Here is a 142,605-nt window from a genome sequence, read left to right as displayed (position 1 = left end):
GGCATCCGCATGAAGGCTATGGGGAAGAAACTTAGGAATCGTTCTTCTGGGTGATTGAAGAGTGAGTGCCCTCTGGCTTCCTGGACAGCCCCCCAAAGGTTGGCCTTTGGCTGCGATGATATAAAGGTGTTATGTGCTGCAAGCAGCAATTCTCTGATAATGAAGAAGAGCCCAGAGCTAGAGCCCAGACACCCCTGAGCTGCTGACTTGACCTCCCCACCCCCCATTCCCATCCCAGACTTGGTGTTAAGTAAAGCCAAGTTTTTCTAGAGCATAAACCACAGCATGTTGGGAATTCTACTGGAATTCAGCATCTTCCTTCATAGTTTGATGAAACCGTGGTCCAGTTCTGGTTATCGGCAAGGGCACCCCCTGAGGTGAATAGATTTGTCCAGTAACATGGCCAGTGAACCTGGCAGATCAAGGTAGATAGATGGGATTTTTTGTTTGGTTTTAGTTTGGGGGGCACAGGGTTTCTCTGTGTAGCCCTGGCTGGCTCTGTAGACCAGGCTGGCCCTAAACTCAGAGACCCACCTGCTCCTGCCTCTCGAGTGCTGGGATTGAAATGGCAAGTGCCACTGCCACAAGACCAGTGGGTCACTTTGCTTCCTACGCTCAACCATCACAAAGGGTCTGGTTTGATGGTACACATGTGTGGAGAATGGGTGTGGTGAATGAGTGTGGAGAATGGGTGTGGTGAAGGAGTGTGGAGAATGAGTGTGGAGAATGGGTGTGCTGGAGCCTTTGGGGGTTTCCTCCAGATAGTTGAGCCTGTGCAGAAAAGGAAGCTGAAGCTGAAGATGATCACTCCTCCAAAGAGCACAATCACACAGCAAGCTGAGCAGCTGATGGCCTTGGACATGGATTCCTTAGGATGCTACCCGCTCGCTAGATGCAGACCTTCATCTGGAGAACTGGAATGCTCTGGCTGCATCCTGCTTATCTGATCTGCCTGCTCGTGGGGATCTGTGGTGAGTGGGGTCCTCCTTCCATGACTGAGGAGAGGCTCCCCACTGGAAAAAAACAGTGCGTGGACTTTGTTTTGTCTTTCCCATTCCATTTACAAACAGCACTCACTGATGCCGCGAATACTGCACTGCAGGCCAGTATCCTGTCTGAGGGATGAATATATGCCCGATAGCCTTTTAAATCTAGTACAAGCCATGAATAATATAAATGTTTTTTCCCTTTTTCTAAATGATTTTGTGTGTGTGTGTACACACTTGATAGCTTTTTAAATTTAGTGCAAGCCACAAACAGTATAAACATTTTTTTCTAAATTGTGTGTGTCATATCAAGGTTTTTTTCTTTTACTAAATTGTGTGTGTGTGTGTGTGTGTGTGTATGTACATACCTGATAGCTTTTTAAATTTAGTGCAAGCCATGAACAATATAAACACTCTCTTTTCTAAATTGTGTGTGTGTGTGTGTGTGTGTGTGTGTGTGTGTGTGTGTGTACGTGTGCATGCATGTGTGTGACTTGTATATAGGGGCCTGAGGAGGTAGCCAGAATAACAGGCAGTTATGAACTCTCTCCTATGGGTCCTGGGAATTGGATTTGGATCTTCTGTAAGAGCAGCAAACATTCTTTATTGCCCACCCAGCTTTCCAGCCCCACCTTATTTTCTTTAACCCATATAGAATCCTAGGGTGCTCTGTGTTTGTGCATATTACCAGCATAAATATACACAAAGCCCCGAGAATGGTTGTTATTCTAAAATTCCATCGCAGCAAAACTGCTCTTTGGGCTCATTGTCTTGTCGGAGGAGTATGAATTAGCTCTTCTTGCAGCAGGAATAACTTCCACCCTGCCAAGACCACTGCTGTGCTGTCTGTATAATTAAAGTACACTGTCCCACCTCCCATACATTTAAAAGAAAATCATGATTACAGTCATTCTTTCAAACATTGTGACTCTCAGTTTTCTAAAGGCAGAGTTCCGTTGGCGTGTTCAGGGGCACACCCCTAAGTGGCTTGGCTGTGTACACAGGCCACCTCCTCAGGGATGCCGAAACAGGGTTCTGATTTTGAACAGCAATTAGTACCATGGGCACTGTTTAAGCTATTAACGATGAAAGCTAATAGTGTGTTGTGCAATTGCCACGTCACTCAGTCATTAATCTCTGCAGTTGGATCGATCTGAGGGCCCACCCATCCTTTGTGGACAGAGCTCTGCCCTGTACTCGTGGCCCCTCAGCCTTTTTGGCTTCTATTCCCTACTTTTCGAGAAACTCAAGGATTACGTATCAGAACTAGGGAGTGAGCTTACCATCTATCAGCGAGTGAAGAAGTCTCAGAATCTGGGACTTTAAAAACCAAGATCTGTTCAAAATAAACGCCATCAACAGGTGCTGGTCAAAGGAGCCCCGTGGTGGAATGAGCTCAGACATGGACACTAGATCTTAAACAAAGGCCAAAAACTTATTTAGTTTTCTTAACATCTTTGTTAGCACAGTCACATATGGGAAACTGCTTATGGCGTGGGGAATAGTTTTGTGATTAAATCAAGTTGGAAACAACACAATGAACGAGGAGTCACTGTCCCCAATGCAGGCAGCTTGAAGGCACTGGGCTTGGGCTTCAGTTTGTGGCTCTGGGGCAGGGAGGACAAACTCAGGCCACACCAACCCAACCTGGTGGTTCAAACCAGCAATCACAGCTATTCAGGAGGCCGAAGCAGGAGGATCATGAGTTCAAGGCTATCCTAGGAAACTTACTGACTTGCAGCCTTTTGGCCCTAATCATCAAAAATTGGCTGTTCTTTGAGACTGGTTAACTGTCCTATAAACAGAAAGTCCATAGAACTGAAGATGCACCCGGTGTAGAGAGTAGACATACCCAGAGGCAAGAGACTCTAAGACATGTTGCTTGTGGATGGCAAGGGAGTTGGTAATCTCTAAGCTGTGCCATATGACAAGGAGAGGGAAGGACACCAAGACAGAAATGATGGAGAGGGATGGGCCTAGTGGTCCAGGTCAGTAGTTACTGCTGCTCTGGAAGCTGAGGCAGGAGGATCATGAACCCAAGTCTCGCATGAACTATGGAGTATCAATGCCAGACCAAGCAATTTGTTGAGAACTTGTCTCAAAATAAAGCATAAAATGTAGGCTAAGCGTAGGATCAGTGGTAGGCTGCTTGCTTAGTACATGGATGGCCCTAGATTCAACCCCCAGCACCAAGGAGTTGGGGAAAGAAGTAAAGAGGGAAGAGGGAAGAAGGGAAGGAGGGAAGGGAGAAGGGAGGAAGGGAGGGAAGGCAAGAAGGAGAGAGAGAGAGAGAAATGGAAAGAGCCACAGTTCTGCCTTGCCTGTGGCAACCTCACACCTGGGGTTCACTGGGGTGGAGTAAGGGCTACACATATTCCACCTAAGATGCAGAGTAGAAACCCCATGCTCTGTGGCTCCTGGTGATGACCAGGTGTCCTTACTCTCAAGGCAGAGGTGAGTTGAGAGCCAGGCTCCTGCTACAACTTGAGCCACTAACTTAAGTCTCCACTCTGGCACTTGAGACCATAACCCTGGGGCAGGGAAGGACCCTGAGCATTTCATAGCTAATGGTCTGGTGTTCCTTTTCAGGCACTTTGGCTCCAGAAGAGAGATAGATGCTAACCTCTTCTTCCCCTGGTGCTACATCACACTGTGTGGATTGTGCCTCCCCTTGTCCTATGAATCCTTCTGGTGCAGACCAATGGATCCAGATAATACCCCATACAATCCTGGGCTTCTTCTATTCAGTGTCCAATCAAGGGCCAGAGCAGGAACTAGTGCTCAAGTCAAGTTGTGGCTTTGGACCATATTTGCAGGGTCATTTATAACACTGGAGACTGATAATGCTAACTTAAGAAAACATCCTTGACTTGGTGGAGGTGGAGAGGGGCCATGTGTTGAACTACTTACTTCTTAGGAGCCTGGCAGGAAGCATAAGCGAAGGAGGAAGACAGCAACCCAGCAGGCAAGCGCCAGCCGTTGAGTATCCTGGAAGGTTTGACAGCCATCAGGCAGATTGTGGCCAGGAAGGAAGGGGACACGTGGTTTGTTTTAACGTCTTTTCTCGGTGCTTGATGCCAAGCTGGACTTTTCTGCGCAGCAAACAGATTCAGTTAGGTAAAGCTGTTACATTCTATGCATGTGTTGGGAGGGGTACGGACCTCATCTGAGTTAGCAGAGAGCTTGCAAGGGCACACCTGAACCCTCTCATGTGGTAAATCCATTCACTCTGAGAAGGGTCAATATGTTAAGCTACTTGCAAGCCTACAAGTCAGGGAGTTGGTGTCTATGTTACCTGAGTCTCTTGAGCACTGGCAGAAGCCTGGCCGTACCTGAGATAGAGAAAAGGGTTTGATACTCACTGTGAAACAAGCAGCAAAAATAGCATGACTCTTGGTTTCAGGACCCTTACTTGGTCCTGAAACCACCTCCCTATAATGACAAGACAGGCTCAGAGTACTCCCCACTCCCCCCAGCCCCCCACCCCCATGTATAACGCATTGTGTTAATGTAAGGAGCCCTGCCCATAGGGGTCCTTTGCTCTGGGAGAGACATCTTATCTCCCTCCCAAGGTTATCTACTCCACAAACATCCTTGAAGATAGTCCAAAGATAGGACTGTACAGCTCTCCGGAGAGGGAGGGACCCCTTCCTAGAGTTACAGGGATTGTCAAACACCTTTCATCTAAAGGTACGACTGAGAACAGCAAGTTTGTGACTCACACAAGGATGATAGTGGCTTATGCTCGCGTATGTAAACACACACACACACACACACACACACACACACCCCACACACGAGGAGGCGCTCAGCCTAGTGTGAATGAGATCCAGGCTTTGCAGTAAGGTGTGACGGCCAGTGTTTCTATAGAGGAACTGGATCAATGTCTTGAAGCAGTTCTGTGGGTGGACAGTGGGCTGGAGACACACAGCTGGCTACACCTGGGTCAGCAGGGACAGGTGACTGATCCTCCGAGGAGATGTGCCTTACCTGTGAGCAGGAGGAAGAGGAACATGTGTCTGGGTCACTCAAAGCTTCCAAATCCAACCGGGATTCATGGAATCCTTCAGCACGGAGCACTGGTTTTAGGACTTAAGCCCTGGGGAAGGGGAGGACGCTTCATATACAAGGCCTGGGTCTGTGAGCCAAAGAAACCCTGCCTGCTTTAAACTGATTTTACCGGGTGCATTGTTGCTGCAACCGTGCAAATCATTAACATACTGGCCTGAAGCCATAGGAATAAAGGTCCTGAACAGCAAGGGGTCAAATGAGAGGACCAGAAAAAAGACACAGGTGACAGCTGGGGCCAGGAGGCCTTGCCTAACCTGATGATGAGGCATGCCAAGCAAGTTAATTAGTAAGAACAGCATCACATATAAACTATTGGTAAGGGGAGGGGGGTGGCCAAGGTTAGCCGAGAGCTAATGTAGGCAAAGACAACACAGGATACCCCCAGACACAGCTGCCTTGGGACTGACAACCACAACCCAAGGGGAAGAGTTGGGTCCCCCTGAAGCTGCAACCTTGACTCTTCTGAGAAGTTGGCTGCAGCTATCGACTGGCCTAGTCCACTCCTACTCATGGACACAGGACACAGACACAGAACTAAAATTCCCTTTGTCCTTTCACTAGGGTCTCTGAGGAAGCCTTGGGTCAGTCTGGCTCCCCACCATATACAAGCCAAATGAGAAACTGTAGGATTCGATTAAGCTGTATGTTGAAAGCTATCAGGAGTCTAGCAGGTAGCTGAGCCAATCCAGCTGGAGGGATAGAAGGGCTCAGAGGGGCAATAGGGAGAAACTCCAGCCTGGATTCCCCTGTGACGTTCCTTGGAGGACAGATTTTCAAACAGCAACTTCTGAACATCTAAAGACAATTCTAAGGGATGTTTTCCCGGGGTGAAGTGCTCTGACTTGGCCCAGCCCTTTAAATATGTGGTTCTATTGTTTCAGGTTTCCAGCACTTGAGAAAAATGTCAGCCATTTACTTGATAGTTTCTCAGCCAGTTTAGGAATTTCTTTTTTCTTTTTTTCCTTCTCTCTCCAGCCCTGCTCGCTCCAGCCCAAAGATTTATTTATTTATTATATGTAAGTACACTGTAGCTGTCCTCAGACACCCCAGAAGAGGGCGTCAGATCTCATTACAGATGGTTGTGAGCCACCATGTGGTTGCTGAGATTTGAACTCAGGACCCCTGGAAGAACAGTCATTACTCTTAACCACTGAGCCATCTCTCCAGCCCTTTAGAAATTTTCTTCTTCTTTTTTTTTTTCAAATTATATATAATACAGTTTCTTTTTTTTTAATTAGGTATTTTCCTCATTTACATTTCCAATGCTATCCCAAAAGTCCCCCATACCCTCTCCTCCACTCCCCTACCCACCCACTCCCACTTCTTGGCCCTGGCATTCCCCTGTGCTGAGGCATATAAAGTTTGCATGACCAATGGGCCTCTCTTTCCACTGATGGCTGACTAGGCCATCTTCTGATACATATGCAGCTAGAGACACAAGCTCTGGGGGGTACTGGTTAGTTCATATTGTTGTTCCACCTATAGAGTTGCAGATCCCTTTAGCTCCTTGGGTATTTTCTCTAGCTCCTCCATTGGGAGCCCTGTGATCCATCCATTAGCTGACTGTGAGCATCCACTTCTGTGTTTGCTAGGCCCCGGCATAGTCTCACAAGAGACAGCTATATCAGGGTCCTTTCAGCAAACTCTTGCTAATGTATGCAATGGTGTCAGAGTTTGGAGGCTGATTATGGGATGGATCCCCGGATATGGCAGTCTCTAGATGGTCCATCCTTTTGTCTCAGCTCCAAACTTTGTCTCTGTTACTCCTTCCATGGGTGTTTTGTTCCCAGTTCTAAGAAGGGGCAAAGTGTCCACACTTTGGTCTTCATTCTTCTTGAGTTTCATGTGTTTCACAAATTGTATCTTATATCTTGGGTATTCTAAGTTTCTGGGCTAATATCCACTTCTCAGTGAGTACATATCATGTGAGCTCTTTTGTGATTGGGTTACCTCACCCAGGATGATGCCGTCCAGGTCCATCCATTTGCCTAGAAATTTCATAAATTTATTCTTTTTAATAGCTGAGTAGTACTCCATTGTGTAAATGTACCACATTTTCTGTATCCATTCCTCTGTTGAGGGGCATCTGGAATTTTCTTAATCAATGTTTTCTGGCATGGTGATAGTCTGTCTTCCTTCCTTCTTCCTTCCTTCCTTTCTTCCTTCCTTCCTTCCTTCCTTCCTTCCTTCCTTCCTTCCTCTCTCTCTCTCTCTCTCTCTCTCTCTCTCTCTCTCTCTTTCTTTCTCTCTCTCTTTCTCTCTCTCTCTCTTTCTTTCTTTTTCTTTCTTTCTTTTTAAAGTTTATCTTCCTTACAGTTACTTGAGTTTCTGGGATTTATGTCTTTATACCTCCTGTCAAGTTTATTAAAAAGCTGACCAATATTTCTCCAAATAGTCATAAACAAGATTTTTCTCTTCCCTCCCACCAGTGCTCTGGTTATGTGACACTGATATTATCTCAGAAGCCACAGAAATCCTGAGGTTTCTCCAGCCCTTTACTCTTGGTGGCTTAAATGGTTAGCACCACACTGGCTTCGAGTAAACCAGCCGCTTCTACTATATCCATTGTCTAAAACTATACAACAAATTAGTCCATTTCAGATGCACTTTTTTCATTTCTAGAATTTCCATTTTCACGTTTCTCATCCCTTTCCTTGCTGGGGATCTATTTATGATTGGCATTTCCTGGTCTGGTTTTCCCTTTCTGAATTTGTTTCTATCCACCAGCCTTTCTAAAGGTTGTTAGATGTTTTTCTTGCTTTGTTATAGGTACAGTAGATTTTGGTTTTTGTGTTACACATTGTCATGGTTTGAGTCTGAAATGCTCACACACCCCAATCCCCCAACCCCTGCACAGGCTCAAATGTTTGGACACTTAATCAACAACTGGTTTTGGAAGTTGTAGAACATATAAGGAATAATGCCTACATGGCAGTGGTAGGCTCCTGGGAGAGGCTATGAGGCAATACCACCTTTTACTCTGGTCCGACCCCCCTGGTTCCTGATCTGGATGCCACACTGCTGTGCCTGCCTTCTTTGTTATCGTGGACTGTGAAATCTTTCTCAAACTGTGAGCCAAAATGAAAATTTACTCCCCGGAATTGCTTCTGTCAATATTTTATCACTGCAGGAGGAAAATTAACTAATACAAAAGACTTAGTATAGAGAGATGTGTTGTGATTAAACCTGCCCGTGGGTCCTAGCCTTGGTCACTTGTCTGGGAACCATGTAGAGGAATTTGTAGATGAGGTTAGACAAATCCTAGAATACCACATGCAGAAATTAATGGGAAGTCCTGTCTGAAGTTCAGAACCCCAGTGTATAGACAGAAATGATGGCAGCGAAGACATGAGGAGAAACCTGACTTGGAACCAAACTAGAGGCCATTTGTGTTCAATTCTGCCAAGGAATTTGGGCACCTTCTGCCCATGCTCAAAACAACCAAATGAATCAGAATACGAAAGCATGGACTAATTTTCTTTGGTGCAGGAAATTTCAAGACAAGATAACATTCAGGCTGTGGCATGGCTGCTACTTGCTGCATTTACCCAAACATACAGTGAGCATCCAGAGCAAAAAGCAAAGCAAAAAGATCCGAACAATGTGAAGTTTGGGAAGGGAAGGAACGGAATCATTATTTAAAGTTGTATGCGAAGCAAGGCTGTGGGGAGCATCTCATTGAGGAGGAGTTTAGTGCTGCCCCCCAAAAGAGCCCTCCCAGCTCTGCAATGGAACAATAGAAACGCTGACCAAAGTGGCAGGCAGAATCCCACCCTTCAGATGCTATAGAATATAAAATTGAAAACTCATTTGAAAGATTTCCATTAGAAAGAAGAGTCGCCATAAAGAGAGGAGTTGACAGAAGAGACATAAGAGCCTGGGGACATTTGGAGTTAGACTGAATGCTCAAACAGAGCCACACAGGAAACAGTCTGGAAGGTTCCCCTATACAGGCACTGGGGGGCCAGGGTAGCAGGGGTCCAAGGGACTTGATCTGGCAGCAGATAAACCACTTGGTGACTGCTTTTATTAAAGTACCGCATGTAAGAGTCAGGGGACTGTGGTCACTCGCTCTGTGTTTCTAGAGAAAAGCCAGTGAGACTGGGCAAGAGTCCTTGAAGTGAGCCCCCAGGGGGCTCGTGAGTGAACTAGTAAAGAGAATCGTAAGTTGCAGTGGAGATGTTAGTGATGTGGGATGTCTGCGGAGGAACACTGCAGGCAGTGAGCGGAGCTGGCCGAAAGAGAGCCTGTGAGTGCTTTAAGTGGCAGGGCTATTAAAGGGGCTGCCCAAGCCTGTTAGAACCCCATTGATGACACCATGTGCCTTTGGTGCCAGGCATTATTGTTAGGGTTTTTTTTTTTTTTTGACCAAATTTTCTTTACTATCACTCCCCCGCCCCCACTTTAGAACGGAAGTGTTGCATCTGTAGCATCGCAGATGACAAGTATATAATGTTTTAATTTTTCAGAGGTTCACACTACAGATTGCCCTGGAGTCTCAGTAGATGCTTTGGATGTTTAGACAGTGTTGAGACCCCTAAGAGCCTGGGGACATTTGGAGTTAGACTGAATGCATTTGACATTATGTGATGGCCATGGGCCTATGGGAGGCCAGACATGGAATGTTGTGGCTTACGTCTGGAATGTCCTTCACGAGCTCAGATCATTGTTTTGGGAAGCACAGAGCCTTTGAGACATGTGACCTAGCTGGCAGAGGTGGGCTGTTAGGGGCAGGCCTTGCAAATTGAGCACCTTTCTAATTCTGTCCTGAGCTCTCAGATCACCATGTGAGGAGTTCTGCCCACATTCCCACCATGATGGAGCCATGCTGCCAGTTCTGCCTTGCTATGATGGAGTGACATATTTCTAAAGCTCTGAGCCAAAAGAAACGTCCCACTTAAAAAATATTAATTTGAAAAAATATGCATCTAGGACCCACACAAAAGAATAACTCTTCCTTCTTTTTTTTTGAAAAGATTTAAAAAATAAATTTATTTATTTAATGTATATGAGTACACTGTCCAACCTTCAGACATACCAGATGATCCCATTATAGATGGTTGTGAGTCACCATGTGGTTGGTAGGAATTGAACTCAGGACCTCTGGAAATGCAGTCAGTACTCTTAACCGCTGAGCCATCTCTCCAGCCCTTTAGGAATTTTCTTTCTTAAGTTGCTTTTATGGGCATTTTGTCACAACCATGAGAAAAATAACCAACACACACAGCACACCGTTGCCGTGTTATGTGCCTGCGGTTTTTGTTACTTTCCTTAGAAAAGCATTGAGTTTTGCTTCATCAGGCTGAACCTCGGTTGACCTTGGTCCCCTCACTTCTAAGATCCCAGGGTGTGATTCTATGTAGAGATGGAATAGTATGCGGCTGACTAAGGTAAAGCTGGGTCGGTTGTCTGTCTGATGGCGCCCTTATAAGAGATGCCAGGAATCCACAGCCAGCCCCATCAGGTCACAGGAAGAGGATGCCTTCTTCCTGCTGAGGAGGGGCCTTAGGAGAAACCTGCCCCTGCTGATACCTTGATCTAAAGCTGTCAGCCTCCTGAAGCTGGAGAAGACACACACCTGCTATCAAAGCCAGGTCTGCAGTCCTTTGTCCTGGCAACCATAGCATGGTAATTTGGGGCAGCTAATTTACTTGCAAAATGGCTTGATTCTCTCAAGACCTGCTTTGAAATTCAGCTAGATTGGGCCTGGGGCACCTCCACTCTTGGGCCAGTTAGCCTGTTCCTGTGGTGTGCCTCTGCGTCTGTCTGTAACCCATCCTTGGGTTCCTCGTAGTCTCCTTCCTCAGGCAGGGTAGAGTCCACCCTCTTAGAACCACTACAAAACCGGGAGTGTCCGGCTGCCTCCTACCTCGGGTTCAGAGCATGGGGGAGCTCGGTCCTCTAAGCCTTATGCTGCTGCTTCCACGCATGCTCAGCCCGCTGAGCATCCCTTCCTTCCTCAATATCCGATTTGTCTGGCCTTCAGGTCAAGGCAGTGAAGGATTTGACTAAGAACTCAAGGAACTCACATTTATGGTCTGCGGCTTCGTTTTCTTCCTTCTCCCACCCAGCTACCCTGGTTCTGGGCCTGGTTCTTGTTTCTCTACTCTGCCTTCTTTCCCTCTTCTGGATTCCTGTCATTTGACAGGGCTTTAGAGTCCCCTACAGGAGAGGGTGGTCTGGACCGTTTTTTTCTGTGTGCTCCGAGAAAGACTGGCTAGTACCTGAGGAATTCCAGTTTGCCTGAATAGATAAACACCATCTCCCCCAAGGTGTGCAGGGAGACTGGGGTGGGGCTGGAGGTGGGAGTGGAGAGAAGACATGAGAAAAATCACACCACGAAGTCACGGCTGGTCTGAGAGCATGCGCAGAAGCAGCAGCGCGAGGCTTGCACATGCAAGCCCTGGAGGAGGCAGCGGGGTGCTCCTGGTGTTGTAGTGGGGGGGGTGGTGATGTGAGCCCCCTGGAAGTCGGGCTGGAGGAGAAGAGGCACAGACAAGGAGAGCTGAGCTGCTGTGGAGTCGAGGGTTAGGATTTAAGGAAGCAGCTGCTGTGGTAGCCACAGAGAAAGTGCTAGAAGCGAGAGTGTACTGAACGGGAAAGAAGCCCGTGTTTTGTCCGTGGAGAGTTCAGGTTCTGAGAGAGAGAGAGAGAGAGAGAGAGAGAGAGAGAGAGAGAGAGAGAGAGAAGGGGAAGTTCCTAGAGTCCAGGAGAAGATACAGAAGATACAGAGCCCGGCAGCCATCAGTCTGCATGTGACCTGCCTGGGGTTCAGAAGCCGTTTATGCCTGTACCAAGATTTGGGCCAATGACCTTGGGACTGAGTCCTTGTCATCAGAGACGGGTCAGTGGACCCCAGTGAGGCAGGTGCAATAGACGTGGCACAGTGCAGAGTCTGTATCCACAGCACCCATAAGTTTTCCTATAAAGTGGAAACTGTAGCTGTGGGGTTCTCCTGAGCCTCTGTGATTGGCCCACAGCCTGGTCCCACAGATATGGCTGTCTATTGTTGTGCAGTACCCTTGACTTTATATGGAATGGGGCGGGGGTGCAGTGCTCATAATATGGATAGCCTGTTCATCAGGACACAGGCTTGTACAGGGGGAAGGGATAATGCTCAAAGGAAAGATAAATGTCTCTTCAGGGGACAGGTGGCTTTGGCGGAACCCCTGATGGGGCAGGGGAACTTGGGTTGGGATGTGGGCCAGAGAGGAGGGAGGAATGAGGATGTTCAAGAAAATGGGTTCTTGGCAAGTCTTATCATCTTGATGGCTGTCCTAGTTGACTGCCCCTTGCTATGATAACCAAAAGGAACCTGGATAGAAAAGCAATTATTTATCCAATACATCCCTATCAGTCAGTCATTGAGGGAAGTCAGACAGGACCACCAAGCAGGAACCTGGAGGCAGGAACCAGGAGGCAGGAACTGAAGCAGAGACCATGGAGAAATGCTGCTTACTGGCTTCCCCCCACCCACCCCCCATGGCTTACTCAGTCTGCTTTCCATCTCTTGCCAGATGACCCTGGCTTGTGTCAAGTTGACACCAAAACAGCACAGCAACAACAACAACAAAGATACGTAATAAACACAGAGATAAAGAACCGCTGGGATGTGCCACAGAGAAATAGAGCCCTGCTGGGTTTGCAAGGATCCAGGTGAGGTTTTGAGGATTTAGGTCTGCTCTTTAGAGCCTGGGATGGGGCCAAGGCTTTTAAATTCTGTATCCGAGTCATGGACTCTGTAGCCTATCTCCCACAGCTGGGCAGACTCCTTCAGCCCCAAAGGACACACACACACACACACACACACAGTCCCTCTCCTTCTCTCCTCTGACATTTCTGTTCTGAGTTGTCCTGATCCCCTGGGTTCTGTCCTCGGTGTCCATTTTACAAATCCCCTCTCCGGGGCATTTCATGGGTGGGCATCTCAGTCCTAGGCACTGTGTGAGGGAAGTGAAGTATCCCCACGGGGCAAAGAGTGTCCAGCTTCAGGGATGAAGAAAGCTGCCTGCCCCATGACGGCTCCCTTAGGCCCTGGCGGCTGGTCTCTGTGTACAACAGTCCTTGGGGCTGGCAGGGAGCCAGGTGAAGTAGGGTGTGCCTTGCATCAGGAATGCAGACTGGGTCCCCTGGAGATGCTCCCCCTCCCCTGGGAGGCTCCTGGATATAATGACCTTCTCTCTCTGTGCTCTTTGTTTCTCCATAGCGTCATTCACTTCAAATATTTAAAAAACAAAACAAAACAAACAAACAAGAAACAAAAAAAGAAAACAAACAAAAAACAAAACCTAAGAAGTCTCTACAGTAGGCACAAACCTTACCCAGAGTAACACCACGAGGCTAATCCCTTCCTGGGTGTGACCCTGTGGGTGCCCTATTCCAGTTGCATACGTGGCCCATTCCCCTTTCAGTAACCTGGCACGACCCAGCCTGACCCAGCCCATGTCCGGAGGGGTTTTTCCCACCTCCTCTGGGCCTCCACTTGGAGCCATGTCAGCTTTTCTGCACAAAGAACCTAGGAGGCTTGGGGCCACGAGTAAGGGACAGTTATCAGGGCCATTGAGCAAACAAACAGGAGCCAATAAAATGCCAGCTGGTGGGAACTGGGCATTCTGCAGGCTGCCCAGGTCCAGTGGAGCAGACATGCGACCTCGAGGTGCCCCCCTGCTGGCAGTGGTCCTGGTTTTGGGACTGCATGCTCTGGTAGAGGGCGAGAAACCTTGTAAGTAAAAGTCCGTGGAGACCCAGCAGGTGAAAGGTAGGATCTGAGCCCCCTTGAGTGATGGGCTGTAGTTCATCTAGGACCTGGACTAGGTGGGTTTTTTCTCTATGTTCCCTCAAAGGACAAAGGCAGGGTGACAGATTGCAAGGAGCTAGACAGCACCCTGCTGTCTGGGTGCTGCTGTGGGAAGCTCACCCAGAATCTCTTATTCAGAAGGGCTATGTCTACAGGTGTCAGCCTGGTTAGGAGGACAGGAGGGCCTGCTGTCTTGGGCCTATCTTGTGACCTTGACTTCTGCATAGGTTCATAGAGTCACCCTCTTTACAGAAGGTTTGTGTCGCCTTCTTCCTTCCCTTCCCTTCTCTCTCTTTACCTCTTCCTTCCTTCCTTCCTTCCTTCCTTTCTTTCTTTCTTTCTTTCTTTCTTTCTTTCTTTCTTTCTTTCTTTCTTTCTTTTCTTCCTTCCTTCCTTTCTTTCTTCCTCTCTTCTTTCTTTCTTTCTTTCTTTCTTTCTTTCTTCCTCTCTTTCTTTCTTTCTTTCTTTCTTTCTTTCTTTCTTTCTTTCTTCCTCTCTTTCTTTCTTTCTTTCTTTCTTTCTTTCTTTCTTTCTTTCCTTCTTTCCTTCCTTCCTTCTTTCTTTGTTTCTTTCTTCCTTCCTTCCTTCCTTCCTTCCTTCCCTCTTTCTTTGTTTCTTTCTTTCTTTCTTTCACAAATGAAATGGTTTCAATAAAAGCCTCCCCTGGTTTCCCCAGGAGGAAGCCAGATAGCTTTAACATGGGCAAAATAAGACCTCATGTCACCCCTTGGGCAATGAGATTCTGCAAGTGTCCTAAGCTCCCAGGGCAGGTTGGAAGAAGCATCTAGCATGCTGGGCAGGGATGACCATGATGGCTCGCTCTATCCACAGCCCCCTGTCGGTGCTCCAGGCTGACACCCCACAACAGAAAGAACTGTGGCTTCCCGGGCATCACCAGTGAGCAGTGCTTTGATCTTGGATGCTGCTTTGACTCTAGCGTCGCTGGGGTCCCTTGGTGTTTCCACCCACTTCCAAACCAAGGTAAACTTTGGAGAGCCAGGTCCTTCTGCCAGCTGTCGGCTTAGGACCTGGCCCTGGGCAAGGTCTACAGCAGGTGCTTGGAAGCCTAGCTGAGCTAGAGCTAGCCCAGGTTAACACGAAGGAAGCCTTAAATGCCTCTTCTATACCCTTACCCCCTCCCCGATCCCCATCCCATACCCTAAATCTACCATTGGCCTGTACATAAAAATGTAACTTCCAAAGCAGCTTGGGAAGGGGGCGTGGAGGCATCAGATATGATGGGTTTCAAGCCAGGGCAAACTGTGAATACAGTACGCACAAGAATGCCAGCTGTGTGTGAGTTCACCGCAGGCATGGGCTTTGCCACTGGGGCACTCGTGGTAGGGAATATCCTCCCAAATGACCAGCATGCTCTGAAGAAAAACCAGGTAGGTTAGTGGCTGCGTCCAGGGTCCCTTTCGATATCAATGTCTTCAAGCTTCTGGGCGTGGTACAGTGGGCTGCTCTTATTTCACAGAGCTCAATGCTGAGTCCAGAGAAGGTAACGTGGTTTTCCCGAGGCCCCAGTTCTGCAAAAGTTCTGTGATCACCTCCCAACATTAGTGCCCTCCTGTGGGGAGGACAACCAGTCCTTGGGCATTACTCTCCTGAGAGACGCCACCCCCAAGGAGCTCCTTGGGACACTCAGAGCCTGCAAATTCAGTGTCCCTAAGAAGGCAGACCTTGTAGCCCTCAGTGAGTGTCCAGCCTGACAAAGCCTTGGATGTTGCTCTTCCTCACAACCAGAATCGGAGCAGTGTGTCATGGAAGTGTCAGCTCGCAAGAATTGTGGGTACCCGGGCATCAGTCCCGAGGACTGTGCCAGTCGAAACTGCTGCTTTTCCAACCTGATCTTTGAAGTGCCCTGGTGTTTCTTCCCACAGTCTGTGGAAGGTAATGGTTGTCGGTGGGGCCTGCCTGGAACCTGGCAAGAGCCATTCCCACCCACACTCACCTGCTGAGGGTCCCTCCTGTGTGTGTGTGTGTCTGTGTCTGAGTGTGTACCTGTGTGTCTATATCCGTATGTGTACCTGTATGTGTACATGACTACTGTTCCTGTGTACCTGTGTGTATGTATCTGTATGTATACCTCTGTGTGTGCGTACTCTGTGTATCGTATCTCTGTGTGTGTGCGCCTCCGTGTGTGTACACCTCTGAGTGTGTATGTATTTGTATGTGTACTTGTACATGTGCGTGTGTACTGTGTGTACTTGTGTGTATGTACCAGTGTGTGCCTCTGTGTGTGTATGTGCGTGCCTGCATGTGGAGGTACTCTGCAGAGTTTGGGTGCTTCCCTTAGTCCTTCTCCCCCATAGTTTTTGAGACAGGGTCTCTCACTGAATGCAGAGTTTACCGATTGGCTAGGCTGGCTGGCTAGTGAGCTCTGCTCCAACCTGTTCCCCAAACTAGTGGGGTTTTTGTTTTGTTTGTTTTGTTTTTGTTTTGTTTGCTTGTTTTCTGGAGCTGAGGACTGAACCCAGGGCCTTGTGCTTGCTAGGCAAGCACTCTACCACGGAGCTAAATCCTGAACCCCAGCACTAGTGTTAAAGATATGCCCACAACACCTGTCTTTTTATGTAGGATCTGGGGATCTGAACTCGGACCCTCGGGCTTGTACAACAGGTGCTTTACTCATTGAGCCACACCCTCCCCTGCCTTGGCCTGCTCTCAGGGGTTTGTTCTATGGCCACCCACACTGGTCAGCAGGCTCCCTTGGGGAATCTCTAACGGTTTGGGGAGAACAGGCCCCATCGTTCCTGTCCCACTCTGTCCTTGTTCAGAACCTGTCTATGATGGGGCAGCCACACTTCTGAGCGCAGGCACTCATGCCTCCTTGGCGTCCTGACCAACCACCTTGCTTTTGCATCTCCAGATTGTCACTACTGAGAGTTGCTACTGCCGAGCCACCCGTTCCCTGGGAGCTGCAAGCCAGAAGAAAGTTTCAACCAGACTTCATCAATCTCTGGGGTTTCTAAAACCATCTTGACCCTTAGCAGTGGCTAGACACAGCATTTTCCAAGTAAAGAAAAGTTGAAAAACCTGGCAATTTTTATTTTGGTTTCCTTGAGGCAGATGTACAATGGCGGTGTGTACACACCGATCGTACGCGAATGTGTGCGTGTTTTCGGGAGTGTGTTTGTGTGTGTGTGTGTGTGCACCTAGGTGTGAATACATGGAGTGTACACAGGTATATACACAGGTATGCGAATGCATGCATGTGCATGTGTGTGTGTAAGTATGTGAATATGTGCGCGTGTATGAACACATCAGAGTGCACATGTGCATATATAAGCAACAGTGCATATAGCACTCTTCCATCCCTCTGAGAGCCTCAAGCCACTAGTTACTTCTGGGCCACTCCAGCAACAACAGTGTTCTGCCTATGTGAACTTCAGAATCTACCATCTCTATGAGACCACACACTCAGTTCTCTTTAGAGAGCACAATGGACTCCGACCTCAGACCCTATAGGATAACGCATGACTGCTGATCACAGTTCCTCAGGTCTTTCTGGTTTATCAACTGCCCTGCAGGCTACCCACTTGTGATGTGGGTCCCTGGCCACTGGTTGCCTTCTCTTCTTGATGTGAACAGGAACAGTGGGGATCTGGGCCTTGGGAAGTCACCCTGAACTGTGGTTTTTGACCTGAGAGCATCTTTAGTAACATTCGAATGGAAGTTACTGAAAGGAAGCTTCATTTTAATGAGGTAGTTCTGGGTAAGGAGGCCCCAGCAGGGGCCATTCTTCATTGCATTGTCTAAGACAGTGGTTCTCGGCCTGTGGGTGGTGGCCCTGTTGACAAACCTATAAGTCCAAACATAGTTACATTAGGATTCATAACAGTAGCAATGAACTAATTTTATGGTTGGGGTCACCACAACATGAGGGACTATACTAAAGGATCCCAACATTAAGAATGTTGAGAATCACCAGTCCGAGGACCATTAATGTCTCCAGTTAGAGGCCAGGAGGGTGTGGTGATGGTGTAAGGCTGGCTTCTGATAAATTTCTCATCTCTTTTCCTTTCCCCAGCCTAAGCTGACTGGTTAGCCTTGCCCAGTGATCCACTCCTGCTGCCGGGGTGGGGGTGGGGATGGGGAATGGGGGTGGGTAGGGGGTGGAGGGAGGTGGGAGGGTAAGGGGTTGGGGGAACCCCGAGTTCCAGGACTAGGGCTTGGCCCGCGGGTTTGCTCCACTCCTACCTCGCTTCCTTCTTAAACTCTTTGGTGAAGTTTGCTCCATTTTCTGAGCCAGTTATACTCAGCTGCATGGTCATCCAACAACAGTGCTACGGCTTGTTTTCCTATGAGAAAACACCGACCAAAAACAGCCCAGAAGGGAACGATTTCCTTGGCTTACACTTCCCTATCATAGGCCGCCGTGACGGGAAGTCGGGACAGGAACTCAGAACAGAAACCCGAGACAGGAGCCAATGCTGAGGCCACGAAGGGTGCTGCTTATGCGATTGTTCCTCCTGGGTTGCTCAGCCTGCTTTCTTATATGCCCCATGACCATCTCCTAGGGATGCGGCAGCACCGATACTGAGCCTCCACATCAAGAAAATGCTCCACAGGCCAACCCGATAGAGACATCTGGTCAGGTGTGGATTCATTTCCAGAATGGCCCTGGCCTGTGTGGAGCAGACCAAATACAACACAGCTGTCTTCATCGCTCTGGGCTCTGCTTGTTAGTCCCAGGCTTGGAGCCTGCTTAGGCTCCGGGATACTCTAACTCTTGCTTGCCCCACACTGACCTAGCCAACCGTGTGGCATCCCCTGCCTTCCCCGGAGGGCCACTAACAGTCTCTTGATTCAATCAGAAACACACCTTTCTTTTCCCTTTAGCCTCACTTCCTCATCTCGTCTCCTTCCCATCTCTTCCCTCGGTGGCTTCCACCTTCTCTACCTGTTCTTCTATGCCATTTGCCATCATAGGCACCCATCGTGAGTGCCACCGTCCGAGGACACGAGAGGTGGAAAAGGCAGGGCCTGGTGGGAGGGTCTTGCAGCCCACAATCTGATAAGAAGCAGATGAACAAGGGGTTTGGGACACCCCTCCACCCACACATTCACCCGCCCTGGCTCTTTGAGTCTCAGACTTGCCCCATGTCTCCCTGGTCACACCCCCTCCTGCCCTTCAGTATTGTGAACTGTCACCAATTTTCTAGCCTCTCCCACTTCCCCAGACCCTCATGCTTGTGGAAACAGCTGGGGAAGGAGCCCAGGCTGTCCACGGGATATCCTTGGCTTCCGGTTAATCATATGGATTGGAAAAAAAACTTGCCTTGCTCCACAGCCCTGCTGGAAGGCACCCACACCAACCTTTCTGGGTCTCCTGGAGGGTTGGAGGACAGGACACGGTCCTCAGCCACAACTGCCAGGTTTTACCAAAAGGTCCATGACCTGTAGCCCTCATATTTATTTTGTCATCTCTGGCACTTTAATTAGATGTGCATGTGAATCCTGTGTGGTTGTTCCCACCTGGCAGTCCTTGTTCTCTAGTGCCCTCTACTGGCTGACTCCAGGAGAAGCTTCTCTGTCGCCACTGCCAAGGGCCAACCACTGTCAGATGCCAACCCAGCGTCTTCTCATTAGTAGAACTCACAAAGACAACAGTTATACCATGGACTTTTGTTTAACATTAGGTGTATTGATGTATGAGTCACGCTCCATAAAATTTAAACAAGTAGCAGGGCGGAGGTGGCACACAACTTTAAATCAAGTACTTGGGAGACAGAGGCTAAAGAATCTCTGAGTTTGAGGCCACCCTGGTCTGTAGAGCAAGTTCTAGGACAGCCAGGGATACAGAGAGAAACCCTGTCTCAAACAAAACATAACAAAAATAATAAAACGTAAGTAAATGCAGTAAGTTTGTCAAATGCACACAATTGTGTAAATATTATTTTAGTCAAGCACAGAGTATCGTTTGACCCTACTCCACCAAACCTCTTGATGCCCTTCACGGTTAGAGCCCTGCCCTATCACCTGCCCCTCCAAGGACCCAATGATCAACTTTCCTCCTGGCTCCATCTCTCTTAGAGCTTCCTGTGTGTGTCCTGTACAGTACGGCGTGACAGCTCGTTCTCGCAGAGCCCGTATGCTTGCCAGGCTGTCACCTGTAAGGAAGCTCTGTTCTTTACCATTGCTGAGCCATGTTCGTTCCATGGTTTTGGATGGACCTCTGAGTTGTTCCTAGAGTTTACTTATAAATGACGTCACCAGAAGCCCCTGGGCATAAGTTTTTAGACATACTTTGGTAAGTGGTTGATCTCTAACTTCGTAAGAGTCAGGGGAATTGTAATCACCCCATTTCTCCTCGCCACCAGCAATGGGTGAGGTGACCGGATGCTCTCTGCGTCCAGATCCTTTTCATCTTAACTTACTTTCATCAATTAGCAAATGCTATTGAGCATCTCATGGGCTTATGGTTTTTTTTTTAATAGTATTCTCTGACAAAGCCTGTCTGGATGGTTCATTTATCCTTTTTTAATATTAAAATATTATTTTCATTCGGTCATACACATGCCATGGCAGGTATGTGGAGTTCAGATGACAGATTATGGGTATTGGTTCTCACCTCCCAACACGTGAGTCCGGGGATTGAACTCAGGTCCTCAGGTTTGACAGCAAGCACCTTTTCCCACTGAGCCATCTTGCCAGCCCCAGCTTATACCCTTTTAATCAAATGGTGTTTCCTTTGTTGTTTCCTTTGCTTGTTTCTGACTGTGTTCTTACATCCAAATACAACTCCTCTATCAGAGCTGAGTGTGGTGGTTTGTTGTGAAGATTTCAGCAGAGAAGACTGCTCTGATGTGGGCTTAAGCCAATAAAAAGTATTAGCCAACCAATAACTAGACTGGGTGCTCAGGATCCCAGTGTTGCCCTGAGCCTTTCTCAGCATGAGCTTTTAAGCACACACACACACAAAAACAAACAAACAAACAAACAAACAAACAAACAAAAAACAAAAAACAAAAAACAAAAAACAAAAAAAAACAAAACAAAAAAAAAACCCACATCCTGGGTTGACATACTTCGGTTAACAGAACAGTTAGTCAGAAGTGGAACCACACAAGCCAAAAAGGTAAGTTTGGTACATTTACAGACTTTCCCAAAGCAATGAACTTTGATGGATCAGGTCTTTGTTTTTGTTTGTTTGTTTGTTTCTGTCAGGTGGTGCTGTCTATGGGCTGAATTTTTCAGCCTGAATGGAGTCAGTTGTGCTGAGGTCTGGGGGCCTATTACAGGTTCACCCTGTAACTCCTGGGTTTGAGAGCCTGAGGTAGGGAGGCGTCTGTGAGGTTGAAGCCAGCCCTGGCTGCAGGGGGAGTTCCAGGCCAGGCCAGGTTTACACACAACAAACCATTAAGTCCTCTATGGAGGTGTGCTGGGTAGCTATTTCCTTCTGGCCTCTGACTGCACCTTTAGCTCACTTTGGCAGCGTCTGGCAAAGAGCAAATCCTTCTAATTTTGATTGATTTCGTGTGTGTGTGTGTGTGTGTGTGTGTGTGTGTGTGTGTGTGTGTGTGCAGCCTGTCTGAAACCATCTGCTTTAACCCAAGGCACAAACACTTCCTGTTAACACTTTCTTCTAGGAGAGCCGTGACATTAATGCCCACATCTCCTGTGTGACACCTCTTAGGGAGACCTGTGGGGTTTTCTGTCATTTCCTCCAGAGCAGCCATTGCAGTGTGAAGACTCCTTGGTGCATAAAGCTCTTTCAGGGTTCTGAGAGACTCTGGGTGGACCTGCTCTTCAGAACTTCTGGTTGCTCACTGTCCTTCAGCCTCAGTCTCTGCCAGAACAATTCTGGTGTGCTGGTGCCGTCCGAGAACTCATCTGTCTCGCCCAGTTTTTGTATCTATTTTTCATATTTATTGACTACTATTATATATGTATGTGCTCACATGTGCCGTGGCACGCATGTGGTAGTCTGAAGGCAAATCTGTGGAGCCTGGTCTCTCCTTCCACCTTTACATAGATCCCAGGGATCGAACTCAGATTGCCTCGCTTGAGTGGCAAGCTCCTTTACCCCCTGAGCCATCCTGCTGGCCCATTGCTCTTTTGAAATGTCAACATTTCTTGGTGTGCGTGTGTGTGTGTGTGTGTGTGTGTGTGTGTGTGTGTGAGAGAGAGAGAGAGAGAGAGAGAGAGAGAGAGAGAGAGAGAGAAGCCTGATAATGACTGTAACATTTCCACTTTATAGAATTTACTGTTTTCTCCCTGAACAAACACACCATTAAATGCTGGGAACATAAGCAATTGTATTACTTCAGGATCCATGTCTGATATACATCAGCACATATGTGGCTTCCTGACTACCTCTGCAAATCTGTCACCTTACTATCCTTGTCCACTTAGCTTCTCTTATCACAGTGGTGTTTCCTCTGCCAGTAGAGACTTTGGACCATATATATGTATACATATACATCATATACATATACATGCACACATACATATACAAACATACACATACATGCATACACACACATATATGTGTGTGTATATATATATATGTTATATATTATATATATATTGTTTTTTGAGACAGGGTTTCTCAGTGTAACAGCCCTGGATGTTCTGGAACTCACTTTGTAGACCAGGCTGGTCTCAAACTCAGAAATCCCCCTGCCTCTGCCTCCCCAGTGCTGGGATTAAGGCGTGCACCACCAGTGCCCGGCTATAAATTAGATTTTGGATGAGACACCCAATACCCTTCTGGTTCCACTTCATGCTATGCTGTGAGTCCCTGTCAGTGACTTTGGGTGATTTCTACAATGGCTTGAAGATCTTTCGTGTTGATTACTGTAAAGGCGTGCCAGGTCACAAAGGGTGGGCACCCCCGGCTCCTCACACTCCCCAGTCCTTATCACTCAGAAGCCTCCTAATGACCCATGGGTTACTTATCATCCCTTCTGCTTTATGGCTGTGTTGTTTGCCCTGTACCTGGGCATACAAGAGTATTGATTACAATCTAAATAGCCCTCATAGCAGCAGAGGGAGCTGCCCCAGGATACTGCCTGCTGCTGCTTTACCCAGCTCTGTCCAGCCAGATTAGCCAGCAATTGCGCAGCCTTGGAGACAGTTTTCTAATCCCTTAGGAGTCCCATGGCTGCTCAGAGTCAGGCGATCACTGATAACTAACGTCTGCCCTTACAGCACAGAGCTGGGGCACATACTTCTGATGGCTGTGCTTCAGACCAGGGCATCAGTGTTTATTACCGAAGCTTATTTATTCTGCTCGCTGTGCCCCTGCAATGGCTACTCTCTGTCTTGTGAGGCACTAGGGAGGTGAGCAGGAAGAAGCCCCACCTTCCCCCAGTAGAAGAGGCACAGGGCAGAGAGAAACTCAAGGACAACCGGGCCAAAAGTTCTGCCTAGGGAAGGAAGCCACGGTGGCGTGAAGTGTGGGCTTTGACCAGCAACAGTGGGGCGAATCCAACTGGCCCCAGTGTTAAAAGCCTGTGAAGTTTGCTATACAAGATAGTCATAACCGTAATAACTAGCAGCAGCACACTGGTCTCCAGTTCACCACGGGGCTCTACCACACACCCTGCCACCGATATGTCTTGCCTGAGTCTATGGAGTCTAGTTACCTTCTGAAACTTCCAGCCCAGGGAATTTTCCAGGTTATAAAACTCCTATATATTTTTTTTATGCATTGTGGCAAATGCATTCAGTGAGTAGTCACGTCTAATTGCTGTTCACACTAGTGGTCAATAGAATTGAAAAGAAAGCCCAACTTGGCCATTTCCATTCATCAACCCCAGTGGTAGCACAAGGTGGTGTGCAGGAATGGTCCCTTCCCCTCTAAACAAAGGTGAGCGAACTACGCCCCAACTGCTGTCTGCAGATGCTCCTTGAACAGGATGCTTCTGGTTTGGGTCTCTTCCAGCATCTAGCTCTGTGTCTTGGCACCCTGGATCGTCCCATGCCCCATGCCTTAGAGGCGTTTCTTGTCGCTTTCCTTTTCTTAGCCATCACGCTGCTTCCACTTCTGCTCAAAGCCTCCTCTGCCTCTGCCCGATGAAGTGATCTGCTAGTCCCAGGGTTGCAGAGCACCCTTTAACCCACTGCGCATGCGTGAAATAGACACCTCGCTCGCTCAGTCCTTCCCAATAGGTCGAGCTGACATAGGGCAGTGACTTTGCAGGGTAATTCCCGCCTGGGGTTGGAATTTAGCATGCCCTTCCACAGCCAGCATTTTTATCAACAGTGGCCACTGGTTCTGTTCGTTCTGTTCGTATCTTCCGAGGCACCTGGTTGGAGGCTGTGATGACTAATAAATATTGACTGTTCTTCGTTCAATAGTATTTCTGGCTGTAGGAGGGAACTTAGCAAATATTAACTCTCTGGTAACCACCACCACCCCCAGCCCCCCGAAAGATGTTTAAAAACAAGTTGGCCACAAGGGCTCTGGGCATGTGGCTAATCTGTGACGGACCTTGATGTTGTGGTGTGGGAATTGGTGTTTGCTGCTAAGCCCAAAGACCTAAAGTCCAGGACCCCACATGGCAGAAGGAAAGAACCAACTCTCCTGAGTTGTTAGTGGCCCACCACGTGCACCCTGTGTACACACACACCCACACAAACACACAAACACAAATACACATAAGAACACACACACACAAAGTAACTAAATGTAGTAACATTTTTTACAAAGAAGAAATGTCATTTATGGTATATACCCATAGTGCTATGTTCTCCAATGGCTGGCAGCCAAGTTAGCATTTTGTGGGGAGGGGTGTTGTATATATGTTATTACTGACCCAACCAATTCACTCTTTTTTTTTAACATCCCCCCCCCCGCCCCAATTCACTCTTGTAGAGCAGATAGAAAGCAAATCTAATCCCCAATTTAAATAAGACCTGGTAAGTTTGCCCAAGCTTTAAAAAAAAACAAAAACAAAAACAAAAAACCAACTCCCTCTGGTAGAATGGATAGCTATGTCAGCGTAAGTACTCACCAGAGTACAGCCAGTGATCCTTCCAGACCCTGCTTGTCTCTCCTTCAGCAGCTTAAGAGTTGTACCTGCTTTTTTAAAAACCCGTTTTCCTCAGAATCCACTGGGGGAATGGAACACTTTTCTTTTTGTTTCTTGGCCAGGAATTGCCTGACTCTCCAAGTCAGGCATATGTTGCACAATGGCCAAGGAAGGGGAAATTTAGGCTTCTTCATGCCAAAGTCACCATAAACACGTGGATGACATGGCACAGGACACGCACTGGGAAAGACACACTCATTTACAGCAGAGATACATAGTAGCATGGCCGCAGGAGATGCTGGTAGACTTGAAAATGTCCTGGTCAAGCAATGTTACCATGGTGGGCTGCTTGTATTGAGAGTTCCACTAAGTTCCACTCAGATCACATAGGAGTGTGAGCCTCAAATATGTGTGCCTGGGTGAGATAGGAAGATAACAGTGGTCTTGGAGTCCATTTCGTCCACCCTGCTATGATCTGTCAAGATGTGCCTGACAGAAAAAAAATTCTGTCTGTTTACCTATCTATCTACCCACCTACCCACCTATCTACATATCTCATTTATCTATCTATCTATCTATCTATCTATCTATCTATCTATCTATCTATCTATCATCTATCTATCTATCTATCTATCTACCTACCTACCTACCTACCTACCTATCTATCTATCTATCTATCTCTCCCTCCTCCTAAAAGGCTCCAAACAATACATTGCTGTATTCCATCTTGCAAAATAATTGACAGAGATTTTTCTCTCCCCTTTCTTGGCCTCCCTTGACATTAGTTTCTGTGAGTATAAAGTTGCAGAAGCTGTCCCTCTGAATATTGTGTTCCTTTGGATTTTAACAACTATCTCAATAAATGTACAAAACACTTTGTCTCAAAGCTTGGAAAGGACCGGTGTTAATTCCATTCTCTCCTGCCCAGCTGTTATGCCTTGAGCGAGGAGCCCTTCCTGAGCTCTGCTTCTACTTAAATCAAAGTTGCCTCTTGTGTTGGGTGCTTATGGCCCACAGAGAAACAACTCACGGAAGCTGAGAAAAGACCATCCCATCCAGGATGGCTTGCTTAGCTGGTGCTGGTTCAAACGTCTAACGTCTGGTACCAGGCAGTTTCTTTTAAGCATATTTAAGCATAGCACAATTTTGGAAAACTGTTTCCTGATGCCAATGAACTCAGACCTGTGTACAGGATCTGAAAGTCTTTACAAAGTAAGTATGACATCATTTATAGAAAAATGGCATCTTATGACTGAGACACAATGTTAAAGACACAGGTCTAAGGATACGTGGATGTTTGGAGGAAGCAGACACCATGCCTGGTTCAGGGATGCCCCTGTCTTTCAGGGACAAATGTGAATGTGTCATATTACTAACTGCAGAGAGTGATTCCCACATAGAGCCAAGTCTCCAGTCTTGAGTGCTAAGAGAGTAGCCACCCACCACTGTCAGGGGAACATCGGACAGGCTCTGGTGTTCTGGGAAAATAGTTTCAAGCTTTAAAAAGAGTCAGAGCCGCATCTTTGACTTCCTCCAAACATCCACATCTAGATCCTGATGACTCAGAAGAGTCTGGGAGGCAAGAGAGGAATTCACAAGGAGGGAGGGAGGACCACGCCTAGCACAGATGGACAACGGGTGACAGGTGGCCAGCAGGAATTCCTGGCAACAAGCCCTGGTTTTTGCCTTCCTCCTCTACCTAACTGCTGCCTCAGATAACAGAGACTGATAACTTGAGAAAAGGGCGAGGTGAAACCATGTCTGGCCTTCACCTGCGCCAAGGCTGGGATGCTCGTGAGTGTCACCGAGCAGGCAGTACCACTGCCATACCCGTGTGACCCTCTGTCATCTAGTGGCCGTGACTCAAGACCCACTCGGAATTCACTTTGTCCTGATGATTCTTTCATCATATGTTGCAGTTCCTGTCTTCGGCTCTTTACTCCTCCCCAGGCTCTGACCTCAGGTGTCATGAGATCCCAGTATCTTCAGGCTGACTGCCTGGTCTATGATCCAGGCTATGTTTACTCTGATAAGGCCCTTCTCAGGCTGAATCTCTGATGCTAGAACCAGCCTGCAGGCTCGGACATGCCCGTCAGACCCTGCACACAGACCTGGCCTCCGCTGGCCAGTCTGTGAGGGATGGTTTCTGGGCATCCATTTGGGTACCCACTTTTATACTTGTCCAATGTGGAAGCCATTTTGTGCTGAGAACCAGAGAGAACCAGAGGGTTCTCAGGTGGTCTCTGTACAATCTAATGAGATGCCACAATGCCAGGCAGTGAGGACCAGGCAAGGCAGACCACCAGCTATCTTCTGGGAGGTGGGACGCACTGAACTAACTAATGGCTGCTAGCCCCTGCTGCTGCAGTAATGTTAGCATGCACTCTGTCAGCCCACAGCTTCTCCCTTCAGAAGCCAGGTCTATTCACCCCAGCCTCATCCACACAAGCTGCTGGAGGCTGGTTTCCAGTGTAGACCATTTACTGGGAGTAAGGCCAGGCAGACTCGGTAAAGATGAAGATCTGTATCTGTTTGGGTTAAAAATCTGTGTGGGAGGGTGGTTAGGAGCACTGGCTGCTCTTCCAGCAGACCCTGACTCAATCCGAGCAACCACACAGTGGCTCCCAACTGTCTGTAACTCCAGATCTAGAGGATCTGATGTCTTTTCTGACTCTGCATGCTCATGCACACATGTGGTACACGCAGGTACCTGTACACACACACACACACACACACACACACACACACAATTAAGCAAGTAAATTTTTAAAAATCTGCTCAGGTCTAGAAACCAGAGGTACTGAAAATAGATGTCTCTGAATGGAAGGGGGGACTTTATATTTTTTTATTTAAAAAAACAAATATATTAGTATCTTTATATATTTATATGTATTTAAATTATATATTTTCAAATATATAATTTATATATTATTTTTAGTAAAATATATTTTATTATAGTAATAAAATCTATTTTGTTTTAATAAATATATAAATATATTTATTAAGTATATTTCATTAAAATATATCGAATAAATATTTCAGCTATTAAAGTGTAGCTAATGATAAAAAAAAAATGGCTTTTCTGGAGAAAGTGCAAAGCTAGAGTTTCCACCTTCACAAGTGACAGACGAGATTGGTGGTGATGTGGACAAAGTAACCCAGGGTCTTCTTCATTGTTCTCGGTGAGGTGGTTGAGACTAAATGTCCCTGCCTAGCCTGTGGCTCTGTCCAGCCAGTGGCCTTGCCTTACAGCATCACAGAGTCTGCTTCTAGACTAGGTGTACACATTGATTGACAGATCTGCCATGGCTGTCCCCACCTCTTCCTGGTCCTTGTTTTCCTCCCTAGCCCTCTCCCCTCCCTCCCTGCCCCCTCCCTGTGTCCCCAACTTAGGACTGGGGAGGAGTCTTCTGAAATCTCACAGGAGAGAGAGAGTCCAGAGTCCACAGAACCCAGCAAACACATGGCTATAAAAGGGCCGTCCTTGTGACCTTGCACATCCTGTGCAGTGGTCCTGAAGCTTGCCTGCTGCCATGGAGACCAGAGCCCTCTGGCTAATGCTGTTGGTGGTCCTGGTTGCTGGGTCCTCTGGGATAGCTGCAGATTACGTTGGCCTGTGTAAGTACCTAGCTGGTTCCCTCTGTCCTAGGCTGGGACCTCTGTGAGGGACACAGAAGACCTAGGCTCACAGAGCATTCTGTGAGCTTGAAAGCAGGGATGTACCTTGTACATCGATTTAATAATGAATCACCACTGAAGAGGTACATGGTTTCTTGAGGCAGTTCTACAGAGAGGCTCTTTCTGATCCACTTCAGAGACAAGTAAATGGAGGCTCAGAGAGAGTTGACATACTCGGGACGGCTCTCCTCAGAATCTGCAGCGGGGTTGGAACCAGGGCTGGGGCTCATCCTGTCTCATTTCTTTCTTTGCCAGAGATTTCTGAGCACACACTGAGCATCCTGGCAAGTTACCAGAACCAAAGGTGTAGAGAAAAAGAAAAGAAACAGTTGAGAAAGCAATAGCTCAAGACGGTTTATAGAAACCCTTGGGCACTTGGTCAGAGTGTTAGGTGAGAAGTACTCTGAGCCATTGGGTAGGACCGTCACCAGGTCACCCCTGACCAAGGTGAAGACAAGAGGTCCCCTGGCAGGCTTTGGAACCCTGCTGCCCAGGGCCATGCCACCTACATAAAAGCCCCTGGGAGCTGGAGCTGGGTTGAAGTTTTGAAAGGTTCCTAGCTCCCTCCCCTCCCCCCTCCCATCTCATGGGAGGCACGATGTAGTATCCGCTTCGGTGGGGGAGATAGAGAAGTTTGTTGGGTTTCCACTTAAGGGAAATCAGTTAGCTGATCACGTATGGAGAAGCAATGCAGTCTTCCTGAATCCAGGGGCCCTGCCAGCTGTTGGGTATCTAGACCTGCTTTTGATCTCCTGACCCAGTGAGGGACACTGGGCAAATGGACAGAATCCTTGGGTTAGCACTCAGCAGTGGATGCATATTATAGAAATTACTTAATTTTGACCTGGGGTTTCTACTCTGCCTTGACCATTTAGTTCCAGGATAAAAAAACACACACACAACCTTTATATTTACAATAAGCGTTAAATAGCACAAGAGCTGGGCAGATACTTAGCCTCTATGCTATAGAATCTACTTTCCTACCAATAACCCGAGTTATTACTCACTATGTTTCATCTAGGCTGCTCTTAACTCCTATTGGCTAGTCTTTAGGACTCACCTACCCTGTGGTGGCTTCTCTTTCTCCTCTTGCACACTCTTCTTCCTCGTGGTCCCAATCCGACCCCCAAACCCTGGAAACCTAAAACCTACCTATGTCTCTTGACTAGTGACACCTTTATTTACCAATCAGAAATAACTTGGAGCCAGGGTGTACATGCAGACTCTCATCTCTGGGATGACCAGGTCTTGGGGGAGAAGGGGTTATGTTTAGCATTACAATAAATCTCAAAAGACCAAATCTCTAAGGATACAAACCACAGCTATACTTCTAAATTGATGAGTGAACACGGAGTTCAAGGTCAGCCTGGGCTACATGAGAGACTGTCTCTCTCACACACAAAAATATCCTTAGCCAAGTTTGAGTGTCTATGGCCATGAAACTGCCCCTTCCACCACAAAAGTGGTTGCAAGAGCTTTTTAAACAAACCAAAGGTGGTCATACGTTAAGGCATTTCCCAAGTACTCTGATGGGGGTGTCAGGGCAGGGCATCGGGGCTCTGCTACGTGAGTTGGATGTTTCTGGTGGCATTCTTAGCTATGGAGTTGATGGCAGCTAAGGGTCTGTTAAGGCTGCATGTTCCAAAGGTTACACCTGATGGCCAAGGGATGTTAGAGATGCAGTGAAGGGTGTTAATGGAGGGAACTAAGGACAGCCAGGATGATTTGGGTTCCACATTCCCACCCTCCACTGTCAGGGAGATCTCCAGGAAGCGTCATTTCCCAATAGACTGCTTTCCTTTAGACATGCCCCCATGTCATTCCTCTGAACCCAGGGGGGATGGTTGAGGGTGTGCCACAAGAAGCAAGACAATACCCCAAACTAGTAGTCTGGCAGCTGATTGTGTTTCATTTGGACAGCTCCAAGCCAATGTATGGTGCCGGCAAATGTCAGAGTGGACTGTGGCTACCCCTCTGTCACATCGGAGCAGTGTAACAACCGTGGCTGCTGCTTTGACTCCAGTATCCCAAATGTGCCCTGGTGCTTCAAACCTCTGCAGGAGACAGGTAAGGCCAGCCGGTGGTGCCCAGGGTGGCCCTGCCCTTCCATGTGGCTGAGCCCCAGCGGGACAATAGTATCACCAGTATTCCTTGGTGACACCTCATATCAGGGGTGTTGTGCCCAGGGCAGCTGGTGGCAGTGGCTGGCACTTTCTACAAAATACATAACTGTGTTCTGAGGGCCAGGGTGATGACACAGGGTCAGTGAGATGCTTCTCACATAAGCATGAGGACGTGAGTTTGATTCACAAAACCATGTCAAAAAAGCCAGGTGTGGTGGCCATGCTTGGACCCTCCTTGCTGGGGAGGCAGAGACAGGCAGATCCCTGGGGCTTGCTGGTCAGCTAGCCTAGCCTAATTGTCAAGTTCCCAACCAGTGAGAGATCCTGTTTGAGTAAGCCAGTGAGATGGCTTGGCAGTCAAGGTGCCTGTTCTCCATCTTGATGATGTGAATTCAATTCCTGAAACTAACATGGTGGCAAGAGAGAATTTACTCCACCAGGTTGTCCTCCTACCTCTACAGGTGCACTGGCATGTCCCTCTTCACATATGCACACGGAGTAAATAAGCATATGTGTGTGAACACACATAGACAGTGATAAGGTGCCACATGGGGGGAGCTGGTTTGAAACACATACAGAGAGAGAGAGAGAGAGAGAGACAGAGAGAGAGACAGACAAAGAGAGACAGAGACAGAGAGAGAGACAGGCAGGCAGCAGACACAGTGATAAGGTGCCACATTGTGGGAGCTGGTTTGAAACACACACAGACAAAGACAGAAACACAGAGACAGAGACACACACACACAGAGGCAGAGACACACAGAGAGAGACAGACAGACAGGCAGACACAGTGATAAGGTACCACATGGTGGGACCTGGTTTGAAACACACACAGACAAAGACAGAGACACAGAAAGAGACAGAGAGACAGAGACAGACAGGCAGATACAGTGATAAGGTGCCACATCGTGGGAGCTGGTTTGAAACACACGAACACGGGAGGCGGGGGGGGGGGGGGGAGAAGGGAGAGAGACAGAGTCAGAGAGAGACTGTGCAGCTGTGTAGCTGATTTTGAGCCTGTTGTTAGCAAGCTAGCCATCCATACTCCCTTGTCCAGAGCTCATGGCAGACCCATAGCCAGGCGATTGTGCTTGTGCCCCACTTTGCCCCCACCTCCTACCTCTCTTCCCCCTTCCTCGGGTGGAGTCAGTTGCAGGGCAGGTACCCTGAGAATCCCTGGGTAGGGCCGTGTGCAAACAGCAGATGGTCAGGCACATGAGTAGCTTCCCAATCCTGCTTTACCCAGGCCCCAACCTACCACATCTCAGGGTAGCCACCCACTGTGAGCCATCTGTCACGTCCAAATGCTGGCTGAACTTCTAAGAAGGTTGGACCTCTATAAGACTTCTTCCTGGGCCAGCACTCAAAGGAGCCAGATGTGCTCTTTGGCCTGGGTAACGGAAGGCTGAGTCCCAGCTGAACGGAGGCAAAGCACATGCAGCCCCCACCCCCACCCCCCTTCAACCAAGCCAGGAGAGAGGACTGAGGATAGTCAGGAGCAGCGGCAGGAGCTTGCCACTGCCCCACAGTTGGCAGGTCCCTTGCCTCTGGCTCCTTCCCAGCTACCATCTCACATAACCCCTGCCAGGACCACTAGGAGGGATCCAGTTATGTGGCTCGGTTCACCAGGGAGGATGCTTAGTTTCTCTCCCAGGCTTTAGAGGGTGGGAGGGGGCTCAGATATCTATTGTGACCCAGGAGAAGAAGGCAGACAGGTGCTGGCCTCAGAGCCTGTCTTGCCCTTGGGAAGGGACGTAGGGCTGCATCGGAATGACCCCACTCACCTTGACCCTTTCCTTCCTTCCTTCCCAGAATGCACATTTTGAAGCTGTCCAGGCTCCAGGAAGGGAGCTCTGCACCCTGGACTCCTGCTGCTGATGGTGGCCAAGGGTAGCAAGCATCCCCGATCTGCTCCCTGCTGCAGGCCAATAAAGGAGCCAGGAGTCCTGAAGAATAAAGACCTCACAGCCAACACAAGGCTGATCTGATTGCTGAGACCTCTACTCTTGTGTTTATTTCCATGTGTCGCTCGCAGGGTGGGGAGGGTGAAGGGTCACACTTCACCGGGGAGAGGATGTCCCAGGCCTGTGGGGAACTGATTCTGAGTTTCGGTGAGAACTGCTTCATGCCAGGATCCCTTGAGGCAAGTATTCTAGTTCCCTTCTACTGCTGTGATGAAACACTCTGATCAAAAATCGACTTACAGGAGGAAGGTTTTATCTGACTTACACTTCCAGGGCACAGTTCCATTGAGGGGAGTCACAGTGGGAACTTGAGCCGGAGCTTGAAGCAGAAACCGTGGAGAGTGACCCTCGATGGCATAGTTTAGGGTTCATGCTCAGTTGACTCGCTAATAAAGCCCAGGCCCACCTGCCAAGGGATGGTGCCGCCCACAGTGGGCTGGGCCCTTCCATATCAATTAACGATCAAGATAACCCACCACCACCACCCTCACTCCCAGCCATTCCAACAGGCCAATCTGATTTGGGCAGGTCCTCAATTGAGGATGGTTTCTCAGGTGACTCTTGGATATGTCAAATTGAGCTAGCAGCAGGTTGAACGGTTCACAGCTCACTTCTATTGTCATATTTAATATCTGCCACACTGCACAAGGCTTTTTTTTTTTTGATGGATACAGCACAGCAGTCTATATATCACATCCTTACCCATGTCCACATTCTCTAGGCTGATTGGTCCCCTTTTCCTCATTTCCAGTGTGGCTTTTCTCTGCACTCACCATGGGAAGGTTTGGGGGTGGAGGCACCTTCCTGTGCTGCATGGCTAATCCCTAGGTCTACTCCCACAGGGGACCATCTCAGGGCCACATCATCCAGGCTACTCTATGGCTCATTTACACAACACAGGGGCCAGGAAACATTGCTTCTCATTGTGCTGGGGTTTCCTGGTTTCTTCCTCCTGGGAGAGACCTTGGTTCCTTAACCACTGCACTAGAAATGATGGTTCAGTGTGATTTTTTTTGGCAAGTCACATTTAAAACATATCACACTGACTGATTGTCACATTGACCATGACACCCAGGGTGCACGGGGGGGTGGGGAGAACCGTTAGAACCCACATCTTAAAGGACCATCAGAGTAAACTCCAGAGACAGACATTTGAGCCTGTATGGTAGGCAAAGCCCCTGCCTCCTTGGCTCCTACTTGCTTTAATAAATAAAGGTTTATTGGAAGCAGGGCCAAGATTACAATGTAGAAGTGGGGTACTCTTATCTAAGCACAGATTTTTGACATTTTATTCACTACATATCTATGTATTACTTTTGATTTTTAAATGCCATTCTGTCTTGACAGCTGAGTTTTCTGTACATTTTCATGTGAGGTGAACACGTTACCCAGCAATGTGCCCTGGTCCCCATGCTAATGACATTAGACTTGGGGCACTCACCTTTGTAGTGACATTTTTGAGGATTCTGGAATTTTGGTTTCTTAAAAAAAAAACCCACAGGAACATTGTAAGAATGTGCTTTTATTTTAATCCCAGGTGTGGGGTTGTGGGGCTGCTTCAGACTGTCTACAGCAGGTGACTATGATTTGCCTCATGCTCTAGCAGAGGCACAGTTTTGCCAGCTGCAGATAATTCCTGTGATTGTGTGATGTTTGAAATTTTGGGAAATTTTCAGAGGGTATGGAAATTCTAGGGCTTTGAGAGAGGGGAAGAAGAGAGTGGGTGGTGGTTGGTCAGTTAAGGGGCTTGGTTGTGGTTTGTTAGTAGCCATGGTCAAAGAAGAAACAAAAGGAAAGAATTAGATTGAGGGATCTCTTTCCCCTTTCCCTCTTTTTCTCTCTTTCCCTTTCCCCCTAATCCTTGTTTTTCTCCTATCTAGTGTTAGGGGGCATGAAACCAGGCAGGGGGATAAAGGCATAAAGGAAAAAGAACACACAAAGTAGCAAAGACCGGCTACAACCTTTAAAGCTCTCAGCACATCAGAAATAAGATACATTCGGCAAGATACAAAACAGGAACTCTTTCTATAGGCACTGTATTCCCAAAGCCCTGACTTAGAGGGAAGCTGTCATGATGCCCTTGTTTAGAATCCAAAGGGGTCCTTCATCTTGTCTGCCTGCTAACGGCAGGAGGGACACTTGGGTTTACCTCCCTCTTAACTACCAAGCTCTGTGCCCAGCCCAACCTTCCATTGCAAGTGGGATGTGAAGGACTTTGCATGATTACTGAGCTCTATGGTGCCCACTCCACACTGTTTTGTAGGGTAAGTGCCTGGCTCCCTTTGTCCTAGTCCCTGTTCTACTCAGTGAGGAGGGACCCTCAGTGAGCCTCTGAGTGGGGGAACAGGTCAGTAAATCCAAGCATGGGGGGAAGGTTGTAAGAGTCCCATTGCAGAGGTGTGTCAAGAAATCAGATTAAAAAGGTCTTAGAGAATAAGAGAATATGATCACACGGCTGGAGCCAGTCCTCCCACTGGCCTGCTGTGGAGAATGGATGGAGACTGATGGAGAAGTCCCTGGCCAGGGCCAACATCACAGAACCCTCCGGGCTGGCAGGATGGGTCAGGTTCTGTCTCCTCACCCACAACTGGGAGATCAGGTTTGGTTGATTTTGGAGGTGAAGTACCCCCTCCCCCAGCTCTCTCTGGCACATAAAGCCCATGTTTATATTATACAAATAAAATGCAAACCCAGTTCCAGAGGGGCTCTTTGTACCAGTCTGTAGGATCCGAATTTCTCCAACAGAGTTCAGTTGTGCTAACCTTGGCTGTGTTAATCTCACAGTGGTCATCAGCACTGGCCACCTCCCTATCTGAAGCTTATAGAAGAAAACTGGATCTTGCCACTTTCTGATCCCTAGTCATGCCATGGGGTCACTGTCTTTCTGAGGCTGGGCAACCCCTTCTCTGTGAGGCAGGGCATCCTTTGCTCCTGGGGATGCAGCAGGCCTGGTCTTCATCTCTTTTTGCTTACAGCACCCATTCACCTATCTCTGCCTGGCCTTCCTTCACCATGGGAGCTAAGGATGCTACACTTCTTCCTCAGAGACCTGGGGTAGGACGGTGTAGACTTAGCTGAAAGCAATCTGGCAACATTCCAGGAGCTGTGGCATTCACCGTTAACATCTTCCAGGCCTAAGTGAAGTCAGCTGTGAGCCCACCCGGACCAAATCAGAACCTCAAATAAAACTCACACGGCCCCACACCGCCCTCTGCTGGCAGCCTGGAGTAGCGGCTGCTCCTTACCTCGCATCCTCTGACCTTGTCTACTCTCTCTAGCTTCCCGACAGCATCTCATCACAAGCCAGCCATTCCCTTGAGCAGCCCTGGCCTGTGTGGTGCCCTACAGTTGTTAATTCTTCTGACACTGTCAATGGAGCCAGTGCTGAGTGCTGAGACCTTCTCAGCTGTGACTGGCAAGGCCAGAGTCACCCTGCAGCATCCTGGAATCTCCAGTGGGAGACATGGGACTCACATGGGCCAAAGAAAAGTACCTCCCATCGTCTTAGTTAGGGTTTTACTGCTGTGAACAGACATCATGACCAAGGCAACTCTCATAAAGACAACATGTAGTTGGGACTGGCTTACAGGTTCAGAGGTTCAGTCCATTATCACCAAGGCAGGAACATGGCAGCATCCAGGCAGGCATGGTGCAGGAGATGCTGAGAGTTCTACATCTTCATCTGAAGGCTGCTAGTGGAAGATTGGCTTCCAGGCAGCTAGGATGCAGGTCCTAAAGCCCACACCCACAGCGACACACCTATTCCAACAAGGCCACACCTTCCAATAGTGCCACTCCCTTGGGCCAAGCATATACAAACCATCACACCCATCCAAGTCCATTTTTGTGCTGTTCCCTGTCTAAGGCTTGGGGTTGACATAGTCTAAATGCATTGTTCTGTGGGTGTTCAGAAACTTGGGGTGCATCTCTCAGTACCATATGAATGTGGGGATAAGGCTGGCTTTGAGTAGATACAAGGTCAGAGGTAGAGGGAGTTTGTGATGTGTAAGATGTCACCCATAGACTCCTGTCTCTGCCTGGGACAGTCCAGGGTCCTGTCTGCTCAGGGGGGTTCAAATCTGTTGTCACGATTTGAACCCAGATGCTGTCCTGTGTTGTATAACTCGGGGCTAAAGGGAGGTTGATGTGGTTTAGACATTACAGTCCATCACTAAGGGATATCAAGGAAGAAACCTAGACACGGGAACAGAGGCCACAGGGAAACGCTGCTTACTGGCTTGTCCCCCGTGGCTTGCTTAGCTTGCTTTCTTATACAACCCAGGACCACTTATCTAGGGATGGCACAACCACAGTGGGCTGCCCCCCCCCATCAATCAATAATCAATAAAGCACCTTTTTGATTTGCCCACAGGCACTTTTAAAATTTTTATTTATTTTATGAGTACACTGTCGCTGTCTTCAGACACACCAGAAAAGGACATCGGATCCCATTACAGATGGCTGTGAGCCACCATGTGGTTGCTGGGAATTGAACTCAGGACCTCTGGAAGAGCAGCTAGTGCTTTTAACCGCTGAGCCATCTCTCCAGCCCAGAGGGAGGCACTTTTCCAGTCAAGGTTCCCTCTTCCCAAACGATTCAACCTTATGTTAACCTGACTCCCCCGCATAACAAAACAAAAACAAAACAAAACAACCCTCCCCCCGCCCCAAAGTCCGGGCATGTCGCTCTTGTTTTATGGCTTACACTGCCCTGCATTTCCCTAGCATGGAGCTTTATGGAACGGTATCCACTCCAGTGTAGTGATGCCCGCACTACATGGATGCCCACTCAGCTTGCTGGGCAGGACTCCTGTCCTTACAGGTGGTCTGTTTTTGGTAATTGCAATGGACCCTGGTCCCTCATTACCTCCTTTGGGGTATGGACATGCCAACACATATTGCATTAGTTTATCCCATCATACCTAATAGGAATGTATATATCTTTCAAAAGTTTGTGTGCAGACTTGACTATAGAGTGTGATGTAACAAGGAGAGGGTTCTCTCTCTCTCTTTCTCTCTCTCTCTGTATGTGTGTGTTAGCTGGGGTTCATGGTGTTTGTGTTAGCCGAGAATTCATGGAATTCATGAAATTCTATAGAGGAACAGAATGCATGTATGTTATAATAGGGGGATTCAATAAATTGTCTTATACCACAGGGCACTTGGGAAGCAGAGGAATAAAGATCACTGTGAATTCAAAGCTAGCTTGGTCTAGACAGTGAGTTATAGACTGGGCAGGACTACCTAGTGAGACCCTGCTTCAAGCAAGTAAGCAAATGAAAACAAAGCATCTCTCTCTCTCTCTCTCTCTCTCTCTCACACACACACACACACACACACACACACACACCACCATCACCACCACCACCACCTCCTCTCTGTCAATTCCCCACTCAGGCAGAGTTTGAGATTTGAGGTGTGTTGCCAGGGACATAAGCTCTTGGTCCTGCTCATTGCTTCTGAGATGGCATGTCCCCTTCCCCAGGATGACCCTGTTGTACATCTAACCTTCTTCCTGGCACAGAGATTACTAGGTGCCTTTCCGTGCAGCTGTCCTTGTGCCCCCCTGGTCTGGCTGCTGCAGTCTTTCTAATCTGTGACCCTACCCCTAACCCTAATCTGCCTCTCATGTTCTCTTCCAGAGGATGGATCTGCTCCACATATTGTGAGCGTGCAGCTCCAGTGACCACTAGAGGGCGCGCTTAGGCACCCACAGGCATTTGTCACTGTCTTCTTGGATACATCAAAGGAGGTGGTAATCTGGTCTCCTAGGAGAGACTGTGCTGGTGACAGCCCAGAGACAGGTGAGCCTGTGTGAGTCCTTGCCCCGCCCCCGCCCCCGCCCCACTTCCATTCAGAAAGGTTTGGTGGGAGCTTTCAGTGCTGCTGTGGGGGAGGGTGTGTGTGGGGGGGGCAAGGAAGGTTTTTAGCCATGGAGAGGTAGAACATCAACAGGAGCACCATGCTGGCTGCTCAAAGCAAGGATTATTCATGAAGAACCAAGTGCAGGCCCCAGCAGGTTACCAGCAAGGGCCACCACATAGCTAGAGGCCCCCTGACTAGTCTCAGCATCTCTGCCTCTCACTGTGGAGAGGAACCTCATAGATGTACAGGTTTCTGGAGCCCAGACCTCAGGACTCAGGGAACATTTAGACAAGACCCCTAACTGGATAAAGTTCGCATCACACCGAGCGGCAGGCAAACAACATCCCGGGTGACTGATGATGCTGTTTGGTCCATCCAGTGCTGACAGGCAGAGACCAGCACTGTTGCATCGAGAGGGGCCGCACTGAAGCAGCTGTGGCTTCACATCAAAGTTTGCTGTTCTGTCTATGGAGTGGTGTGGATATGGAGTGGAGATATGGAGTGTGGATATGGAGTGGATATGGATATGGAGTGGAGAGTTTTATGTCAGCTTGACACAAGCTAAAATTATCTGAGGGAAGGGAACACCTCTGTAATATCAGGTTGCAGGGAAGCCCTGAAGGCATTTTCTTAATGAGTGATTGACAGGGAAGGGCCCAGCTCATTGTGGTGGCTCCATCCCTGGGCTGAAGGTCCTGGGTTCTATAAGGTGGCAGGCTGAGCGAGGCATGGAGAGCAAGCCAGGCAGCAGCACCCCTCCTGCCTCCAGCCTCCTGTCCTGAGTTCCTGCCCTGACTTCTTTCAGTGATGAACGGTGATACAGAAGTGTAAGCTACGTAAAGCCTTTTCTCCCCAAGTTGCTTTGGTCGCCATGTTTCATCACAACAATGGTAACCCTAAGACAGGAGTGAACTCACGCCCTTTCCAAGATCTCAGGCTGGAAAGACTATTCCCAAATGAGCCCAAATGTTATCCCTGAGCCTTCCCTGGGGACCTGAAAGGCAGAGGTGGAGAGAGGGTCCTGACAGCATTAGTCACAACTCTTAGGTTTTAGAGCCCCAGTGTGTACCTGTGCTTCCCTGACACCTGACTCTTATAGAGCCTTGAGCAGGGCACCCCCTGATGCAGCTGCTAGGGCACAGGGAGGAGACATGGCAGAGCTGTCTTGGCTGTGCCTCTGCGGGAGTTGGAGCGGGGTAGTGGCAGCTCTCATGTTCCAGGGGTTTGAGCCTCACCTGGTGCTGTTGGAGACCAGGGTCACATGATCTCAGCAGAGGACTGTGGGTTAGGCATCTAAGGGAATACAACCAAGAGACAGTTGCAGAGAGAGTGCTCAGAGAGCAGGCCGACTCCACAGTGGGTTGGACCACACAAGCGATCAGAACCCTTTACCAGGCAGACACACCCATCTTCAGCTGGTGGAAATGTGGATTTGACTCAGCAAAAAAACCTGCCAAAATCACTTGGAGCATTTGACACCAAATGCACGTAAAAATTTTTATATAAAATATTTTATTAGCAGTTTTATTTCTTCCAAGTATCTAACTTTTTATATTAACACAGTCTGCTCCTCGAGCTCCCCCTGCTGGGTTCCGTTTGTCTGTCTGTCACATTCTCATTCTCCTTTAGTTCGTATTCAACAATAGCCATAAGAGACTTTCGTCTCTTGCGCTGTAGGCGTGGATGAATTTTCTCTTTCCTCCTTGGAGTAAAGGTGACTGGGAAGGACTTGGAGGCCGCTGGGCTACTGACATGAAGGAAAAGCTACAGAATAACCCTATTGGACATGCGCGTGAGTGGGCCTGCCCACGTGCTCATGTGCACAACGTGCACGAGAGTGCATGTGCAAAATCACAGATAAACATTCCCGAAGTACACAGACACCAGTGCGTCTGACCGGTGGTGGCCCACTAGTGCTGTCTAGGAAAGAACGGGGCCACCCCCACTGAGATGCAAGCAAGGCTGGCCTCTGGGTAGGCTAAAGGCATTCATAATGGGCTCTTGGGATGTAAATCCCTCAGGGGACAGAGAGCAGACTGGCTACTCCCCTCCGCCTTCTCTTTGAGTGGTAGAGCAACTGACGGAGTAGATAGCCACTGCACCCGAGTTGCATTTTATGTTTGCACAATGACTGCTGGAAAAGCCAGAAAGCAGGGACTCAGATGTCTGACAGGGGCTCTGATGGCCCTCAGTATCTTGCCAGCCCCTTCCCGCCCCAATGCTACCTAGAGAAAGAGAGAGTAGCTGCCCATGAAAGTAAGCCCAAAAGGAAGGTGTCTTCCCTGGCCTCGGGGCCTGGAACAGGGGGAAAATCAGATCAATGAAGGTTTGATGGGTGACTACTAGATGGAGAAGCCAGAAGGGATTGCACTGTGCCCAGACACTTCCCAAGGGAAGGTGTTTGCCTTCAGTCTGTTTTTCTGTTGTCAGGGGCACACTTGGGTATTTTCTGCTTTGCAGATATTGTCTGCCCCCTGCCTTGGGTTTGGGTTTCTCAGAAATTCTAAGCTTCATGTTCCATTTTCTGGTTCTAATGGGTGCCTCTCTCCACCTCCAGGTGAAGAAGAAAGATTCTTGCCCCTACTGTGTGCAACATTCGCTGATTCATCCCCTACTCCCTAGAAGTAACACCAGAGAGTTTAACTCTCTCTGGACAAAGGGTAGAAGAGGAGGCAGGAGAGACTGGGGTGGGGGTGGGGGTGGGGGGTGGACAAAGAAAGGGGTAGACAGAGGCTAGCAGCCCCACCCTTATGCTCAGCCTTTTCTGAGCCTCAATCTGACACGGCCCCACAGGCCTCTCTCTGACAAAGCCCTGTAAATTCTGTCCTTGGGCTGTTGTTTTTTACGTGAGGACTTTTATTTTATCAGCCAACAGGAGGAGGTGGTGTAGCCTTAAACCCAATGCAATCCTTCCTTTCAACTGAAGGAACTCACCTTCTAGGGAACCCAACTGCAAGGGAAGTCTGACTTTAACGTCCGTGGCAGGTAGGCGCACACTTCCCGGTATCTCCTACCATGACTAAGACCAATGGGAAGAAGAAGAAGAAAAGGGAATGGTCTAGAAATCCAGGCAGCATCTCTGGGATTCGGGCTATGTATGGGGAAAGGTAGAACCACACACCATGGCCCCTATGGACAGTGGATAAGGGACAAGGGTGCAGAGTCCCCTAGGATGGCTGTCAGCCTTCCTCGAGTCTGCAGAGCTTGAGCAATGCTGGGTGACCTCTGACCCCTCGCCTGTTCTGGTCAACATCCTTTATCAACTTCCCAGGATACCCTGTCCTGCACCAGCCTGGCAGCTCTTGTATCCTGAGCTCAGACTCCGCCCCGTGGAAGGATCCCACGGCACTCTCACTTACATAGGGTGAGTGACAAGCAGGTCTCAGGGTCTAGGAGAAACCTGGACAGGAAAGAATCCCTCCAGAGGCTGAGGAACCCTTCCAGAGTGAAACATGGACCACCCTGCCTGTGACTGACAGCACACAGCTCTCCGAGGAGACAGAGCCTGCCGGGCATGACCCACCATGTCAAGACATGCGTGCGGACATGGATGGAATGGGTTCTTTGGCACCAACCCCATCAAGTGCCGGACTGAGGTTTGTCCACCCAACACCCATTCTTTTCAGCTCAGACTTCACAGCTAATAGCAGCCAGTTCCTCTCTGGACGCCATGCCTAATTATCTTGAAATTAAATGAAGACCTTTTTGGTGTTTTCTTTTTTAATGAAGACTTTTTTTTTTTATAAAGGCGAATCGTGTCCCTGGTTAAAAGCTGAGTCTAGAAGGCAAGGCCGTGTTTGTATAGAACAAGCAAACCGAAAATTACATCATAATATGCATTTCAATTGTGTGTTCTCTATAAAAAAGATCTAGGAGTGTAAAAAATAAAAAGAATCTCTAAAGAGTTCCAAAGCACATTATCCATGCGGTAAGTAAAATTCGGACCCTTATCATTCTCTACAGATAAGATACGAAAGCATCAAGGCCACAGCCGAGGAATCTCAGGACCTGTCAAGACATGATCTAGTGCAATTACTTACAGGTGGGGAAACTGAGGCTCACAGGGGTTAAACTGACCTACCCTCAAAAATAGAGACTTTTGTAGGAGGCTGACCTTAGATGGTGGTGCTCTGGAAGAGGCGAGCAGCTGCATTTTCTTAACGGGGACATCCATGGCACCTCCCCTTCCACTCAGCCGGCCTGCCCATCCTTGACACCCCACGGCTCCCCTCAAGTTGGAGGGATACACCCGATATGTCCCCAGGCCGGCTTCCCAGGCTCGGTGGAGGTAGTTAATGTGATTCATGAAGAAAGGGGAAATGGGTCTTTAAACATCCACAAGGTGGATCGAGTATTTCTTGGGCAAAATGAAAGTGGCTGGAAAACTAGGAAGAGTTTTAAGCTAAGAAGCACATGAGAAAGGAAGTCTGGGAGGAGCCTGCCAAGTACCCCAGCACTGTCTGCATTGCGTTGCATTGCGTTGCGTTAGTCCCTGCTGCCCCAGCGCAGCTGGTGTGGTGTCTCCCTCACCCGGAGCCTGCATTTGACCTTCTCTGGTTTTATTTGTGAGGCCTCCTTGGTGACTCGGTTGGACTCTTCTGTTTCTAAGCAAAACACATCTTTTACCCTGAATAAGTCCCTCAAGAAGTACTAAAAAGATACAATCTCTCGAAGTGAATGAAATTTATCGACTTTGGCTCGGAAAGTGACTTCATCAGAAATGAGAGGAACTTTAGAAGGCTGAGACCTTAAGAGAAGATGGTCCTCAGGTGGCCTCTGCGCCCGCTAGGTGTGGACCTTCTCCCCAAGATATCCACCTCTCTGGGGACCAACTCGGCTAACACTCCTCATCCGGGGCCAGTGTGTCCTGGACTCCGGGAGGAAGCCACTGTCCCCAGCTGGAGCACAGGATGGCATTCTATGCCAGTTGTATTTTGAATCCCACATCTAAAAAAAAAAAAAAAAAAAAAGAAAAAAAAAACCCAACCGTCCTACATCTTCCTAGTTAGAAAAGGAAACGAACAGTTTCAACCCGGCGGGCAGAGGCGCTCAACACTGGTCATCGTCAGACTTGCGTGGCCTCCAGGTTGGGTTGGGAGAGTCTGTGTCACCAGGAGCAGGTGCGCTGCTACCTCCCAGCAGTGCCCTTGGTCACAATGTCTGCTTTGCCTCGTTGCTGGCTTGGAGGCGGTTTTTACCTCTCAGCCCGGATTTTGTATCTGAGGACGAAATAGGCGATGAGCCGCAGGGAGATGAAGAAGATGCCCAGGACGATGAAATCCAGGTACAGCTTCGCATTCTCCACGTCCAGCTCCCGCAGGATGGCCTCTGACTTCTGGAAGTGGCATGTCTCCGCGATGTCGCAGTGCAGGTCTTCTCGGTCCAAGCCGTAGATGGACAGGATGACCCCCTCAAAGCCGTATCTAGGGAGAGGAGGAGCGCCAGGTGTGAAGGGCAGGCCTGGCTGAAGGTCACTAGGCTGGCTCTCCATGATCAGAGGCCCCTCCCCTGCACCTCTTCCTGACTTTACTATGGCTGCTAGTCCTGAGTCAGCCCTGGACCAGCCTCCTACCTTTGTTCACAATCCTGCTTCTTTCAAGGCCACCAGAGAAAATGCAAACTGGAATGCACCCCGCTTAAGCCACTGGGGCGATAAATAAATAAATAACATATTTGGCTTCCTTCTGAGCCTGCACACCTTTTCATGGTTAGGACCTGTTATGGGTTTGGATATCCTGGCAAGAACACTGGAGCATTTAAATAAAGCCTCTTTGGACCAGCCTTGTTTTGCAGAACAAAAGGAGGGATCTTCAGATGAAAGGCGCTGGTGTCCGGTTTCCCAGGATTGGCAAGCAGACAGGCAGCTGAAACTCTGCACAACTGGCTTTGTGTCTGTCTTGTTCTCCTAAACAATGTAGTGGGGGCTAAGCTGACACTCTTGGAAACACTTGTTCCCAGCGTGGACCTTTGTGACTGCAGCTGAGGGTCGGGGTGAGGACACAGGCCAAGGACTAGGGGCAGACATCGACTGCCCAGAGAATGCCCAGTGTGCAGAGTCACTCAGCAGAGGGGCAGAGACTCTGGTAGACCCTGGACCCAGGTTGTCAAAAAAATCCTTGTTGGAAGGCACTGGGGTGTTTGAGAGAGAGCATGCTGTGCGCCAGGTGCTTGGTTCAGGTTTTATAATCAGGATCTCATTGTGGCACTTTTCCCATAAAATACAGACGCTCCCTTGGGAACACCCAGAATAGGAGGGCATGTCATAGCATCTCCAGGGTATGAGGCTATATGTGCTTGTGTGCACTGGAGAGGCACAAAACTAAGGGAGACATAGAGGAAGATCCTTGGATGCCGATTTAGCTCCATTAATGCTCAGTTCTTGGACCCACCCCCTCCGCCCCCACACCTCTGCCGCTACCGCCCTGAAGGTACCTGACATAGGAGATGTAGGACATCCACTGCAGGTAGGCTGGGATGGTGTCAAAGCTGACAAAGAATCCGGAGAAGAGCAGGACGGGGATGGCTGTCACGGGACCCACAAATGTCGCAACCTGGAGTGAGATGCAGCGGGACATGAAAGGCATTCACTGCAAGGGGGGAGGGCTATCTCACCCACTCAGGTGACCCTGAGGATATCCCAGTGGCTGGAAAGGAAGTGTGTCAAAGGGCTAGAGTCTTCCTGGGCTGGCCAAGATGTCCAAGATGGTGACCAAGAATGTTCCTTGGCGGGGCCAAAAGTTAATCTCCTGAAGAGAGGCCCTGAGACCCCAGCTGAGAAAGGATGCTGAACGAAATCAACGGCATTTCCTGAGGGCAGAGGCCAATATTTTCTGGGAGTGGTCTCTGAGGAGTCTTAGTGAGCAGTTTATAGCTGTACCTGGAGCTGATAATTGGGTAGGGCCACCTCTCTGGGGGATCCCACCTAGAGGCAAATATGAGTCATCAACCTGCTGTGACACCAAATGCCAGAGATGGGTTTTGAGGACCCCATGGGGGCCCATCTAGTGGATCCCTCTTCTGGGGTCCTGCTGTCCCCTGAGAGCTAAGGACAACACCCAGCAGGCTGCAAGTGGCAGCTCCCAAAGGCCAGGCTCTGCAGGAAAGACTCTAAGGTGTGGCTGTGCCATGCTTGTTGTATGTGTGTGTTGTTCATAAATGAGCTAAAGAGCATCCAGTATCTAGTCAGATACATCCTCTGGGGTCCTCTAGGGGGAAGGTCTGAGAAGGTGAGATGGGGGGTGGTGTCAACATTAGGGGATAAAGCCATCTATGGAAAGCATGGTTCTGATGTCTACATGGGACTGGCAAGGGTGCACAGGCCACATTGAGGTGAAAGGTCAACATGGGGTGACAGATACTCTTCCACTGGCCTGATTTGGGATTGGGATGTCCCAGCCTCTTCTCTGGGGTGTTGTCTTTGGCCCTCATGACAATGCTATGAGACAGATACCATACAGATACAGGTTCCACCTCTGAGTGAGGAACCTAGACCCTGGAGAGCTGGAAGCCACTGTTGGGAACACCAGAGATGAACTGGGAAGCAGGTGGTACCCAGGAGCCCTTGGAACGTGGCATGGGACCTCAAGAGCCTCCAATGGCTATGGTTTGTAAGGGCAGGGGAGGCAATTTGGGGACTGGAGATGAGGCCAGGCTCAAAGACACAGAGAAGAGCTATGTGAGGCTCTGGGTGAGATGAAAAGTGGGTATCCACCACTGGTATGCCAAAGGGTGGCTAAGCAAACCTACTGAGGCAAGGCTAGAGGTGTGGAGAGCTTGGTCTCTGTGCCAGCTGTGTGATGCCAACAAGTCAAGGTCCTTAGTCTTCCCTACCTGTAAAATGGGTGTGCTTGGTATAATATGAGCTGACATTTAGAATTCATGTCTGGGTGTGTGCAGTGTGTAGTCACAGCCACCCTGAAAGCCCCTACTGCAAGAAGGCCATACTGATTGTTGAAGATAATGCTAATTCGTTCCTGTGAGAACACCCTAGAAGTTAGACACCTATGAGTTAACAACAGGGTTAAGTGTTCACTGAGCCCCATAGTTAGACGGAGGAGACAGAGAGAAGCCCAGCGCTGCTCAGCACTTCCTCGGCTGTACCTGCAGGGATGTGGATGCAGCTCCAATCAGTAGGCCTAAGGACTGGGCCACCAGCGATGTCATGGTACCCAGAGCAGCGAACAGCACAAAACGCACAGCGTCCGACGGCTGGGACGTCATCCAGTATACGATACTGCAGTAGGCCACAGGGAACATGATCTGCAAGTACAGAGTCTGTGTCCCCGTGGGGCTCTGCTTGTCTCCCGCCCCCAGGGCCCCTTCTCTTCTCAGCAGAACACTGGTGGAAACCCGTCCCACCCAGCTCTTGTGGGGTGTGGAGAATGTCTGTTCCCTCTGGCAAATCACTTGGTGGCTCGCATACCTGAAAGGGGACATCGGCCATGGTCTTTGCCAGGTAGTAGGCCTTCAGGCTGTACCAGTAGTTCAGGTGCTCCCGGAGGAAAACACTCATCTCCAGGGGAACTACAACAAGAAGGAAAGCAGAAGAGAATGGTTGGATAGGCACAGCCAGGGATTGAGATATGCACATGGATTACCTTGGGCTGAGCCCTGGGGCTTCTGACCTAAATCACAGTGTGGGCCCCCAACACGCCAGACCTCAGACTTTAAACAAAAGATGAAACCTACATTCACTGGTCTAGAAAAAACCCACCAGCTGTTTCTCTAATAGCAAGAGCTGCATCTTTAATCCTGGTACTTGGGAGGCAGAGGCTAGCGGATCTCTGTGAGTTTGAGGCCAGCCTGGTCTACAGCTCAAGTTCCTGGACAGCCAGGGCTATACAGAGAATCCCTGTCTTGAAAAACTGAAAAGGTACATTCCATGATGGTTTGAATGAGGAATGTCCCCTGAAGGTGAACACTTGGTCCCCAGTTGGCTGTGCTGTTTAGCGGAAGTTATGGATCCTTTAGGAGGCAGAGCCTTGTGGGAGGAAGTATATCCCATGAGGGGTGGGGTTTTAAGAATTGACAGCCTTGACCCATTTCCTGTTTCCACTCTCCACTTCCTGGTCCTGCGGGCGCGCTGCACCTTCCCCACCATGACAGAGGCTGGCTCTGGGACTGTACACCCACTAAACACTTTCTTCTCTAAGCTGCTGTTGTTTGTGAGATTTTATTATAGCAGCAAAAAAAAGAAATCAATCCAAGTGGTTCCATGAAGACCCAGAGTGGACCAAGTCCCTGACAACACCAAGTGTCCTCATGGTGGCTAATGGGACCATTCTGGCCAGCATTATCTCTGATGGGCTCACCGACTCTCTAATCCAAAGAGATTGGCCATAGCTGGCCGTCCAGGCTATCTGCACACCTGAACTCTACTGGTTAGATAGGTGCAGCCAAACTGAGGGTCTCTTAAATAGCAGACTTTGGGGAACTGCCTTCCATCATGCCCTGCTGCCTTTCACTGAGATCTGATCATCTGTACTAAACACAGTGTGTGTGTGTGTGTGTGTGTGTGACATATATGCAGATGCCCACAGACCAGAGGCACTGGATCCCCTAGAGCTGAAGTTACATGTGGCTGTGAGCCATTCAACATGGATGCTAAAAACCAAATGCAGATCCTCTAAAAGGGCAGTATGTTCTTTCTCCCGAACCTACTATACTATAGTTTCTCATCCAATAGGAAACACAGCACAACCTGTTTCGTCAACAATATAAAGGTGGAATTTGAAGCATCAAGACCTGTAAAATCCCCGTACGGTCCAGGCAAGGCCTCTGTCCCCAAGCCTGGGCAGGAGTCCCAGCTAGAAGGGACGGGACACTCACAGGTCAGAACGGTGGGCATGAGGGCAGCAAACATGAGGAACAGCATGGAGAAGAACAGGAAGCCGGAGTTGCTCAGGACCTTCTTGGCTTCGTTCCCAATCCCCAGGTACAGCAGGCCAATGAGCAGGCCGATCCCAATGTGCGAGGTGATTCGCAGATGTGTCAGGACCTAAGGGGGCAGGCACAGCTTTTACCGGGTGCACAGGAGAGAGGGGACAGGGCCAAGGCCACCAGAAGCATCGGATTCTGACTCTCATGACAGCAGATCATATGAGACCCCTGCCCTTTCCTCCAGGGAAATAACCAGAGTCCATATCAAGTACATTCATTCACGCACACACATGTTCTCGCACACACGCGCGCACATACACACTCTGAGCTCATGTACTACTGAAACTATGGTTTGTTGCTTCTATTCAAATCTAGTAAACAGGGCCCGCCTCCCGGCAGAGGAGACAAAGCAATGTTGGGGATGGTTCTACAGGAGACCCTCACTTGCTGTGACTTGGGTTGCTATGAGCCTGAGCCCACATGGTAAATTACAGGTCTTCTAGCTCAGAGCCCTGAGGCTACACCTAGACTTCAGCCTTCTCTGGCAGGCTACCTAGTGGCCACTGGACCACGGTGTTATCAAGCCTCCATCATCTCCTGCCCCCCTCTCTGCGTGAACCCAGTCCTCGGTCTCCCTCTGGCACTTTCCCGCAGGTCCATACTGGAGCTATCCAGTTTGGGGTTTGGAGTGAGAAGAGAGATGGGTCCAAGCCCACCTCGACCCACACTGTACATGTATGACATCAGCAAGACACACAATGAACACAGATGCCTTGGGGCCTTTTGTTACTGCAGCACAATAGTGATAGCTGACTGATGCAAACTGAGAAACAGCAACTGGAAAGTGTGCTTGCAGGAGGGGGCGAGGAAGCAGGTGCCCTTACCGAGTCCCGCATGATGCTGAGGAAGGTCCTCTTGAAGAGGATGCAGAACTGGGTGAGGCAGCTGGCCGAGAAGCTATGGCAACCTTCCATGGAGGCGGAGTCCTGAGGAAGCACAGTGAAGATGGTGAGTAAGCTGCTTGTTCGCCACACCCTCCCTGGCCAGGAAGGGCCCTTATGTAGCATAGTGTAGCATGTACAAGCAGCACGTGAGCTACCCACAGGCGCTGTCTCCAGACCTCTCCCATCCCGTCACCCGCTTTACCTCTTCAGCAGGCCGGTGCCAAAGAAACGGGTTCACATCGGTGTCGCCCCCGAGGTCTCTCTTATAGTCAGCGTCACACATGCCCTCTCGCACGGCTCTCACCAGGCGACTGTTCTGATCCCCGTACTCCCCTGATGCCACTTCCATGACTGTGGGAAACACGGAAGGTGACATGAGGCAGGGGCTTCTGGGAAGGATCACTGCGGTGCTGATGGGAACTGAAGGTCTCTGTTATAGCACAGCCCAAATGGCAATGTGAAAGCTTTAAAATGAGTTACACTTGGGGCTGGCCAACAGCCACGGCAGCCGGTTGCCTACCGATGTCCGCTCACAACCTCCCACCAGTAAACCATTCATGGAGTCAGGAGGCCAGAAATGCAAACGCGCAAATGTGCATGCCTCTTCACCATGACCACCTATCTGTACAGCATACACTGAATGCCTGCTCTGGACCAGCATGGGCCGGAGCGGAGGAAGCAGGGCTCCTTGCTCAAGTGCTGGGTATATAAAATGGTCCGCAGCAGAGGGCTGCTTCCAGCACTCAAGAGTCCACTACTCTGAGGCTGGGGACCATAGCCCACACCCCTCACCTCCCAGCAAGCAGCTCCTCTCCTGGCTTTCCTCACTCACTTTCTTTGCCCTTCCTGGACCCCGTCCAAGTTCCCTCAGCCTAGACTTCTGTGGGTGACTAGGCTGACTGTCTCCAGTTTGCTGCCGTCTAGACACCTCTGTATCCTGCTCCTTCCTTTAGCACCTTCCTGAGTAGCACAGCCCTCATCGGAGTACCATGTCACTGATGTCCAGAGACTCCTCCTCCCTGGTACCCCTCAGCAAACCGGTGACTGCTTTTCTATGTGCACATTAGGTGGAAGCCAGGACATATCTGGACCAGCATCACGCAGAGCGCTGAGCAAGCCCTCAGCAATGCCCAATTCATCTCTAAACTCCTTGCCTATCCTCTTCACTCCTAAAGTGCCACAGTCCCGCCAGAGGACCATCAGGGGAGAGCAACCCCTGGGAAGGGGCATGCTCACCTCACCAGATACCTCCACCTTCCCATGGGTCCACATTTCTCCCTGCTCCTGCTTATCCTCCTCTCTAGGATTCCATCTCCCTCCAAACCCCGCTCAGTGGTGCCCATCACCGTTGCTCTGCTCTCTTATATGAGGGAATAAGTCAATTGCAAACAAGACCTTTCCCTTGGCTTTGAAATGTTGCAGGATTTTCCCAGTCCAATTACAATAGTGCAGAGGAGGTCTGTGATTGGGCAGGGAAAGGGGAGGCAGAATTAAGAGTTGCAGAGAGGGAGTGTCTCAGGGTAGGAGGTGAAGGAAGATGGCTGCGGACCAGAGTGGTGTTTTTGCCAGCCATAAGTAGTTGTGGTACCATAAGGTTAGATCAATTGGGATAAAGCTTTTATTGTTATCAATTGGCTCTAAAATTATTGTATTGGCATCTTGTAAATTGTGATATTATTGATACATAAATCTGATTGGTTAATTAAGCTTTAAGAGTCTTGATTTTACCAGGTTCCTGGGTATTGTGATGTGCAACCGGGAGGTTGGCAGTTCCATTTAGTTACTGGGATGTGGAATCACTGACTACATGGGTTTATGGCTAAGTACTAGCTGCTCCCAGGACAAGGGAGCCAGATGCTGCAGGGGCTATCTGGAGAGAGTTGGCAGTGGGGGCACACAGGAGCATGGCAGGACCCCTCAGAGAGTTGGCGGGCAGGTTCCTGTTTGAATACTTCCCGCAATACTGAAATACACCCAGTTCTTCCCTTTAAGGGGCACTTTCCCCACCTGCCTCCTCTCCTCCCCACTTTGTGACAGTCTGCTTCATGTAGGTAAGGAATGTTTGACAAGGGCCAAGGTCCCCAGGACACAATTTGGAAAGTGACATATGGAACCCCAAGAGCTGTGTGGCCAGATGTCTGAGAGGAACACAGCTGTGGGAGAAAAGCCATAAACGAGGGCTGTTCAACTGGAACCTCTGGGTGGCCCTAAGTAGCAAGGGAAGCAATCAGGATGGAGGGTTGGTCCTAAGTTTAGTGACCAGTGTCCACATAGAAGGGTGAGGTCATGCAAAGATAGGGCAGATGCTGGCCATTAGATCAGTCCTCCTGGAAGAGAAGACGGCCTGGAGTTCTCATAGGATGGCCCCGCACCATTGGTTAAGACATGACAACAACTCCTGACACACACATCAGGTCAAAGTGGGACACAAAAAATGGGGGAGAGCCCCCCCTTTCCTTCCAGCTGGGCGGGCTCTACTCACCAAAGTCTGCTGGGTTGTGGTAGGTAGGGCAGTTCAGACCCAGATCCCTCAGATACGGCACGAGATTGGAGACCTTTCCCCTGTATACGCATTGTCCTTGACTTAGGACATAAAGCTAAGAGGAAGCAAAGAGAGAAAGGTATCAACTGCAGCCTTCACCTCTGCAGAGCAATGGCGGCTCTCACTCACTCAGCCCTCCACGCATTTGGCCAGTGAATCTATCAATCAATCAATCAATCATTCATTCAGCCAGTGAGTCAGTCAGCCAGTCAGTCATTCAGTCAGCCTGCCCATGGGTCAGCCAGCTTGTCAGTCAGCCAGTCAATTAGTTATTCAACCAGTCAGTCATTAATCAATCAACCAGCTAGTTAACCAACCAGTCAGCCAATCACCCTGAAAACTAGTGGAAAGAATACAGACCTAGGGTCTCATTTTTTTCAGGCTATCTCTACCCTGTCAGGGATCTTAGGATGGAGTCTGGGGTAAGAATCCTGGGGTAGGTCAAGGACCTGGACAGGGGAGGGTGCCACACACCTGGTCAAAGAGCTCAAAGAGCTTGGCACTGGGCTGGTGGATGGTACAGACGATGGAGCGGCCACCCTGGGCCAGTCCTTTCATCAGAGACACCACTTGGAAGCAGGAGGCGCTGTCCAGGCCACTGCAAGTCAAAGACACCGTGAGATACTAAAAATATGAGGGACAAACTCAGTGCCCCAAGTCTTGGGGGTCTGGGCAGTCACTACAGAGGGAGGACCTGTAGCTGCACACAACTCCCTGCCCCGCCCCACCCCCCAAGGCTGGGCTCTTCTCAGCCCCTGTAATTGTTCAAGGGTGACACTTCCACAGGGGCTGTATATGCTGTATTTTATTTCTGACAAGGATACGGGAGAGAGCCCAGAAGATTCCCAAAGGCCCGGCTGTGGAATGGGGGAGGGGATCCCCACCTGCCTTGGGGAGAGACATCAGAACCAGCTAGGTAAATAGCTGGCCTCCAAAGTAAACAGCAAGGCCTGGTAGTCAGTAGTCACAATGCCACACCCTTCCCCCTACTTGGGCAGTTGGGGAGGGGGAGGGGTGCTCCTGCTGATTATTGACTATATTGATGGCTTTTGTGGGGAGGCAGAGTCCTGAGGCTTTGGGGAGGGGGGCTGTGCCAGTATTTGGCACACCTGGGTGAGTTCTCTCCTCTCCTGCTTGAATTCCCAAGCCCCTCTTGCTTCGACTAGGAAGCTCCCAACAAGTGGGAGGAGCCACAGTGGGCACCTCTGAGCACCAGCTTTCTTCCAGGGCAGTGAGGCTGTGACAGGCAATTTTAAGGTTTCTTGAAGTTGTTTTGGGGGCCCACTGTGGGCTAGGCATTAGGCTGGGCTGAGATAGATGTGGACCTCCCTGGAATGCTAGGGATGGCTCTCAAGTTCAGTGGGCATCCACGAGACAAGCACCCGGTAGGAAAGAGACAAAGAAGTCTACGAGAAGTCAGTCAGGAGCAGCCCCATGCAGCCAACCTATTTTGTTGGGAATGCCTGAATATAACGTGCATGGCAGAAAGGCAGGCTGACTAACTAGTGACCTGTGTATCTCCCCAAGGGTAAGCAGGTGTGCCTGGGGCAGAAGTCAGGATTCACATGGTCACATGAAGGCAGTGAGCCACTCGGAATGGGAGGGACTGCAGGCCCTTTTCTCAGAGCACCCCACAACACTAGCCCTCAGGAAGCTACACCATTGAAAACTCAGAACAAGGGAGCGTCGGACACTATGAAGGGATGTTTCCAAACTCCGACCATAGTTCTACACTCAGTACCCAAGGTCGCAAACACACAGAAGCCTGAGTCAGTGGCTTTGTCCTGTCACCCCACAGATGGGGCAGTCTCTTGTAGCCCTTCCAGGGCCATACCAAGACAGCAAGGCCACCTCCAAAACCTCAGAACAGACTCTAGAAGTGACTCCCCCCTCTCCCCAGGTCAGCAGTCCAGACCCCAGACACAGGCTTACCTGGTGGGCTCATCAAAGAACATGACAGGCGGGTTGTTGACCAGCTCCAGGGCAATGGCCAGGCGTTTCCGCTGGCCGCCTGAGAGGCTCCCCGTGCGTGTGTTGGCACAGGGCAGCAAGCCCAGGGCTGTCAGGATCTCTTTGACCTGTGAGCAAAAACAAAACAACATAGTCTCTCTTAGGAAACAACTTTCCAACTTTATGGCTGTCAAGAACACATGCTGAGCCTGGCGGGATGCCCTGCTCTGCTGGGTATAACCCTGACAGTCCATACACAAATGTCTACAGTGCCGAGCTGTCCTAGGCCACCCCAAGTGAGTGGCCCTGTCTGGAGAGACAGGAAGAACTGTCAAGAGGCAAGAAGCAGCACTGAGGGTTCAAGACAAGGGCTGGAGTCTTCGAGAATCCTCCAGCTGGTGAGACCGCATACCACCCTTCCCTTCTAAGTTGAGCCTAACATCTAGCACGAAGAAATGTCCTATAAATATCTGGTCAGTGGATGGATTAATGGACACATGAGTAAGTGGATAATCAGGCCTGTGACCAGCACCGACGTGTCATTGACCATCACTCTGTGATGACCTCAAAGTGCCTTGCTGGACCCCCAACAGCTACCACCCTGTTTCTCATCTCACACAAAACATACGAACAATTCCCTTGCAAGTTTCCTAACACGTGCCCTGAGCCAGCTGTGTCATGAGGCCACTTAAACGGTACACAGGTAAATGGATCAAGGCAGTGATCCGATCTGTATTATACCTGACACAGTGGCCACCCCATGCCCAGGGCCGTAGGATAAAGGTTGAGAATAGTAACAGATATGGTTAGTTATGCATAAAGTCCTCTGATTGGTCCACGATGGTGACCTACTATTGGCTGAGGGAAACAAATGGGTCAGCAGGCTCTTGGGAAGCAGAGGCTGATCCAGCTACCACATCTCTGCCAGGCTCCTCTCCAGGGTGCTCAGTGATTCCCTCCAGAGTTTGCCCAGAGGCAGGACAGCTCTGAGACAGCCAGTCCCTGGTAGCCATACCAGAAGGATCTTGGCCAATAGCTTCTCTAGGGAGATGAGGTCATCTGAGAGGAGAAGAAGGCACAAAGGAGAAACTTTCCACTCTGGACATCTGAATTGTTTATGCGTGGTCAGTACAAAGTGAAACGCTGGTGGAAGAGCCCCTCAGAATCCACTGCTGGTGGGGTTGGTGCAGGTTCAAGTCCTGCTCTGTCTCTTCGTGCTCATACCCTCAACCCAGCACCATGGTCTCCTGGAATGCCATAGCTCTGGGAGATGGGTGCCAACCTGGGAACAGCTTCTGTGTGGCTGTCCAGGAAAGGCCAGAGAGGCAGGACCATGATGGCCAACTCTGTCTTTTAGGCATTTTTGCTTCTTGCCGCAGTGTCTGCTGTTTTTCTCAGCACAAGGCTTCCAGGCTCTTCCAGACACTAGCTGATCCTGCAGGGTGGCTGGGGTGGCTTCCTCCAGGGGGGCATTCCATACATAAAGCGCGCCCTGATTTCTTCAGGGAAGCTCATGGCAGGCAAGTGGGAATAGAGCCCAGCATTTGGTGACTGTCCTTCTGCCCACATGATGTATTTCTACATACAACCATCAGGCCTGGCCCTTCCTCTCCAACCTTGTCTTAGAAGTGACACTAACTACATAGGTTGGTTTGGGTATAAAAGTAGTCAGAAAAGAAAAACAAACAAAACAACTCCACAAGTTCATCTCTGTGTTTCCCTAAATAAGCAAATGGAACAATACAAGAGAAAACAAAAATCCCCACGGCCACTTGAAATTCAAGTCCTCCTGGAGCCTCGCCCTCTGGGGACGGTTTCAGCAGCCCAAGACTGTCCATGGTGAGCTCCCTCTCGAGGAAGCAGCTATAGCAGAGAGCTCCTCGGGTCAAGGTGCCTTCTCTGGGAAACAAAGCAGGCTACGAACAGCATACTCCACGATGTGCTAGAACATTCCATTCCGTTGTTCTCCCACACCCCATATACAGCATTCACCAAGGTGCTGCAGGGGCTGATGGGAAATGAGCCAGGGTAGTGTCCTGCTGCAGATCTGTCCTTGAGATGCTTGTCATGGGTTCTCAGAAAAGGCAAGAGCTGCAGGCATCCGAGAAATCTCATGGCAAGTGAAGTTTCTGGTCACACACACATGCTGGACGTGGGATGGCCTCAAATCTACATGGTTGACTTTCTGTGACACTCGGCATGGGCTATGGTTGGAGGACGGGTTTGGGCTTGTCTCTCTTGGAGACATTTCTTAGAGCAGAATAAATGGAGTCTGGGCACATGTTGAGAATCCTGTCAGACTGAGACCAAACTATGACATTTTCCAGAAAGTTCCAGGCTTCTCTAAAAGATGCCACTCCAGCAGCAGAGTGGGCTCCTAGGGCCCTGAGCAGCACCCAGGAGAGGGGCTAAAGCTAGAAGCTAGACTCTGATAGTGCCAAAGTGTGTGGAATTGCAGGCTGGTATCCAGTCAAGCTGAGGTCTGAACTGTGATGGTAATAATTTACCTACATGACATGGTAGGCGTTCCCTCATGCTCCTGGAACTCTGGCCCCTGCCTAAGTTACCGCCCACCACAGCCCCCACAAGAGAAGCATGGTCAGTAGTCAAGTAAGCAATGGCCCAAGCTTCTGACCTTCAGGCTAAACTCCTCCCCAGTTACCTAGCAACACTGAAGACCATAAAAAGGGGTGCTCGGCCCCACCACGCTCTCTTATCTTACTCTTCCGCTCTTACCTCTTACCCCTCACTCTCACCCTCTCTCTCCCTTTCTCTCTTTCTTTCTCTCTCTCTTCCTCTCCTCTCCCCTCCCCTCTCTCCCACCTCTCCTACCTTCTCTCTTTCCCCCTGCATTTCTATAATAAAGAAACCATAGAGTTTCTCTGCTTCTTCAAGGCCCCCTGCGCACTCTGGTCAGTGTTGGGAACTTCTTCCCCTATTCCCTCTCTCCTGAAACCCTGGGACTTTAGCAAGGTAGCTTGGGGGGGGTCCCCAGGCAAGGCTGCCCCTTGGCCACCCCCTGAAGAGTGGGATAGAGGAATGCCCACCCAGGGATAAGTGGGTAGGGTAGGTAGCAGCCCTCCCACACCTGACTGATCAGAGAATAGGGAAACTCTGGTGGGGCATGGGCCTCTTTTCCCTTCCCCCACTTTCCCCGGGCCCCCCTGGCTCCCCCCCCCTTTTTTTTGTTCCCAACACCAAAGAGCATCAGAGGCGAAGATGGCACAGGAGGCCAAATGCCTGCCTTGCAGTGGTTGCCTGCTCAGAGGCCCGAGTCCAGAGAATTCAGCTTCCCCAGCTACCTCGGAAATGCTGACCACAGAGCCATGGCTGTGGAGAAACAGCCAGTCTCCATCTCTCCATCCTGCACTCACAGAGAGCTTAACAACTTGAAGACATGAATGATACTGTCTTCTTCAGCCCATGCTGCCTGTAAGGTGGTGGGGGCCCTGAGCATGGGTTATATAGGCTAAGTTATCTAGAGAGGGTCAGAGAAGCCAGGGCTAAAGAGGCTGGCCCCCTTTGTGGTCAGTTCTACTTCTCTGTAGGACCTTCCCCTTCTGGTCTGCTCATCTCCACACTATGAGAGTCCGTGGCCAGCTCTGACCTTGGGTCTCTGGTTTGAGGCTAAGAGACAAAGCTCCCTTTCCAGCTGCTCACCCTCCAGAGAGACCAGCATCTTCGACATCAGGGAGGAAAATCAGCACAGCCACTATTACTTTACTTGGTGGCAACTGTCAAGATACTGGCGAGGCATCACAAAGGTTAGAGCTTTGGTCCCTTGTCGAGTCTGGGAGGTTGGTAGATAGGAGAGACCAGGATGGGAATTGGTCCCCAAGACTACTACAGTTTTCTGATAAGTCACCAGGAGCCACAAGGATGCTCTAAAGGAGAGAGGTCCCTCTGGACTCGCTTTTGGCTTCTGCCAGGTTCACCACTGTTCCAGCATGGGTGGCTTTCCTCCTTGCCAGTGAAGATGGGATGCCTGGCCAGGAAGTGCTGGGGCCGTATCAGATAAAGTACAGAGGACCCCATTCTCTGGCATCAGTCATCTCAGGCTCACCTTGGCACACCGTGTTCTGACACTTGGTTTTCTTTTTCCTTCTTTCTTTCTAGAGCTTTCTTTTGTCATCCCAATGGTTGCTTGACTTAAGTCAGCTTGGGTTGCCATGACCAAGTATCCCAAATTGAAGGTACAGACACTGGAAATGCCACCTTAGAGTCTGAAGGCTGGTTGGTTAAGCTCAAGTATGACAGCCAGTGGCTCTCCCAGCCCCTCCTGACCCCTCTTCCCAGCAGTGGCTCTCCCAGCCCCTCCTGACCCCTCTTCCCAGCAGTGGCTCTCCCAGTCCCTCCTGACCCCTCTCCTCCCAGCTTGCAGACAGTGTCTTCTCCCCGGGCCCTCAGCAGAATCCTTCTGAGTGAGCTTATGAGTGACTTTCCTCTTCTTGTAAGGACAAAGTGAGATTGGATCAGGGCCATCCCAATGACCTCTGGAAACAGCCTGTTAAGTCTGAAGTACTGGGCTTAGAATTGTAGCATATCATCTTGGGAGGTCAGCTCTTAAGCCTTGTCTCTTCTTGTCTTCATTCGAAGGAGGGATGGAGGTAGGTCTGGGGGTTGTCAGTGGGGACTTGGGGGTGGTGTCTTTCTAAGTCACATGATTCAGAGAAGACTGCTGGACACAGAGGCTCTTTAAGTTCACCCTACAGGATGAGGTCACAAGCCCCATTCCCATTAACTGCCCACATGGGGCCCCTGTACTTCCCATATCTTCTCTGTGTTGGCTACAAATGGTCCAGTATCTTGCCCTTGATCTCAGAATGAGAGAATTCCACAGGAAACATTTTTAGTAGATCCAGGGAAGTTTTCACCTCAGAAACGAGTTCTTTGCCTCCACAGTGCATACCTCACTACCATGACAGAGAACCCCAGAGTGTGAGGGTCCTGTGAGAGAGGAGAGGGGGAGCCTCAGCTGCCTTGTCATAGCCAGCCATGTATACTACTGTATTAGCCGTTCTAGGCAGTGAAGGGGTTGGGACTGAGAGTGTGACCACAAGGGCAGCAAAACCTGTCCCTGGCAACTGCCAGTCAATAGCACTGCCCCCATTGCCTGGCCTTGGAAGGTGTTAGAAGGCACAGATAGCATCATGTAAAAGGGCGGGGCTTCTGTGACATCTCTCTCCTGCAGAGCATTTCAGCAGCACCAGAGATAGCAAGAAACAGGCAAGATGAGCTTCCCTGGGTGGCCAGTGAGTATGGACTGAGAGGCATTCCCCCACGCCACCCCGGGAACCTCCAGGGTCCTGCTTGTTTCCCTCTCTGCTCCTTCAGGGCTCAGGGAGCCCGGGAACTGGTAAGTGGGAGGAGAAGTCAGCTAGGCTACGATGGTTTTTATTTTCTTTGTAAACGGCTGGTTAATACGACGAAAGAGCCCAATTCCTCCTTGCGAAGGTATGTGGGCAGAAGGGAGTTATTTTTAAACCAATGACTAACCATCCCCATTGTCAGTGTTTCTTTAAAAAAAGAATAGTTTAATCTAAAATATATTAAACACCCAAGGGGATGGAGCCCCTGGCCAGGCCCTGAGGTTTACATCTTCTGGATATTGGGAGGGGGAGAATCCAAGGCCGCAGACTGCTAGATCTAAATATCAGTCTATCCCCAGAGCCCCCCAACACACACTCACTCACACACACACACACACACACACACACATGTATGCGCACGCACTCAAGGGGAGGCAAAGAAAATCAACAGAAAAAAAATCCAGAAGGGAGGAACAAGCCCCTCCCCTCACAGTTCATGTGTGCTCGAATCACACTTTGGGCCACACGTATGGCTTAGAGCAGCAAACTCACCATCTCTCGTCTGCCTTCATCCTTCTCCTGCAGCTTCAGATGCGCGGACACCTGTGGGCAAGAGAACACCAGTGAGGCCCCGTCTCAGGTAGGGTCTTACTCTTGTGAACAGACACCATGACCAAGGCAACTCCTATAAGGATAACACTTAATTGGGGCTGGCTATAGGTTCAGAGGTTCAGTCCATTACCATCAAGGTGGGAGCATAGCAATGTCTAGGAAGGAATGGGGCAGGAGTTGCCGAGAATTCTACATCTTGTTCCAAAGGCAGCTAGGGGAAGACTGGCTTCCAGGTAGCTAGGATGAAGGTCTTAAAGCCCACATCCACAGTGACACATGTCCTACTCCAACAAGGCCACACCCACTCCAACAAGGCCACACCTACCAATAGTGCCACTTCCTGGGCCAAGCATATTCAAACCATGACAGTAAGCTTCAGGAAGCATGAGGTTCACAGGATCCAAACAAGGTCCATAGCCACACCGTGGTCAAAACCACACCATGGTCAAAGCCACACAATGATTCAGAGACACACTGCAGTAAAAGCCACACCATGGTCCACTGTCCCATCAACTTTTGAGCTACTTAATGGATTCAGGACACCCAAGAGGTCTCGGTTTCCCACATCCAGGGCCTGATAGAGAGGTGGGTGTCCTGGGAGACTCATGTGGGTCTGCTATGCTTCTGGTTATCTCTGGAATCCCCATGAGCTAAGCCAGATGTGCACAGCACAGAGACAAGGAAACCCTAGGAAGGAGGGTTTGATGAAACAGGCCTGGCAAGGAACCAGTTGTGCACTCAGGACCTTGAAGTTGTCAGGCTGGGAGGATCCACAGTTGGGTGGCAGGATAAACCTCCTGGTTTGCTTACTCAGATCCTGTTTAGCAGGATAGTGTGGGGTCCCCAGCCTTGCTTGGTTAAACCCTGAGATAGACTCACCTGGCCCAGGTTCAGCCCTGTTTAGAGTATACCAGATTCTGTGTTCTTGGGCACACCTGGACCTCAGTTTCCTGAACCAGCACAATACATTTAAAATCTACCTCATTAGTTAGGGAATTTGCTGAAGGGGTCAGGTCAGAGACAGAGAGACAGGGGAGGGGACTGAAGAGGCCCTGGGCCTGAGAGTGGGACAAAGGTAGACCTGCATTACCTCTACAAGGCCAGCTGCCCATCTTGTGACACTGAGTGCTGCAAGAACATGTCAGGATGGACATGAGGTAAGAGAGCCGCATAAAAATGTACAATTGCTGAAGGTGGGTAGCCAGTGGCCAGGAAGCAGGGGGCCATGGGAGCCAGGACCTTGAAGTGTAAAAGGTGAGAAACATTCCAAAAGTGCTGTCTGCACAAGTCCCCAACTGATTATGTGATTATTATAAAACAGATTTATTTCACAGCAAGTCCCGGAGGAGACACGGTCACCACAGAAAAGGACAGTGAAGGAGCTGGAGAGTCAAAGCGACCACACGGCTCACTAGTGCCTCGCCAAGCACTAAGATCAGGTCACCCAACACACAGAGGGTCACTCAGGGACTCACAGGACGAGCCCGGAGGTGAGGGAACCCTTCTCAGCAGGCTGCCTGCCGTCTGTGTGCAAATCCTTTTTTTGCACTACCAAAACTCCAAGCCTACCAAAACTCCACTAGAGGCCAAGTAAGCAGGCAGATCTCCTGACACTGTTCATGGACACTGGGTGGTGGACGGGGTCCCCTTACCTAGTACTAGGGCAGAAGAATGAATTGCAACCCTGCCCCTGCCTGGCCCTCTCTTTCTCTTTCCCCACAAAGCAGGTAGAAGAACAGATCTCAGATCTGAAATCTTAACCCACTCTTCCTTATTGATCTACGACTCCGCTGGAGTCATACAAAGGGCTGTGTGGTGGACCCTGTCTGGGATTTGCCCGGTTCAAGTCGTGAACATGAGGGCAAGACCTCTCCGATGGAAGGCCACCAATATGAGCATCCCATCTGCTACCAAAGTGCAGAGCTTCATATGGTGTCTTCTTCAGGACCAGGGGAGGCACAATCCCACTGAGACTGTGACAGAAAGCAGAGAAACAGCACCAGCGAGGCTTGGAGTAAGCCATGATGAGCAGAGCTCATCTACCAACTAGAGCTCAGTGGTCGTTTTTTGGTTTGTTTTTTTTTTTTTGTTTTGTTTTGTTTTTGTTTGTTTTTGCTTTTCGAGACAGGGTTTCTCTGTGTAGCCCTGGCTGTCCTGGAACTCACTCTATAGACCAGGCTGGCCTCGAACTCAGAAATCCGCCTGCCTTTGCCTCCCAAGTGCTGGGATAAAAGTCGTGCGCCACCACGCCCGGCAGTGTTTGTTTTTAAATTGCCCATTAATGAGACACTCTAGACGCTTCTTCTCCCAACAATGAGATCACGGGTCTGTCACTGACTGTGAGGTAGGCTTTTATAAGATAAACGGTCCTAAAAGCCCAGAGTTCCTGCACTGGTTGGGGACACTGTCTGTGGAGAGAGGCCAGCCTGGCTGTTCTGGAAACCAATGACACAGGCTCCATCTGGACACTTGCATGGCCCCGGCAGGGAAGGTATTTTTAAATTCCTCCTGCACTTATGCACTGGAGTCTCATGTGAAGATACAAGGAGAAGACGCGGGAGAGTGGAGGTAACCAGGGCACACCTGTAAGGACAGCACTGATGAGCCCCAAGGTCCAGGTCTTTCTCCGGGTCTTCTTGTGATGCTCATCACAATTCTAGCAACACTGGGACAGTCTCATAGACGAGGAAACCACAGCCCAGGGGTTAAAGCAACATCATGGAAAGCCCATAGAGTTTAGACAGGAAACTCAGAGACTCTGGAGCCAGAGCTCTTCCTCAGAGTCCCCACATGGCTTTGGCAGACCTGCAGCCCTGCCTCACGGCTTCATTCTGAAGATGTTCATCCCTGCTCCCTAGAGCCTGAACAGCAATGGCTGACAGAAGAGTCTGATGGGGATCTCAGAGAATAGTCACTCCACCAAAGACAGAATGATTCAAGGACAGAGACGGAGGGTGCGCCTGCTAGGCTATGCCATCATGACTTAGACTAGAGTCATTCGGAAAGAGGGAACCTCAATTGAGAAAATGGTCCAGTCAGATTGACCTGTGGGCAAGCGCCACCCCCGGGGGCTGGTGGTCCTAGGTGCTATAAGAAAATTTCTCATGGCTGAGAAAGCCATGAGAAGCAAATCAGGAGGGAGCACTCCTCAAAGCTCTGCTTTAGCTCTGGCCCCAAATTCCAAGGTGAAATAAACCCTGTCCTCCCCCAGGTTGCTGTGTTTTATCACAGCAATAGAAATGCTAACTAAGGGGGGGGGGGTTGCTTAGGAAGGTGGTTACTATGGAAACAGTCATTCAACTTAGCGACCAATGATCTCAGAAACTTGATTGTGACTTTGCCAAACAAGATCTAGTAAAACACTGTGCAGGCAGCAAGACCAGGGTTGAAATTCTGCTAGAGAGAAGGGACCAGATATGACCACGTCAGCGGGTCTGGGTAGTGCGAAGGGCAGGGGTGGCTCACCATCATGGCCTCCTGAACAGTGAGGTGAGGCAGCAGCATGTCGTCCTGCATGATGTAGCAGGAGACCTTCCGGAAGCAGCGCAGGTCCCGGGGCATTCCATTGATAAGGACTGCCCCTTTCATGCCAGTCTCCCTGCCAAGAAAAGAAGACAGGTGCCCATGAGCCAGGTCCTTCAGGTGGCCTGGAGAGGCAAACAAGAGAGGGGGTCTCCCTCCCTCCCTCCTGGACTCTTCCCAGTAGAACCATTCACCATGGCAACAGGATGGAGCAGAGGGACCAAGTGATGCAGAATACAGCATGCTAGTACTCTACCTGCCCGAAACAAGGGATCAGCAAGGAGACAAGCCACACACCAGGCCTCTCCCAGACGGTGTGTTTATCACACCACTTGGAAATGGCTTTTCTTTGCCTGCTACACAAAGATGCCTGGATATGTCCCATAGGGGATGTCCCTCAGTACAGCCACAGGGCAAAGACATATACCAACAGCTACTCCATCTGCAGCCCAGATTACACCAACTGCCCTGGGATCACAAGTGTACCCGGCAGGTGCCTCAGGCTCAGGTGGCTCAGAGACAATATCACAGCTATTTCAGACAGTTCAGCCCCACGACTGATCCAAGTGTGATCGGAGGACCTTCTGACTGCAGGTGAGAAGGCTGGAGCCTCCTGTGCCCTGCCAGGGATGGAAGACCATCCAACCTCCCCAGAAGCCTCCGTGTCAACTCCTCCTGCATGTGCCCATTGAGCCTCTTGCCTCTTAGGTGTTTCTAAGCACCAGAAGAGCTTCCAGAGGCCCTCTATCTTCCTTTCCACCCAAGGACACATCTTTGCAGTTCTCCCTTCCTGTGCCCACAGAAGAACAGCAGCTTTATAATACCTGTAGGGACTAATAAACTCATTCTGGACTCCAGCCTCCCATGGCCACTGCCAAGGAGCAGGGCTTTGTGGTGGGTCCTGCTTTGCTCCCAGGCAATGGGCAGCTTCCCTAGCTTCTTCTGGGTACCCAGCCTGGCAGGGCTAATTCTGCATCTCTGGGATACACAAGTACTCTCGGTCTTCTAGGAATTGCTAGGGTAGTCTGAAAAAACAGCCAGCCCCAAGAAACTACCCCACTCCACTCCCTCCCTGTCTCAATTCTTTGATCATTAAATGTGCATGTCATAAAGAGGAACTTATAGTGACGATTTTGAAAGACAAAAATCATAATTTCTGATATTAGGAAACAATTCAGCACTCTATGGGATAGTGAGACTTATCTTTCTCCCTGCTCCCCCAGTAACTGAAATCACTAGTATCACAGGTGTCTGTATTAGTCTCAGGAACTATACCATGTTTGCAGTTGCATCCGAAATGTCTCCCACAGGGTGTGCTTGAACTGTTGGTTCTCAGACTGTGATGCTGATACGGGAGGCTGTGGGGCATGGGTGGACCAGGGCTATGGGGCCTGGGTGGTAGAGGAGGATCGCTGAGGACAGGCCTTTAAAGGCTGAAGCCTGACTCTGCCTCTGGCTCCACTCTATCTGCTTCCTGGGCAGAGCCAGGAAGTGAGACGACTTCACTTGTGGGACAAACCCAGTTACTTCATCTGCCATGCCTGCTTTCCCGAGACTGTTCCCTCTGAGACTGTGAGCCAAAACATAGCCTTCCTCCCTTGAGTTGCTTCTGCTACAGGGATTTGGCTATAGCAACAGGATAGTAACTGACACATGCCCTAGGCAGATACTGAAACCATGTGGAGTTTTGTACACTGTATGGATGGATGGTAGCTTTTCCTATGCTGTGTGTGTACAGTCACAGATGAGCGACCTTGGCATGACCTTGGCGATGGTGACTCCCTAAAGTCCTGAACAACCATGGCAAATGCGAGCCTTGGACACGGCAGCCCCTCATTCTCCTCTGTCGAACTGTCCAGCGTGCTGTCCTACTGGCTGGCTGTCTTCTAATCACTGCTTCTGACCAGATCTTGACCTTGGTACATTTTCCTGTCCAGGAGGTGGACTGTGGGCCGAGCTTATCAGGAAGCTGCCTTGCTCACCTGCCTATGGTCTCTTCTTCATACCCTATTCATGTGCAGTCATCAGTAGGTGCAGACTTTCAGTATTGCTTCTCTGTACTGCTTCCTCCATGGATTCTCAAGCTCTGGATGCAAGCATGCGGCACACACACACACACACACACACACAGAGGCATGCAAACACACATGCATGCAGGTACTCATGCACACACGTGGCTTCCCAGGAGCCCATGTGAGCAGAGCTTCTGGTAGCAAACCGTTGACAAAATGTTCTCAGTGCCCGCACTGAAGCAGCTCTGTCCCTCACCCAGCCTTCCCGCTGGCCTCTGCTCACCTGTATCCTGCCAGAATATTCATGAGTGTGGACTTCCCAGCTCCAGAAGGACCCATGATGGCCACCAGCTCTCCACTGTTGAATTTCCCAGAGATCCCTTTCAAAAGGGTCTTGTATCCTGCAAAAATGCAGATTGGATTCATTTCTCTAACTGTTTTATTTGACCCCAGTGCTGAACTGCTGGGGCCAAAGGCAAAGTCTCCCACGGTATGGGTATGAAAGATTCACGGCGACATTTTAGGCTAGAGGCAGACTTTGTGCCTGTTTTATACACTGTTCCCCCAGACTGTCCTCACACCTTATATTAGGGCACATGCATCTTGCTTAAGCACATGTCCAAACGGCATCCAAAAATCTCCATCATTCCCATCTCAAAAAGTGGTCATGTGTATAGAGCCTATTTAGCCCTGGACCAATGGTCATCTTTTCCCAATAAAGTACACTGGTGCCTGTACTAACAGGTAACTAGCTCAGCATTTCATTTGCAAGATCTTTTTACTTGCCCCTTATAAATTTACATAAATATAAAGAATTTGTACACAGTTTATATACAATTACTTTTTGATTAAATCATATACTTGATGAATTGTTGATTGGTTTATTGGATAATTGAAAGGGCTTATTGTCACACAAGTCACATCAAATGTCTAGGGAATGTCTGGCAAGTGCCTTCTGCCTAGATCTTTAGAAGGGGACGGGGCAGGGGCGGGGGGGGGGGGCGGGGAGCTACACATCAGAAACAAGCCAGAGCACTACAGCTTTCAAGCAGACAGTGGAAATGTGTTATAAATGATAAATGAGAGCAACTGGTTCTGAGATAACGGTGCCAGCTCAGAAGTGGTGTTTGGTGTGGTGTCAGATAAGAGCCCACCCTAGCGCCGACAGGCAAGCGTTACATTCCAGCTCCTGTGTATAATGCCTAAAGAGACCTCGTGAGCCAGGGACATGTGGGGAACTTACCTGGTTTCCCCAGACTACAGCGAGCACCCAAACCTCCAGGTCTGAGAAAGCTCAAGCCCAAGAGAATGCTCTCTGCACAGTCTTTTTTTCTACACAGTCTGTTTTTCACAGATGGGACACTTGGACATTCCTACCTGTCTTCAGGTGCCACCTTAATTTGGACGAGGAGTCCCTGGAGCCTTGTTTAAGTGAGGCAGGGAGAAGCGGAAGCTAGAGCCAGGAAGCCTGCTGCTCAGAGACTGAATCATTAAGCAGAGGAGGCTGGCTGTCAGCTGTCACCCAGGAGACTGAGAATCATCCCAATGGGAAAAGGGGACCTGGGAACAAAGGGAGGGGCACCTAGGGGAGTTCTAAGCTGCGGAGGGAATGTCCCCTACACAACAGCACAGGAGAATAGAAGGAGGTGACTGAGCGGGGAAGGACAGCTGGCTGTGTCTGCCTTTGGTGGACAGACAAAAAAGCAGATGTAGACAGAGGTACAGCTGGGGATGGCAGAACCTCTTTCGGTACAAAGCCAAGCTCCTACAGGCTCATCAGATGGCATTCTGCCTCTTGGGGACAGTAGTGGACCTCCAGGGGCCCCAAATGACATCACCAAGGGGGTAGTAAATGCCCCGGTGCCAGCTCATTACTATACTTATCTGCCTAGGCTGGAGTTGGGGTTACTGTCGAGCAAACAGTGTCTTAGGCTGCTTCCACTCCAAGATGAACCCTCACCCTCTGCTGAGCCCCCAGGAGCTGGCAGCTGCCTAAAGCTGGAGACAGGTCCCCGAGATGGCCACCCGCTGAACGAAAGCCAAAGGTGGTACAAATTCCCTCTGTATGGCTCACAGGAGAAAAACACAGACGACTGGACACAGCTGGGCTCCCAGCCCCAATTAACAGATGGAGTGTGTGTGACCATGTCTAGAAGTCACACCCTCACACGTCCCCTGACATGGCAGGCAGCTGCTACATACATTTCTTTGCCTACAGACAAATCAGTCCTTCCTCTGTTTTCCTCCTTTATCCATTTCCATGTGCATGCAGATACATGTTCGCATGTGCATAGAGGCCAGAGGTGGATGCTGGGAAGCATTCCCCATCATTCTTCCACCTTATTGAGGCAGGATCTGTCAATCAAACCCAGAGATCATGGACATGGCTAGTCTTGCTCTAGCTAGCTTGCACCGGGATCCCCTTTCTCACCCTCCCTAGGCTGAAATTATGGGTGGCTCCAGCATTTATTTACAAGGCTCCCGAGGTTCCAACCACCTCTTCACACTTGCATGAAGCCCTCTGACCACCGAGCCATTTCCCTAGCCCAAGCCTTTCCTCTTTAGACAGGAAGTTGCTCCCTAATAATCCCATGAGCCTCAGCTTACCACTCGAGACTCTCCCCAGCTGAGCTATCTCTCTCGCAGGATGTCACCTCTGAGATGAGCTAATGCCAAAAAAAGCAGGAAGCTGAGCAGAATCGCAATGCAAGCGCCATTTCCCTGTACTGAGGGTGCTTCACAACCTGAACCTTCTCAGTCCACCAACTAAGGGGACGCTGGTGGTATAACTCAGAATCGGAACTACCTTTCTTGTTTTTGTGGAATGGGGCCTGTTTAGTGTCCCAGAAAGCAGTTTGGCTCACTTGGGTTGGACAAGATGTCGGCTTTGCTCACACTATTGTTTGCCTGTGGTGTTCTGTGCATTTTGCACACATAGAAGGATTCAGAGAGGGCTGGCAACTGCCAACGCCACCTAGCAACCCAGCAAAGGAGAAACAAAGCCAGCCTGAGGCAGTCCACAAATCTGGGGCCCCCTGCATCTTTGCCAGCCTGGGCAGATCAGCCTGCAGACCTCAGCAGCCACTTTTCCCCTGACTCCTGTGAGCAGACTCAGTCCTCACAGAGTGTAGATGCTCAATCAGTCATAAAACCTGCTAAGCTAGATGTGTTATTCCCTTTACTGTGGTGTCTTGTGGTCAGAGGCTATGCCAGGGCATGGAATGTCAAAGGCGTCTCTTCATTTCAAGTAAAGGGACGATCCTTCATGTCCACATGGGTGACGGGTCCTGTCTGTGTCTGGGGTACATGCAAGGCACCAGCTCTAACTGAGAAGCACTTGTGAAATTAGACAGTTCTGATCCAGCTGCTTAAGCCTGTGGTCATTTTCAAAGAAGCCTGAGAGTCACGGGGCTTTTCTGTGCAGAGGGCTGTCAGTCTGGAAGGAATCTTGTCCCCAGCATCAGCCCTAAGGGATCCACAGCTACCATGGTGGATGGACACTGTCCCACAGGACAGTGTCTGCTGACTGGCACTCCAGGGGCCAAGCAGACAGAGGTCACCGCATATGTGGCAGCTAGAAAACCTCCCCACGAGGAAGGAAAGGGAGATGTATGTCTTGACGGTATGCTCTCAGCACCTTTGTTGGTGGAGAACCATTGTGGATTTCTGAGGAGCAGGCTGTCCCCAGGTGGAATGCAATCCATGACCTCAGCACCCCCAGAGGGGAAAGCAGGGAACAGCTCTTTGCTGTTTTGCGGGGAAGGGAGAGGCTGTGGAGGCCAAGAGAACTTCCGGGGGCCTCAGGGAGGAAGTGTCCATACTGCCTGACAGCAAAGGCCATTGGGTCCCACCCACTCTTCCTGGGACAGGCAGAGATGGTCAGAAGGCAAAAGTTCCCAAGGGCTGGACCAGTAAACCCCAGCCAGACTTCTGGTGGAGACAGACAGTCTGAGATCATCTGCTAAGAGGCGAGTGCGTTTAGACCCCTGAGCCTCAGGGCCTGGAGCTGGTAGAACCTGAAAATGGTTGGGAAAGCAAGAGGGGCCATTTTTTCCCTTAGGCAGACAGGTGGGAGAGCCCAGACTGAAGTAAAAGAACGTAAAGAAAACAAAGGCTGAGGATCTAAAAGTCACAGGCTCAGTGGGGGAGCAGGGGGGTTGGGAGCAGGGGTAGGGGAGGAGGGCAGGGAGAAAGGAGCAAAAAACTAACTAAATGCTAACTGCACTCCAACCTATTGGGACTGCCAACACGTGCACAGGGACATACAAAGACACACCAAGTGCATTCACAAGCCTGCATAAATTCCATAGGGGCAGCCTATCCCTGCTACCATGTACACATTCATCCATCGCGGGCAGGCAAACAACTGAACCACAAGGACCGTGTACACATAGGCTAGGTCCTGAGGTCACACAGCCAGGCTGCCCCTGCCCCAGCATGCATAAAGCTGACAGTTGCTCGCATCTGCCTGCGGGAAGCAGCTTTCTATTAACACAGAATGTTTATGCTTCTAAAAAGCAAAGGTAGGTCTCTTTCCAGGCTAAGCCAGGCTGGGACAAATTGAAAATAGTTCTCGTTATCCAAATGATGGCATGGTGCCAATGAGGGCTCCAGATAGGCTCCAAATGCCCCCATCAACCTTTACCTGAAGGCTGTCCGGCTGCCCTGGTCTGTACACCCAAGGCCCAAACTGCCTCTGCAGAAGCCACTGTTCCCAGAATGAACCCAACCTCACCTCCCTGTCCCCCCCCCCCGCCCCTGTTCCTACTCTTTTACCCTTTTTGCTCCTATTTCATAGGATCTGGCACTAGAACAAATTGCCTGCTTTTTCTGAAGCAAAAGACCCAAAAGACACACTCTTCTCTTCCTCCTCCTCCACTTCCTCCTCCTCCTCATTTCTATTTCATCATTTTATATGATGAGTGTTTCGCCTGTATGTATGTCTGTACACCATGGTGCACAGAGGCAAGAAGAAGGGTCCCTTGGAACATGTAGTTGTGAGTCACCATGTGAGTGCTGAGAATCGAACCCAGGTCCTCTGGAAGAGCAGCCAGTGTTCATTATTGCTGAGCCTTCCGGCCCCAGAAGTACCTAATCTTAGTATCCGGTAGCATTTCTTTCCTGCCCTCTTTGGGGGAGGGGGGGCTTCTCCCCCAATGCCCAAGGACCTTCTGAACTGCCAGTCAGCCACAGCATGAGACAAACCTAACCCTGTCAATCAAATGGATGCACCTGATATTCTGTGCTTCCTGCAAGACAAAGGGGCTTTGGAGCAATGGTGGTGGCCATGGGGTCTGAGACCTTGTTTTGGTAACACACATGTGAACCTGAAGGTGCAAAGGAATCTGTCTAAGTTGTGGGGAACCAGTACCAGAAGACATTGTGATGTATCCCCAGATGTGCAAATAACACACTACTCCATTGGCTGTGCCTCTCTTTGGAAGAAGTGTAGGAAATCTCTTATGCCAGTCTATGGAGCTCCACCAGGGGCTTATGCCAGCACTGTGCTCTGAAGTAATGCGGAACAGCCTAGCAGGGAGCCCCGTGTCACTCTCTACCCAGCTCTACTTTAAAGGCTTAGCTGGGGTCATTTGGTCCCCCTAATTCTCTGTCCTGGCCGATGGTTCCCCTGTCTCCTGCTGTAGATTCCCGGCCCCCTATGTGTATGCAGAAGCCCTGTGTCCTGCCAACACAGGTCCAAGATGTCTAGTTGTACTATGCACAGGGTAACATCAAAAGAGAAAGGGCATAAATACATCAGTACCCATGAAGGAAGATTGCCTCTCATCTTCCCCACACCCTCAGGAGGCAGGCATACCCTCCTCGCTTCTAGCTTTCCTCTATACCTCATGCCACAGCTGGCAATCCATGTAATTGTTCCCTGTATGCCACTAGGTCTTAGGAACCAGGCGGAGAGACCTGTGGGCATTGGCCAGACCCTCCAAACACCTCTTTCCTCATGACACTCCATACTGGAGGCCCAAGGCACACACTATCACCTGCCAGGTGGGTGTGCTTCAGTGACATCAGTGACCTCCAAGGTGACTCAGGGGCTCTTTGTGTAGAAGGTTCATGAAAGAACGGGAAGTCATAGCTACTGGACTATGCCTCATTCTGGATCTTTCCAACTACCAGCTCTCCATGGTAGCTAAAAGAGACTCATGCATGCCCTCAGAACAGCCTGCGTCTCACCAGCTTTTGGTGCAAGGCCAGAATTGTGCACAGGCCTTGCCCTCTGCATGCTGAGACTCTGGTAGCATCTAATGTGGGCGTGCCAGAACATGGAAAGTACCCTGCAGAACTTTGGTGGTGGCTGCTGGCCCAAATCTCCCTTCCATGGCAACACCGACTCTGGCTTCCCTGTCCTATCCTGACATACTTGGCTTACAACCATATTGGGGAGGGCACTCTCCTCCGACAGCCTGCCCAGATCTGACAGCAAAGCAGGGTTGAAGTCTGAGCGGTGATCTGGGCTTGGTAGCACACATCTGAAATCCCAACCGCTCAGGACGTTGAGAAAGGAAGACCATACGTTCAAGGCTCGGCATGACCATTTCAGTGAGATTCTGACTCCAAAGAGAAAATAACAAAATGAAAAGGAATGAGGATGTGTGGAGGGTGCTTGTCATGTGTGTGTGTGTGTGTGTAGCTTGGTGTGTGTGTGTGTGTGTGTGTGTGCATGTGTGTGTGTGTGTGTGTGAGAAGCACTAGGTGCTCAAAGAAGTCACTGAGAGAGAACCCACGCTCCATGCTTCAAAACACAGGGGCAAGGCCTCAGGAGGAAGGCCAGACAAGATTAGGATGACCTCCAACTGTCAGTCACTTGCACTTCCATGCCTCTCTGCTGTGAGAAGAGGTTTGTCTTGGGACACATGCCTGATCTGAAGTACAACTACGGTACATCTTCTAGAAGCAAGTCTTGGCTGGTAACCACTGGGCCTTATCATGTTCCATGAGTACTTTACATTAGTGAGGTCTCCCAGAAGAAGATGGCAGCTCACTGCTCTCCTCCAGCAGCCACTGACAGCTGGAGATGCTCAGATAAGCTGTACATGTGCCATGCCTGAGAGGCAACTCGGAGATGGTTACAGAAATGGCTCCTTGAAGGGCAGCTTCTACTCCTGTTCTCAACATGTCGTCAGGGAGGGGGTGGAGGCTACCTCCTGGACCACCCTCCCCTGGCTGTTCCAACAGCAGCCACTCTAAGCAGAAGCATCCTTCAGTAGGCCTGCTCGCCCTGGGAGCTCAGGCTCCTCCACACTCAGCATCTTCTACTCTCTCTTGATGGAATCCCACTACCTTTCCATAGGACGAACTCTGCCTGCTTCAGCCTCTGGCTCTGGACCACATTCCATGACAGAGCGGTTTTGCCCATCACTCTTTACTCTTATTATCCCCTCAGCTGTCAATCTGGTCAGAGTCTCTCAAACATGTGTTGGCCAGGTCAAATCTCACCCACTCCTGGAACCAGTTTGTATGCCTCCAGGAAGCACACTGATTTGATAAGGTGACTAGCCATGCCCCCAACCATTTTGAGACCTGGGAACAGCTGCATGTGTCCCTATGGGTCATGCCTTTTCCCTGTAACTTGGAGACAGGGATACCTACTTAGTAGCCAGTGCTACTGAGACATGGTGGAAGGATTATAAAGCGCTTGACGTATGGCTGGGCCCTGCAGACGCTGTCAATACCCACAGGAGTTCTTCCTCCAGGAGAGAGGTCACTACATCCACCTGTCCCCTTTGGGTATTGGCCATTTCACACCCCTTAGAGAGTCCAACTAGTATGGTGGTTTGAATAAAAATGGCCCCCATAAGTCCATAGGGAGTGGCACTATTAGGAAATGAGGTCCTGTTGGAGTAGGTGTGGCTCTGTTGGAGGAAGTGTGTCATAACTAGGGGACAAGCTTTGAGGTCTCAGATGCTCAAGCCACTCCCAGTCTCACATTCACTTCCGGAGGCCTACAATCCAGAGGTAGAACTCTGAGCTACCTCTCCAGCACCATGTCTGCCTGCACACTGCCATGCTTCCTGCCATGACAACAATGGACCAAAACTCTGCAACTGTAAGCCAGTTAAATGTTTTCCTTTATAAGAGTTGGTGTGGTCATGGTGTCTCTTCACAACAATAAAACTGGAAGACAACTAGTAAGCCATATAAACAGGCCAGGTCATATTTCTGGGGGTCAAGCGGAAGGTTGTGGGACTGTGTTTGGGATCCACTATTGATTTATGCCCTGATCCTCCTCTTGTTACCAAAAATATAACTCAGTAACTATATCATCAGGTCTTTCGCACACTGCATGGATATTGCTGATTTAATTCATGCTCATTCCTGGGCTGGCCTTTGGCTACACAGTAGGAAAAGGTCTAACTGTAAGGAAACAGAGCCAACTTGGGCGCAAAGCCTATTGAAGTGACTTTTCTGGGTACAGTAGAAGCTTTGATACCTGTTGACCGGGCACACCTGTGTGTGTGCACACATGTGCGTGTGTGTCTGTAAACATAGAGGCCAAAGATTAACTTTGAGTGTCTCTTCTCATGAGCCACCTTTCTACATAGGACATGGCCTGCCTCCCACTGGTCTGAGGCTTGCCCACTAGGCTAGCCAGCTACCTGACAACCCCAGGTATCTGTGTGTCTTGAAATTCCTCTAGCACTCAGACTGCAAGAACACACCACAGCACTTCTTTGTGTATGGTTTCCAGGGCTCGAACTGAGGTCTTCTCACTTGCCAGCATCCTACTAAATGAACTGGCTCCCTAGCCCCTGCCTGCAACAGGCTGCTTTCCTGAGATGCCCAGTGTCTTGCTGGATTGTTTTCTATTGGCCTGACAGGAGGCTCAGAGGTCTGGCAGCCATAGTGTGCATTCTAGCTCAGTGGATTGTGAAAATGGTTTAAAGATGGCTCAGGGGCACTTCAGAGAGAACCAATCAAGAGCAGCCTGAGGACATCTTTTTGGTCCTGCCTCAGCTCTCCCTGCAGCTGGTCACTGACTGTTAACAGTTCAGTACTCGGGTCCCTTACTGTTAGTGTAAACCTACATCAGTGTCACTGTCTCAGTCAGGGTTTCTATTCCTGCACAAAACATCACAACCAAGAAGCAAGTTGGAGAGGAAAGAAAGATTTATTCAGTTTACACTTCCATATTGCTGTTCATCACCAAAGGAAGTCAGGACAGGAACTCACACAGGGCAGGAACCTGGAAGCAGGAGCTGATGCAGAGGTCATAGAGGAGTGTTGCTTACTGGCTTGCTTCCTCTGCCTTGCTCAGCTTGCTCTCTTACAGAACCCAAGACTACGAGCTCAGGGATGGCACCACCCACCATGGGCCCTCCCATCCTTGATTACTAATTGAGAAAATGCCTTACAGCTGGATCTCATGGAGGCATTTCCTTGAGGGAAGCTCCTTTCTCTGTGATAACTTCAGTTGTGTCGTGTTGGCACACAAAACCAGCCAAGTACAGTCACTTCCGTGGTTCCACTAATATGAACCATCTCTCAGCCACTGTCACCAAGTTTCAGATACTACAGAGGGAAGAAGTGGGTAGGGTCTCAGGAAAACAGATTAGAAAGTTAAAAGAAAATATCCTGATAAACTTGCAAGGCTCAAGAGGCGTCTCCCTGATGTTATAAAAGCTGTGAAGGCCTGCTGGGGGGAAGAGGGACTCTCAAGTGGAACTGTCCCCCAGTTGTGCAGGAAGCTCCAGTGAGGCAGCTTCTGTGACTTGTCTGTCACACAAGATAGGGTGAACATTTCATGATGCTACTGTCTGAATCATCTACACACCTATGGAAACCCTCACACATGTTTCTGTCACTAACCCCAACACACCCATTGGCTCACCACACCCACTTGGGTGTAATCATTGGTGTGTTCTGATGTTAGTTCCCTATCTGAGGCATCCTAGTTAGTTAGCTTTAAATGTCAATTTGATACAACGTATAGTCATCTGAAGAGGGAGTCTCAATTGAGGGACTGTCCAAATCAGACTGGTCTGCAGGTATGTCTTGGGGACTGTCTTGTTAATCGATGTAGGAGGGTCCAGCCCACTGTGGGTGGTGCCATTCCCTAGGCTATATAGGGAAACAGGTTGAGGATGAACCTGCAAACAAACAAACAAGCATATTCTTCAATGACTTCTGCTTCAGTTCCTGCCCTGACTTCCCCAGTGACAAGTTATGACCTAGAAGTATAAGCCAAACAAATACCTTCCTCCCCTAAGTTGCTTTTGTTAGAGCGGTTTTTTCACAGCAACAGGAAGGAGACTAAAACACAAGGTGAATAGTGTTTGATCATGTCTCTCCAGGAAAACTCACTCGGCAACCATCCTGTCCAGCCAGAGACACCCACTCAGCCTCCTAGGCCTCAGCCCTTCCTGATTGCAGTCTCCAATTCTGCCCCATCCTTCACCGCGGCGGAATGTTTTATTCTCCTGTAGTTTCTCTTTTTAATGCCTAACTATATTCATCCTTAAAGAGTTTGAATAATTTTTTTTGCATGCTTCTGGAATTTATATAAATAGTGCAGTACTGTCTGTCCCAGGGCTGTTTTTCTTCACTTGGTGTTCTAGAATATTCTATAGTGAGTGATATCTGTGGTTTGCTAACTAACTCCTCTTTCTAGTGATCGCACACGGTGTTGTCCTTAGATTGGGGCGCTTCAGCAGTGGAAGGGACCTGCAGTATTGACCACTGTCAGGTCACTTCTCAACCATGAGAGTCACCAGAGCAAAGAGCTCCATCTGTCTGTCCCTGGGCTGTATCCCCATTTCTCCTGCTTGGGACACATGGCCCACTTCAGGCTGATGCTGGAAGCCACCTGCCACCTACTCTGGCATGGGCTATGCTCTGCCTCACCGTTTCTGAACCTGCTGTGTGTAAACCTTCACCTGGTCCCTAAGGAGACTCCCCTGCATCTTAATCAGCTGTCTGTCTCCACGTTCAGGCTAGGGTCTGTAGAGTTGTGCGATGTCTACTGCATACCCCAAGAGTTAATATTAGTAATGAAAACAGGAATAAATAAAGGAAGTTAAAGAAATGGCTCAGTGGTTAGAAACACTTGCTGTTTCTGCAGAGAACAGAAGTTTGGTTCCAGCACCCAGGCTGGAAAGCCCGAAACCACTTCTACCTCCAGCTCCAGGGGACCAGATGTCCTCCTCTGGCCTCTGACGGTAGCCACACACAGACACACACATGAAAAGAAAAAGAGTAGAATAAAGGATTCAGAGATCGCCGGGGTCATAAATGATGGACGCTGCCGTTCTTAGTGAATTTGAAGGCCATGAAGGTAATAATGTGACTCGTAATTTATTGTCAGCCAATAGATTCTAACGTTGCAGAAAGATACAAACATGTCCACCTATGCTCCCAAGAGTGGATTCATAGCACTTCATAATCTATAAAATAAGCATGGCTGGGCAAGGGCCTTTTCTAACTTAAGGAAGTATTCGTGTTCTAAACACAGACACCCACGTGTGCACAGACACACACGTCACTGTACCATAAGAGGACATTTTTCACTATCTACAGGGCAAAATGGCAAAGACAGTGAAATGCTCATGGGGTTATTTTTCAGTCTCTCATGTGACTCTCAGTGAGTTAAAGCTATGACTGAATCAATCTCTTCCCCCTCCTTCCCTCTCCTCCTCTCTTTCTCTCCCCCTCCTCCTCCCCTCCCTCCCCTCCCCCCTTTTCTCCCTCTCCTCCTCCCCCTTCCTCCCCTCCCCCTTTCTCTCCCTCTCCTCCTCCCCCTTCCTCCCCTCCCCCCTCTCTCTCCCTCTCCTCCTTCTCTACCCTGGAGCAGAGCTGCCCTGGCTATTGTTTATGCTCACGGACTGGGGTTGTTTTATGAAATATTTATTAACAAGTAAATTAGCAGAGAAGCATGGCTGCTCTGCCAGTTTCACTCAGAACTAAAATGCCACCTCAGTAAGAATTCCTTTCGGAGCTATTCTAGACCTACTGAAGACTCCGAGAAGCTGCTTCTCAGGGACGGACACCGAGGGAGTCCTCCAATTCGGTTCTGTGGAGCACTCGCATGGCTGATTCACAAATCCAGAGGCCCTGCATCTGGAATGTGAAGACCGCACCCCACCATGCTGGTGCTAATTCAGGCCTAGTGGCCTCTTCCATGGTCTCTTTGCTTCAGCCATCCACACCTGCCCAGAGTCCAGTCCCTGACCTGCCAACAGGTTGAGTATGGTGGAGTGACCCTTTTGCTGGCTGGATCCACCCTGGCCATTCCACCACCACACCTTCACCACATTTCCTTGCAAATACAAATCTCCAGAAACAGGAACAGATAGGGAACTGCACTGGAGATGCTAGGTTGTCCCCAGGATGGGACAATGACCATTCTGCCCTCATCTCCACTTTGGGCTGCTCCCTCCTCTGACTCTGGTAAGATTCCCACGTGCTTATCCAAGTTCTGAGTCTCCCCACACTTTCTCCTCATGAATGACAGGCCAGCTTCCATCTCCTGTCTTCCTCCTGTCCCCACAGTTGGCCAGGGAAGCGCCCTGGCCTGTGCTTCATTGCAAGCACCAAGACACACACACACACACACACACACACACACACACACACACACACACATAAAGAAGCCCGGCTGGCCGAGGAGAGCGACCATGGACCCACACCCCAGCTCTGCCTGTTTCTCACTTTATCCTAAGAGTCTGGAACAGAGAGATGTGGAAATGTCTACTGCCTTCTGTCCTGGAGTGTTATAATCAAGTTCTGAGCAGCTGGCTCAGTGGGGGTGGGCACTGAGAGAGGTCAGTGAGGCACGGCTCTCTATGTCTTCTACTCAGCCCCTGCTAGCCCCTGCCTGCGCCCCATGACACATTCCCATCTTGGGACCACCTGACGCTTTGGAAATGGTTATATCATTTCCAGTGACAGAGGGTAAGTTTTCTTCCAGCCAAAGATAGAGAGAGTTTACAGATGAATACAAAGAACTCCCTAGTCAGAATGGGTCCTTCTTTAGACTTCCTTCCTGCCCCCCCCTCCGACAGGACACGGCCCTGGAATCCTGGGACGGATGAGTGTCTTCCGTACACAGGACATCCTCTGTGGCAGTCCTCAGTGTTAGCTGGCAGGCAGGGATGGAGATCAGAGCTACCTCATCTGGGGCTTAGGCAACACGCTTCCCAAACCAGTAGATAGAACCCCATCTCCTGCCTCCCCACCCACTCTCCATTAAGCTCCACCCCCACTATACTGTGGGCCGCTAAGGACCACTACACCAGCTCATTCAAACCCACGCTAGGGGGGAGTTAGAATGCATCCCTCGGGTCAGTGAAACAGAAATAAAATCCGCATTGGCTTAAATAATAGTAGCAGGAACTGCTGAACACAGGAGTTTCCCTTCCACTCCCTTCACTCAGCACCAGTGTCTGCTGTCCTTGACAGACGCCCTCGGGAAAACAATCCTCAGCCCAGATCCCCGGGAAGGAAAGGGGCTGGGTAGCTCCTTGGCTTCACAGTGGAGACAGCATCAGGCCCTCTCCTCCCTTGGGAGGCACCTTCTGCATTTCTCTCTGGTCCTCCAGTGCTTCCTAGGGTGGAGGAACCATTGACATGCAGGGGCTGCCTAGACTACTGTGAGTGTCCCCCTACCCTCATCCTGTCCCCCACCCTGATGCCAGGGGAAAGATGAGCAGAGACCCTGCTTTTCAAAGGATCAAGTATGGCTCCCAGGAGGCCACGCACTCCTCACGGATCTGATCCAGCAGTTCTCAAGCTGAAGTTCCCCGCATCTGCACGGGTAGGGTGATGGGGATTCCAGCCGCTGCATATCTCAGATCCACTGGAGTAGCAGAGAGTCAACACCACACCAGCAAAAGAAATGTACAGCACACAAACAGCTTCATGGGTCACTACCCCGTCATGTCCGCTCTGAAGGGCTATTGAGGGTGGGGCTGTGAAGCAAACTGGAGATCACAAGTCCTCCCCAAAGAGAGAGTTCACCACGCTGTTAACCTGTTAACATCCATGATGCTTACTCGGCTTCACCGTTTCCTCCCAGGGTCAAGATCTATCTCGAGGGCCCAACCTCAGTCCTCGGCCTCATGCGGCCCAGGATAACTATGCAGACAGCCCAGCACAAAGCTGTAAACTTACTTGGAACACTGTAAACTTTTAGGGGAAATGTATAACTTGACTGTGGGACTCTCAAGCATGAACGCTATTGCACGCACGCCTGTGAAGTGCTTGCTTCAGCATCCTTTCTATAGAGTGAGAACAGCATGTGTCTCCAAAACTTTCTACCTCAGCCTTGTCCCTGCCCCCAAATCCTGGGACTTTCTTTTCCCCCTGCACTATCCTTGATTGACAGGTCTATGGAGCAAGCACAAGGCTGTGGCCTTGATTTCCTAGGGAACACACAGGCCTCAGGTCCGACCGACCGCCCCATGGAACATGGCCACCACTGCCCCACGCCCACCTGTGGCAAGCTTGCTGCTGTCTTGGGAACAGGAAGGGATCTATTGCACATGAATGTCTTGATCAACGGGCTCTGAGAGGTCGTAGGTAAACCTGGTGCTCCATCAGCATCCTGAGGAGCAGCAGCGCTACCCATGCTAAACACTCTCACCACATACCTATGAAACTCACACTGGAAGGGTTTCAGAAACCCATATACTCCCTGACAGATATAAAGAGTGTTGGGGTGAAGGTTGCAAATTCCTTCTGAGCCTACCCACAGCCTGATGCCCTCTTAAACCTACTCCCCGAGCCCTCAGTCCCAAGGGTGGAGCTGAAGGTCACGCTGTCCAAGCGTGAGTAAGCCTGGAATGTTCTGAGTGTGGTTGTTTGTTCTCCCCAAGCATGGTCTACAGGTGTCACCTGGGGAGACCTGCTGGGGGGGCCCCACCCCTTGAAACATCCCAAGCTCACCAAACCTGTCTCTAGGCTAACCGCTTCCTCCTCACAGAAAGCTACTGTAGGCAGGAAGCACGAGAGTGTTCAAGGTCACTGGGTGGCCCTGGTTTTTGGTGGTAACTGACTGTTTCATATGACCTCAAGGGTCAAACTGGAGGAACTCAGGAATGACGTCATGCCATGCTGGGTTTTGCCTTGGGGACTCCTCCTGTCATTGGCAGGGTCCCTGATCTTTGGACTCTCTTCTTTGACAGGATGAAAATGGTGTTTACAGGGTTGCTGGGGACACAGCCTGGCTGGCATCCTATCCTGACCCAACACTGCATCACATCCTCAGCTGCCTTTCTCTCCTACATAATCTGGCTCCCCTCACAGCCCAGGGCAAGCACACACAATGTACTTACACAGCACCCTAAGAGGGTAACCTGGTGTACTGGCTGGTTTTGTGTCAACTTGACACAAGCTTGAGTTATCACAGAGAAAGGAGCCTCCCTTGAGGAAATGCCTCCATGAGATCCAGCTGTGGGGCATTTTCTCAATTAGTGAACAAGGGTGGGGAGGGTCTCTTGTGGGTGGTGCCATCCCTGGGCTGGGAGTCTTGGGTTCTATAAGAAAGCAAGCTGAGCAAGCCAGGGGAAGCAAGCCAGTAAGTAATATTCCTCCATGGCTTCTGCATCAGCTCCTGCTTCCTGACCTGCTTGAGTTCCAGTCCTAGCTTCCTTTGGTGATGAACAGCCATGTGCAAGTGTGAGCTGAATAAACCATTTCCTAGAAGCAAGTTGGGTCATGATGTTTTGTGCAGGAATAGAAACCCTGACTAGCCGGGCGATGGTGGTGCACACTTTTAATCCCAGCACTTGGGAGGCAGAGGCAGGCGGATTTCTGAGTTCGAGGCCAGCCTGGTCTACAGAGTGAGTTCCAGGACAGCCAGGGCTACACAGAGAAACCCTGTCTCGAAAAACTAAAAAAAAAAAAAAAAAAGAAAGAAAAAAAGAAAGAAAGAAAGAAAGAAAGAAAGAAAGCAAGCAAGCCTGACTAAGACAGAGGTAATATGGTATCATCATCCCTATCTGGGTCTGATTTGAGGAATGAACATCCAAATGACTAGAAGAACCTTCTAGAAGAGTCCCTGCACCTTCTTGACTCTGAAGATACCATTTGGCCAAGGCTCTTCATTTGAGTGCCATGAACATCTATCTGCCTGCAGGAGCAGGCTGAAGGGTGTTCTGTTCCCAACAATGGAGGCCACTCTAGAAGTACGCATTACACACGGACTCGCTGAGGTAAGGTTAGAGTGGAGATGTATCTAAGGCTTAGGCAGCATCCCAGGTCACTTTGGACGCTACCACATACAGACCTGTGACCTTGATCGTTCTTGAACATGTATCTTGTTACAAAAGCAGTAGTGACACGCATGACCCAGGACAGGTTAAGCCAGCATCTACCAACAGCCATGCTCTTTGGCTTGGAAAACCTGGTATCACAGAACACTTTCTTGTAGAATGACTAAAGGGGCTTTTAATCCATTTTATTGATTCTAGTATTATTGGTTTCTGATGTCACACACAATACTGTTTATTCAGTCGTGCCTGTGGGACATAACACTTTGTAGTTGTCAAGCTGTTTGACCCACTAAAATATGGTTTATTGCTGTACTGACGCTTTATTTTATAGGGAAGGTAAAGACTCATGCAGTGCCCTGCTGGCAAGTTGAGAAGCGAGTTTTACACCTACAATCACAACCTCTCAATCCTTCCTTTGGCCTCTTCCTTTACTGGAATGGTCTTAAATGGTGTCCAGACTTGGAACCATTGTTAAGAGTCAGAGAAGCGAAACTGAAACTATCTTCAGGGTGTAGTTTAATTTATTTTATCCCCCTCCCTTTGAGAAAAGATTACAGAATTTACTGTAAACATTCACAAACCCAAGAATGATGTTCACACAGGACCTGGCCTCAGGTGCCACGGCTGCTGCTCTGCCCAAAGAGCTGCTGTCCCCATTGTGGCTGCCAGTTAGAGCAGTGGGTACCGCTTTCTCGTGTTCGACCATGAAGATCCAGCAACAAGCCAGAAATACAGGGCCTGATAGTCTCACATCCTCCCAAGATGACCTACATTAACCTCTCTCAGGAGGCAGATTCTGAAGTGTAATGTTGCTTACCCAGCTCTGTTTCAATGGTGGAAATTTCCACCCAGCCACTCACAAATGCCGATGCTTCAATATAAATAGTCTCCAAGATGCAAAACTCATCACCCAGTGACCTGAGAGTTCTCAGAGGGCCTCTTGGGGATGACACAGCTATGACCTGTCCCATACAGGGCAGGACCAAGTGCTAAGTGAGACATGTTTATCAATGACTCTGAAATGAAGGTTGATTCCATTCTGATATTCATCACCAGGAAGACACAAGTGTAAGTCTTAGAAAGAAAGGCAGTGGCGAATCTCTGGGAAACACAGTACTGAAGTTGTTAGGGACAGACACTCCTTCCTGGTGGTCCTTACAAGCCATGCTCAGCCACCTGCCCCTAATATGCTGATTAAAGAGACAAAATAATAGTGAAAGGTTGAAAAGAGAGCCTTACTCTATGTAGCCACATCGGAAAGGACAAACAGAGTTCCAGAGAGCCCCCAAGTCCACCTTTGGGGTGCTGACATGAGGCTCAAGTTTAAGTAGAGGGAAGGGTATCTATTAACTAAGTAGTCACAGTCAAATGTCTGCCCATCAAGACCCTTTATTGTCTGGGCTCTGGGCTCCTCTGCAAGGAGGTCTAACAAGTTGTCAGAGCCTGTGACCTCCAGTCCTGGGGGACAAGTTCCTCCTTGGCTTTTTCCTTCTCCCAGGCTGAGATTCCTGGGGAAATTCCAATGTCTTGCAGACTATTATTAAAGTCAGATGGCCAGTACTAGTCTCTCCAGGAAGCTCCTCAGACTACTCAGAATCCTGTGTAGCTCGAGGCTCCAAGCACCAACATCTCCATCCGGCCCTCACAAGATGGAGCTGAGGACACTTCCACAAAAGGGACCGGTGGTAATCACAAATGCACACTTCCTTCTTTTGACAGAGGTTTCTGCCCACTGCCCCCACAAACCCCCCAGGAAACAGAAGAGGTTTCTTAGTGTCAGGTGTCACTGTTACTTCCCACCACCCATCTCTAGCTTGCTTCTATCGTCTCTCTTGCAAAAAAGTGTTAACTCTACAATCACAAAATGAGGTGGAGAATCAAGCAGGAATAAAAAGAAAACAAAACAAACAAACAAACAAAAAAAAAAAACCCTGCAAGCCAGAGAAGTTACCAGCCCCAAGGGGTCTCCTTGCATTGGGCAGGAGCCCCAAAGGTTGAGCAGACCATATGTATGATAGTGCTTAGCACTTCACAGAGTGCCTAAATTAAGCTCAAAGGAGTCATCAGGCCAGCGTCTCAAGAAGGCCCTGGTCCCCAGGGAGGGCATGACAGGACACCTCCTGTTCCGTCCTGTCCTGGGCCTTCCAGTTACCTAAATGAGAGAAAACGAGCTTTTCTTACATCTGTGAGCTCACAGACTTAGCCAGAGATGCTACAAAATGCTCTCCTGGAGTTCAGCTATTATTGTGCAATCTCAGCGGTCCCCAGGATGAAGTGACTCAGTTGGGGCAGGAAAGCCCTCCGGATTCCAGCTGGCTTAGTGGATCCACAGACCCAGTCTTAAAGGAAAAATTCCAGGGTTTGGGAACCCGGCCTGGTCTTTTTCTAGAACTGGTCATAGAGAGAAGGTCTGCCTCTTATGTCTTCCGAAGATCTGAACAGGAAGCAAATAAGATCATTTCCAAGGAGTCACAGACCAGCAGTGTTTCTTGGAAAAGGGTGTGACCTAGGGCTATGAGCTCTTTGACTTTAAACAGCAGTATAGAAGCACCACCCACCCACCCACCCGCACTCGATTAGCACACACACACACAAACACACAAGTCCTATCAAAACTTCAAGGTCATAGCTAGCACACGGAGAAGGCTTCGGCATTCTGGTATCTGCTATGTTACTCCCACTCAGCCACATTCCTCAATTAAGCTTAAATAGGAAACAACCATGTGCATCAATATATTCATCCAGTAATATGTCCTGCTTCATCTGCTTCAGAGTCTTCCTGTTGGAGAAGCTCTCAATTCTGGGTGCCTTTTGGACCTGGAGCGGAGAATGTGACCCGGGGCTTTGCTCTTTATAGGAAGGTGCAGCATCGGGACCTCTTGAGCCCCCTAGAGCAGCAACATCCTCTTAGCAACAGTGCCCGGCGCGCGCGGCCAATCGCGCAGCTCCCCGCTGCCGCCAGCTGGAGGTTACTAGCGAGCATTGACCGATAGTAACCCCGGCGCGGGCGGCAGTGACAGACAGGTACACATTGCGCCTGCGCAACGGCGCACACCTGCCCCGCCCGCACCTGCACACTGGAGGAGGCCGCTCCTTGCTGCATCCCCTTCCAGTCACTGAGAATTCCTAAGAACTCCTGCAGGCAGCCTCTACCGAGCCAGCAGCCAGGGTTACTTGTGAGCAATGGAGCCGGTGTGTCCCAGCAGCCTGTAGGATGCTCACAGAACCACAGAAGGAGGGGAGGGATGCTCTAATTAATAAAAACCCGTTATGGGGCTGTAACTTGGCCAGAGCCTTCAATACCAGGCCATGTAGATGACAGTTGGCTGGAATGAACTATTCTCTCATTCATATTTATGTGTTCTCTGTGTGTGTGTGTGTGTGTGTGTGTGTGTTACTCCATCTTGGAGAATGAGCATAGGTCTTAATGTGCCCAGCAGGCAGTACACAGTTCTGGACTCCAGGTAGAGGTCAAACCTGCCTCCCTCCCCACCTCCACTGACAGTAGGCAAAAAGGTCTTTGTGTGGTACCCACAGTGTCTGTCTCCTGAGCAAGAACTTAACACCGCCCGCCCGCTGGTCTAGGCCTCCTGAAACATTTGGAGGCAGAGAATTGAAGCCCTGGGGTAATGAGACAATGTGGGAAAGGAAACAGCAAACATTAGCTATTTGTAATTGAAAATAAGCATGACTCCCTCCAAAGTGGGAGAAGAGGCATAAGACTGAGACCTCCCACAATCCATGCTGGGATGCCTGGCCCAGGGGCTTCTAGGCCAAGCCACCAGTTGCCACATGACAGATACAGAGCAGAAGATTCATGCTGCTTCTCGACTGGACTCTACCCTTACCAGTAGCAGAGAACCTTCTGGAAGGTACGCCTGCCTCTGCCCTGTGACCCACAAGTGTCACCGTGTCATGCAATCTCCAAGCAAACCTGGGCCCTCATCTCTCTAGCAGCCCAGTCACCTATAAAGGCTGCTCACCCTGATAAACTGGATTGCTGTTTGTCCCTGGTCAGTCTCTTATTCTGTGCGGTTCGTGGGCCCACTTCGAGACTAAGATCGCTTGTTCCACAGAGTTCCAGAAGCAGGAGCTGGACCAACTCAGGAAACTTATCCAAACACTGATTTTCTTAGCTCAGAGGCATTTTCTAAGAACGGATCTTGTGTGTGTGTGAGCACACTCGTGCTGTCCTGGGAGTCTCGGTTCCTAGTGACTGTGGTAATCAAACAGACTGACTTGTGGGAAGGGATAGTGCAGATGGTTGGCCCCCAACATGTGGGAGTTCAGACTAGGGCAAGCCCAAGGCTCCTGTTGGCGCCGAGATCTAGATTCTAAATATAGGTCTCAGCTGGACCTAATCACAGCCTTGATAGGCCTCCTGGCATATCTGACTTTTCACACTGAATGCCATTTGTCCCACTGCACAGAGAGGTATCTAACAACATACAGCTGGCTCAGAGGATAGTGAAACTATGGCGTTGGGTCATGTGGAACCAGCAGCCCCATCAGCCAGCCTTGGAAAAGCCCTTTTACACATTTTATCACAGGAGCAAAGCGCCGGCATCAGACATATTGGATTTGAAGGTAGCATTTCCTAGGCACAACAGGGACTTTTTTTTTTCAGCATTTGTCTCATAAAGAATGTTCCTTGTGACCATCACCTCGACCATATGTGGTGTAGTCTTAACTATTTAATCTGGCCCTTGCGGTTACCTCTTTTCCTTAAAAGAAGCCAATCTGTTGCTGCCAGAACTCAATGGGAGCAGGTGTACGGTTACTAACCACTATTTTCCTGCCAGTCTACAAACAAAAGGAACGGTTTTATGTTCAGCAAACTGTCAGCTGTCGTTATTCCTTGAAGCAGGAGAGTGGGCTTTGGTTTAAAAGGCCTTTCGTCTCAGAAGGTGGAGGTTTCTGGAAGCAAGCCCACTGCTGAGGTGCTAAACGCAAGCAGGCAGGCACCCAGGACACGGGGCAAGCATGGCAAGAATGTCCTTAGGAAATTAAACAGTGACAAGGACACCCGATGGGCAGCGGAGTACAGGCCCGCAAAGCCATCCTGCAGAGGCCAGATGGCTCAAGAACGGGGGGAACTTTGGGAAAGTGACAAGGTCACATAGCCAGATAAAGAAACTGCCAGACAGAGTGTTCAGAAAAACAAGAACCCAGGGGCAGTGGCATCAGGACATCTATCCTATGTCCAGATGTGCCAGCCTGGACCACATAGTGCATTGGAAACTCATGTCTCTGACTCCAGAGCTCAGTTGGAGATAGCCAGCTTGTCATGTGGGGGGACTAATGGGAGAAGGTATGCCCAGCCAGAGGAGGGGAGACAGGAAGGCCTGGATGCTGAGACTAAAAATCTAAATGGCTCTTGGCACTCTCAAGAGTCGTCCCCTGTCAATAGTTCCTCAAATTCTATTTTTAGACTACCAAAGAAGTCCCTTATCACCAAGAGCACTGCTCTCAGGACCCTGCACATCTGCCTACCCATCTGCCCCCAGCAGTCACCAAATACTCGAGAGCAAGAACTGACCTCTAAGTTTACCCAGGCAACGGATGGGTACTGTGGTACTCTTCAAAACACTTAAGCCACAAAATGTCTGCAAGTAGCCCTGGGGCTATACACTGCCTGGAAGAGTTACCTACCACCCTAAATAAAGCAAACTACTGGGTTAAAAGCAATCTCCTTTGGGGCCCAAAAGAAAGCCTAGCACAAGATAGGCCAAAAGGATCAACAGAATTCTTCCTTGCTAAAGGAAGTGAGTCCCTCCTCCCCCTTCCCCCCTTAAAACCTGAGAACCCATCACCAGTCTCAGGGCTCTCTGAAGCCTTTCTTTTCCGGGCTGGGCTCCCCTCCCCATCTCCGATCTTGGGCATTTGGTTGAAGTCCAAGTTTCCTAATGGAATTCCTGAAAGGGGCTTATTTAATGGCAGAGTCCACTCATTTTTAGCCAGCCTGTAATGACAGGCCTTGTGAAAGGGCGGTGGAAATTAAGAGAAAGCAAACCTTAATTTGAGAAGGGTGTTGGGTGTTCAATGGCCTTTTATAACCCAGAAGCAAGCCAATACACATAATCTGGCTTGGAGCTGATCAGGCTGCTTAACGCCTTCCTGTTGTTGTTGTTGTTGTTGTTGTTGTTGTTGTTGTTTTGGGGGGGAGGGTCTGAAAATGAGAGGCTTCTATTTCCGCATAGGCTGTGGTATAGTCTACTCTATCAATGGAATGTGGCGTGTGGAGACATGGCCTGGCCTGGCTAAAAGGACATTAAAGAAAATGTCCTGAAGCCCCAGGTTTGATGGCATTTGTTCTCAACCTAAGCTTCAGCACTGCCTGATCTCTACAGCTGTGCTTCATTCTTAAGAGCCGTGTCATTTGCAGGGGAGACTATGTTCCCTGCCATCAGCCTCCTTCACTGACAAGGACACAGGACACAGGACACACACGTCTCTCCTGAGGAGGAAGATGGAACTGCAAAGCCCTTCAGATAGGCTTATCAAAGGTTACATCCAAGCAGGACCATGAGATAGGAAACAGGCCCGGCACTAGTAACTCCATCTATACTATGGTAGTCCAGGATAACCCTCCCACCCCCCCCACCCCCCCACCCCCCGCAAGGAGTAAACACTCATGGGTCCTGCAGACAACTGATCTTGGTTTGAAATACCACAGACAGGGTTTTTTTTTTTTCTTTTTCTTTTTTTCTTTTGGTTTTTTGAGACAGGGTTTCTCTGTGTAGCTCTGGCTGTCCTGGAACTCACTTTGTAGACCAGGCTGTCCTGGAACTCAGAAATCCACCTGTCTCTGCCCCCCGAGTGCTGGGATTAAAGGCGTGCACCACCATGCGCTGCAACAGTCAGGGTTTCAAGTTGGTCTTTCCTTTGACCACGACCTTGAGATGGGTACAGGGATCAGAACTGCTCCTGAAGCATCTTTATGAGCCAAGCAAACTGAAGAAGTCCCCTCCGTCAGCCAGCTACGAAGGAAACCATTCCGTTGTGCTTGGGTTGCAGAGGGGACAGTATACAGAGTCCCCCCAGCCATCCTGTGACCTTAGCACACCACATTCTAATGAAAAAGAAACTACTGGGTGGCATGAGACCCCATCACCTCACCCTCCCCGTTTTGCCATGTGTATTCACTTTAGGGGGATTCTTGGTGACACCACAACACAGGAAGCACTGACTGTGCCTTCCATAGTCACTCTGGCATGAAGGGGGGAGGCTCCTCCCACCAGTCCCCTACCATGACAGCCAGTGTGACGGCACCAAAGGCAAGAATGTTCCAAGTCATTTGTCCCATCAGCTCACACTACGTGAGTGGGTTCCTTGAGGGAGAGTAATTACCAGATCAGAAGCCGGTGAGATATTCCTTGGGGTATGCTGTTTCCTCCCGAGACTGGCTCCTCTCACAATTATGTTCCCTACCAGGAATCTATTACATGATCTAGTTTTTCCTCCAAAGACATCATTAATCATCAGATGAAAACTTAAGCACAATTGAAAATACGTGTTTGGTTAAGTACCACTGTCAGTGCTTAGGTCTGTCAAACTCCCAGATGTGAGAGAGACAGAATGGCCTCACCTAAAGCTATGGATACTGTCCCTGCCGGAATCCTTTCCTCCCAGCAGAGAGGAAAGCAGGCCTCACTCTGCCAGCTTTCTTCAACATGACAGTGTATTGATAGTGCTATTGTCTAAGGAAGGCCCAGTATAGTAGCGCCACATTCTAGGGGAAATCCAGGAAGAAACTGGTTTCCATGGGGGCGGGGGGGCGGGGGGCTACAGAGTGGTCCAGCATCTATCTAGGTAATGGAAGAGAACATCTGGGCGCTCCCTCTAGCTTTGACTTTGGGCAAATTGCCTCTGCTCTTGGACTCCTGTCACCTCTACCAATCTATAAGTCTGACAGGCTAGATGCTTCCAGAGCTCCTCCTTCCAGCAGTCCTCCCTCCAGAAGTCCTCCCTCCAGCAGTGCTATGGCAACCAACCCTAACAGTCAGCTCAGCACATTCAGGGTGAATCTTAAAAGTCAACAACCAATCAACTTGATATACAGACAGCAAAACTAATCAGGTAGCGGCATATGAGAAGTGGCTTCCACCCTGAAGGTCACCTTGGAGCTACACAGAAAGGATGGCAGCTCCCAAATAACCCCTGTGAAGAAATGGCAAGAGGAGCCGGGATATGACCTCCACAGCTCCAGTTACTGTTGGAGCCCGTGAGGGTCACTACCCATATGAGGGCAAAAGAGCAAAAGGTCCCACATGGTGGGGCGGGGACAAAGGAAGCAGAATTTTCAGACATTCAGGAGCAGAGGCAAGGAGTGGGGCCATGTGGGGAAAGGACAAGGAAGCCAGAGGTGTGTGGAGCATGTCAGCCAGTCTGCTGCCTGGTCCTGGGGAAAATGCACACTTTATTGATTGCCTGCTTACTGAGTATGGTTCCAAGTGGAGAAAATTGAACCCCTAGGTTCAGAGTCATCAGGACATAGCACTGATGCTAGGAGGGAGGTTACAAGAGTGTCCGCAGCTCTAGCCAGGCAGTGGTGGCGCATGCCTTTAATCCCAGCACTTCCGGGGCAGAGGCAAGTGGATTTCTGAGTTCGAGGCCAGCCTGGTCTACAGAGTGAGTTCCAGGACAGCCAGGGCTACACAGAAAAACCCTGTCTTGAAAAACCCAAGAAACAAAAACAAATGAGTGTCCGAAGCTCATATCATTTGTAGCTGATGAGACAAATGACTAGGTTATTTTCCCTAGAGATGGCCTGTAGGCTCAAGAACTATTTCCCAAGGCACCCGAGTCTCCAGAAGAGCCTTGTTTCCCTGCTGGCTGCATGAAGATGGCCCACAGGGCTCAGAACTGGACAAGGCCTGGCCTCCTCCGTGTTGGGCTTCACGGAGTTGCAATCACCACTGTGGTCTCAGGCAGGGGGATGAACCCGTCCTCTCACCACGCTTTGCTTTAGCTTCCCTCCTATTCAGTGAGGAGGAGGTGGGTACTTCTTCCCGATATTAAGTTCAGACCTGCTTGAAAAAGCATCTCTATTCTGATGTAGGTCTAGCAGCCAGGGAAGGCAAGGAACACAGAGGAGAGGGTACCTCAGAGATGCCGCTGCAGAGGAAGGAAAGCAAAGCTGGGGAAGGCATCAGACAGCAAGCCACGGCCAGCTGGTGGAGAAGCCAACACGACACACCAGACTGAGCATATCTGTCATCCCTCTGACTCATGGGCAAGTCCCGTGGGGCTCATGTGCGACTCCTCCCATGCCTGAACCTACAGAGGTTACTACAGGGCAAACAGCCACCTGGCTGAGCGTCCTCGAAGGTGCCGAGAAGGGACAGTTGTGTCTCAGCCTGTTAGGAATCCATTACTGATCGGCTGACTCTGGTGGCAAACAGGACCTGTTTACGCTCAGAGGGCACGAGGCAGATAGAGCCCCTGATGGGTCCCCCCTCCTGGGCCCAGATTTATGTCCAGGGTTTCAACTCAAGATGCTGCCAGGGTGTGACAGTTCATCTTCAGTGACAGTTTGATGGATCCAGAATGGCCATGGAGACAGGTATCTGGCTGCTTCGGTGAGGGGTAATTACCTCGATTAGATTAAGTGAGCTGGGAAGGCTCACCCTAATGTGGGCGGCGCCATCCCCTGGGCTGGGGTCCTGAACTCAATAGCAAGGGGAAAGGGAGCCGAGCACCAGCATCTGTCACTCTTTGCTTCCTGAATGTAGAAGCCACTGTCCAGCTGATTTCTTCTCCTGCGACATAACTTTTCTGTCATGGTGGGCCGTACCCCGGACCTGAGAGTCAAAACAAACCCTTTCTCCCTTAAGTCTGGTGTTTTGTTGCAGTAAATAAGATATGCAACCGACACATAAGGATTCAAACATCTGAACCCCTACATAGCAAGCCATCTTCATCTACAGCCTGAATTTTCAAACCCCACCACGACACCGCCAAGACCACATATAACACTCACATGGGGATGGCTGTGTGCTTCACGGGTCTGTTGCGGTTCATCTACACTAACAGACGAGCCCCTCTGGGTACATTTTTCTGTAAAATCTGAATATTCCTACCTTTCGATTCCAATGGGCTTCACAGCCAGGACCCATGGCTGAGCCTGGCTCAGTTTCTTAACAAAACAGGCTGGCATGTGGAAACGGGAGTGTCGGATAACAGTGCCCTACAATCAGCCCTGAGAGGGAGCAGGGCCTGTTCTTGGTTGTGCAAACCCAGACACAATCGTTTAACAACCACAGAGCTCAAAGGTCCTGGGGACTGGCTTCTCAAGTTTCCAAAATTATGTTTGCCACTAAGACCAGATTGCCCCTGCCAAGGAGCTCACCGGCTTAGCTTTGAGAGGCAGAAAAACAAAATGGGGGTTGGGGGTGGAGAGGAGATGACAAATTTAAAAAGAGGCTAGCTTTTTAAAAAGAAAAAAGAAAGGTTGTATCAATAGTTAAGTTTAAAAAAAAAATCAATCTTTCGGTGGCACCAGAGTCACCTTGGATGTCCCAAGTTCCCTTTGGGTTTCCAATTAGCTATGCAGTGATTCAGTAGATACCATGGACCGTCTGGTCTCTTTCCTGACTACCCCACTTCTACAAGCAGCAGACTAGGCTGGAAAACAAGAACCAATCAGAAAGGCCCATGCACTCAAATCTCAGCAAACATTGTGTAGGGGAGGTGGGGAACTCAGGAGGGTGGCCAAGCAACTGGGACGTCTGCATATGTCAAGGGTCCTTCATCCTACGGTGCTCCAGGGGCCTCCTCTGCTCCATCTCCCCATTTTAGTGGACAGAGCTCCTTTTATGACCATTTGTTTTTTCTCTATAGGCTGCCAGCACTACACATTGAAGAGTCCTTCCAAGACCTCAAAAACAAGCTTGTTCTCAGAAAGGCTATGCCAGACCCTGGAATGCTCTTGAACAATTGAGACCTAGAAGGCAACACACTCTTTCCCTGAATGACTGGAAAACTACTCTACCTTGAAAAAGGACCATCAACTGAGTGTTCATTAGGGAGGACTCGCATGCTAGGAACAAGCAAACCCTGATGCCTGTGACTCTGTGAAAACTCTTTATCTAGTCCCTATTATTAGGAATCTAAGATACGCAAAACTTTCATTTTAGCCAGGCAATGGTGGCGCATGCCTTTAATCCCAGCACTTCCGGGGCAGAGGCAGGCAAATTTCTGAGTTCGAGGCCAGCCTGGTCTACAGAGTGAGTTCCAGGACAGCCAAGGCTACACAGAGAAACCCTGTCTCAAAAAAAAAAAAAAAAAAAAAAAAGAAAGAAAAGAAAAGAAAAGAAAAGAAAAGAAAAGAAAAGAAAAAAACCCTCTCATTTTTCTGAGCACTGACTGGAATTTTTCCATGTGACTGGAGGTGTCAAATCACAATCAGAATATAGATGCATGAGAAAAACAATGCATAAAATAACATTCAGTATGTATCTCCTAAGTTGTCCAAGAAGCAGATGGATATCACAGCTTCATTCAGGTGCTGCCCCCAAGGTACCTCATGACAAATATGTACATCCCTATTGCCCAAATCCAAACTATATATGCAGTTAGAAGATTTTTCAATAGGGCACACTCAACCTGTACCAACACCACCGAAGTTTAGAGCCTCTGTGAACTCTGAGACTTGTCTAGTCGAACCTGTGTATTTCACGGGAAAGAAGCCAACTGTGGATCAGCGAAATAAACTTAGCCAAGGCCAGCCTGCATCGGAAGAGAGTACCTCTCAACTTTCCAAACTGCAGACCAAGACTCTCCCCAAACAACCTGTGGCTTCCTTCACGGGCTCCCCGCACCCCAACCACCAAGCTGGTGGCTTCACTTCCTACCTTTCTTCTTCCACCAGGGCCCCTCGGGTACAGAGTAGGAAAGGTCCTTGAATTCGATGTTCACGGCCGCCCTCCGCGGAAGGGAGGAAAAGCGCTGGGCCTCTGTGAAGTTGTTGTCCACCTTCTTCAGGTGCCCATTGAGCAGGTCTGTCTCAACCTCATCCACGTTGCTGGACACGACCTCGTCCACTGACACGCACACGGACTTGGGCTCCGTCATTGCGGCAGAGTAGCTGCTGGCATTCTAGAAGGGGCAGAGCAGAGGCAGTGAGGTACGTCGGGTGCTCTGGAAAGAAGGAACTATCAAGAGACTTGCCGCTGGGCTCAAGGTCATCGTCAATTATCCATAGAGGTACTTCCTAGACCTTTCTAGAATACCCTTGGCCCCAGAGGACCTCCTCCCCTCCCCACCCCCCCGCCCACCCCCTGTAACTATCACTTTTGCTTCTAGTAAAAAGGCACTTCAGACGAGACACCAAACACATCGACTATCTTCCTTTAGGATCAGAAAATCTAATCATAAAACTTCGAGAAGTGTCTTGCTTTCCTCTCTAAAGAAGAGATGGGCCACTGTAGAGACTCACCTCTTTCTGGTCTACCCATAAAAACCTCAGGGAAGACGAATGGGGCTTATTTAGAATGAGCTGTTGTCATGTGTTCCTGTGTCAGCCCCTGACATGTCTGAGATAGTGTTCTTAGAACAGTGGCTTATGGGGCCTGACATATCTTACTGTCGCATTTTCTAGATCCCCTGTAACTCCACTCTCCTAATAACACCGGAGGATCAGGGTTGTTTGTTTATTTTCTCTGTCATTCAGGCAGGGAAACTGAGGCACAGGGAAACTGAGGCACTGGCAACTTAAGGAACCTGCGCCAAGTGCCACAATTAGGGGTGGAAATAGGAATAAGATCTAAACCTGAGCCATTAAGACACAGGGAGGTGCTTTTCTGTGTTACAAAGGCATACGTAGCTAGTATGGAGCTCACTATATTATCCACAGAGCCCCATAGCTTTTAAGCCTTTTTCATGCATGCAGCGGGTAGGCCAAGACCCAGGAGTATTTATGCAAAGCAAGGGGTTTGCTTTTCTAATGGCTTGGCAACCCTGGCTTGATCAATAAGGTTCAGGAAACCTCCAACCGAGCCTTAAGGGGCACGAGTTGTACTAGTGTTTCTAGCTGTCTCCTGAAGCCTAGGGAGAACATACAAAAGCATGGGCCATCTGCAGGCTCCACTAGGCTGCTGGTAATGTATGGGAGAGAGTCCATCCCTCACCAGTTCTGGTCACCAAGGCCACTGGTCTGGTATGGCACAGCGATGTCCTCTCTGCTAGAAAGAACACACATGCTCTTCTTCTATGGTTTGTTCAGTAACTTTCTTAGTATCACTTATTATTTATTGTATGTTATTATTAAATAATATAGAAGAGAATAAAACTATAGCAGTCTGTCCATAAAAAGCATCCTAAAGGGTTGTGGAGGTGATTCAAAGTCAGTAGGATGCGCCCCTAGCATGCGCCAACCCTGGGTTTGCTCCAGAGCACTGTGCTCACCCACTCTGCTAATGCACACCTATAGCTCCAGAGCACTGTGCTAACCCACTCTGCTAATGAACACCTATAGCTCCAGAGCACTGTGCTAACCCACTCTTCTAATGAACACCTATAGCTCCAGAGCACTGTGCTCACCCATTCTGCTAATGCACACCTATAGCTCCAGAGCACTGTGCTAACCCACTCTGCTAATGAACACCTATAGCTCCAGAGCACTGTGCTCACCCACTCTGCTAATGCACACCTATAGCTCCAGAAGCTTGAGAAGTGGAGGAAGGAAGACTAGAAGTTCAAATCCATCCTCCACTACATAGTGAACTTGAGGCCAGCTTGGCTATACAAGATCCTACCCTACCAACCATAATGTCTATGAGCCCAGCAAGACAAGTCTCTTACCCGCCTACCCACTGAGAGCACACAACTGAACCATGGAAGAGCTGATGTTATTGCCACCGAGGTATTTGATGGGTTCAGAGCCTACTGGTAAGCTTTGGGGTTTGAATACTTAACAATGAATATAGAGTCTCTTAGTGATGGAAAAACGGAGCTTTAGTCTTAAGAAAAAGGCGCACAAGCCACAGATCCACGCCCGCCCTTGTGAGCATAACCTGAGCCTCACAGACACTCTTACTGACTGACTGAAAGTAAAGGATGCAGAGGCAATTCTTGATCTCCAGCTTGGGACACCAGGCATGAAGCATGGATGCTCTTTTCAGTGCCAACAGAGCGGGTTCATAGGCGCTCCAAATAATGTCTGTGCTCAAGACTTGGAGACCCACGGAGCCCAGTGGAGAGCACCTGAGGGTGACTTCTGTATCCACACATCAGGTGCCTTCCATGATGGGCCTCCTGAAGGGACGGGTCACTCTGTCACACCTCTGTAGGAACTTAGAAAGCACCTATGCAACTTAGAAAGCACCCAGAAGGCACAGGGGCATTCCCTCGACCCATCCATGGTCCTTTGTGGCTATAACTGCCGTGGTAGCAGGTTCATAACCACAAGGGCTGTGGAAGAAGGAGCCAGGGAAGAGCCAGGTGCTGGCTTTAGGGGCAGGCTGTCCTGTGGAGAGGCAGTCAGATGAGGCCAGGTCATTCCCACCTCACCTTGTCTCTGTAAGTTTGGAAGTACTCCGGGCTTGGTGTCAACCCTAACAGAGGTGGGCAGCCCTTCTCCATCACGGTTCCCAGAACTCTGGAAGTCAAGAAGGGATTGCCTCCTTCTCTGTTGAAACTCAGAGGAGTAAGAGGCCTATAGCCATCACCCATCCACCCCCTAACTGTGGCAGATATCAGACAGCCATCACCCATCCACCCCCTCACTGTGGCAGATATCAGACAGTTATCAGGCCTGCATCCTGACCTTTTCTCCCAGACCTATCTATGCACGTGTTCATTCCCTTAACAGACTGAACACTAGGTAACACCAGTCTGCTAGCCAGACACAGACATGGCCTGTGACCCTAGCCAGCTCAAGTTCAAAACTGAGCCCAGGGAAGAGAGCAGCTGTCCCTGCAGGATTAGGCAAAGGCTGTGGGGGGTGGGGGGTTAGTGGAGGGTGGGGGTCCAGGACAAAGTCTGTCTGCAGAAATAGCCCAGGCTGAGATTAACAAGACAAGATGAGGGCAGGGCTTTGTGTACCATGCTCCCTGCAGAGGGCCTCTGTGAACAGTGAGTCTGGAATATAGAAACCTAGACCTACAGTTATCATGTGGGCAGAGGAGGACAGGAAACAGGGTACTTGGCACAGATGAGACTAGAGAGGCAAACTCCATAAAGACAGTTTGAAGATTGCTAGGGACCCAGAAAGGGAACCCAAGCCCAGAGCTCCAGGCTCAGAAGGCGGTGGTATCAGTCACCCACAGAACTAGAGACAGAGGAGCTTAATCAGCAGGTTAAGTTGGAGCCCACTCTGCCAGCCGGTAGACCAAGCTGAGTGATTAGAACTGGGGAGGGAGGGCGGGCGGAAGCAGCCAGAGTTAGCTACTTAGGATGTGAAGCGTTCAAAAGCAAGACCACGTGCGTGCCCATGCTAGGCAAGAGACTGTAAACACTGACTAAGACCCAGCACGCTTAGTATATATACTCCAGCCTGCAGCCCGTGCTCTTAGCATTTGCATGGTACCAATGGTGGGAGGGAGGTTACCCACTCCAGTCCGAAAGCAGCAAGGTGGCCGCTCTGGCTCAGGACACCCAGCTCCCTGAAGCATCCTGAGCTGGCTTCCTTCCACCCAGCCATTTGACTGCTGCTTAGTTCACTGGATACAGCAGGGGTGTTCTTTAGACTGAAATGCACAGGAAACAGGAACTTAGGCAGCCTCCTTCAGCAAAGAGGACAGCCCCACCCTTCCTCCACCGGTGTCCAGTGGCCTCACCCAATTAATAAAATCATGAAAACCTTTGTGATGAGACAGTGGCCTGTCACTCCAAAATAGACCAGCTCTCTGGAAACACATCCTCTGATGCGAGCTGCTAGCTAGCAATGTAGGTTACAGCGAGCTCTGCCTCAGCCTCCTGAACTCATTAAAAATAAAACAAACACCTATCGGCTCCTGTTTCCCCCCCCTCAGCTGGTCCATTTCCCTACCTTCCTGTCTGGACACTGTGCCCTCTCCTTAAGGAATGTGTTTTTAAGGACTGAACAGACGGTAAAGGCAGGAAGTCCGTTCCTGGGAACTTTGTACAGAGGGGACCCTGGGGTGGGGGGAGGCTGTTTAAGAGATTGCTCTCTTGGCAAAGTGTCCAGTGAGTTCCACACAAATGCTGGGAAGCTAGAGACACCAGAGTAGTGGGGGAAGTTCACACACAGCCAGCAAGCCTCACCTAGGCTTGGAAGACCCCTTCACTGAGATAGATACATTCTGACACAGAACTTCTCTCTGCACACTGGGGCAGGGGCCATCCGGTTTCTCTGTGTTTCCTCACGACCAACTAGGATGCTCACCCAGACGGTATCCTAGGGCATCTTGGGTGCATCCAAGGAAAACAGGCTAACCCATAATCAGAGCAATTTCCCACAGGAAAAGTATCCCAATGTCACACTCTGAGCTAAGCTTAAAGGGCAGGTTACACTTGAGTGACCGCTCACAATGCCACAAAGCTCCAGGGCTGACCATCCCATGGAAGGACATGCCCACCGTGTGTGTCTTTGCCACCTCAGAGAACCTAGTACTCCCAGATGCTCTGGCCCCCCTCCAGAATGCTCCTCCAGATTTAGAGGAGACACAGATGTTGTCACACAGACAACATCAGCAGGACCCTAAAGCAGGAGACTCTTAAAAAGCAAATCCTGAGGTCTTGTTATAACCAAGATAGAACATTTTAAAAGTTAACTTCATCTTTGTTTTGTGTCTATAGCACCCGATATTCCTAGTGGCTTTCACTTCCTATTCCCAAACAGGTCCCAACCAGGCTGACCCTGATTGGCTTCCAAGAGCAAACAAGATCTGTGGACCCAAGGTGGTATAACCACAGACAGATAGACGTTTAAAACTTCAAACAAAGGTGCCAGGTTTGCAGGAAGAAACGTCTTTTCAAATATATCAATAGGTTTCCCGAAAAATAAAAGATAAACCCCAGCTATTATGAGATTGGTAACTTCATAGCAGGGGTCTGGGCTGTATCAAACCATAATGTTGTATGGAAACCTATATCCTACAGCAGTTCGGTTCGTTTATCTACATGTTCAAACCAGTTCTGTGCAGAGAGAACCCATCAAACTTCCTCTCTTTGCAAAGATCGTCAATTATCATAATTTTCTGTTGCTAGTAATAATCTTCACATTGATAGATACGTGCACAAGGGCCAATTTTTCAGTGTTAACCAAGCCTCCAGGTAGAGTCAACTAGATAAAGGTGCAGACTGGAATACCCGAGGAGAAGCGATTCCTGTTTTCATTGACTCTGGCGAGTCTGAAATGGAGCACAGCCCAAGGATGGGGAGCAGCTTAGAAGGGTCTTCCTTCCCGCCTCACCCCACCCCCTGCTAACCACCACCATCACCACAGTGCATCTTTGCTCCATTCTATCGGTTTACACAAAATCATTACATAATGAGTCGGCGGGCAGGGCTCGAGACGAGTTCTACAGTAACCTGTTTGGAATCACAGGATGCGGTTGTCAGAGCAGAGCATGCGCACAAAGCCGAGTGCTTTTTTTTTTTTTCCTCTAGAGCGCAAGGCAAGAGGTAACTGTCGGTCAAATCCTGGGGAGCCTTGCTGACTTCAAATACAGGATGCTAAAAATGAAATAAAGGGGAGGGACTGTGAGATGTGGGCTTCTAGCGTATTGGGAAGGAACAGGCAGGCTAGTAACAGAAAGAAAGGCACGATTCGGGTGGGAAAACGGAGGGCTTGCTGTTTATACTCCACCACAGTCTGAAGTCAGCTTAAGAGGTTATTAACCGCAATGTCCGCTTGTTAGACAGAGCCGGTAGGGCCAAGGGTGAGACCAGACAGATGGTGGGCTGGTTTTTGTTGTTGTATGTTAGCTTTCTCCTGGAGCATTGAGTGACCGTGGAAGAGGAGACGCTTGCCCACCTCTGAGAAACAATACTTGTCTAGCAATTCTGTAGCACCCAGGTTTTGTCCTAACACTGGTATCTGGGGGGATGGGGGCGTGTAAATGCCCACACCCTACCCTCACCCTGGCAGGGATCTGAGCTCGTCCTCCTCTGTCTCCCCTGGGACTTCGCTGCCTCCTCCAAGAGTAGCTGTCTCTGGGGAGCGCAGGAGAGCAGGCTCCGTTTCGTGGGGCGCAGTTTCTCTTTTTGTGTCCCCCCCCCCCCACTGTGCCCAGGACTCCAGAGGGTGGCGCAAGAAGTCCCCCGCCGTCTGCCCGCTCCACAGAGCTCCTCAGAGAGATCTGACCCTCCCCTCCCTCGGGCTGAGCCTGCAGTCCCTCCCCAGTGCGCTTCCACATCTCCAGCCCCTCACCCAGGAGGCGGACAAGTCAAGGCCATCTACCTGTCCACTTGTGGGGTTGCTCGCTACCCGCGCCCCACTCCACCTTCTGGATGCCCTAAGCCAGTACAGGAGCATCTCAAAGCTCCAGGTGGCCAGGGCGGAGTCGAGCAGCGCCGGGCACCTCTCCAGAGCACCCCAGGTCAGCGCCCGGAGGATGCGCTCATAGGCGGCTGGTGTGAGGACCAGCCAGCCTGGCTTTGAGCTTCCTGTTTCCTTAGAAGATAAAAGCCAGCCCGGAGTGCGAAGGATGTGCGACTCACCATGGCGGTGCCGACCGAGAAAGCGGCCATCAGACAGGCCATGCCCCGGGGGCGGCGGCGGCAGCGGCAGTGGAGACAAGTCTGCGGGCGGCGGGGACGAGGTTGCAGGAACGAGGCTGCGCTTGCTCCTGCTCCTCCGCGGCGCTCTGCGCGGGTTCCGACTGCGCCCCGGCCCCGCCCCTGCCCACGATTGGGCCGGGCGGAGGGGGCGGGGCGCCGACAGGTGCGCGTGCTCTTGTTTTGCTCCTGTTGCGGAGCGGCTGGAGGATGCTCTGGACCCGAAGCTGTCTGCTAGGCCTCTCCCAACCGCCTGGGCCTGGGAAGCCCACTTCAGGGACCCTGCAGGAGCTGGGCCAGCTCAACCCTAGACGAACCAGTGGGGGCGCCCTACAAACCACGGGGTCCTTGTTTCGGAAACCTCCCGAGGTAGCTTGAGATCAATGGGATAGGGAAGAAGGCAGGTGGCTCCTTTGTTCTGCCTTTGTTATGCATGCCTTCCAGGTAGAAGCCCCAGGGACAAACGTAGAAAACAGCCCCAGGGCTTTTCCCTTAGCGCTAGTGTGCGGTGACCCTAAATTGAGGCAGCATGGGCGTTCATACAGATAGCTCCTAGGTCTCCATCAGCACCACTCCATCCCCAAATAAGCCACAGGGGTGTTTCCAGTGTCTTACACAGCCACGTTCTTGTACCCTACTGAAACCCCTGTGATTTGTAAATGGGACGTTGCGTGGTAACCGTGGTGAAAATCTTTAATCCCAACCTCAGATCCTAAACTAAGTCTTCTGTTGAAATGATTCTCTGTCACCCCCAGCACAGTAGAGCCACCCGCTCCAACACTTGGGTGTGCTGGGGTACTTTCTGCTCTCCTAGAAAGGGGCAGGCAAGTGGTTGTCACATCCTCAGATCCTTGACCTCAGCTAAGCTTCTCCCTAGCATCACAGAAAGAAAAGTGGGTGTGGCTGAGTTTGGAGGGAAGAGGGTGGGCTTCTAATACCGGAGGGACCGATGGCCCTATCTGGTATCAAGAAGGCTGACAAAGCCAGGGCATTCTAGAAGGTTATGAGTACAAACCTCCTTGTGAGACTATGCTGGGGCCTAGCAAACACAGAAGTGGATGCTCACAGTCAGCTAATGGATGGATCACAGGGCTCCCAATGGAGGAGCTAGAGAAAGTACCCAAGGAGCTAAAGGGATCTGCAACCCTATAGGTGGAACAACATTATGAACTAACCAGTACCCCGGAGCTCTTGACTCTAGCTGCATATGTATCAAAAGATGGCCTAGTCGGCCATCACTGGAAAGAGAGGCCCATTGGACACGCAAACTTTATATGCCCCAGTACAGGGGAACACCATGGCCAAAAAGGGGGAGTGGGTGGGTAAGGGAGTGGGGGTGGGTGGGTATGGGGGACTTTTGGTATAGCATTGGAAATGTAAATGAGCTAAATACCTAATAAAAAATGGAAAAAAAAAGGATAGAAAAAAAATAAAAATAAAATTCAGATTAAAAAAAAAAAGAGTACAAACCTCCCAGGGAGTGAGAAAGGTTTCTGGGGCCTGGGCTACTGTCTGCCCTGGTGCCCAACCATGCTGTAAAGCAGCAAGAATGGACAAGGGGAGACACTGAATAATGTGACCAGGACACAGGCCATGGTATCAGCATGCCTGGTTTTGCAGATATCTACCCTCTGTCTGTTCTCCCTACTTTCAGAATTTTCTTCTGGCATTTCTCTCTTTCTCAAGCCCCTTCTACTCAACCCCATCCCCACCCCTTCCCCCATTTCCACGCCCCCTTTGATTCACATTCCTTTGATGAACCTTTAATTCAAAAGTAGGCCAATGAGCTTCCAGCCCCCAGCAGCCTCCATGCAGCCTGTGTACTGGAGCTTCAGATGGGAGGCAGGGCTTTCTGGGTTCCTGAGAATGCACAGGGCTCAGACAGAGACAGCCATGTGTGGGGTTCTCACTGGTGTGGCTTGGGCCACTGAAAGGGTTCCCACTCATATATGTGTCCATGGGGTAGTAGTCCCCCTGGCCACAATGGACCCCACAAGTGATGGGTGCTTCCTACCTACAAACAAGTATCTTTTCCATTGTTTACTCCTGGCATCCCCTTCATGCCTGAGCAGGGAATGAGAGAGTGGCAGAGTTGGACAGACTTGTGCTGTAAGTGACAGAAAGCCAGTTTTGACTGGCCAAGTACACTGTTTTCTGCAGTGAGTAGGTTCCAATCATTCTGTAGTGAGTAAGTTCTGAACACTGGTTTCATGTGCAACAGGGCCAAGGATAAGTACACACACATGCACACACACACTTTGATTTCTCAGTACTCTGCCTTCATGTGGTAGTTTCTCTCAGGGACTGTTACCTTCTAAGCTGGCTAGTCTTGTGTCAATTTGACACACAAACTAGAGTCATCTAAAAAGAGGGGACCTTAACTGAGAAAATGCCTCCATAAGATCTGGCTATAAGGCATTTTCTTAATTAGTGATTGATGGGGAGGGCCCAGCCCATTATGAGTGTTTCCACCCCTGGGCTGGTGGTCCTGGGTTCTATAAGAAAGCAGGCTGAGCAAGCCAGGGGAAGCAAACCAGTAAGCAGCACCCTCCATGGCCTCTACATCAGTTCTTACCTCCAGGTTCCTGCCACCTTTAAGTTCCTTTGGTGATGAACAGCTATTTAGAAGTGTAAGCTGAATTAACCCTTTCCTTTTCAACTAGCTTTTTGGCGATGGTGTTTTGTTGCAGCAAGAGAAACTCTAAGTAAGACTATTGCTCTTCCATCCTATCAACTGCACCCAGTTAATGGTGCCTAGTCCTGATGGTCCCTCCCAGGCTGAGTCACATGGAAGGAAAAATCAAGTAGCTGAGTCCCAAGGCACTACAGAGGGAGCTACAACCCACTTGGCAGAGACCTTCTAACCACAAGTACCAGGCCAGTCAATGTGAAGCAGGCACAGCTCAGCATTGTCCAGGCCAGACACAACCCCAGGGGGAATTTCTGCCAAGACACGACCATACATAGATGGACCTAGTTGGCCTTGAGGACTTTTGGAAGGAAAGCCACTTCCTGTTTCAGCAAGGAGGCTTTCCATTAATACTGTCATCCTTGATACCTTCGGGAGTCTGGTTTCCAGACCCCTATCCAATGCCAAAACCTCATATCTCTTGCAAGGATGCAAGGTTTGCTTATAACATACCCATCCCCTCCTACAGGATGTATACCCTGAACAGTCTCTGACTTACTTCTACCATGTTACAATCATTTCTAATAAGATGCAGGCATCATTTCAATGGCAGTAGCACTTAGAGGAAGGCTTCTTAAGCTGTGGGTCCATAGTCCAACTAGAGCTGCCCGATAGAACGTGTGGATCATGGAAATGTTGGCAATAATTCATTAGAAATCAATCCCATAATGAACCCAAGGATTTTCTGTCAACACTCACATTACAGCCTTGATCCTTAATATGCAACACACACTTTGCACCACAAAGGTCATCATACTAACAACATGTTCCTTCAGATTTCCAAATACTGTATGTTAAATGTTTATTGTGCATACAAAGGTGTGGGCTGTCATGGTATACAAGTCGGCTCAGTCAGTCAACAGGTTCTCCAGCACAGGAGTGAGGATTAAAAAGAAAAAAAGACAGTTAGACAACATTGTAGTGTGACCCCAGTCAATTCTGAGACTGAAGGCAAATTTAATTTTCCCAATCCACTTTTTATACCATTTTAATTACATGCAAGTACTAAGGGTGAGTGGTACAATGAGGAACTAAAAAGACAATAAAAGTCAAGGAACAAGCAAGACAATAAGCACAAAGCCCCATGATCACTCCAGTGATAGCTGTTTCTAAGGATGATCAAGATAACTGAGCCTATTTCTTTGTTCTACCCTAAAACCAGATTCTTACTTCCTTGTCCTTAGCCAATATCAGGTCCCTGCCTGAACTTACTTCTTTGTCATGGCCTAATGTCAGATTCCTGCCTGGACTTACTTCTTTGTCATGGCCAATGTCAGATTGCTGCCAAATGGCACTCCAAAAAGGCTCTCCACATCTCCCCCCCACCTTTTAATTTAATAAACAAGGCTGAGCCTGTCTTAGGTTGTTCTAACAAGAATGCCTTCCTTACCTGTCTTTAAGACATGCACAGCTTGTTTGTATTATATGAACAAACAGGGCCTTTTAGTGTTTGTTATTAACAAACATGGGCTTTCAGTGCATGCCTGTCTTAGGCTAGTAAGGCCCTGTGCAGAATCTTACCTGTCCTTGGCTCGCCAGCCTGTTAAATTAATAACTCTGTCTGGGAGTTCGTTTTTAGTTTCAAGCCATGTACTTTGGCTGCCAACATGTTGATGTTGTTAAAAGCAAGCTTTAACATCGTGGGCAGGAATAAAAGTATTCCAAGGACAAGAAGGGCTAGCATGATCAAGCTATATATGTCATTTTTGAAGCTTGACCAAGATGGAAATACTGACTTTAGGCCATGAGTAATCCTACCAGCAATATCAGCAGTATCAAAGCTTAGCAGAGCAGCATTCTTTAAATTCATAATCTCTGTGTGCAAAGCTAAAACATCCAGAGAGGTGTTGGAATTATGCCAAACACCCTGCAAGTGTCTTTGAACCCTTTCCCAGCTATAGTGACTATCGTTGTAAGCCTTAGGAGTAACACAAATCCACTGGTATCTGGCATGACACTCGAGATGGCTCCTTACTTTCGGGCTCTGAACCTGCTCTCCGATCATTTGAACTGTATTATAAAGAACATCAATCCGTTGTTCCAAATGCCTATCTAAATCCTCCTGAATACTCAGAGCATTAGTAACATTTTTTTTTGCTAAATGGTTAACAAAAGTAGCTGTCTTAACTTCTTGTGTCAAAGCAATTGCAGCAGTGGTGCTAGCTATTAACTTAATTAAAGGTGCTATACCAGCAATAATGAAGCCCACTACCCTCTTGCTTCTACTTAAAGCCTGACTCACTTCTTCCAGTACCTGCAAGCTTTTCTAGAACACCAAGGTCCTGTAATACTCACAGGCAACAAAAAAAAAAAAAAAGCTGGTTGATAAACCACCGTAACAAACATGCCAGGTTTTAATACATTAACACAATAGGAAAGAGTATAATCAGTACAACTTAAATTGAATACTGTAGAACAAAAGTAATTTTAACATGACCAATTAATAAAAGATTGGGAGTCTTAAAACATGTACTAAGATTTTTTTTTGAAATCCAGACCCTGTCCCAATTTTATCTATTGCTAACATAGCATTATAGAGGACTGCAGCTAACTTTCAAATATGTCTCTAAATAGGTCCAGAACCTGCCTTCCAAATGAAGTCTGTTATTGCCAATATTGGATTGATTCATAGACCAGTCCATGATTGAGTCAGAATAGCTGGTCACATTAAAGGAAAGAGAAGAGTCATCACAACTTCTCTTTTTGATTAAGTTTTTGAAGGCAGTTTCTACAGTGTCCATGTTCTCTGTCCCACAAGGTCTAAAAGCTTGAAGCAAGGCAGCTTGTCCAGTCTGGGATATAGGCAAGCAAAGGTGGGTCAGGAACATATATCCAAAACAGCTTTCCTGTCACCATTGTCAGGGAACTCAGCAAGCTCACAGGTCAGCATCATTCTTTGTCCCAGCATTAGCATGTTTCACCAATCACTCTGGCAGCTAGCATGCTCCTTTACCATCCTGGGGGGGGGGGGGAGACACAAACATGCCCTCTTCCCCATATTAAATACCTGATTAGGACCATGCCATGTGCTAGTATGTGGCTCCTTCCATTTCACCTAGGCATAAGTATGCCTGGTTGTAGGGTGGCATAGACACTCAGAGAGTTCCTTGGCATCCAAATTTAAAAATTTTTTTAAATAAAAAGAACATGATTTAAATAAATTTGTGGTGTACGGGGATATAACTCCCCCTCTTTTATTTTATGAAGATAGTTTCACAATACCTGTTTCTCAATGCTTTGTGCTTAGGGATTATAAGGGATTCCAGTAATGTGGGTAATGTTTAATTGTTGACAGAAACTCTCAAGTGCTCGACTGCAATAGCCAGTTCCATTATCTGTTTTAATCTGACTGGGAACACCCAGTATAGAAAAACAATATAGACAATGAATAATTACATTTTTAGTTGCTTCTGTTAAAACAGTTGCAACTAGAAAGCCTGAAAAGGTGTCAGTAGTCACATGTATATATTTTAAACTTCCAAAAACAGAAATATGAGTAACATCCATTTGCCATAATTGATTAGGTATAAGTCCTCGAGGACTAGCACCATTATGTGGCACAGGTAGAAACTGAGGACTTTCAGGGCAAGTCTTTACAATTTGACATGCACAGTCTCTAGAAATACCAAATTGTTGTCTCAAGTTATTACTATTTTGATGATGTAAAGAATGAGATTGTTTGGCCAATCATTCTCGTGTAAGGCCTACAATCTTCCTGGTGTACAAATCTGTTGTGGCATTGCCTTCACTAAGGGGTCCTGGCAATCCAGTATGAGCTCTTAAATGGCCTACAAAATAAGGAACTGTATGTTCTTTAAAATTGAGTTGCATTTGCATAAATAATTATAAAATTTGAGAATTAGCAGTATCTAAAAAAAAAAGGGGGGGGGGACAATTTCAAGTAATTGTAAACCATGAGCACCATGAGCTATATATTGGCTACCAGTGTACAAATGAAAAGTTTGATTTTTCAGCATTTCAAAAACGGCAGCTACAGCACATAATTCAATTATTTGTGCTGAAGCAGAGGGAAATTCAAGAGAATGAACATGTGATCCAATCACATATGCTGCCTTCTTATTAAGTGAGCCATCTGTAAATACAGTAAGCACATTTTCTATGGGCATACAAAAGCATGCATAGAGGCAAATTTAACAACTTGTCTTTTGGATAATGATTATCAATTTTGTCTAATAAATTTGCGCCTGCAATAGGCCAAATATCAGTATTTTGCAATAACCAATTTAATTACTGTTTGGAATAAGGGATAAATATTTCATCAGATTCTTTCCCAAAATATTTCCATGCTTCTATTCTACAATTCTGTATTAATACAGGAACAGTTTCATAATAAGGTGTTAAAACTTTTTTTGGAGATGAAGAAAGATGAGTCCATATTAATGGTCCCTTTTGCTAAAGATGAGCTCTTAGCCAATTAATATATCCTTTCCAATCTGGGAGGGGGCGGTTAAATTAGCTTCTGTCACTATATCCAATAAAGCTTGTGTAAAAGGGGCAGCAGGTCCATACTGGCCACAGTTGTTTTTAACTTTTATTACTCTAGCTGTCATCTTAATTACAAATATGAGCGAGTTAAAAATCCTGAGCTTGCGATCAAACTGCAAACTGCAGCCAATGAAACACTGGCAGTTTAGCCATAATTTTTAAGTTTCTCTTGTAACACCAGAGCACAACCACAATTTGGGGAAGCAAAACCTAATTTTAATAGTGTAAACAACCCATTCTACTTAAAATCAACACCAAAAGCATTACTTTCATGTTACAAAGTTTTCAAGTATCTCCCTACTTTTTTTGTTTTGTTTTGTTTTGTTTTGTTTTGTTTTGTTTTGTTTTGTTTAAGACAGGGTTTCTCTGTGCAGTCCTGGCTGTCCTGGAACTCACTCTGTAGACCAGGCTGTCCTGGAACTCAGAAATCTGCTTGCCTTTGCCTCCCAAATGCTGGGATTACAGGCATGTGCCAACATTGCCTGGCTTATCTCCCTACTTTTGAACTGCAGTTAATGAGTCTAGGTCATTCTGAGTCGGCGGCCCAGAGCATGCCAGAACTTTGGAAAGCAAAACTCAACCTCCAACAATCCAGTCTCTCCAAAAATCACCAAGAGAATCACCCTCTATGCTACAAAGTTTGGCTGCCCATTCCTGCACAGGAACACAAGATGTTGCAGCCTCTGATACCTCAAAAAGACACATTGCCCTAAATCCTATCTTTTGTGCTCGATTAAATCCTATCTTTTAAATTTGGTTTTTATGATAAGAATTACGTAGAATGTTACCCAATTTAGATGCATCTTTAGAGACCTGTTTCCTTGGGTTAGCTCATGCCACAAGTTGTAGTTCTAAATTAGTCCAATCTAGAGTTACCAGTTTTAAGCTAACTTTCTGTTACAATGTTACAATGTTACAATGTTACAAATTTTTAATCATACCAATAACTTATAAGCCAATAATCTATAACCAAGATGTACAGAACATGTTCATACTTTTAAAACCAGTCAGAAACAAAAAGGAAATGGCTGCATACATACATTTACTTATTTAAGCCAGACAAAGTTCTTAATTTTTCTAGCTGTAATTTCAAGAGAGGAGCACCTTGTCACCTGCTGAACCCAATAATCACAGTCACAGAGATTATTCTAGGAAAAACAGCCATCAGCTCCCTTACCATAGAAGTTGTGAAGCTGCTGGCCCTTTAAGAGCAGCTTTTGCAGACAATCAGCTCCTGGCAGGGCTTCTCCAGCCATGCTAGACTCCTAACTACAGGTGCAGGGCTCCAAAGGCCAATTGAGACGGTTTTTTTTATTTATTTCTTTTTCTTCCCCCCCTCTCTTTTTTTTTAATTTCTAACCGTTTTATCTTTTGAACACGAAACACAGAACAATCAATCAAACCACAAAATGAAAACGCAGACTTAATATAAACAGTTTTGACGAACATGGATGGATTGACACACCAAGGACAGACAATAGACAGAGAGGGAAGAGAATTAGATGTCCCAAAGGGACCCAGATATCCTACCTAAGAGTCCCAGAACCAAGCATTCCTCCAGTAGGAGCCAGAAAGGAGGCAGGACATCTCCTGACCTCCTCCTGTCCCTAGGAGAGCTCTGAAACTGCTTATGTTCTTTCACCAAAGCATCCCCAGACAGTCAGAGAGGACTGCTTTTTTTCAAACCCGTTCTCTCATGTCTTGGGTGTAAACTATCGCAAGTCTGGGTCCAAAGACTAAAAGCACCTATGAGAATTTGCTTCTCTAGATTTTCACATAGCTCTAAACACATATACAAAACACATTTTACCTTTACCTTGTCCTTCTACAAGGTTTATTCACCGCTGTCCCAAATCTTGTTTACTTTCCTTTGCACATGCTTCAAGTTCCCTCGGTGTCCATCAATGTACCCAGCTTACTGGAGCCCAACATTGGGGCGCCATCTGACCAAGCCTACTCAGTCAGTCAACAGGTTTTCCAGTGTGAGAGTGAAGATTAAAAAGAAAAAAAGACAGTTAGACAACATTGTAGCATGACCCCAGTCAATTCTGAGACTGAAGACAAATTTAATTTTCCCAATTCACTTTTTATACCATTTTAACTACATGCAGGTATTAAGGGCAAGCAGTACAATAAGGAACTAAAAGGAAAATAGTCCAGGAACAAGCAAGACAATAAACACAAAGCCCCATGATCACTCCGGTGATGCTGTTTCTAAGGATATCAAGATATCTGAGCCTACTTCTTTGTTCTACCCTAAAAACAGATTCTTACTTCCTTGTCCTTGGCCAATGTCAGGTCTCTGCCTGAACTTACTTCTTTGTCGTGGCCTAATGTCAGATTCCTACCTGAAACCCATTTCCTTATCCATGTCCAATGTCAGACTCCTGCCAAGCGGCACCTCAAAAAGGCTCTCCACACCATGGAAACGTAATGGTTTAATTGTTGGAAAATAACATCTCTTAATATTTTTCTGCCATGGTTCCTTAGCAGGTGTGATGGTTACATTCATCAGCTTGACATAAACCTAGAATCACTTGGGAAGAGTTTCTGTGAGGAATTGTCTAGATCAGGCTGGCCTGTAGGCATGTCTGAAGGGGACTATCTTGATTACACTAGTTGATATGGGAAAACCTAGCCCACTGTGGAAGGTGCCATTCCCTAGGTTTGGGTCCTGAACTAATAGGGATAGAGAAAGCCAGCCAAGTACTAAAAGCAGCCATGTCTTATGCATTCATTTCTCTCTGCTTCTGACCGTGGATGTGCTGGGGCTAGCTGATTTCAGTTCCTGCTGCCTTGGCTTTTCTGCTATGAAAAACTGAAACCTGGAATTGTGAACTGAAACAGACCCTTTTCGAGTTGTGTTTTGTTTTTATAACAGTGGGAATTGAACTGGGTTTCATGCACATGAGATGAAGAGTTCTACCATTCAGATAGATGCAATTAATTTTTTTTTGCTGGAGCATTTTGCCACATAGGTATCAAATTCATACACCTCGGGACTGAATTAAGTTAGAGATACCTACATGTCTGATGTAGGTGCATGTTGATCCAAGGTTTCTTGAATCTACAGATGCAGAACACATAGAAGCAGAGCTGAGTATAGATGCCTCCAGTAGCAAGGCAACCCTGTATCTGCCGCCTTCTCATCCTTATTGCTTTCAGTCACAAGGCTACCAGAGGACCCAGTGAGGCAACCAAGCTATGAACCATCTATCCAGGCCACTGTGCCTTTGTCCAATCTCCACATCCCCAGCTCTCCAACAAAGCTTTGCAGGTCAAGCCTCCTGTCCCTCCCTCGTTGGATGTATGTCGGTTCCTCAAGATCCTTTGTGAAATGCTAGGTCTACTGTGGAATGTTATTTGGTGTGGGCTGACCAAGACAGAGTGGTTAGGACAGTCCATTCTCAAATCTAGATGCTCTGTTCTGTTAGCATGGCCAATCTGAGTTGATGGTGTGGGAACCTGAAGCAGCCTGGAGGCCTTGAGTGACATCCAGCCAGCCAGAGCCAGGTCATGGTCAAAAACTGCCACTCTGATGTTCCTCTACGGCACACGTGTTGTGTTGAGTTTTCACAAGCTGAGTGCAGGCTTCACATATATGTCTGTAGTGGCTATTCCTGGTTGTCAACTTGACTATATTTGGAATGAACTACAATCCAGAATTGGAAGGCTCACCAGTGACCCTTATCTGGAGGCTTGGAGATCCTTATCTGGATCTTGGTTTGGAGATCTTGAGCCATAGTGGCTATGGATTCCAGAAGATTGAATCTCCGAGTTTAAGAATCACACCTTTAATCTGGGCTACACCTTTCATCTGGGATTAAAGGTGTGGTGGAACACACCTTTAATCTGGGCTACACCTTCTGCTAGAGACAATATAAGGACATTGGAAGAAGGGAGTCTAGCTCTTGCTCTTGCTCCTTTGCCTGCTTGCTGTGTGAGACTGAGTAACTGCTAGATCCTTGGACTTCCATTCACAGCTGCGACTGAACCATTGTTGGGAATTGGGCTGCCAACTGTAAGTCATCAATAAATTCCTTTACTATCTAGAGACTGTCCATAAGTTCTGTGACTCTAGAGAACCCTGACTAATACAATGTCTGATAAACATGTCCCTATATCTCACACCATCTTTGTGCCTGGGCTCCATGGCGACCGTCCCTGTGTGATAACACACATGTAGTCACCACAAGCTAACACTTGTCTCCATGGCCAGGCTGTCCTGCAGCAAACCACTGACTTGATACCCATGGGGCTCATAAGTCAATGGACCCTCTGCCATTTGACTGCAGTCACTGCCGTTCTCATGGACTCCCACTGGTTCTGTGTGTGCCTTCTATTCAAGATCTAGCCCTAAGGCATATACAGTTTCTCCATGATAGACAAGGAGCTGCTGAGTGTGCTAAGAGGTAGTGGGGAAAGAGGCCCTGAGGACCTAGTCTCTGAATTGAGAACTCTATAGTCAGTATATGGTGTAGACACATCCATTCAAGACAGGCACGCAGGATTCTCCAAGAGCCTGTGGCTTCCCTGATGAGCATCTGCCCATAGTTGGACAAATATGGTGCTGGCTCAGCCTCTTAGAGTATCTCTTACTTGGAAAGTCTCAGCAACAGGGCCAGTGTGCCTCCAGAAGAGTCTTCAAGGACAACCATTGTACCAATTCTCCTGTCGCTCCTCAGCCAGCCAAAGAGAACTCAGATGAGCTATCTCCCATGACTCCAGCCTTCTTTGCAGCTGAGTGATGTGACTTTCAACACTGGACCTGATGTGACCTGGAGTTGGCTTTGTCGGGGGCAGGGCATGCCGCTCTGGATGGCCCACGTTCTTCTAGTTGCCTGTAGAGCTATGTCAGTATCAGCAGCTCTCTCTGACTAATTCTGCCTTGAGCTTAGCAGATCCAGATGTGCTGGGTGCCAGAGACAATCTCAGCACTTGAGACACGGGTAGACCAGAAGAATCCCATTCTCAGGGGACAAGAAGGTTTTGGAAGCCAAATATATAGCTTTGACTCCCTCCAGGAACCCAGTACTCTGGGGGGCATCACAGTGTAGGGTGGGGACTGTCCTGTATGTAGTTTTAGCCAGAGGCAAGCTGAGGATGTGAGTTGCTCATCGTTGGCATTCCCAAGTCTACCCTCTAGGTATCCATCCTGGGGATTCAATCTCTGGAGCCATCACCCTGGGAAGCAGTCTTGTAATTTTTTTTAAAGATGTATTTATTCCTTTAATGTATATGAGTACACTGTTGCTATCTTCAGACACACCAGAAGAGGGTGTCAGATCTCATTGCAGATGGCTGTGAGCCACCATGTGGTTGCTGGGATTTGAACTCAGGACCTCTGGAAGAGCAATCAGTGCTCTTAACCGCTGAGCCATCTCTCCAGCCCTTTTGTAATCTATAAATGCATAGCATCATTTGGGTCAGCTCTATTCCTCAACCTTCCTGGAAGTCAGCCTCAAGATGCAGGTGTGTTTACCCATAGCCAGGTTCCCATCATGGGACAGTGCCAGCCTGGGCTACAGTGTGCGCAAATAAAGCTGGTACCCAGAATCTCTCTGGTTCCTTCACTCAAGTGGTTACTCTCCCACCAGTTTAAACTCTGGTGGTCAGTGTGATTATATGGCTGCCAGTGTAGACGCATATCTGTTGATGCAGACCCGTGCCTTTCAGTGTTGACACACCTCTCACTGTAGACACACTTCTGCCAGTGTGGACACTGTCCATCCATGTAGACACACACCTTTGGGCATGTGTGGGTGTGGATACATGCTGGACAGCACAGACTGGTCTCTGTCCTGCTAATGTGTGCTGGGGATATTTCTTCATTTGGCTCCTCTTCATATTTTGAAGGAAAACACAAAACTAAAGAAAGCTGGTCACTATGTGCCCCAACGATGCTGTTCACTGCCCATGGCAGTATTAGGCATGGCTGATTAGAAGGCTTCCTTTCTTCTCCAAAGCTATAAGTCTGGGCAGAGGGTTGTTCGTGGGAGATGTATTTGCATGCACAACTGCAAATCTCTGGCCGCCCTTTGCTCCCACTTCCTACCACACCTCGCAAATATCCAGCAGAGTCTCACTGTCCCCCTGGCCACAGCTAGACAGCCAGGTCAGGGATGGGAGCTGTGGAGAATGTAAAGACACATGGGAAGAGTCTGGAAGGAAAGGTGGAAAGGTGAGATTAACTAGCAATACCTTCAGGGAATGAAAAAATACACATATATACTTTTCAGAGAGCGGCCACGTGAAGAAATGTCCCCAGCACACAATGAAACACACAGGGACCAGTCCATGCTGGCCAGCATCTATCCACACTCATGCATGCCCAAAGGTGTGTGTCTACATGGATGGGCAATGTCCACACTGTCAGAAGCATGTCTGTTTGAAGTGTGTCAACACTGAAAGGCACGGGTCCACACCAACAGGTATGCGTCTACACTGGCATGAGGTGTCTACACTGACAGCCACGTATTCATCCTGACTAGCAGTGCTATGCATTCACAGACTACAAGAATGCTGTCTTTATGTCTGGATATGAAATGCACACTGCTAAGAGCTTGTTTCTATTCTTCTTAGCCCGAAACATGGAAGGGCAGGTAAGGAACAGCAGGACAGATATGCCAGAGACAGGCAGACCCTGGAAACTTCCTGGAAGCCACCTTCCCACTCATAATTAGTCTTAGCATTCTGTCTAAACCCCACCACACAGTTACCTGGCAACAGCCAGGTATGCTCCTACCCATGGTTACCTGGCAACAGCCAGGTAGGCCTGGCCCACTATAAAATGGGCTGCTTGTCCCCTCCTTCCTCTCTTACTCTTGCTTCTCGCTTGCTTCTTTCTTGCCCTCTTGGGCTCTTCCCTTCCCCCCTCTCTCCACATGCTCATGGCCGGCCTCTACTTCTCTACTCTCTCTGCCTTTCTCTGCCTCTACTACCCTCTTAAGTCCCTTCCCCATGCCCTGAATAAACTCTATTCTGTACTGTACCGTCGTGTGGCTGGTCCCTCAGGGGGAAGGGATGCCTCCGCATGGGCACCCCTTCCCCCATACTTCACTACACCCCATAGAGCATATTCTTATACCTCTTTATCTTTTTATAAACACATCAATTAGAACTTCCTGTCCCCTGTAAAAGGTTCTTGCTCAAAAAGCATTGGTAACCTACATTGCTAGTCTTCTTTTCTTTAGAAGAATATCCCTACCTAATTCTAGGGAGACACTCCACCCAGAGCCAGTCAGCATCCCATGGCTGTAGCATTTCTGGGGTCCCATTCATTTATATGCTAGGAGGTCTTCAGATCACCAGAGACTAGCCTGGTCCCCAGAAGAAAGCTTCAGGACTGATACAGTGGCCCTCTTGCTTGCCCTAAGGGCAAGGTTGAACTGAAGGCAGCAGGCCCCATCTCCCCAGGGGATGCGTTGCAAGAGCTCCTGGGGGCCCGAAAATGGGGACCCCCAACCCCCAGAGTGGCTTTTCTCCATCTGTCACTTAGGGAAAAGTTTAATTTATAAATTAGGCTCAAAGAGAAATAAACAACAGCAATTAATATTGAAGTGGAACCGTTACAATGACACACCGTCATAAAGCACACACACACACACACACACACACACAGGGCCATTCTTCCTTGAAAGGGAAAATACCAGAGTTCCCACTGCCTGCCAAATGCCAATGAGCAGAGACTGGGCTGAATCTTTTAAGTTGTGCTTTAGTTAGAGAGCAGAGACAGGGACTGAATCTTACTCCAGGAAGGCAGGGTGAGGTGACACCCTGAAAAAAAACTGCTCTGTTCTAGTCTCCAGCCTGGCAGGTTTTAAAGGGAGGGCACAAAGGACATCAGTCATTCTGGAGCCCCAGCTCCCCAATCTGGTCACATGGTCAGTCAACAACCATCTCTGATATGAGCGTTGTTTGTGCCTGTTGTAGTACCATTCCCTGCATTCTTCTTCCTTCACTCTGCACAGCCATGCTCAGGCACTCTGTGGAAAGCCGGGGCTAGTCAAGTGTCTGCTGCTGTCTATCCTGGGCCCTCCAGCCTGGAGAGTTAGCTCTGGGCAAGCCTGTCCTCATTAGTGTGTGTGCACTGAGCTACTAATACCATTTACCTATTGATATGGCATGGAATATGAAAGTACTCCTACCATCTCCCTCCCCTCCTCCCATCATCCAGGCAAATAATGAATGTTTGCAGAGCACAGGCAATGGTGGGTACCTGAAACATTGCAATAACTTGGGCAAGGTGTTGCTCCACAGTGTTTACACTGTTTAAACACATCCCTTGTTTCTTCCTTGGCGATTTCATACTTGCATACAATGTATCTTCATCCTATCTACCCCAGTCCCCCCTTCCTGCTTTTAAGACTTTTAGACACTCTTGCTAGGAATAATAAACAGTGGGACAGAGCAAGAAACAACAATGGGTGTATAGATTGCTTCTGTACTTCCAAATAAAGTGCACATCTGCACAGGGAATTTACAAAATCCCCCTGGGGTGGTGGCTTCAGGAGGAATTTCCCCTTGGAGTGGTGGCTTCAGGAGGTAAAGTCCAGTTGTGATCAAAACATAAGAGGAAAAAAAAGGGGGGATTTCATCTTTATATTCTAGAAGCACACACATAGACATTGACCATAAAAATGTTCCAGCATTTACGATTGCTCAAATGAGACTAGAACGCTTATAGGTAAACCGCATGTTGTTGTACAAAGCTTCATACAATAGTAAGTTCAAATTCTGCTTGAAAGTCAAACAGTAAAACTTTAAAAAAAAAATAGGAAAAAAAATTAGGTTCCAGGGCCAGATAAATACTTAAAATTCACAAAGACAATGGCCCAGAAAATAAATAGATAAAGCGGGCTCATCTAACTGAAAACTGTTTATTCTGAAAAGATGATTTCCTGGATCAGCAGAAAGCACTTGAAAAATCTCATGGCCAGTGAAGGGCTGGGGTCAGGAATATTAAAAATCCTCAAAGTTTGGCAGTAAATTGTCACTTACATTATAAAACAAGCAAAAAAAAAAAAAAGTACCAACAGATATTTTGTGGAAGGTAGCCAGATACCAATGAGGCTAAGATGACATCCAGCCTCATTAGCCACTACAGAAATATGCATTAAAGCATAATGAGACAACAGTCCACAGCTATCTGAATGCTGGGGGTGAGGGGGACAAAAAACAAAACAAAACAAACAAACAAAACCAAAACGGAATTCCAAGAGCAACAGCCACAGGTGTGAGGATGCGAAAACCCCACTGTGCAGGCTTAGCTGGAGATGTGAACAGGGTAGCCACTCTGGGAAAGCCTGGCTGTCTCTTTATAAGTTCAAATGATTCCCAGCTAACTCAGTAACTGCACCACGGAGGCCTGGAAAGGCCTGTGTGCACAAAGCCCTGGACACCTATACTTATAGCAGGTTTGTTAGAACCAGACATTGAAATCAGCCCAGGTGTTGCTCAGAGTGACCTTAGGTTCTGGTTTACCTAGGGACTCTGTAGCAAGAACTCGGGAAACAAAACCTAGGCTGAACCAATCTGTAGAGTATTCACCTACAAAAAGTGAATCCCATGGTATAGGCTGTAACTTTCTTGAAGCGAAAGTGTTGCACAGATGGGACATCTTAGAGACTGGGCTTAAGAAAGAGATGGAGGTAGAGGGGGAGAGGATGTGACCAGAAAAGGCTAATAGGAGGAATTCTTTCAAGGTGATGTGTTTTGTCTCTAGGCTGTTGCCAAGGACAATGTTGTGGTTGTGACATTAGATCACTACTGTGCAAGAAGTCTCTGTTGAAGAAACTCGGGCAAAAGCTATACGGCTGGTTTTTTTTTTTTTTTTTTTTTTTTTCTGCTCTTTCTTAAACCTTCAGTATGAACCTAAACTGTCTCAGAAATAAAGAGAAATGTAACATCTGGGAAGTCACAGGACGGTGAGGGAGGCTCACACCCAGCCTGGGGAGAGGAGACATCACATGGTGTGTGGTTGTTAGGATAGGGTGGGGGAGCTGTTGGAAGATAGGGAAAGGCAAGTACCGGGCTAGCCAGGACCAGAAGAGGTGGGCTCCGGGTCAGGACTGAAAGCCACAAAGGTCAACAGCTAAGAAGGCCATGGTCCCAGGGGACACTGGTTGGAACGGTCCTTAACCGACTACAGGCTGTTGAGGATACTGGGTGTAATTGCTATCCCAGACAATTTCTCTGCAAGAGAACTGGACCTGTTTCTGGGACCTTTCAGGACATATGCCAACATCCCCATAGCAGGGACCCCTAGATGTCTAACTTGATTAGATCCATGCATACCACTCTAAGTACAAGGTCCTCACCCCACAGACCAAGTTCTCAGGGGCCACCTTTATCCTGATTTTCTTCAGTTTGTCCTCACCGGGCCACTGAAGTCTGTCCTTGCTTTTCTCTTGGCCATCTCTCACTGTATTTGTTGACTAAATAAAGTCCATAGAAGTTAAAATTCCCATGATTCTTTGCTGCCTAACATGAACTTACACTTTCCTTGACTGTATCTAACTAGCAATGCCACACATTTAATTTCTTTTAAAGCAAATTCATGTGGCCTTAGGCATAGACACTTCTCACGAAACTGTACTGCTGCAAAGCATCCTGCGATCCATTCTAAGACCCTGCAAGTGACCAGGGGAAGGAGCCCCTCCCATTTAGGTGGGACAGGATTTCGCTTTGCACTGCAGACATGCAAAACAAACCCCAAACCATCCCCAAGTACTCAGCTTCTGCTTTCTGTTTCTCAGAGAACGGTTTTAAATTGAGGCCCTATGCAGTCACGTGTTGAGAGGGAATTGCCTAATGGGGCTGTCTCTGCACCAGCAGGAAGGGCTGAGGTTACTTCAGGGCAGTTCTGAGGCAATCAAAACCCAGTTCACATCTTCAGAGCCACAGGATAAAATCCACCTGTGCTCTGTTGTCACATTGTCACCTAGACTGGACCGTGTATCTTAAACACGGCAGGAAGTTCTGTTTTGTTTTGTTTTGTTTTGTTTTTTTCTGAGACAGGGTTTCTCTGTATAGCCCTGGCTGTCCTGGAACTCACTTTGTAGACCAGGCTGGCCTCGAACTCAGAAATCTGCCTGCCTCTGCCTCCCAAGTGCTGGGATTAAAGGTGTGTGCCACTACTGCCCAGCAGCAGGCAGTTCTTAATACGATCTGTGGGTCTCGACCCCTTTGGGAGGGTGTCAAAAGACCCTTCCCTAGGGTTTGTGTATCAGATATTTACAATGTGATTCATAACAGTAGCAAATTATAGTTATGAAGTCGAGGTGAAATAATTTTTTGGCTTGGGGTCATCTTAGGCTTGTGTGTCTTGTGTTCTGCTGTGTAAGTTGGCTGTGAAGGATATCTGGACCACCTTAGTCCAGATGTACATTTGCGCTTCTAGGATGGGCATTGAGTTTCGTCTTTGTTTTTTTTTTTTTCAAACTCCATTCTCACTGAAACACCCTTTGCACCCGTCTTATTCAGCCTTTTCATATAAGATGTCATCATTGTTCCTAAGTATTGTGTTTTGTAAAAAGATAAAGGAGGGAAGAAATATGTCTGGTGAATGTGCAGTCAGGTGTGGGGGTAGGGGTGCCTCTATGGGCCCATGCTGAGGCATTCCTTCCCCCTGAGGGACCAGCCACATGAAGGTATAGTACAGAATAGAGTTTATGCAGGGCACGGGTAGGGGAGTTGAGAGGGTAGTAGAGGCAGAGAAAAGGGGGGCGGGCAAGCAGACCCTTTTATGAGTCAGGCACACCTGGCCGTTGCCAGGTAACTGTGGGGCAGAGCTTAGACAAAATGCTAACACTAAGTCTTCAGCTATTAGCTCTGTTCTCCAAGCCATATACTCTCTGCTGGGAAAGGGGCAGAAGCTGTCACCCATAGCCAAGTTGCCTCTCACCCACTTAGTATTGCTGTTTGCAGTGCCTTCCTCTCTCTGGGCATGAGTTCTCGGAGCTGTTCCCAAATACCAGGAACCCAGATGGTAGCTGCCGCCACCCACCACACTGAGGTCATTGACCTGTGACTCTGAGTCAGGGGGTGCCAGCCCTCTCCCATAGCCAGTTTGGGAGCCCGTGTAGGACAGAGCTGGGAGTGTGCCAACTACCACTTCCTTGAATTGGCCTGTCCACAACGAAGCTCACCAACACACCCAGTTACATAGAGAGTGAAATGTTCTTTATTTAAAAAACAAAAACAAAACTGATCTGAATTCACCTTGGTATGGCTTAGGGTTTTTTTTGTTTTTGTTTTATTTTGTTTTGTTGATATAGGGTCTCATTATGTAGCCCTGGTTGGCCCGGGAACTCTAAGTGTAGATCAGGCTAGCTTCAATCAGTAAGGATTTAATGAACAGAACTATAGTGTATACTCTATATACACTATATAAAGGAAGGAATCCATTAAGGATTGTGGTCACTGCAGTCAATTCCATATATACGAATGCAGGCTATGCAGGTGAGACTGTGTGAGGAACCCCTGATCCTAGACAGGAACCCAGAGTCCCTCGGTCCCCAGGTGGCACAGCCCTTAGTCTGAATCCGTACAAATGCTCTCCACTTCAGTACTCCGTTTCTGATCTCAAGTCGAGGAAGATGAGAGAGGCTGCTTGGGCTATCAGATAGCTGTGCTCGGAGAGGGAGGGAGTATATGGGGAAATGGCTGCCTGTCTAGAACGTAGCTCTGAAACAGAGTCAGTGAGGGCTGGGTTGAGGCGGCCTGAGGTAGGCCTGGCGGTGCTTACTGTCCTGAAAGACTTTCTGGGCTAGTGTTACCAGGGCAAACTCATGCCCTGTGCTTTGGTTTGAATTCATCCCCCAGAGTCCATGTGTTAGGATATGACAGGTGAGACATATAGAAGGTTCACGCTCCCCCTTCTAGATGTGGGAGTGGATGTCTGATGAAAACGTGGGTCTGATCCCTTCCCTCCCCCTCACCACTTGAAACTCAGGTGCTTCCTGAATCCTGCACTTCGGTTTTGGCCTCTCCAACAGTAAAATAATACGGCTCTGTATTTAAAGTTTATCCAGTGTTGGGTATTCTATTACAGCGGCACAAACCAGACCCAGACACTAAACTGCCCCGGGGCTCACTCCTAGCTGAATGCTAGCATCTTGACATCTCTCGCCACACAATGCCTTCCTCTACACCCCCTGAGCCCCAATCCCAGACACCAAGCTGTCAGGCTGACACTCCCCGGGACACCTTGCTATGGTGCTGACCAGACATTCTGCCCCAGTCACACACTTACACAAAGACGCAAGTGGTAAGCAATGAACACACAGAGATTCATCTTTATCGTTCCTCTCTAAGTCTGCTGAGTAGAAAGCCCTGGACCCCATATTTGCATGTTCAGTGTGCTAAGGAGTTCCTGGATGACTTGCAGTTTACAGAGGACCTGTGTGAACTCTGTGCAAATGCTACACACTTTATATGGGGGGGGGGCTTGAATATCTGTGTCCTGGGGGTACCTGGAACCCACTCCTACAGAGGCTGAGGGGTGCCCATGCACGAGAAGAATCCACTAGCGAGGTGTGGCAGGCCATTCTGTTTTGATAGAGCAGAGCCTCAGGGCTGTTGACTCCTCTGTCCTCATCAAACGCCACTAAAATTCATCCCACCATCTAGGTACCCGTTTTCCAAAGCCTTTTGTCTTCAGAAAACAGGGAACCTTAAACTTTAAGCTGAACGTTATTATCTTCACAGAATATGCTGGATAAGTGGAAGAAGAGCCCCGAGCGGCTGTCACGAGAGCTCTGTGCCCCCCTCACCCCCAGGCCTCCCATCGCTCTGGCTCCAGAAGCCCCGTGCTCTGCAGTCCACGCATCTCCTCCGCCCATGGGCGATGATGCTCCGGGGTCTGTGCCAGAGCGCCAGCCACCCCTCCGCAAGCTTGCTAGCACTTCCGTGGGTGTTTTGTTTAGAATGCAGCGCACACTTTCCCATCGGGTGGGGGTTAGATTCCCAGGGCAGCCCATAAAAGCCCTGTTTTGTTCCATTTGCTGAGTGTACCACTGTGACTCTTCTGTGGCAGCTAGCAGTGGAAGTCAGAGCGGAGAGCTGTGCAGCGCTGCGTCTGTGGGAAAAGATGCCAAATCCAGGCTCTGTCTCCACCCCAGCACAAGACTCGGGCTGCTGGGACCTAATCTTCTAGAACCTACCTGCTTCAGGTGGTGTTTGGTGTGTGGCCAGCAGGGTAGCTACACCCATACAACATCCCGGGAATGAGGACAGTTCTAGGGCTAGGGCGGTGATACAGACAGATGAGAAGAGCCAGGTCTAAGACCAGGCACCCATAGCAATTGAACTTTGGTGAGCACTGCAATTTCTCAAGGTATAGACATGGGTACTTCGGAGGTTTTAAAACCCCTTCACTGCAGAGATAGTAAAGTGAACCCTGACAGAGCTACTGGCCAGCACAACGGACCAACCCAGGAGAGGGGAAGGCAGAGACAACTCTTCTTACATGCCTCATTGATTAGTTTTATCGATTAGGAGGGCTGTCATTTGACCCAAATCCACACTCAGCAGGACCCAACACCCTGATCAATTAGCGATGTCTGCCGAGGGAGAGGACAGGGCAGTGGGCCGAATATTTGCCAGCCCTCTTGAGTTTTACTGGAGAAGGCAGGGCCTCTTATGGTTTTTGGACAACACCTCTCTCCCCCTTGGAAAGATGCACTCTTATCCACAAGCAAACACTTGTGTGTCCCTTCCAGAGTCCTTATGTCAGATGATATCTATGCAGTGTTAGGGGGTCAAAAGGTAGTTATGACTGGCAAGACTGCTCAGTGGTTAAGGCTGCTCTTCCAGAGGACCCAGCTTTGATTCCCAGCACCCACATGGTGGTTCCCAACTATCTGTAACTTCGAGTTCTAGAAAACCTAATGCCCTTTTCTAGTCCCAGCAGGCACCAGGCACTTATGAACATGTAGGCAGAACATCTATACATGTAAGGTAAAATAAAATAACATTAAAAATTAGTAACAGCCGGACGTGGTGGCACACGCCTTTAATCCCAGCACTTGGGAGGCAGAGGCAGGCAAATTTCTGAGTTCAAGGCCAGCCTGGTCTACAAAGTGAGTTCCAGGACAGCCAGGGCTATATAGAGAAACCTTGTCTCAAAAAAAAAAAAAAAAAAAAAAAAAAAAAAAGGGAAAAGAAAAAGAAAAAGAAAAAGAAAGAAAGAAAAAGAAAAAAAAACCCAAAATTAGTTACACTCTGAGAGGAAAAAGTCTTGCTTCCTGTGCCTGTGTGCAGCCACACGCTACCCTCATAGCTGAAATCACGTCTGGGAAATCCTGTTTCTTGATTCCAGTATCCGAAGACTCTCTGCTGAAGGGTGTGTGCGCAGCCATGCACTGTGAATCCCACGTGATTGTCTGCCATAATTTTATCTCTTCATGTCTTCCCATGCTTGTGAGATATTAATATATTTCAGAAACACTGTTGCCAAAATGTTTCCGTTCTACAATCTATCTATCTATCCATCTATCTACTTCTTTATTTTAGAGTTTCCTGTATCCCAAGAGAGCTTGAGGCCAGCTATGTAGCTGAAGGTAACTCTGAACTCCTGTCTCTCCCGCCCCCACATCCTGAGTGCTGGGATTCAGGCCAGCACACCCAGTTTTATAGGGTAGTGAAGATGGAGCCAAGGGCTTAGTGCTCACCAGGCAAGCACCTTCTCTGAACAGAGGCACATTCCTAGGCCACAGTTCTGGTGTCCTTTAAAAGCGCTCCTCACTTGCAGCTCCCCCTTACAACACTGAGTGTTTCAACAGGAGCTTCCCTGTAAGTAGTCTTTGGGGTGTTGAGAGATGCTTCAAATACTCAAAGATAGTGGGAGCCCTGGGGATTTCAGTACTCAGGATGCCCCGCTATGAATGGTTCCTTAGTAGCCTCTGCTCAGCATTGACAGGGAAGACAATCTAATATCGTCTACCAGCCTGTGACGGGCTCTCTGAAGAGCTGAGTGTGCAAAGTGCTGAACTCAGCTAGGAAGATGAGCTCCTGACTTTGCAGATGTCGTCTTGGCACTGAAACCCACTTTCATGCTTTCGTATTTTAAAGGAACCTTTAAGTCACTTCACTGAGCTCAACACATGTGAGAGAATGTCATACGGGGCATGTGTCTGAAGGAAGGAGGGACAGGTGGTTCCAAGATGGGAGATAGAAGAGGAGAACGCCCTCCCTAACCTTTCCTGCCAGCCTTATCTGACCTCCCCTTGGAAGTTCTCAGGGGCAGCCACAGCCTCAGCTGTGCAGGGGAAGATACTCGTTATCCGGGAGCCCCTTCTAAGCACCAGCTGCTGGTTGGCACAATGGAGGTCATGTGATCTCAAGCTGAGAACACTGGTTTCTCATTTGGCCTTATCACTCTGGCTCCTGGCAGCCTTTCTCTTCCCATGGAGGAGAAACAGTCACCCTCTGGGGCTCTTTCTACCCACAAAATCCAGGGCAGGCCCTGGCTGATTTGACAGTGAGCAGCAGTGGGGAGGGGGCGGTGCAGGGGTGGGGGAGGTGGGGGCGCTGACCTCCCCAGAAGGCCAACCTTTGCTTTCTCTGGCCCTAGGAGAATATGAATACAGATCTCAGTTTACTCTCCTCCTAAGTAGGGGATGCTTGTTAACTGTTTCCACCTCTGAAAACCTCCTTACCCCACACTGGGCCGTCCCTGTGTTTGCTGAACAGCCCAAATTGTTAGAGCTCAATCCCTGCTCTGTTTTGCCAGGACTGGAGCAGTCCCTGGGATGCTACAATTGTAGCAGTAAAGCCATGCAAGGTGTCTGTTGCATCATTCTTATTTCACAGAGAAGACAGCCAGGGGCCCACAGCTTGTCAGAGCATGGGGTGATGAGGCAGCCAGATCCTGGGCGCCAGCTCTCTTAGCCACTCCACAATGGGCCTCCTTTTTCTTAGATATAAAAATGCTGACACGTCGAGGTGTTTTTCTTAGCAGTCTAGACTCAAGCTGCTTCAAGTACATCCTGAAGACACTGGTGCACATGTGAATAAGCTATGTCTACAGCCCACCAGAGGGGCACTTTTCTCCTCCGGGGCCTGGGCTCCAGCAGCCATAGTCTCTACAGGCCCATTCTCTTCCTTGTTCTGCCTCCTACATATACAGCTCCACCAGGTGCCTGACCCTCCCCTGCTCAGGCCCCAGGACCTCCCGAACCTGATTCCTGTTCCCCACAAAGCAGCTTCCAACCCTGGGAGGCTAACACCTGCTCAGTCACCCAATGGGGATAACAAAGGTTGAGTTGTTCAGAACACAAAAGAAAGAGGAAACTCCCTTAGTCCTGAGCTGCATGCCACCTGCATAACAGGAAACTAAAATTGAAGTAAAAACAAGGCTTTTTTCCTTTCTTTTTAATAAAATGACATGTAACAATTGTAAATATTTATGGGGCCAAAGATGCAACTTTGATGTATGCAAAATCCATATTTAAGATTTATTTATTTATTTATTTATTTATTTTATACGAGTACACTGTCACTCTCTTCAGACACACCAGAAGAGGGCATCCGATCCCATTACAGATGGCTGTGAGCCACCATGTGGTTGCTGGGAATTGAACCCAGGACCTCTGGAAGAGCAGTCAGTGCTCTTAACCGCCAAGCCATCTCTCCAGCCAAAATTCATATTTAGATCAAATCAGAGGTTTGTGGCTGTAGCTTGGTGCTTGAGGCACACATCCTGTGTCCAGCATCAAACAACAAAACCAAAAGCGAAGGATGGAGTGCGTTAATTAGCATATCTGTGGCCTCAACATCCGTCCTTTCCTGGTGGCAAGGCTAGAATTAATGATTTTCAAATATGTTGTATCAGTGATGAGTTCAGCAAGCTGCCAGGCAGGGGCTTCTGGAACTTGTCCCTCTTCTCTCTTGTCTCTTAATTTCCCAAGTACATGCATAGAGCAAACCAATTTGGTGAGTGCGGTGGCTAGTGTGAATCGTCTACTTGATCAATCTAGAATCACCCAGGACACAGAGCTCTGGGCACGTCTGTTTACCTTGATTATATTCATTGAAGTAGGAAAGCCTGCCAGCTATGGGTGGTGCCATTCCCTGGCTAGGATCCCAGACTACATGAATGAAGAGAGAGACCTGAAGAGCAGTAGGCATTCACCTCTCTACTCTGACTGTGGATGTGTTGTGATCAGATGCTTCAAGCTCTTGCTGCCTTGACTTGCCTTCAGCGATGGACTGTGATACCTTGAACTGTGAGCCAAAATAAATCTCTCCCTGAAATGGCTTTTGTTCATGTTTCCTCACAGCAACAGGATAGGAAGCTAAGAGAATGTATAGACAGTGTGTATCACCCCACACTTGTCTGTTGGAACCTTAATTCCCAATGTGTTAGCATTTGAGTGAGGGCCTTTGGTGGCCATTGGGCTGCAGTGGACCTCCATGAAGATGAAGAGACATCAAAAATGTTGTTCATTCACTCTTCTCCATGTCATGAGGACACAGCAAAAAAACCAGTGGAATGGGTCAGGATCTGAACCTGGCCCTGCTGTGCCACCCAACATTGGCCTTTGTCTTAGTTGGGTTTTATTATTGTGACCAGACACCATGACCACATGCACTAGTGGTCAAAGACTCCACAGTCTCACCAGGGGTCTCAGACAGGTTTTCAGAAAGGTTTTTTCAAATCTCCAAGCAATACACAAACTCACATACAACCTAATTATTTCAAAGGCTTACAATACTTCAAGATGCTTAAAATCAGACTGCCTTAGGCCCTCAACCACAAAGGCTCTGTGTCTAGACTACACAAAGAAATGCTACAACTCAATAGCAAACCCTTCAGCCTTGTATTTAAAGATGTGTGCAGGGTATGAACAGGAAACTCACATAAGGAACCCGGATGTCCAACGGACACCCAAGAGGATGCTCAGAGTTGCCAGTAAGTGCAAAGCTGGGAATTACAATACTTCCTCCTTCCATTCATTCATGCTACACAGTCAGCTTTCTGTTCTTGTAACAGAATACCTGAGACAACCCACTTTAAAATGAAAAAAAAAAACAAAAAAACAAAAAAACAAAAAAACAACCAACCTTTATTTTCTTTTATTTTGGCTCATGGGTTCAGAGCTTTCAGTCTGTGGTGGTTTGAATAGGAACGGCCTCCATGGACTCCTGTGTTTGAATATTTGGTCACTATGGAGTGGCACGATTAGGAGGCCTGGTCTTGTTGAAGTAGGTGTGGCCTTGTTGGAGTAGGTGTGGCTTTGTTGGAGGCAGTGTGTCACTGGGCACTAGGGGTGGGGCTTTGAGGTCTCAAATGCTCACCAGGCCAGTGGCTCATGATCTCTTCCTGCTACCTGTGTAGAGGTAGAACTCTCAGCTTCTTCTCCAGCACCATGTCTGCCTGCATGCTGTCCTGCTTCCTGACACAATGACAATGGACTAAAGTTATAAACTGTAAACCAGGCCCAGTTAAATGCTTTTCTTTATAAGAGTTGCCATGGTCATGGTGTCTCTTCACAGTAATGGAAACCCTAAGACATTGTTGCTTGCTTGGTCAGTAGAGAAGCAGCAAAGTGGGGTTGGTGCACAGGAGGAACCCTTCGCCTCCTTGGGACCCTGCAGAGAATTATAGGAAGAAGGTATATCCCTTTAAGGACACATCCCAATGACCTAAGATTGCTCACTGAGATCAACCATCTTGAAATATGGACACACCAAGCTGTAACCAACCTTCTAATGCATTGGCTTTGGGAGGCCTTTAAGGAGAGGTGCTGATACTAAGGTCTAGTTCCCTAGTTGGTTCTTGATTTGTTAATAAAGAAGGCCAGGAGCCAATTGCTAGGCAGATGGTACAGATGGGATTTCCAGGTTCCAAGAGAAAAAGGAGATGCAAGGAAAGAGAGAGAGGCTTTTTTCTGCCATGTTTTAAAATGAGAAGCATTCAGCAATCATGTAAGATTTTGGGGAGCTAAGGCCTGAGGCCTCCCCTATGGGCGGGAGGTCAAAGATATTTGGCAGGGGCTAATTTGGACAAGCCATTAAGCTTAGGGCAGAAGGAGAGACAGAGATAATAAATTGATAAGGGCATGCCTTTCCAGGCGGGAGGTATCTCCACGTAGCAATTGTGCCACGAAAGGCAAGCTGTAAAGTGACAAGCCAAGTGTGTGTTCTTTTTTTGAGGATTCAAGGATCTCAGGTGGGTCTGGTAATACAACCCTTCCCGGAGCAAGGGTCTCAGGAGTGGGCTGAAGGAGCAGTAGACTCCTGGAGCAAAAATTGGGAGGAAGAGATGCCTGGTCAAGGCTGGGGGCAGTCAATCCCAGAGCCAAGCCAGAGCAAAGGCGGTTAGAAAAGGAAGCTGAATTGGGGCTGATTGTGATCGATGGATCCTGCAACCAAGCCAGGCAGGACAAAAGGGAACCAGGGAGGGGCCAGAATGTAACAGCTCCTGGACAAGGTGGTAGCATGTTTTAAAAACTACACGCGGGCTGGCAAGACAGCTCAGTGGGTAAAAACACTGACTGCTCTTCCGAAGGTCCTGAGTTCAAATCCCAGCAACCACATGGTGACTCACTTATAACCACTTGTAATGAGATCTGATGCCCTCTTCTGGTGCGTCTTTGGGCCTGAGAGATCAGAGTTGACCGGAGCGAGCAGGGGCCACCAGAGCGAGCAGAGGTCCTATAAATTCAATTCCCAACAACTACATGAAGGCTCACAACCATCTGTACAGCTACAATGTACTCATATACATAAAATAAATAAATAAATCTTTAAAGAAAAAAACAAAACCCTACACGCAACAGGGAAGACATAATAAGATCTCGGCCCCAGCTCACACTACCCCAAGCACACAGCTGAATTCACTTCTGCCAAGCATCCTCCATGCAGGGCACCTTCCACAACAGGTATTCATGACTCCTCTGTCAGCGGATCCTATTAAAGATCAAGGGTAGGTGGCCCAGAAAGCAGATGGCCTGCATGTAGAAGTCAAGGGCACAGGGTCAGACGTGGCAGTGTGCAGCTGTACCCTGGGCTCTATGAATCGACCCTGCCTTTCAAAATCAGGGACTGATTGTGTGACAAGGTGCATTTCCAATAGCATTTGGACATTTCAACAGCTCCAAATTTGTCTACTCTAATGATTTTCTCATGACAGAGAGAGAGAGAGAGAGAGAGAGAGAGAGAGAGAGAGAGAGAGAGAGAGAGAGAGAGAGAGAGATAGATTTACAACGTATTTCATTAAAACAGAAAATCTAGCCGATCAGATGTCAGCCGTTTGAGTGTTTCATGACAAGGGACATCACCACTGCAAGTACAGAAAAACCTGTTGGTTTTATTTTCAGCTGGATCTCATGAAGCGTTCATCTCAGCGATGAAAGCCTGCTTCCAAGAACACTTTTCACCACTTACAAACGGCCTATTTTCTAAAAAAGAACTCAGGACTTCTGCTGGAGAAAATCCACGTCTCTAAGAAGACAATAAGATCTTTCCATCTGTCAGGCACTGCTCCGGGAACTCCTCTCTGGTCCTGCAAATATGGACTGTGCTCCTGAGAGAAGCAGCAGCTTGGGGGCGGGGGTCATTTGACTTCATCCAGCCAGAGAAAGATGATAAAGCCAGAGAAAGGTGTCTGACCTCCGTCTGACTTCCCTGCAAGTTCCTGGTTAGACCTGGATGATGCTGTTTCTCTAGACATGTGCAAGCTTCCTCAGCCTGAGAGGGGTAGGTACATCATCATCCCTACTGGGGAGGGCTCAGCAACTCCAAATCCTACCAGGAGATGAAAATGCCACAGTAGCATTGGGTAGGATGTGCTTAGATCTTGAATCATCAAGTATTAGTTACTTAGAGGTTCTAGGAAAGCACAAGGAGTAACATTGCGTCCTGCTGCAGCCTCACCTGGGGCCCTAAAGGTTGAGATCTGGGGGCCCTAAGGACACCCGACAGTAGGAGCTGAAAGGAGCACCAGGAAGCAGACAAGGGAGGACTCTTCACGTTTGGCAATGTGGAACCTGGTGTTGACACTGTGCACCTGAATGGCATACAGTGAGGTAAGCATTATGGGGAGTCCAGAGCTATGGAAACTCAGTCCGCAGTCTGGAATGCCCATCCACTGGTTATATTCTTCTAGAGATTCTCTGGCTCCCAGCTCCAAACTCTTCCAAACACCTCAGAAACCACTCTCAGCAACACAAAGCCCCCCCACCCCCCCCCCCACCCCCGCTCCTTGGTCTAATTTTCCGTATTAGTTCCTTTGCTTTACTGCTGTCACAAAATACCCAACAAAAGCCAGTGAAAGAAAGTAGGCATTTGCCTGAGATCACTGTTTGAAGGTACAGTCCACACGGGTGAAAGGCATGGTGGACGGCAGCTGCTCGTGTTACATCTGCAGTCAGGAAGCAGAACGCAATGAGTGTCAGTGCTCAGCTTGCTATCTGTCTTTCATCCTCTCTAGAACTCCGGGCCATGGGATGGTGCCACCGGAGGAAAGCTGTTCTCTGCTCTGTTAAACCTTTCTGGCAGCACACCCAGACGTGTGCTTCCATGATGATTCTGAATTCCCATCCTTTTGTCAATGAAGATCCAGTGTCATAACAACTTTTAAAATGCAAGTCAAACCAGTGACTCCGACAGCAGTTTTTAAAAACCCACACATTTTAAGCCAGGCAACCCAGTTTTTACTGAATTGATTCTTACATACCGAGGGATGGCTGTGGAGAAAAACAAGTGTGCTTTCCTTAATTAGACCATGGTGTTTCTGAAAGAGCAGAAAACTTGGTGTGTGCACTAAAAACCACCTTCATCCACAGCTTGTCTGAAATCAGAGCCAAGGCGTTTCAGGCAATGTTTGTTGGCACTGATGAGTGGGAATTTGTGATGGGGACCACGGCTGACGGGAAACCGTGTGCGGCTACACAGGTGAGCACGGCCAGAAACACCTCGGATTCTTCATTCGCTCGATCGAATTGATTTTTGGTCATTGAGCACCTAGCATCGTTTTCCTGTTGTCATTTTTTTTTTTTTTAATTCACAACTCCTTAATTCATTTATGTGATCCACAGCTAAGAAGCTCCGTCTCAGGGGCAATGGGAGACTTTGCTAAGTCTCTCAGAATCCTTAAAATCATTTCGAAGTGTAGTGTCAGGGCAAACGGGCTTAGTTTGAAGAGTCAGACTGAACGTCAACAGCAGGCAGGCTGCAAAGCTTCGAAATACATCATAGATGCAGATATCGCACGCACGCACACACACACACACACACACACACACACACACAAACCTAAAAAGTGTCTGGTGCACGTGCTCATCCACACAGTGCCTTCCCGCCTAGCACACTGTCCTGCCTTCCTGAGAGGAACCAACCAATTGTCCTGGAGGTCTCCCCCTGCATCAAAGCAGTAGGCCGGGCTTGCTAATCCACTGGTCTAGACCTGACCAATAAGAGCGATCCCACTACCAGCCTCCTAAGTGGGCTGGTTATACTCATGTGACCTGGGTTGAGCCAGTCAGGACCCTTCAAGCTTCTGATCTGGGAAGTGATAGGAAAAGCTGTTTGCTTCTAGAGACATGGTTAATCCAGATGTGGGTGTTGGGACTTTGCCAGCCTCCTCTCCATCCTTTGAGGATGACAACACCCCCTACCAAAGGGGCCTACGGGTTCCCTTTGTATGAGCCAAGACCCACCCACCTGTCCTGAAAAGCCTGTATGAGGAAAGCTGTATTTAAAAGGAGCGCACGCTACTATGGAGGGGTTTAGAAACCATTTTAAACACATTATAGCAAATATCTCCACTGATAGAGAAGTAGTTGTTAATTCAGGCCACTCAAAAAGGCCAACTGGTTTACGTTTTAGAGATACAGATAGACGATTGTGTTTATGTGTAATTTTCTCAAGCATGCATGCACTTTTGGACTCCCCCCCCCTTCACACACACACACACACACACACACACGCAGCACGCATGCACGCACACATGCACACATATCCAGGATGTTATTTATGAGCTGAAATCAGTTTCTCCAGGTGCTGGGACATCCCCAAAGTAGTAGTAATTTCCTACATGGTACCCCATCATTCTGGAAGAGTTAATAAAACTTCTCAGACAATACCTGCCTCACTTTCTCAGAGTCATTTTCAAATTGGTTAAGTCAAGCCAAACACTTCTAGAAAGCTCCCAGTTCTTTCTATCAAGAGGGTTTTACACAGCTTCCTCTAGTGGGGGGCTTGAGGAGTCTGAGGTGGTAATCTAGAATGTTCTGGAGGCATACAATGCTTCACAAGGAACAAGTCTAGCTAATTCCCCCCCCAATGTCTTCTGGACTCTTGGTTATCCACAGCCTCCAGATCAGAGGTCCCCTCTCCCTGCCACCACACCACAGCTCTCCACAGTGGTGTGGCCCAGATGGACCTAGGAGTGACCGACCCTTTCAACAGATCCCAGACCCTTTTAGGCTCAGAAAAGTTCTCTGTTGGATGACTGACACCAGGAATTTCCAGTTACCAACCCAGCCAGCCACTTCCACTGTATCTGCCATGCCCTTCTCAGAGTCCAGGGGGGCTTAGCCTTTTCCCAAGGCAGTCTTCTCTCCCTCCAACTCAAATCATGGGTCACAAGGAGTCTCAGAGGGGTGTAACTCAGAGAGGTGCTATCTATGAAAGATGAACGGAGAGGGAATCAGGACAGGCTGCTGCATCTCTTGCACAAAAGCATCCCTGTGTTTTGTTTTTTAAAATATATATATGTATATATACATATATAGTATATAGTATATATATATATATATATATACACACACATATATATATATACATATACACACACACACATATACTGTAGCTGTCTTCAGACACAGCATAAGAGGACACTGGATTCCATTACAGATGGTTGTGAGCCATCATGCGGTTGCTGGGAATTGAACTCAGGACCTCTACTTGCTCCAGCCCCACTTGCTCCAGCCCACAGATTTATTATTATATCTAAGTACACTGTAGCTGTCTTCAGGCACACCAGAAGAAGGCATCAGACTTCATTACAGATGGTTGTGAGCCACCATGTGGTTGCTGGGAATTGAACTCAGGACCTCTGGAAGAGCAGTCAATGCCCTTAACCGCTGAGCCATTTCTCCAGCCCTGCATCCCTGTGTTTAAACGAAGACTCTGTCATTCAGAGTGAGGGAAACTTTAGCTGAACTACATGTGCCTGGAGAAGAAGAAAGATCCAGAACAAATAGGTGGCTATGCTGTGTACATTATCTTCTTGTTTGGGGCATGGAGCTACATGAGTCTTCCACCGTAGCAGTAGGAGATGGACCCCACCACATCCCAAATCATGTATTTAGTAGATAGAAAAGGGGCAGGGATGAACATCATTTAACTTTACACATGAAAGTGTATCGCCTTTAAACAAGACCGTGCAAGTCTAAAGACCCCTCTTTGAAATGAGTTCTCTCCCATAATTGGTTAGAACCATCCAGAGGGGGAAAATATTATTTCTGGTTTTTTAATTTATTTATGTAGAAACATCTAATAAAGCACATTGTGAACATTTTTTTTCTGGCCATTTCAACATTTCAAGGCTTCGTAAATGACAGGAAGGTCAGCCAAGCATGGCAAAAGCCATAATGCTGGAATTGTTCCTGATTTAAAATGCGAGAAGAGAAATATTTCCACATCCTCGTGTTTCAGTGGAGCCAAGAACACTGTTGCCTATTGTCAGCAGCCATGGCCTTGTCCAGCCCAGAGCCACCCAGCCACTTCACACTGCCACCAGCACAGATCAGCCGAACGCTGAAGCTGGTCCTAATCACTAAGCAGGCAGTATATTAAGTTCCAGAAAATTCTTTGTGTTAGATAAAGATGCTATGCTTCCTCAGTACCCCCAATGAGATCAGGAGCAAGCATGGGGCTCTGAGTCACTTTCCAGGACAGCTAGAACACTGACCAGATGTGATCCAGTCTCCTTCCCTGGTCCCCACCTACAGTCACACACAGTCTAATGTAAACACACCCAAGGGCTCGGGACTCATTACACACAGGAGTGTCTGAAGGAAGGCCAAAGCAAGGACTGCTGAAGGCCTCATTGCAGTTGGGGGGGAGGGGGAAGACATTTATAGTCAGGTTACCGGAGCCTACTGTGATGGCCCCTGCTGGCCTTCTTTCTGCATCTTTCATGGAAGGTTGATGGTGACAACAGGGACAGGGGAAGACATACCTAAGTGTTATTATCTGTTCTCTCTGCTGGGGCACGCCCAAACCCGTGTTTAGTGTTTATGTTTCTGTGGCCTCATCCCTCTGTCACCCTGCGAGACAGTTGGCAGGCAGGAAATGAGCGATGGCTCAATGTTTGCTGAACTCCTGCCCAATACTGGCCATTGTCTTGAGTTCCAGGATGAACAGATACGGCTCTGTCTCTCAAGGACCTTATTGTCCAATGCAGAAGAAAGACAAACAAATAAAAACAACATTAAAACAATGTCCCAATCAAAGCACAAACAGGGCGCACCAGAAGCAAGAGAAGAAGCCATTTATGCGCTACAGCATCTTGGTGGGTGGTGAACGTGACCAGGGCACTTTGGAATAGTTGTCAGTTCGTTTGTGATTTCAGAAGACCTGCTGGAAACCAATGTCTGTGTGTTGCTTTGTGACTCCTAATGTGTAAAAGTGAAATTCATGCAAACAACCATAAGAAAGGAGGGCGAAGACCGTGGAGCAACAGGTGAGTCTCTGACGATCTTACCCTGCCCAGATGAGGAGAGTCACTTGCAGGTGCCTGGTCGCAAGTGACCCATGTCATAGCTGCAACATTGAAAATCATCACAACAATGCTGAAAAACAAAACAGAACAACGAGAGATCCCAAAGCAGAGAGCAAGACTTTGTTTAAATCTTTTGCCTCAATGAAAGAAGTACTCACTACTCCATTGACCAAAACAAAGAGGAAAATAAGGTAAAGAAAACACCTCTCACCTCCCCACCCCACCCTCCACCCTCAGCAGTGGGCAAAGAGGCCCCTTGTCTTTGGTGGTGTTCTTATATTAGGGACAGAGCAGATGCAGTCCTTTGGCCATCCTAGTTTGATGCTGGGTTTGGCAGCCAAAGCTGTCTTGTGTCTAGGACTCATAAAAATCAAATCAAATCTCTGATTCCTGACTGAATATAACACAGCCGGGTGCCTCAAGCCCCTGCCGTCTTGACTTCTCCCACCGTGATGGACTATGCCTTCAAACTCAGAGCCCCAAACAAACCCCCCTTTCTTATTTTCATCTACCTTCCTGCCGCACAGTAGCAAGACCTTACAATTAATGCAGAAGATGTGGCTGTTACAGATACTAGGTCTACTAAAAGGAAACACTTTGACACTTTGCATCTGGACACCAAGAAAGATGTTTTGATAACTGGCTGGACCCCACTCCTGGTACCAATTTTCTGTGTGAGTTTTATCACTGTTATGACCAAACATCTGACAGAAGCAACTTAATGAGGGGACAATTTTTATTTTGGCCCACGATGTCAGAGGCTTAAACCCATAGTCTTTGCTTCTGTTGTTTGTAGCAAATGGTGAGGCAGAATGTCACAGTGGACAGAGTGTGGAGGAGCAGGACTACTCACATATGTGGTATAGGGAGCAGAAAGTGTAAGGATAAGTGACTCATTCTGGTACCACTTTCTAAGGTTTACAGACTGTTCTAAAACAGTGTCACTCCCAGGAAGTCAAAACAGTCAATACCTAAGACTATGAGGGTCATTTATAGTCAAATGTGCTAGTGCAATCTTAAAAGTTTAAAAGCAATTAACATTTGAAATTTAAATATCTCTGCCTCAATGGTTGATAGCTGATGCAGAGAGAAAGTACTAAGAACTTTTGTACTTGAGAGCAAAGCATTTGCTGCTGTGGACCCAATAGCCTGCTCTAGTTCCAAAAGCTCCTTGACTCTGCCATTTCAGCTTTGGGGTCCTAGAGTGTTGTGAACAATTGTCAAACTGTGGTTGAATTGGAAATGCAAGAGTTTCACACACACACACACACACACACACACACACACACACACCATCAGTACAATGATTCTGTGTAGTTTAATTGGTAACATAAAATTTTCAATAGTAGTGTCTATTATTTATAAATTACATACATTCTGTTTAGTAATAAGTAGAGGGAAGAGGGGCTGGAGAGATGGCTCAGAGGTAAAGAGCACTTGCTGCTGTTTCAGAGGACCTGAGTTTGGATCGCATCATAATGGGTAGCTAACAACTGCCTGTAACTTGTGCTCCAGAGGATCTGATATCCCTTTCTCATGTACAGATGTAGTATTCACATGGCAGATAGACATGCACACATGAAATAGAAAAAATGAATCCTTGTGAAAGGAGAAACAGAACAGCGCACACACACACACACACACACACACACACACACACACAGGACATAGACATATGCACATACATACATGCATGCACTCACGGACAGGGTGTGTCTGTTGAGAGGGGAGCTAGTTACTGAAGTTTTCACATCTGGACTATGGCCTTGCAGCCATCTCCTGCCCAGCCTCATCTTCTGAGCCATTCAGATGTCCCAGCATCCAATGCTTGCCCATATGCACACCAGTTCCGAGTGGTAGCAGCTGGAACTGGAGTGGGCCTGTTGCAGAGTCAAAGTTGTAGAGTCAAAGTTGTAGAGAAATACCAGGAGACAGATCCTCAGCCTCCAGGGAGTACAGCCCTCAATCCCCTGACCATGGCCCAGCGAGCCCCATAGACTGCTCATCTTGAGAAGCTGAAGACCCTTGCGTGTTACTTCCAACCCCTTCCCTGAACTTGTAGTCCTGGACTGCAACATCCTGGTTCCCTCCACAGTCCATGCGATTCAGGGCTCTCTCATCCAGTAATACGACAGGGCTCCAGGTTATAAGGGCCTGAGCCAGCCCTGCTACACTGACCTATTGAAGCTCTGGGAATACGGACAACAGAGAGACTTCAACAGATGGTTGTGGAGATTAAATGGGAGCATAAGGGGAAGGGCTGTTATAGCATTGATGACGAGGCACAGAAGGCACAGGGCACAAGGAGCCGAGTCCTCAAAGCCAGAGTCTGGGAGGCCAAGGGCCACTCTCCAATGTAGCATCAGCAGATGAGTGTCCCCAGAACCTGCCACTGTGTATTGTTCACAGAGGCAAGCAGCTTGCTTGATGCCTTCTCTAGCCCATGGCCCTGGGCCAGTGGGGCTGGTGCTTCTGCATTCTCCTTTGTCCTCTAGCGATGAGCTGAAAGCCATCTTAGGGTGTGGCCGCTTCACAGAGTGGTCCCATATGGACCCCTGTCCTTAGCCGTGACTGCGGATGAGCACCGCAGTCATTGCCTCTCGTGCCTGCCTTCTGTCTCACCGGCATCTGCACCTGAGAGTGGGTGTGGTTGGCACAGAAGCTACAAATGCCACCAGCGTCTACAGGCTGGACACAGGTTGGGTCAGTTTGTCGTCACAACAGCTGTGGAAAGCAGAGAGGCTAAAAATCAGTGTGTACCACCCCCACCCCCACACCCCATCTGGACAGACTTCTCCTTCCCTTTCTAGTTCCTGCTAAGGCAGTGATCCACAGTCCTCTCTGGGTCAAAGGTATGAACCTCAGTGTCCTGAAAACTCCCTAGATCAAGCCTGTGGCTGGCAGGACAGACTGGGGGAAAGTCGATTGTGGGGAGATATTGCCAAAGGTGGTCTCGGGTTTCCCTTGTGTTCTTTTTCTGGGCAGATGGGGTTGGTGGGAAGCTGAGTGTGGGGGTGAAGGGTTGGGGGCTACCTCTGAGTGGAAACGGGTCAGGAAGCTTCCCTGACAAGAGGTTAGCCACCCACCCACCCCCGCCCCCCCCTCCCCCCCGCCCATGAGGGAAGGTTTGCCTGGGGTTACTATCGGGGACAGCGAATAGCTGTTATATTGGGGGCAGTGGGGGAGGGGATCCCCCAAAGTTTCAGGACAGGGTTTATGTGTGCTCATGGAACTCAGGCAGTTTGCTGTCTCCCAGAATTACAGTAAGAACCTACCATCCACAACCCCTGCAGTCTTGCCAAGGGGGTAGAGGTGTTGCAAAGAGGAAAGAGATTCCTTCTGTGTTCTGTGGTCACCGCGACCTGGGGTCCTCACATGCAGCTTGTGAAAGAAATTTTAAGTCACTGTTGTCCAGAATGCAGGGGTACCTGTGAGGAATCTCAGGTGTGCAGCTCAGGGATCCACCATGTCTGAGTCAGAGTGGGTGGAGGAAGGTCTGACCAGTAGAGTGGTTATTGGCAGGACTTAGCCAGACCCCCAAGATATGTCCATCCCTGCCAGCAAACCCTGGATGAGCTCCAAGACTGGAATGTAGGCCTCCCGGGCTGCCCCACCCCCTGAACTGCTTGACCTTTCTGCCTCTCATAACCCAATTCTTGATGCTCCTTAGCAGATCTGGGCCCATGGGATGGTTTTAGGCACCTAGTGATTCCTGTTCTGTACCAAATTCTCTGGGGACAAGGATATGTGTTTTGTTCTTTATTCTACCCGCCCCCCATAATGGCTGCCTTTGCAGTCTGGAAAAACAACCAGAGAGATTATAGGAGATACACAGATAGTGTTTTGGCAGGGTATGGTGCCTTTCCACAGGAACTCATGTCCCACAGAGAACTATGGACACCGTTAAGCTTCAACTGGCCTTTGCTGACAAATGTCCTTATATGAGGCTGTGGTGGCCTCTTCACAGGCTTCTGGTTTTGGCCTTTTTCTGTATTGGTTACTGTCAAGTGATCTTGCAGAAAACTCCTTTGTGGACTCTTTGTTAGGGCCAACACAAGGGAATCCATTTGATTTTCACACCTTGACCTTTCTGGCTTAACCAACATCTTGGCTCTAAGGGCTCTGCCCACAGCGCCCTCTAGTGGTGAATTCCTAGGATCCAGACAGCAGCCTCCAACTCTTGTCCAGCAATCCTTACAATCCGTTCCCTGCAGCAGCAAGTATCCACTTTGGGTTTGAAAACTCCAAAGAGGATTCAAGTCTTGGTCAGAGCAACTGGAAAGAAGTAACTGTCTTATATCCTCCCAGTACTTGAAGGACTTGAAGGAAATGGGTCTGTGCTCAGGCTAACTCTGGTTTGTCAAACCAGAAACTCCTCCCTATCCCAGCTATAAGCACTCCCTCCCTCCCTCCCTCCCTCCCTCCCTCCCTCCCTCCCTCCCTCCCTCCCTACCCCCTACCTCTCCTGAAGCTGTGAAGGACTGGAGTTAAGCAGATGTGCCATGTACCCAGAGTGTAGCTCAGAGCAGCCCTGCATCCATAACTAAGCAAGTCGGTTACCCTCACAGCCAGAGCATCCCAACCCTGAAGACCGGGAGAGGCTCCTCCTATGGGCTGCCCCAGGAAAAGCTGTGCCCTTAGTCTCTGTGGCCCTTTACTGCTGCCTTCCAGAGATGGAGAGGCACCATCCCCTGGGACTTTCCTGAGTGGTTTCTCTCATGTTCAGCCTCCACTCTGGCCCCCCAGTGTTCTCCACAGAAGGTCATAACTACAGGAACATCTCACTGCTGGGGACACCAGCAGTCTGGTCCCTGCTAAGCTTGGCTCCTATGGACGCTAGTCTCCCAATGCCTAGCCACCAGACTGTCTGGGACCAATTGATTGAAAATTTAAAAGTCCCACAGGAATAAGGTTGTGAGTGCCTGCTTCCCATAAAACATCATTTCTGGGGTAGCAGGAAGAGGGTCCCTCATCCACGGGGCTTGAAACTGAAAGTGGCTTGGGAATGTTTACATATTTATAATTTGGTATCTCCTGGTCAAGACCCAAGTTTAAAGGTAAAGTTAAAGTTCTGTATGTGTCATGAACTCACTCACACTCCCAGGAGGAAGGTAAGCATTGTGGGTTTAGTTAGTTTTTTTAATGTACCTACACTTCATGGCAGCCATCTACTGAATGAGGTCAGGAGTGGAACTTTCCATATGTAGTGTCTCTTACACACACACACACACACACACACATTTTGACAGGAGAGCATCATGGATTTCCCATGTTTGAATAATGGATGCATGGGCTCTAACAACTCCAGCCCATAGGACCACAGAGATGAAGTGAAGGCACAGCTGTTGGCCATGTTCTGGACTTTTCTCTCCTGGGAAGTTCTCATTGCTGCCCTCTCTGGGAACATCTGTGTACTGCAGCTTCTCTGCCTTGTTTAAGGCTCTTGCCAGAATCTCCCATCCATCCCAGGACTGAGAAGGCCCCGACTCAGCTTCTCATCTGGATAAGGACGTGGCTTGCAACCCGGCCTGCTTTTCTGACCACCACCTCATACCTGTTCTGCTGAAGATGATGTGGACAAGGATTCAGGGTACGGTTGGTTAGTACCCGTGTAGATGCTGTGTAACTGTACTGCGCAGATGCTGATTCTGAACTCTGTGTGTGTGTGTGTGTGTGTGTGTGTGTGTGTGTGTGTGTGCGTGCGCGCGCGCGCATGCGCTGGACTAATTTCCCACCCAATGTACTGGGTAGGAATTTATCTCTTTCCCTCTTGATTGTCCTGTTTGTTTGTTTGTTCCTGTTTCTGTCTCTCACGTTGCAAGATCCAAGGAGAAGATCTGGATTCACTGGACTCTGAAACCATTGGGATCAACCTTGATGCAAACCTGAAAACACAGACTCCTAAGCAGGGTATGGGCAGGCTTAGAGAAAGAAGCCTTGGCAGCCCCACTCTCAGACTCCTGCCTGGTCCAGGTTCTCTGAAAGCCCCACTTGGGGCCCAGCCTGTGCATCAGTGGATACAATTTGCTGTCATTGCTAGAGATTCAGAGCTTGTGAAATGGGAACTGATACTTCCCTAGAGGAGGACCAGGAATTCCAGCCCCAAAGACTAAAGGCTTCAGTCTGATCCATCTACCACATCTCCATCTTCCAGGTAGTATGTGGATCTCCCTTTTGTCCACCTGAGACCTTGGCCCAGCGTAGAGTTACCATGGTTACCACCATGTTTGCTTTAGCTGGTGTGATGGCAATTTCTGCTTCTCTAAAAAGGGATATTTATAAATGCTTTTAGAGATGTGTAAAGTATGGAGCAGAATATGATCAAAGAAGGTCTTCTGCCACATACTGTGTTCCCTGTCACAGTTACTTACAGTCTGTTTAACTGAGAGACCCTGAGCTAGGATTGCCTGACCCTTTGTTCAGCTCTGCCTAGTCTGGGTTAGAACAAGGTTCTCACCCTGAAGGGAAACCAGAGCTGGAGACTGAGAGAGGCTGGCTGCCACAGCAAGGTCCTGTCTCCCTGGGCATGCACAACCATACCCCTGAGCACTGGCATGGAGAGCCTTTGCTCCCTGCAGGTCCTGACCATATGTTCTTAATGTGGCAAAGATGACAGAGGAGCAAGGGGCACTTGGACCCTACACACTTCAGACTGGGGGGCACTCAGACCCTACACATTTCAGACGGGGGGGTACTCAGGGCCTACATGTTTCAGACTGGTGCTCAGGGGTCCTGGGATATGAGATGTGAGTCATTCTGGCCAAGGAGCAGCTATGTTGGGAGAGGCACATTGCCAAACTGTTTGAAATACTGACTCTCAGGAGCTAAAAATTCCTCCAAGAGTCTCATCTCCCAGGAAGAGATTTCACACAGTTCCTACACTTTGCAGGAGAGATTAGAGCTCAGACAATGGGGGTCCATGGTGGGTGGGAAAACACCTTGAACAAGATTGCATAGTGAGGATTTTGGTTTCTTTAAAAGACACAGAAACAGAAATGTTCTTTCATTTTAATCCCAGGTGTGGGGGTGTGGGGGCTGCTTCAGACTGTCCATAGCAGGTGACTATGATTTGCCTCATGCTCTAGCAGAGGCGTGATTTTTGCCAGCTGCAGACTGTTTCTGGGACTGTGTGATGTTTGGAATTCTGGGGACTTTTCAGAGGGCTCCAAGCAGCATGGTGGATTGTTGGTGGCAGTTTGTGAAGTAGTTGTGCACAGTGAAGAAACAAGAAGAAAACAGATATCCTGACGGCAAAGTTCAAACTCACCCCCAAGTAACTCCAAGCCCCTATTCAGCAGGAAGTAGTCTAAGGATAATGCTGCCCCTCTTTAGACTTCTAATTTTTTTTCAGGGCACACTTTTCTTTCCCCTCTATCATTTTATCTCTCTTACCTAGTATTAGGGGGCTGAAAGGGGGAAAGAAGAGCCCACAGAGTAGCAAAAGACTAGGCTACAAGACGGCTTAGCGTTGCCCTTTCTTTAAGCCTGATCCTCATGTGAGTACCCCACAAAAAGACTTGGGGGAAATCACTGGATCCCCTTGTTCTTTCCAAAGTGGCCACACTGAATTCCCCTCAACTCAGCTTTGCACTGTTGCCTGCCACTTTCATTGGCAAATTGAGCGGAAATGGCGTAGCCTAATTTACTGTGGCTGTCTGAGCCTAGGCTTTGACGCTAATCACACCAGCGCGTGATGAACGTTTGTCCACCTGGGCCTGGGTGATGCCACTGCCGTGGGATTATGAACACACGTGGTTCTACATGTCTCAGGCTCTGGGTCAGGCTGCATATATTTCTAATCTTTGGGGCCTGGGCTCTGAGAAGCCGAGGAGAGACATTCAAGTATCATTAGCCAGGTGACCGATTGCCAGTAATAACCCCAGATGCCGAGGCTTGAGTGGGCTTCATTGGGGGATCCATGTCGTTCCCTTCCCCAGTACTATCACACGCAGAGGCCAGGTTTACTGCTACTCAGGGACAGCCAGGCCAGTGTCTTCCTCTGTGCCCAGTACCATAGACAGTCAGGGTTCCTTCAGAGCAAAGGGTAGCTTAAATGTGCATCATGTGTAATGTGGCACTGCCGGGCACATGGTAAAAGATCAATAGACAGCATGAAAAATCCTGCCTTATAGGGCTGAGGGATGGCTCAGTCAGTAAAGAGCTTGCCACACAACCTTGAGGACCTGAGTCTGATCCCCAGTACCTATGTAAAAAGCTGGTCCCAGAGGGCAGGGGAGTGGCTGGAAACCACCAGACTTGGAGTTGGTACCAAGGATTCAGTTCCATGCAGGAGCTGCCAAGTTGGCAAAGTAACACAGAGATTTTCCCTCTAGAAGTCATGGCCCTGTCAGGGGGGGGGGGCAGTTGGATGGAGAGAATTCAGAGAGGAGCAGGGTGAGAGGAGAAGTAGACTGTGTCTAAGAGATGCCAGGCTAATGAGAAGGAAAAGGTGGGCTGATCTGCTGGAGCCAGGGCAGGGCCTGGGAGTCTGCTCCTCTGGGGAATGTGATGTGCAGGCTCAGGA

The 142,605-nt window shown here is 48.8% G+C and overlaps 3 protein-coding genes and 1 long non-coding RNA gene across 5 annotated transcripts in view; 2 read left to right on the top strand and 2 right to left on the bottom strand.

The window, feature by feature from the left end:
* The window catches only part of Gm15318 (predicted gene 15318), a 10,301-nt gene extending 5,104 nt beyond the window's left edge, over positions 1-5,197 (bottom strand). The window contains exons 1-3 of one of the 2 annotated variants that reach the window (NR_110503.1): positions 4,977-5,197; positions 4,282-4,318; positions 3,897-4,078 (exon numbers count right to left, since the gene is read on the bottom strand). This is a non-coding gene — a long non-coding RNA (predicted gene 15318). Of the gene's footprint in view, positions 1-2,269; positions 2,402-3,896; positions 4,079-4,281; positions 4,319-4,976 lie in introns of both variants that reach the window. The other variant, NR_110502.1, reaches the window with a different exon arrangement.
* An 8,469-nt stretch (positions 5,198-13,666) lies between these two features.
* On the top strand, positions 13,667-16,887 carry Tff2 (trefoil factor 2 (spasmolytic protein 1)). Its single transcript, NM_009363.3, has 4 exons — positions 13,667-13,779; positions 14,686-14,835; positions 15,601-15,747; positions 16,727-16,887. The coding sequence occupies exons 1-4, from the start codon at positions 13,701-13,703 to the stop codon at positions 16,738-16,740; spliced, it is 390 nt and encodes a 129-aa protein (NP_033389.2). The 5' UTR covers positions 13,667-13,700; the 3' UTR covers positions 16,741-16,887.
* An 11,450-nt stretch (positions 16,888-28,337) lies between these two features.
* Tff3 (trefoil factor 3, intestinal) lies at positions 28,338-32,643 on the top strand. The gene is made up of 3 exons (NM_011575.2): positions 28,338-28,457; positions 30,438-30,584; positions 32,453-32,643. Exons 1-3 carry the CDS (start codon positions 28,373-28,375, stop codon positions 32,464-32,466), a joined length of 246 nt encoding a protein of 81 aa, NP_035705.1. The 5' UTR covers positions 28,338-28,372; the 3' UTR covers positions 32,467-32,643.
* A 7,321-nt stretch (positions 32,644-39,964) lies between these two features.
* Positions 39,965-100,255, bottom strand: Abcg1 (ATP binding cassette subfamily G member 1). The gene is made up of 15 exons (NM_009593.2): positions 100,093-100,255; positions 93,321-93,564; positions 65,523-65,640; positions 63,171-63,303; positions 59,646-59,696; positions 53,767-53,912; positions 52,309-52,432; positions 51,775-51,889; positions 49,495-49,643; positions 49,233-49,334; positions 48,298-48,466; positions 46,892-46,992; positions 46,570-46,728; positions 44,902-45,020; positions 39,965-43,892 (listed from the first exon to the last, which is right to left on the bottom strand). The coding sequence occupies exons 1-15, from the start codon at positions 100,132-100,134 to the stop codon at positions 43,664-43,666; spliced, it is 2,001 nt and encodes a 666-aa protein (NP_033723.1). The 5' UTR covers positions 100,135-100,255; the 3' UTR covers positions 39,965-43,663.
* Between the last annotated feature and the right edge of the window lie 42,350 nt (positions 100,256-142,605).

The sequence above is a fragment of the Mus musculus genome, chromosome 17 (genome assembly GCF_000001635.26).
Source record: "Mus musculus strain C57BL/6J chromosome 17, GRCm38.p6 C57BL/6J".
Classification (NCBI taxonomy): Eukaryota; Metazoa; Chordata; class Mammalia; order Rodentia; family Muridae; genus Mus; species Mus musculus.
This window is presented reverse-complemented; position numbering and strand designations above follow the sequence as displayed.

Bases quoted from the DNA above. Each gene is read 5' to 3' on its own strand.
- Tff2 (NM_009363.3), top strand. From the start codon at position 13,701: ATGCGACCTCGAGGTGCCCCCCTGCTGGCAGTGGTCCTGGTTTTGGGA. The intron at 13,780-14,685 runs GTAAGTAAAAGT...CTCTATCCACAG, and splicing joins GGTAGAGGGCGAGAAACCTT to CCCCCTGTCGGTGCTCCAGG. The intron at 14,836-15,600 runs GTAAACTTTGGA...CCTCACAACCAG, and splicing joins CCACCCACTTCCAAACCAAG to AATCGGAGCAGTGTGTCATG.
- Tff3 (NM_011575.2), top strand. From the start codon at position 28,373: ATGGAGACCAGAGCCCTCTGGCTAATGCTGTTGGTGGTCCTGGTTGCT. The intron at 28,458-30,437 runs GTAAGTACCTAG...TCATTTGGACAG, and splicing joins TGCAGATTACGTTGGCCTGT to CTCCAAGCCAATGTATGGTG.
- Abcg1 (NM_009593.2), bottom strand. From the start codon at position 100,134: ATGGCCTGTCTGATGGCCGCTTTCTCGGTCGGCACCGCCATG. The intron at 52,433-53,766 runs GTAAGCCTGTGT...TTTGACTTGCAG, and splicing joins TTCTTTGATGAGCCCACCAG to TGGCCTGGACAGCGCCTCCT. The intron at 48,467-49,232 runs GTAAGGGCACCT...CTGCCCCCTTAG, and splicing joins TCAGCATCATGCGGGACTCG to GTCCTGACACATCTGCGAAT.